The sequence below is a fragment of the Cucurbita pepo genome, chromosome 9 (assembly GCF_057944985.1).
Source record: "Cucurbita pepo subsp. pepo isolate OVF chromosome 9, ASM5794498v1, whole genome shotgun sequence".
NCBI classification, from domain to species: domain Eukaryota; kingdom Viridiplantae; phylum Streptophyta; class Magnoliopsida; order Cucurbitales; family Cucurbitaceae; genus Cucurbita; species Cucurbita pepo.
In genome coordinates this window covers 4,843,990-4,962,332 of record NC_141806.1, presented here as the reverse complement: position 1 = coordinate 4,962,332, position 118,343 = coordinate 4,843,990, and the positions used below count along the sequence as shown (strand labels likewise).

The 118,343-nt window shown below is 36.8% G+C and overlaps 5 protein-coding genes and 5 non-coding genes across 13 annotated transcripts; 4 read left to right on the top strand and 6 right to left on the bottom strand.

Moving 5' to 3' along the window:
* Nucleotides 1–46,497: 46,497 nt before the first annotated feature.
* Nucleotides 46,498–50,065, bottom strand: LOC111801929 (protein indeterminate-domain 5, chloroplastic). The gene is made up of 4 exons (XM_023686170.2): nt 49,661–50,065; nt 49,177–49,573; nt 47,314–48,688; nt 46,498–46,807 (listed from the first exon to the last, which is right to left on the bottom strand). Exons 1-3 carry the CDS (start codon nt 49,821–49,823, stop codon nt 47,356–47,358), a joined length of 1,893 nt encoding a protein of 630 aa, XP_023541938.2. The 5' UTR covers nt 49,824–50,065; the 3' UTR covers nt 46,498–46,807; nt 47,314–47,355.
* Nucleotides 50,066–70,545: 20,480 nt separating this feature from the next.
* LOC111802327 (amino acid transporter AVT1I) lies at nt 70,546–72,689 on the bottom strand. 2 transcript variants are annotated; one of them, XM_023686648.2, is made up of 4 exons: nt 72,590–72,689; nt 72,378–72,499; nt 71,892–72,250; nt 70,546–71,089 (listed from the first exon to the last, which is right to left on the bottom strand). In XM_023686648.2, exons 1-4 carry the CDS (start codon nt 72,631–72,633, stop codon nt 70,574–70,576), a joined length of 1,041 nt encoding a protein of 346 aa, XP_023542416.2. In that variant the 5' UTR covers nt 72,634–72,689; the 3' UTR covers nt 70,546–70,573. The 2 variants fall into 2 exon arrangements, with proteins under 2 accessions (XP_023542416.2, XP_023542415.2); XM_023686647.2 differs by having other exon boundaries at nt 71,892–72,499; nt 72,580–72,685.
* Nucleotides 72,690–79,482: 6,793 nt separating this feature from the next.
* Nucleotides 79,483–79,618, top strand: LOC147791145 (small nucleolar RNA Z247). The gene has a single exon (XR_015422559.1). It is a non-coding gene; the product is annotated as a small nucleolar RNA Z247 (small nucleolar RNA).
* Nucleotides 79,619–80,386: 768 nt separating this feature from the next.
* LOC111802102 (protein S-acyltransferase 18) lies at nt 80,387–83,670 on the top strand. The gene is made up of 9 exons (XM_023686347.2): nt 80,387–80,431; nt 80,503–80,616; nt 80,835–81,173; nt 81,276–81,344; nt 81,633–81,704; nt 81,781–81,909; nt 82,504–82,584; nt 82,666–82,842; nt 82,920–83,670. The coding sequence occupies exons 2-9, from the start codon at nt 80,512–80,514 to the stop codon at nt 83,457–83,459; spliced, it is 1,512 nt and encodes a 503-aa protein (XP_023542115.2). The 5' UTR covers nt 80,387–80,431; nt 80,503–80,511; the 3' UTR covers nt 83,460–83,670.
* LOC111802103 (Pectin lyase-like superfamily protein) lies at nt 83,525–87,277 on the bottom strand. 2 transcript variants are annotated; one of them, XM_023686351.2, is made up of 7 exons: nt 86,789–87,277; nt 85,934–86,254; nt 85,435–85,555; nt 85,179–85,353; nt 84,990–85,060; nt 83,941–84,593; nt 83,525–83,840 (listed from the first exon to the last, which is right to left on the bottom strand). In XM_023686351.2, the coding sequence occupies exons 1-7, from the start codon at nt 86,804–86,806 to the stop codon at nt 83,829–83,831; spliced, it is 1,371 nt and encodes a 456-aa protein (XP_023542119.2). In that variant the 5' UTR covers nt 86,807–87,277; the 3' UTR covers nt 83,525–83,828. The 2 variants fall into 2 exon arrangements, with proteins under 2 accessions (XP_023542119.2, XP_023542118.2); XM_023686350.2 differs by having other exon boundaries at nt 83,525–83,825.
* A 2,944-nt stretch (nt 87,278–90,221) lies between these two features.
* Nucleotides 90,222–103,105, bottom strand: AGY1 (Albino or Glassy Yellow 1). 2 transcript variants are annotated; one of them, XM_087126906.1, is made up of 20 exons: nt 102,476–103,105; nt 102,027–102,099; nt 100,379–100,585; nt 99,426–99,528; nt 99,152–99,332; nt 97,731–97,949; nt 95,330–95,443; nt 95,125–95,238; nt 94,552–94,719; nt 94,010–94,185; nt 93,406–93,472; nt 93,149–93,295; nt 92,891–92,986; nt 92,744–92,812; nt 92,452–92,553; nt 92,111–92,362; nt 91,958–92,025; nt 91,701–91,818; nt 90,895–91,134; nt 90,222–90,817 (listed from the first exon to the last, which is right to left on the bottom strand). In XM_087126906.1, the coding sequence occupies exons 1-20, from the start codon at nt 102,884–102,886 to the stop codon at nt 90,680–90,682; spliced, it is 3,063 nt and encodes a 1,020-aa protein (XP_086983032.1). In that variant the 5' UTR covers nt 102,887–103,105; the 3' UTR covers nt 90,222–90,679. The 2 variants fall into 2 exon arrangements, with proteins under 2 accessions (XP_086983032.1, XP_086983033.1); XM_087126907.1 differs by lacking the exons at nt 102,027–102,099; nt 102,476–103,105 and having other exon boundaries at nt 100,289–100,522.
* Nucleotides 103,106–106,705: 3,600 nt separating this feature from the next.
* On the bottom strand, nt 106,706–106,780 carry TRNAH-GUG (transfer RNA histidin (anticodon GUG)). The gene has a single exon. It is a non-coding gene; the product is annotated as a tRNA-His (tRNA).
* A 1,424-nt stretch (nt 106,781–108,204) lies between these two features.
* TRNAK-UUU (transfer RNA lysine (anticodon UUU)) lies at nt 108,205–108,276 on the top strand. Its single transcript has one exon. It is a non-coding gene; the product is annotated as a tRNA-Lys (tRNA).
* A 697-nt stretch (nt 108,277–108,973) lies between these two features.
* TRNAK-UUU (transfer RNA lysine (anticodon UUU)) lies at nt 108,974–109,045 on the top strand. Its single transcript has one exon. It is a non-coding gene; the product is annotated as a tRNA-Lys (tRNA).
* A 1,438-nt stretch (nt 109,046–110,483) lies between these two features.
* On the bottom strand, nt 110,484–110,555 carry TRNAH-GUG (transfer RNA histidin (anticodon GUG)). Its single transcript has one exon. It is a non-coding gene; the product is annotated as a tRNA-His (tRNA).
* Nucleotides 110,556–118,343: the final 7,788 nt, after the last annotated feature.

Sequence of the window (118,343 nt, the reverse complement as noted above, 5' to 3'; positions counted from 1 at the left end):
CTAACAGGAGAGTTCCTTCATGAGTATTTTAATACTCACCCTATGTTTAGAATGATTTTCAAGCGAGGTGTGACACGGGAGTGACGAGGAGGGTGGAGAAGTCAGTCACGAGGCAACTCGAGAATTTTATGTTCATTTCCGCATTTAGTTGCTCATTGTCAGAAGACACCTAATTTATGGGGATTAGGGAGTCAACCTGAGTAAACTTTTGGTTAAGTTTATACGTTGAATAATTTATTTAGATGGTATGTCTTTTAAACTTTCTTTCTATAAAGGGTACCCACACATTATTTTAATAAATTACTTCTTTTGTAATATTTTTCATTTATTTTAAAATAGTAAAATTGTTTTCTTGGTATCTTCTCTAACCACCGTGTATGAAAAGTCGATTTGTTACAAATGATATCAGAGCCCGACACTGGGCGGTGCGCCATCAAAGGTGCTGGCCCCAAGGGGGTGGATTGTGAGATCCCACATCGATTGAAGAGAGAAACGAAACATTCCTTAGAAAGGGTGTGAAAACCGATATCAGAGCTAGACACTGGCGGTGTGCCATCAAGGGTGTTGGCCCCAAGGGGTGGATTGTGAGATTCCACGTCGGGGAGAGGAACTAAACATTAAAGGGTGTGAAAACCTCCCTCTATCCCTCTAATACGTTTTAAATAAAACCCGTAAAGCTAACTCTAATACGTAACGGCCAAAGTCGACAATATTTGTTAGCAGTAAGTTTGGACTCTTAATAACCTCCCTCAAAGCAGCAATCCAAAAATCTCTCTCCTCATTTTTGTCCGCCAAAAAAATAGAAAACAAAATCCCATATTTTCCATTCTAATATAAAAATTCTTACATTTCAGTACGTCAATTTTTAAATTCATTTTTCGTCAGAATTTCATCAATTTCATTACAATCAATTTCATTACAATTCTCTTGAACTCTCTTGAACTGGATTAGAAAAGAAATACCAAAATGATTCCTATGTTTTAGGAATCAGACTATATTGTTTGATCTTAGATTTTTCTTTTCTTTTATCCTAATTTTGTTGCAATTATTTAGATTTGAGTTAAAAATTAAATATTAAGAACATCTATCTATTCTAATAATTCTAATGAGTCATGTCAGGATCCGTAACAATTTTTAGAAATTAGATTAAAACTGGCTAGAAGTACTTGTGAACTCAATTAAAAAAAGAAAAAAAAAAAAAAGAAAGAAAAGAAAGAAAGAAGGAAACGGTCAAACAGAATAAAAAAATAAAAAAATAAAAAGAGGTAACATAGAGAGAAAGAAAAGGAAAGATTTGGAAATTGTTATAATGTTTTAAATGGTTTGAATTAAAATAATATTATAATAAACATATATAAATATTTCAAAACTCTAATCATGCAAAGTGTTTAATCTCCGCGCATGAAGTCTAACACATGGACCATGGTAACATTTTAGCGAAATAGTTGGGTAGAAGTTTGAACTTGAAATTGATGTTATGGGCTCCCCTAGGTTGACTTGGATTGCAAAGAATAAAAATCAAACTTTCATTAAGAATAAATGGATGACACTAGCTTAAACTAATCAAGTAAGTGGTCTTACGGTTGGCTCGATCGGAAAACTTGTCTATGTATGATGACAGTGCCCAATAGCCCTTGCACGTGTCATTTATGCTTTATGTAATATGATGATGTGATAATGTTATATGATGATGTGACGATGTTATATGATGGTGTGATGTTATTATATGATGACATGATTATAATGCATGATAACATGATGATGTAAGAGATGAGATGACTTAATATGATAATATTCCATATTAAGATAATGTGCATGTATTAAATGTCATGATGTATTATGACGATGTGTTTTCTAAGACACCACCCTAATTCATGTTAATGATGATGAACGTATGAAGGTCAGTGCATGCATGTGAATGATGTATATGGTTGTATCATAAGAATGATTTAAAGATAAAAAGTATAGGGACCTCATACATATTGTGTGTTCATATACATTGGGTTACTTCCCCATTTATGATGATGAATACGGACACGTACGCTTCGATGATAAATACGGACACGTACACTATGATGATGATGATTATCATGTCTCACATGATACTTAAGGGTTTGCTGACCTTTGGATGTCTGGCTATGGACAACTAGCCCGACTATAATGGGTCTAGGGGGTGCGAACCGCCTAGGGACTCACACTCGCACGTGTGGGTTGTACGTAGGAAAGTACAACATATCCAATTTGATCCGGACTAGAGGCAACCCTTATGATGGTTTTTAACGATAGGTTCTTAAGCATGAATTGCATGTGTTAGAATTTTGTGACCCCAATAGTCGAATCACTTATTAAGTATTTCTCAAAAATACTCCAGCCGTGTACTACTTACAACATCGCAAGTGAAAACCATGACACATGCATAAGATAATGGTATTTCACGTCTGAAAACCATGCACACATGCATAAGATAATTGTATTTCATTTATTAGACTTTAAGTTAGGGTTTATTTACTTTTAATGTTTATTTGTTTTATTTAGCATTTGGTTATATTGCTTTAAAGATGTTTTCAACTAAGTCTATGTTTCATAGGTTGATAAAAATTTAGGGTCATTACACTAAACTAGAAACATAAAACATGTAATGCCTATAATTTTCTAAACCTAATTAGTGACGTCATCTATGAATATATAACTCATTACACAAAAGCTCATCGTAAATCACGTTGGAAATTGGAAAACACAAGTTCCAAAAATCCAAACAAACAAATATAAATAAAACAACGTTCAATGCTTTAACTTAAAACAGTCAAATAAATGAAAACTACTAAAAATGCCCCTCGTCCACTTCCATGGTGTCCTCTGCTCCATCGTCAACCGTACATTGGCGCTTGGTCTTTTCCTAAAAAATGTAGGTAGCATGTGACTTGAGTATTTTAAGAAATACTCAGTAAGTCACCCCAATGTTGGGGTTAGAAATGCAAACACATGCAACATATGAGCGACACCTAACTTTTCGTAAACTTTACATAGCCTTGGGCGCTTTTCTTTTCCGGGTAGGGTTGGATGTGTGGTACTCCTTCACACACGGCCCATGTACGCGCACATGGACCCACCAGGTGGGCTCGTATACGTTACCCCTGGGCCTAGCTTAGTCGGGCACAACGTATTACACGTTGCCGGACACCACATAATAGAAAAGGGCCCGCATGATATCATGATGAACATAAATATTGTATTTCATTCTTTCGTAACATAAAGGGGAAGTATCCTGATGCAAGTGACATACATATATGCATGAGGTCCCTTAACATACATAACATGACATTACATAAGCATTGCTAACATCACATATACGTTTCTTACATTACATGACATATTACATAACATGAAAATACATTCCAGTTCCATAAGCATTTCATGACATGACTCGGATAGTACTATGTGTATCCATGACATCGATCAACATTTTCATGGCATATAATTCTAGCAGATCAACAATCTTTTCATAGCATAAACAATCAACAGTCAACATCATCCAAACCTTTTCATAGCGTAAAAAGTCAATAGTCAACATAATCCATAACTTTTCATAGCGTAAACAGTCAACATAATCCATAACTTTTCATAGCGTAAAACAGTCACATAGTCCATACATCATATAGTCATATCACATAAAATATGGTGCATGTAGGGGTCACAGGGCACGCACCATCATACAACATACAATAAACTAACTCCAACAGTAAGGTCACTTACCTCGATGGCCTTGACCAAAGTCACTTAAAACAAGCTAATTCCAACGGTTAATTACGTCCTAAACCACATAAAAAAATTACATCCTATAATAACCACATGAACATTTAGGAACCTTTCATAACATACCCTAGCTAAATCTCATGCTATTTATCAAAATAAACTTTCAGCACAATCTGTCAATCTTTGACAGTTAGGAACCATACTGACCTCAAATGGTAAAAATAAGGGCAGAAAAAGCTTCGGGAGGGCTGAAAACCTTGGAATCGATATATTATAGTGATACCGAGTTGATAAGCCGAGCCAACACCTGAGAACGATAGAGTCGAGCCGCTTAATGCACGTGGGAGCCGAGCCGTTACGCGTGCAAAGCCGCAGGATTCTCTGGACGTTCGTATGTGGAGTTGGGTCGCCAATGAAAACGCGGCCCGTTACTATTTGGGCCAAACTGGAGGCTGAGCGCGAGGCAGTACCCGGCATGCTTCGTCATTTTCTTAACCTACAACCACACGAAACCCTAACTCGGCGTTGCGCTGTCAACGATGCAGTCGTCATGCTCTGATTCCGACTTTCACTTCTCCCAACGGGCACGAGGCGACACAACCCAACGCGATCCGACATCTCGTCTCCCTAACCCTAATCGATTCCAATCCCTTCGTCAATTCTCCCTCCAGACAGCAAGGTCACTTGTTCTGACAACTCACAGAAAAACCCGCGAACCAACCCACACGCTTTCCCTTCTAACACTCTCGGTTTTCCCATTCTTTCAGACACCCTCGGACACAAAAACAAATTTGTAGAGCGAAAGTCATTTTTTAAGGAAATAGAAGGGTTGAATATAGGAATATAAAGAGTTCCATAACATTTCTATTAAGGTAATAAGTTTCTTGTCAGAAATCGCACACCTTTTCCGGCGAGAATAAATGCATGGCATAATATCTTTTCCTGTTTGACAGCAAAAATAAAACCTCAACATAAAATCTAAAAGAAATAAAATCCGAATCATTAGTACAAGTCACGAATGAGGCAGTACAAAAGATCAGAGAAAGGATGCACATTTCTCAGAGTAGACAGAAAAGCTATGCGAACTCAAGAAGAAGAAATCTAAAGTTTGAAGTGGGCGACAAAGTATCCTTGAAAGTGGCGCCGATGAAAGGTGTTCTAAGGTTTGGACCCAAAGGTAAACTGAGTCCACGCTTTATAGGACCTTTTGAAATTTGGGAACGGATTGGACCCGTCACATATAGGTTAGCCCTACTACCATCGCTATCAACCGTACACAATGTGTTTCATGTATCTGTACTTCGTAAGTATATGACCAATCTCATGCATGTGATAGATTATGAGGCTCTGGAAATGGCAGAAGACTTACGCTATGAGGAAAAACCGTTGGGAATTTTGGCTCGCAAGGTAAGGACTCTCCGCACCAAAAACATTGCTTTTGTCAAAGTGTGGTGGAGAAACCAACAATGGAGGAGGCTACATGGGAACAAGAAGATGATATCAAAGAGAAGTATCCAGAGTTATTTCTTGCTATAGAGACTTTTGAGAACAGAAGTCCTTTTTAGGGGATAATGTAAGGGTTCGGATTTTATTTCTTTTAGATTTTATGTTGAGATTTTATTTTTGCTCCAAAAAATTAAAAGATATTATGTTATGCATTTATTCTCGCCGAAAAAGATGCGCGATTTCCGACAAAAAAGTTATTACCTTAATGGAAATGTTATGAGACCCTTTATATTCCTATACTTAACCCTTCTCTTTCCTTGGAAAACGACTTTTGCTCTCCAAACTCGTTTATGTGTTTGAGGGTGTCTGAAAGAACGGGAAAATCGAGAGTGTTAGAGGGAAAATCGTGTGGGTTGGTTCGCGGGTTTTTCGGTGAGTTGTCGGAACAAGTGACCTTGCTGTCCGGAGGGAGAATCAATGAAGGGGTCGGAATCGATTAGGGTTGGGGAGACGAGACGTTGGATCCCGTTAGGTCGTGTCGCCTTGTGCCCATCGGGAGAAGTGAAAGTCGAAGTCGAAGCAGGACGGCTGCATCTTTGACGGCGCAACGCCAAGTTAGGGTTCGCGTGGTTGCAGGTTAGGAAGACCACGAAGCGGGCCGGGTAACCCGCCTCACGCTCAACCTCCAGTTCGGCCAAAACAATAACGGGCCGCATTTCCGTTGGCGGCCCAACTCCACAGACGAACGTCTAGAGAATCCGGCGGCTTCGCACGCGTAACAACTCGGCTCCCACGTGTGTTAAGCGGCTTGACAACATCGTTCTCGGCTCGTTGGCTCGACGACTCGGTTTATCGGCTCGGTATCACTATAATATATCGATTCCAAGGTTTTTCAGCCCTCCCGAAACCATTTCTTCCCTTATTTTTACCATCTGAGGTCAGTATGGTTCCTAACCGTCAAAGACAGATTGTGCTGGGAGTTTATTTTGATAAATAAAATGAGATTTAGCTAGGGTATGTTATGGAAGGTTCCTAAATTTTTATGTGGTTATTATAGGACGTAATTAACCATTGGAATTATCTTTTTATGAGTGACTTTTTTCAGGTAAAGGCAAGGCACTAATGTACGGTTGACGGTGGAGCTGAGGACACCATTGAAATGGACGAGAGACATTTTTAGTAGTTTATGTTTATTTGATTGTTTTAAGTTAAAGCATTAAACATTGTTTTATTTATATTTGTTTTGAATTCAATTACAAAAGGTTTTATTTTCAGAGATAGGTTTATTTGGATTTTTAGACCTTTGTTATGTTTTCCAGGGTGAGTTATGATGAACTTCCGCGTAATGAATTATGTATTCATGATGGGTGACGTCAGATTTAGCAAATTAGGGCATTACAAAACAAGTGACTTACACAAGAAAGATTAATTCAATGAACTGATGTGGTTACCTGATCTGAGGAGCGGCAAGTTAACTCAGCAAGTTAACTCCATGTGAGCTGAAGCCTTGCGATCTTTTAGTTTTTTAGATGGCGGACGACCTGATTTGCAAATTTCAAAAATAAAAATAAAATATGAGATTATGACACAAGCATAATGCCTTAGGAACAAAAGTAATATGAGTTCAGATACCTTCTAACTTATCTCTCACCAATGGCTATCTATAAGAATCCTATATTGGTTTAGGAGGAGAACGAAACACCATTTATAAGGGTGTAGAAACTTTTTCCTAGCAGACGCATTTTAAAACGGGAGGGAAAGCCTGAGAGGGAAAGACCAAAGAGGACAATATCTGCTAGCGGTGGGCTTGGGCCATTACAAATGGTATCGGAGTCAGACATCGGACGATGTGCCAGCGAAGAGACTGTTCTTCGAAGGGGGTAGACACGAGGCGGTGTGCCAGTAAGAACGTTGGGCCTTGAAGGGGGTGGATTTGGTGGGGGTCCACATCAATTGGAGAAAGGAACGAGTGCCGGCGAGGACGCTGACCCCAAAGGGGGGTGGATTGTGAAAATCCCACATTGGTTGGGGAGGAGAACAAAACACCATTTATAAGGGCGTAGAAACCTTTCCCTAGCAGACTCGTTTTAAAGTCTTAAGGGGAAGCCCGAAAGGGAAAGCTCAAATAGGGCATATGTGCTAGCGGTGGGCTTGAGCCGTTACAAATGGTATCAGAGTCAGACACCGGACGATGTGCCAGCAAGGAGACCGGTCCCCGAAGGGGGTAGACACGAGGTGGTGTGCCAATAAGGACGCTGGGTCTTGAAGGGAGGTGAATTTGGTGGAGGTCCCACATCAATTGGAGAAACGAACGAGTGTCAGCAAGGACGCTAGGCCCTGAAGGGGGTGGATTGTGAGAATCCCACATTGGTTAGGGACGAGAACGAAACACCATTTATAAGGGTGTGGAAACCTTTCCCTAGCAGACGTATTTTAAAACTTTGAAGGGAAGCTCGAAAAGAAAAGTCCAAAGAGAACAATATCGGCTAGCGTTTGGGCTTGGGTGTACAGTAAGACCCCTTCCACTCCTTCCTTGTTTTCCCACACCATCCCCTTTTCATTCACTATTACTCTATTCTTCCTCGCAGACAATACAGAAGACACAGCTTCATCTACAGCACTTGAAGAAAACATCATGGTATTGTTGTCAACACTACTAGACTCTGTAGTCTTGAGTGACAACACAAAATTGAGATAATGAAAATATATAGAATCGCAGTCCTGCATACCTAGTGTTCCATTTTAGCATCCTCTGTTCCAATATATATGAACGACCCTTCAGTGGAAGAGCACCTTCAAGTTCGTTCTTTGATATGGTACTCGTATCTGAACTCAGATCAGGCTAAGAGAAATAGCAAAACTCTAGGAGTGGATAAGAACATGTTTCAGCTTTAACATGATCTTTGTTTCATTGCCTCTTTAGATAAGAACTTCATTAATTCATCTCCCTCTTTCATCTATGCCAATTGAAAATCACCTCTTTGGGATTGGGAGGATATCAAATATTCATCTATAATGGATTTGTTATGAAAAAAAAATTAAAAGAAAATAAAAGAACATTTACCTGGCCTTTCTAGATGAATCTTGCATACTATCTTTAAAATGTTTCAGCTCCTTTGATGCCACTGGAGGTGAACGTTTCAGATGGACTACTCTAAAAGGACAGTCTATTGGGAGAGAGTCCCACGTTGGGTAATTTAAGGAATGATCATGGGTTTATAAGTAAGGAATACATCTCCATTGGTATGGGCCTTTTGGGGAAACAAAAAATAAAGCCACGAGAGTTTATGCTCAAAGTGGACAATATCGTACAATTGTGGAGGTTCATGGTTTCTAACATGGAATTAGAGCCATGCCCTTAATTTAGCCATGTCAATAAAATCCCCTTGCTTGCCTTGAAGGTGTAGTCAAAAGTGACTCATGTGTTTGAACAAAAAGTGTACTTTGTTTGAGGGCTCCAGAGAAAGGAATCGAGCCTTGATTAAGGAAGGTTGTTCGATGACTACATAGACCTCTGGGAAGGCTCTATGATGTACTTTGTTCGAGGAGAGGATTGTTGGGAGGGAGTCCCACATGGAGTAATTTAGGGAATGATCATGGGATTATAAATAAGAAATACATCTCTATTGGTATGAGACCTTTTGGGGAAGCCCAAAGATAAGTCATGGAGCTTATTCTCAACGTGGACAATATCAAATTTTTTTGATTACCTAATGTAATGGGCTCCAATGGTAAACAATTGGGGAAGGATGGCATATTTTATGGTTGAAATTTACTTCCTCGATTTGAATTATTCCCAGATCCCAACATCATACACTTGCAATAGTCTTTCAAGACAATCCAAATTGGCTCAACAATCCCTTTTAAGAAAAATCAACCCTCGAGTATCAACTTCCTGCCATTATACAAATCGCAGGGAAAGTGAAACAGCAAGAAAACTTTAATGCATAAAACCACACATCCACACACACACATCGTATTTCTTTTTTTTGTTTAAAAACTTCATCAGCCACCTGAGAGTGAGATGGCGACAGCAACATAAATACAATAAAGCAGTAAACAAGATACGACCGTTGGTAGGAATAACGACTCTCTACAATGGTATGATATCCACTTTGAGTATAAGCTCTTATGGCTTTGCTTTGAACTTCCCAAAAGGCTTCATACCAATGGATATGTATTCCTTACTTATAAACCCATGATCATTCCCTAAATTACCCAATGTGAGACTCCCTCCCAACCATCCTCACAATCCTCTCCTCGAACAAAGTACGTTATAGAGCCTCTCCTGAGGTCTATGAAGCCCCCTACTCGGGACCTTTTGTAGCTTATTTGAAATCTAGTTTAGATTGGTCGAATACATTTTTGTGGAAAGCAGCAATGAACAAAGCACATTGAATGGATAATAACTCATAAATCATTTAAAACAACAATTCTAGAGTAATAAAAACCACGTACACTTCTTCAACTCCAGCAAAAAGGTCACGGAACAAATCAACAAAAAGAAGGAATTATTTCAGAAAACTGAGCGATCCAAGAGGCCAAATAATGAGGAACTTAGAAGGCTAACACATTGAGACATGGAAAGCTGAATGATCTGTAAAGCCCTAGAAATAAGCAAATGTAAGGGAAAGGGAAGACGTGCGATGGCCGACGAACAATTAAAGAAATGAAAAAAAAAAAAGCGAAAGCGAGAGATTAGAGAGTTACCTGAGAGACTTTGAAAGAGGTCAAGCGGTCAATTGATCCACCTTGCTCCGATCAAGTTAACACAGAGATCAAACCGAAGAACAGGGAGAGGGAGAGGTGCACATGTAAAAGGAGAAGAAAGACCTAAACGGCGCCGTTGGGTACGTATTTTCCGAAACGTACGTGGTGAATCGGCCGTGTCTGTATGGAAACAAACTTACGTCGTGAATAGGTCCAAATGGAAAGTATCAAACCCAAAATTAATATAAATTTCTTAGTATATTTTATATAATTTTATGGCTTGGGTCAACTCGAACCTTTTGTCTTATGGACACGAAATCAAACCGAGTCAGTTTGATTTCAGAAAAATGACTCAAACCAACTCGGACAGCTAATCCAACTTGACAACCCTGACCAACCATATAATTTTATGGCTTGGGTCAACTCGAAGCTTTTGTCCCTCTTGGATGATGGAAGTCCCACATCGACTAATTTAGGGAATGATCATGGGTTTATAGGTGATGAATACTAACTCCACTGGCATGAAGTCTTTTGGGGGAGCCCAAATCAAAGTCATGAGAGCTTATGCTCAAAGTAACACGAAATCAAACTGATTTTTTAAATAATAATAACAATAGCTTTTATTAATATGTAATGGATAAATATTATATAATTTTATTTAATTGCCACATTTTTAAAACTTAGATAACGTAACAATATTGTAATATACAAATTGCAACCATTTTTATTTTCATGTTCTTCCTTGTTTAGGTGAATCTCATGTACACTGTTTTTATCGTCTAACTCGCTTGTACAGTTGAAACTATTTGAAGAATATGAGAAAATAGAGATTTAAAACAATTTTAAAGGCAAAATAGGAAGGCTAAGTGATACGAAAATCAACCCAAGGGAAAGTATGGAACGGATTACCTTGATGATCAAGATGAAGAGTAAAGAAAACTCGTTTCTAAACTCGTGATTCGAATCACTCCACAAGAGGTTTGATCAATACCACTTGAATGACTCTAGCATGCAAGTTCTAAACACAAGAATTTGAAAAGAAAGTTTAGCTCTCAACAAAGCTAAAATAGAAATTTTATTCTTAATTTCAAATCTGATGTCTAATCAAAGAAAAGAAGGGCATTTTTATTTTCATGTTCTTCCTTGTTTAGGTGAATCTCATGTACACTGTTTTTATCGTCTAACTCGCTTGTACAGTTGAAACTATTTGAAGAATATGAGAAAATAGAGATTTAAAACAATTTTAAAGGCAAAATAGGAAGGCTAAGTGATACGAAAATCAACCCAAGGGAAAGTATGGAACGGATTACCTTGATGATCAAGATGAAGAGTAAAGAAAACTCGTTTCTAAACTCGTGATTCGAATCACTCCACAAGAGGTTTGATCAATACCACTTGAATGACTCTAGCATGCAAGTTCTAAACACAAGAATTTGAAAAGAAAGTTTAGCTCTCAACAAAGCTAAAATAGAAATTTTATTCTTAATTTCAAATCTGATGTCTAATCAAAGAAAAGAAGGGCATTTTTATTTTCATGTTCTTCCTTGTTTAGGTGAATCTCATGTACACTGTTTTTATCGTCTAACTCGCTTGTACAGTTGAAACTATTTGAAGAATATGAGAAAATAGAGATTTAAAACAATTTTAAAGGCAAAATAGGAAGGCTAAGTGATACGAAAATCAACCCAAGGGAAAGTATGGAACGGATTACCTTGATGATCAAGATGAAGAGTAAAGAAAACTCGTTTCTAAACTCGTGATTCGAATCACTCCACAAGAGGTTTGATCAATACCACTTGAATGACTCTAGCATGCAAGTTCTAAACACAAGAATTTGAAAAGAAAGTTTAGCTCTCAACAAAGCTAAAATAGAAATTTTATTCTTAATTTCAAATCTGATGTCTAATCAAAGAAAAGAAGGGCATTTTTATTTTCATGTTCTTCCTTGTTTAGGTGAATCTCATGTACACTGTTTTTATCGTCTAACTCGCTTGTACAGTTGAAACTATTTGAAGAATATGAGAAAATAGAGATTTAAAACAATTTTAAAGGCAAAATAGGAAGGCTAAGTGATACGAAAATCAACCCAAGGGAAAGTATGGAACGGATTACCTTGATGATCAAGATGAAGAGTAAAGAAAACTCGTTTCTAAACTCGTGATTCGAATCACTCCACAAGAGGTTTGATCAATACCACTTGAATGACTCTAGCATGCAAGTTCTAAACACAAGAATTTGAAAAGAAAGTTTAGCTCTCAACAAAGCTAAAATAGAAATTTTATTCTTAATTTCAAATCTGATGTCTAATCAAAGAAAAGAAGGGCATTTTTATTTTCATGTTCTTCCTTGTTTAGGTGAATCTCATGTACACTGTTTTTATCGTCTAACTCGCTTGTACAGTTGAAACTATTTGAAGAATATGAGAAAATAGAGATTTAAAACAATTTTAAAGGCAAAATAGGAAGGCTAAGTGATACGAAAATCAACCCAAGGGAAAGTATGGAACGGATTACCTTGATGATCAAGATGAAGAGTAAAGAAAACTCGTTTCTAAACTCGTGATTCGAATCACTCCACAAGAGGTTTGATCAATACCACTTGAATGACTCTAGCATGCAAGTTCTAAACACAAGAATTTGAAAAGAAAGTTTAGCTCTCAACAAAGCTAAAATAGAAATTTTATTCTTAATTTCAAATCTGATGTCTAATCAAAGAAAAGAAGGGCTTTATATAGCCTTTACCACTTAACCTATGTGCCAAATTAAATGGGCTAGTAAATGAGAAATACCCGTAACCTCCCTATTAAAATATACACATTGCAACCATTTTTATTTTCATGTTCTTCCTTGTTTAGGTGAATCTCATGTACACTGTTTTTATCGTCTAACTCGCTTGTACAGTTGAAACTATTTGAAGAATATGAGAAAATAGAGATTTAAAACAATTTTAAAGGCAAAATAGGAAGGCTAAGTGATACGAAAATCAACCCAAGGGAAAGTATGGAACGGATTACCTTGATGATCAAGATGAAGAGTAAAGAAAACTCGTTTCTAAACTCGTGATTCGAATCACTCCACAAGAGGTTTGATCAATACCACTTGAATGACTCTAGCATGCAAGTTCTAAACACAAGAATTTGAAAAGAAAGTTTAGCTCTCAACAAAGCTAAAATAGAAATTTTATTCTTAATTTCAAATCTGATGTCTAATCAAAGAAAAGAAGGGCTTTATATAGCCTTTACCACTTAACCTATGTGCCAAATTAAATGGGCTAGTAAATGAGAAATACCCGTAACCTCCCTATTAAAATATACACATTGCAACCATTTTTATTTTCATGTTCTTCCTTGTTTAGGTGAATCTCATGTACACTGTTTTTATCGTCTAACTCGCTTGTACAGTTGAAACTATTTGAAGAATATGAGAAAATAGAGATTTAAAACAATTTTAAAGGCAAAATAGGAAGGCTAAGTGATACGAAAATCAACCCAAGGGAAAGTATGGAACGGATTACCTTGATGATCAAGATGAAGAGTAAAGAAAACTCGTTTCTAAACTCGTGATTCGAATCACTCCACAAGAGGTTTGATCAATACCACTTGAATGACTCTAGCATGCAAGTTCTAAACACAAGAATTTGAAAAGAAAGTTTAGCTCTCAACAAAGCTAAAATAGAAATTTTATTCTTAATTTCAAATCTGATGTCTAATCAAAGAAAAGAAGGGCATTTTTATTTTCATGTTCTTCCTTGTTTAGGTGAATCTCATGTACACTGTTTTTATCGTCTAACTCGCTTGTACAGTTGAAACTATTTGAAGAATATGAGAAAATAGAGATTTAAAACAATTTTAAAGGCAAAATAGGAAGGCTAAGTGATACGAAAATCAACCCAAGGGAAAGTATGGAACGGATTACCTTGATGATCAAGATGAAGAGTAAAGAAAACTCGTTTCTAAACTCGTGATTCGAATCACTCCACAAGAGGTTTGATCAATACCACTTGAATGACTCTAGCATGCAAGTTCTAAACACAAGAATTTGAAAAGAAAGTTTAGCTCTCAACAAAGCTAAAATAGAAATTTTATTCTTAATTTCAAATCTGATGTCTAATCAAAGAAAAGAAGGGCTTTATATAGCCTTTACCACTTAACCTATGTGCCAAATTAAATGGGCTAGTAAATGAGAAATACCCCTAACCTCCCTATTAAAATGGCTAGTTAACGGTGGAATATAGTAACCTAGGTCGGTTACAATATAACCTTAACTCCTATATTTAAAACAGCTTAAATATGACAAACAAATAGTTAAACTATAATTAAATAATGCAATTAATAAAATGTGCTTATTAGTCATCCTTTGATAGTTTCATAAATTCAGCGGGGTTCATTAAATGTAACTTAAAGTGCATTTAATTCATTTTTTTTCTCCAAGCTCAACTTTTCATAACATATAAGGGAGGTCTCCAACGTCTTCTAGAATTTTCTTTGATGAACTCACCATAGCTTGAATATAACTGTATAAGGTTTGTTGTAGCTTCTTGACTCTCATCCTTGTAATTGGATCTTGAGGTATGGAAATTCCTTGGTCGTGGTTCATATCACTAAGATACCGTGATGTTTCACATCTGCTATCTAGATCATACCTATACGTAAAAGAATGCACTAATTCGATATGTACCCACTCCCATTAGATTAAGTTCCTTCGAGTAACGTCTTGACACCAATCATTGTAATTATTTGAATAAAATGATAAAATAGAAATTTCAAGAATAAAATAGGAAGGAAAATATTCTCTTTCACAATTCATAGTTAGCTCGGGATGATTCACATATATAACCTACATCACACATGTATGCAAAAGAATGCATCAATAGAGCACTTTAATTTGATTAAATTCTTTTGACGTATACCTCAACTCGTACTTTTGCAAATATTCAAAGAGAATGAGAAAGTAGAAAAGCAAAAGATTAATCTTCATAGAATATTGGTAGATCGTGATGTTCCACAATTACGATATAAATCTCACGTACAAATGAAATGATGCAGTGCTTTGTTGCATAATCATTTGCACTAGAGTAAATGACCACAAGCTGCGGGTTGAAGTATCAGAGGACAAGGTCTTGAAGAACTAGACGGTTTTACCAATAGTGATTTAGTTGGAGACACTGACGACAATAGAAAAAGTACTGCAGGATGACAGTTTATCTCAACGAAAAATTTGATCTCTTGGCAATCTCAGAAGCAGCGAATTGTGGTACTATCTTCTTGTGAGACCGAGTTCATGGCAGCAACTATAGCCTCATGCCAAGCATTGTGGCTGAGAAATTTTGTGGAGTGAAGTGACCCGAAGTGAACTAAAGTTGATAACTCTCTACGTTGACAACAAGTCTGCGATTGCATTGATGAAGAGTCCAGTATTTCACGAATCCAGCAAATACATTGACACTCACTTCCATTTTATCTGTGAGTGTATCGAGAAGAGAAAAATCATTGTGGAGTTCATATGCACCAGAGAGCAACATGCTAATATTCTCACCAAGGTCCTAGCAAGGGATAAGTTTGTAGATATGTGGGAGTTTTTGGTAGGAGTGTACATGGTCCAGGTTGGGTTAGAGGATTTTTTGACCCAACCCAAAAGTTTGGGTTGGTTGGATTGGTAACCCAACATAATTTGAAACTTTAAATATATATATATATATATATATATATATATATATATATATATATATATATATATATATATATATATTATAAAAGAAACTAAACAAATAAATTAAAAATAATAAAATAAATGGAACAAAACTAAATAAATAATTTTAAAAAACATGTATTTGTCTGTAGTCAAACTCAAGCATGAGTGTCTTTAGACCTCTGTACCCGTTAGCAAACCTATTAATATAGAAGAATTCTTAATGTATTTTATATATTTATATTTGGCTCGAGTCAATCCGAAGATTTTGCCCACGAACTCGAAATCGAACCGATTCAATTTGGGTTCAGAAAAATGAACCCAACCCAACCCTTATAGTTCGAGTTGGGTTGGATCGGGTTATCGGGTTGTCCGGGTTGAATGTACACCCCTAATTGTTGGGATTGAAAAATATGGAACTAAGTCGAACTCAAGCAAGTTTAGTGATTTATTCAAGAATATTGTTAGTGGTTTTAACTCAGGGAGAAAATGTAAGAAATTTGTTAGTGCTATCTCCACCATAAATACTCGTGAGATGTATGATTTATTCATAATTACAACACAGAGAATTGAAAAACATAAGTGCTTACGATTTTCCTGCTCCAAGGATCTCTCCCCTCAAGTTTTTATTTATGTTTAATCTATTTGTTTCGTTATATTTTGATCGTGGGTCATATCCAACACCTACTCCTTCCTATGAGACTACCTTCACACTCTAAGACTTAGAAACGTCGAGGGTTTCGACAGTATTATTAAAAAAATGATAAATTAAAAAAGAATAAGAAGAAAAAGACATTAGAGCCAAGAAAAATAAAAATAAAAAATAAAGAAAAAAAAGTGACATGAAAGCTAAGTTTTATTTATTTATTTATTTATTGATTGATTATTTTAATAATGTTTGAACTCACGTTAGTTGCTTTTCTTGACTTAGCGTAGTTTATAATTTTAATTTTCTTGGAGATCATTATCATTAGATCATATGTCACACCAGGCAGTCTACAATTTTGACCTTGTAAGTCAAGTAATTATCGGATCTATTTGGCCTCATTAAGACGGGTCATTAGGAAAGGTCATAGCTATCCTACGTTCGCGGTCACTTTTGCAAATAAAGTATAATTATTTGATTATGAATTTATAGATTTATGGCAGATCGATGTGAAGAAGGCTTTCTTGCCCGAAGAGCTGAACCAACCAAAAAGGATTTGAGAATCTGACTCGATGGATCTTGAAATATGTCAAAGTTACAATCAACTACGATTTTTTTTTTCTTTCTCTTTTTTTTTGTACAAAAGAGACGAAGATTGCAAGCTAGTTGGATACTATGATGTTAACTATGTAGTAGACCACAATATTAGAAGATCAACCATTAGATATATGTTCCAGCTCAGTTCGAAAACAATTTCTTTGTGCAACAAGAAAAAAAAAAAAAAATATATATATATATATATATATAGAATAGCAACTGGAGCAGCTCAAGAAAGTTGGCTATGTGGTACCACTTCATTGCGACGTCCAATAGAGTAGATATGTCGAGATATTTCTTTATCTTCAATAATTGAACTATAAGATGGATGGTCCCTGTAGTCGTTCTATTTTAAGTGGTATCATCAAGCTGATGGATGTGAGGTTGAATTGGATTTTAAGGAGCATATTCAGTCTAGTATCAAGAATAGGTAGTCACTCGGGTCTAGACCAACCAGTTAATTGACTTTACTTTTAGCTTAGTTAGATGAATTGTTTGAAGTATGAATGACCCATGTCCTATGACTCCTACACGTGTCGTTTCTTGTGATTATTTGATGCCTATTGGTTAGACTATTGTTGTGATATGAATATGCTATGCTACATAACTCCTTATGTTATGTTATGATGTGTTATGAGATATGTTAGTTATTGAATATCATATTGATATATTCATGTTACGTGAATTTGTGTTATGCCATGAAGAGTGTTATTCCATGTACATTACGGGTTGGCATGAAATGATTAAGTTATGTTATGAAATAAACGAAGGTATAATTTGTATCATAGAAACATTTCACAATTTAAAGCTATGGAGACCTCATGCATCTTGTATGTTCATGTGCATCGAGATATTTAAAGTTATGGGAGATATGACTAGTTGTCAACTTCTCTCTACCCGATAGTTATATGCAGTAAGTCGTTGTTGCTTTTTGCTTACATTTCCAAATAACACCAATTTAAATTTCTCAATCTTGCTTTCAAAACTCTCTTTCGAAATCTCTCTGCCCCCGTTTTCTAAAACTATCTTCTTGAACCGGGGTCAGAGGCTCGAGCATACGTCGCTTAACCATAGGCAATGCAAGAACGAATAGGCTTAACTCACTTGTTGCTGGGAAGTGAGTGCCGCACAATCGCAAGTCCGCTGCCATCAAAGTGCGATTGTGACACTATGCATGCATATTTCTATCATACAAGAGCATTGTTAAAAGTTCGCTAGTATTTCTCAAGTAAAAGTCCATGTAACTACTTACTTGTTTGAATAGGTTCAAGATCTTGTTTCACTACGGTGCACGTGTCCTAACTGCCACCGCCTATTGTCTCATTTAATTTAACCATTTTATTTTTTTTTTGTTAGATTTTTGGATCAAATGTTAGTAGGATAAAAAATTTAATTTATTAATTATGTTACGAATTATTTATCAGTAATTTTTATTTTGTACTTTTAATTTTTTTTCTTATATATCCATATATTCAAAACGTTATCCATACCAATATCTTCGATTGCCATATCAATACCGTTTAGAGCCCATTTAACTCAAGAGTTTAGAAAATGGGCTTGGGCTTGGGCTTGGGCTTTAACTTGGGCTTGGGCTTGGGCTTGAGTATATTCCTTTTCCTCATACATCAACATCTCTGAAATTGTTCACCATCTTGCTTGAGTATATAATTTAATGCATATGTTTTGAGCTATACATATATATAGCAAACATATAAAGGAGTTGGCTTACGTGTAAGACTGTGAAATTCCACATCAATTGGAGAGAGGAACGAAACATTTTATAAGGGTGTAGAAACCTCTCCTTCGCAGACACGTTTTAAAAACCTTTCGAGAAAAGCCCAAAAAGGACAATATCTACTAGAAACATAGTCTGTTACAAAGATCTTACGTCCGTTAGAGAAGAGAAGTGAGATCCCACATTAGTTGCAGAGGGAAACAAAGTATTCTATATGGGTGTGAAAACATCTCCTTAGTAGACACGTTTTAAAAACCTTGAGGGGGAAAACTCGAAAGAGAAAGTAGTAGACACGTTTTAAAAACCTTTAGGGGGAAAACTCGAAAGGGAAAGCATAAAGAAGACAATATCTGCTAACAACTTGGGTTATTACAAATATACTACATTGATTGGAGGGTGGAACGAAACATTCATAAGGGTGTGGAAACATCTCACTAGCCAAGACGTTTTAGGAAAAACCTTGGAAGGAAGCTCGAAAGGGAAACCTGAAGATGATAATATCTGTTAGCGGTGGGCCTAGAGTATTACAAAGACCCTCCAAGTTAATAAAAAAAAAAAAAAAAAAAAAATCTAAAAATCGGGATTTTCTTTTAGTTTTTGTGGTTGATAATTTTTTCCATAAAACTAAAAAAAAAAAAAAAAAAAAAAAAAAAAAAAAAAAAAAAAAAAAAAAAAAATCCCTTTCAGTAATTAAGTTGAATTTGTAGCATTTGAGAAGGAAAGAAAGGACACAAAGAAGAATCCAAATGTGATATTTATGCCACCCCAAAAGAGTACCAAAAGCCAACATCTACTTCAAAATATGACCTCTAATTTTAGACATAATAATAATAATAATAATAATGGACTCTATTATTAATTTTAGCCTATGTTTTCAATTATATATATATGAAAATCTTAATTTGACTGCTAAATTTGTAATCATCAACATCGAGGATTCAAAATTTTAGCATGCTTTGTCTTTGTGAGATCCCACGTTAGTTGGGGAGAGAACGAAACACCTTTTATAAGGGTGTGAAAACCTCTCCTTAGCAAACACGTTTTAAAAACCTTGAGTGGAGCCCGAAAGGGAAAACCCAAAAAGGATAATATCTGCTAGTGGTGGACTTTGTGACGTTACAAATGGTATAAGAGTTAAACATCAGGAGATGTGCTAGCGAGGAGACTGTTCTCCGAAGGGAGTAGACACAAGGCAGTGTGCTAGTAAGTACGTTGTTCCCCGAAGAGGGTAGACACGAGACAGTGTGCTAGTAAGTATGCTGTTCCCCGAAGGGGGTAGACACGAGGTGTTGTGTTAGTAAGGATGTTGGCTCCTGAAAGGGGTGGATTGTGAGATCCTATATCGGTTGGGGAGGAGAATGAGACACCTTGTATAAGAGTGTGGAGACTTCTCCCTAACAGATACGCTCGAAAAGAAAACCCTAAAGAGGATAATATCTGATAGCGGTGAGCTTGAGATGTTACAATCCTACTCACGTGCTTCCTAAAAAAACTTAAATTTGGAAAAGACGAGATTTATGAGAAAGGAAAAAAAAAAAAAAAAAAAAATTAAGGAATGCTTCAAACGAACACTTTCTAACATTGTTGGCTTTGTTCTCTCGTTTCAAATAAGATTTACTTTTTGGACATACAATTGAAAAGTTCACTATTTATTTTATTTTTTATTTTATTTTTTGCTCTCTTTGTATGCATATACAGACAATCACGGTTTGACGATGTTTTTGTTTTTTAAGAATTTAGTTGGTTTCATTTATTACCTGTGTTCTTTGTTTTTATTCTTTTCAAAGTTTATTTAAATTTTAAATTTTTATACTTAAAAGACAGTTTTGTTCTTGTTTTGTAACATAAAGATGTTTCCAAAGTTTTATTTATATTTGTGTTTTTGTTTTTATTTTTAATTTCTTACCTTTTTAAGGATGTTTCAAATATATATATATATATATATATTATATATAACCATTAATTTTCTTAGTTTTCAAAATTTTCCAACCATTTTTGAAACGCTCCATTTTATGGATAATGGTTTGGAATACAAATTGGACACCAGGTTTACTCAACATTCTCCTATTTTCTTTATGATGTTTATGATCCGATAAAGTTACCTACTTATCTTGTGATTTTAAAGTGGAGTTCTATTGATTAAGTAGGAATTTCTTAACGATCATATCAACAAGATTACTGTTATTTAGATATGGTTTTGATTCATTTATTCATTAGTGTGAGATTTTTTTTTTATAAGGTCTCAGGGTATTAACGATACATTTAAATTTTTTTATATGTTTTCAATTTTGAACTCTTCCCTACCAAGTTGAGTGCAGTAAACTTTTTAAAGTTCAAGAGTACTCTTTTTGTCACAATCGTACTTTGATGGTATCAGACTTGTGATTGTGCGGCAGTCACTTCCCAGTAATAAGTGAGTTAAGTCTATTCGTTCTTGCGTCACCTACGGCCAAGCGACGTATACTTGAGCCTCTGGTCCTGGTTCAAGAAGAAAGTTTTAGAAAATGGAGGCAGAGAGATTTCGAAAGAGAGTTTTGAAAGCAAGATTTGAGAAATTGAAATTGATGTTATATGAGAATGTAAGCAAAAGACAACAATAACGGCTTACTGCATATAATTATCGGGTAGGGAGAAGTTGACAAAGTACTGACGGTTTCCATCCAAAACTAACTCTAAATATATTTTTATCGAAACTTTTGAAATATTAGAAATATTTTTGAGACAAAATATAAAATTAAATGGTATTTATTTATTTTTATTAATTTAGCGAAGAAAAAAAATTTAGGGTTTCGGGTTTCGAGTTTAGAGTTTAGGGTTTACAAGATAGCATGGGATTCTTTAGTGTGGGTGAGGGGAGTGAGGAGTGGGCCAAATTTGGTTGGGGGAAACAGCAACCAGATCCCTGCAATATTGTGTGTGTCTCTCATCATCTCACCCATTAAATAATTCAAACTCCATAATTTTATACAAAATGGCACAAACTTTTGAATCGAAGGGCCTGCCCCATTTGGCCTCCACGAACCTTTGTCTCTCTATTATTCAACACTTGTATTAACATTCCCTGTGCTCAAACCTCCCAACCCTTCCAACGCTACAGCTTACAATCATCTCCGAACATGTTGGGGTCAGGGTATACAAACATATATAGAACGATGGGGTCTATAATTTAAAATCGTATTCTCTTATGCGGCTTTCTAATTTGGACAAATTGGATGTGTGGAACTTTTCTACACACGACCCGTACGTGGAAGTATGGGCCCACCTGAAGGAATTGCGGCCGTGTAGCATCAAGGTAAACAGGATGGTTATTTCAGTCTCATAGCGTATAAGTCTATGCTCATCATAAAGGGAAAGTATTCTGATGTATGTAAATCGTTAGTAGAGCCACTTACTTGGTTGGCCTAAACCGAAGCTACTATGACCCCTTGATGCTAGCTTAGCTCTTTGAAATTTAATTCTACCTAAGGAGTTTCACAATCATAAATTAGAATTCTACTCTAGGAATGATTCACCTAATTTTGCATAAAATAATTTAAACTAGCGAGAAGGTAGTTATACTCACCTTAAACGCTTCCAAATAATTGAAACTAGTAGGAAAGAGTCTGAACATATCAAAACCAAGTTGGATAAGCTGAAAGTCGTCTTGGAGCCGTCAGAAAGTATATTCTCCGACTGGTTTCAAACTATTCAAGTGGGATGAAAGGAAGCAACGGACCTCCCTAGGGCCCAACTCCCCAGTCTCTCAACATAAGCGATTTGAGACAACTTTCATTTTCTTTTCTTTTTTTCTTCTATTTATTTTCTTTTTTTTTTCTTCTATTATATGCACGAGAGTATTTTTCTGTTGAAAATGAATGGAAAGAGTAATCCCACGTTAACTAATTAAGAAAAACATCATAGATTCATACGTAAGAACATCATCTCTATTAATATGATACATACGAGAGCTTATATTATAGATTTTTTCTTATAATAAATCTCGAAAAAGGGAATTATTTAAGTGGGTCATGTTGTTATTTGTAAAGTTAGGGAATTAAGCTTTAGCTATTTGGAATGATTCTATATGTCATGGAGTTGAGTGACAAGAGATCCATCCAAAATCTTCTTCTTCTTCTTTGAATTTCTCCACTTTTTGAAGCCTTTTTCTCTCATTGATATGGACAACGTAAATGACAAAACCTAATTTCTTTGCCTCCTCCTTACACATCTCTCTGTCTTTTCGCCTTTCTTTCTATCTGTCCATTACTTTTGGCCTATCTTCATATATATATATATATTTCCCTATGTCTTTGTAATGCCTAAGATCCACATGGATGTTCCATCACTTTTTACCTTTTTTTCCTCTTCCTCTTCTTTTTCTTCTACATGGGTTCTTCTTTTAGATTCAAATGTAAGAGACATCCAACATTTTTGAAAGAAAATGATTGACTTTAGCTTTGTTTTTGGGCTTGGTTCTAGCCATGACAAATACCTACTTTTTTCTCCTAATCTACTTCCTTCTTTTTGAACTAATGTCCATTAATTGTTTGGAAAATTTTGGTTTACTTTGTTTTACCATACCCAAATGTATTCTTTGTTACGTGGACTAAAAAGAGAAAAGTTGGTGGAAAAATACTTGTGCAGAGTGTCACAATCGTACTCTTGTGGTAGGGGTATAATTGTGAGATCTCATATTGATTGGAAAGGATAACGAGTGTTAGCAAGGATGCTGGGCCCCAAAGGGAGGTGGATTGTGAGATCCCACATCGATTGGAGAGGGAAACAAGTGTCAATGAGGATGTTGGGACCCGAGAGGAGTGGATTGTGAGATCTCTTATCGGTTGGAGAGGGGAAGAAAGCATTTTTTATAAAGGTATGGAAACCTCTCCCTAGCAGATGCGTTTTAAAAACCTTGAGTGGAAGCTCGGGAGGAAAAACCCAAAGAGGATAATATATGCTAACGGTGAGCTTGGGCTATTACAATAACGATTGGGTGACACCTGTTCTAACCCAACCAACAAGTCAGTCATGTGAAATTCGGACTTTGAGAACAATGTTGGCATATGCTCGAGCCCTGGATCACGTTTGAGTGAAATGTTTTAGAAAACGTGAGCAATAAAATACGTTGAAAACAATTTTAAAAAAAGTAATGTTATAGGCTAAAAGCGAATAAGCAACAACGGTTTTGATAACATATAACCTGAGCGGAAAGAACTGACAACTAGTCACATCCCCGTAGAGTACATTTTGGGGCATTTTAGCCCTAACGGGTATAAGACATGATTTTGGTGATCGGTCGTACACTTGCGTATCGACACAACAATAATAGTAAATGTCTATCTAACATGAAAGCAAGTATAAAAAAGGAGTACGAAACATGCATGCAGCCATGGACAACACTTCTTGGACAAACATGATCAGGATACAAGCAACACACTTTGGAGAAGCATGACCGTGACACAGAACACCTTCCACCTTAGTAGTTCATCAAAACTAATAAACCTAGGCCGACTAACGAAATTAAATACGAATATCTTACCAACATTCTCAACAATTGGAGCAATAAATGAGATGATTGGGTAGGTTAGCCCCACCATGAGAGAATTGTAGTATAGATTGCAGAAGAAAATGAGGTCCATATGCATGGAAATCTAGGGCATAAAAGAAGAAAGGCCATGAATAAGAGAGAGAAGATAAGAGGAGAAGGAGAACATGTGAATATGTGGCAGGGATGACGTTGAGATGCATGTGAGTTATAAGGCAAAGGAGGTCTCCTGTGGGCCTTTCTTTCTCTAACCTTTTCTTTTGGATTCATGCGTAAAGGTGGAGACAAGTTGTGACAACTACGTTGCCTTCGTCATCTTCACGTCATAATAATCATAATAAATAATAATAATAATATTATCATTTCACTGTTCCATCACGTGTTCTTATTCCCTCTCTTACATTATTCTCCTTCTTTCTCTATCCATTTCGTTTTCATTTTCTCTTTTTAAATTTTATTTTTGTTGTTATATATGATAGATGAACACGACCTTCATCATCCAACATCTCCCCTTAATCGAGGCTCGACTCCTTTTTCTTTTGGAGTCATTTGTTCGACATTTGAGGATTTACCAATTCATCATCCAACATCCAACATCTCCCCTTAATCGAGGCTCGACTCTTTTTTCTTTTGGAGTCATTTGTTCGACATTTGAGGATTTACCAATCTATTGGTACGACTAAGTTTAGTACATGACTCTGATACCATGTTAGATGAACACGATTCTCAACCATGGTATGATATTGTCCACTTTGAACATAAACTCTCATGGATTTACTTTAGGTTTCCCCAAAAGGCCTCACCAGTAGAGAGAGTATTATTTGATTATAAACTCATGATCATTCCCTAAATTAGTCGTTGTGGGACTTTCATCATCCAACACCTCCCTTTGAACAAAGTACGCCTCCCCTTAATCGAGGCTTGACTTCTTTTTCTTTTGGAGTCCTTTGTTCGACATTGAGGATTTACCAGTCTATTGGCACGACTAAATTTAGGGCATGACTCTGATACCATGTTAGATGAACACGACTCTGCACAATGGTATGATATTGTCCACTTTGAAGATAAGCTCTTATGGTTTTACTTTGGGATTCCCCAAAATGCCTCGTACCAATAGAGTTAGTATTGCTTGATTATAAACACATGATCATTCCCTAAATTAACTAATGTGCGACTTTCATCATCCAACAATATATAGATCTTTAAACTAATCATTTTTGCAACTTTTTTTTTTTAATTTCATGATTATCTTTATATTTTTTTTACTTTTAACAAATTCTCAAGAAGTATTGATATTTTTAATTGCCTTTAGTTTTATGACAACATTGAACTATGTTTATAGGTTACCATTTTTACTTTTGTTCTTGATTGATTTTTTTTTTTTTTTTTTATTATGAATAATGATAGATTGATTTGTGTTTATTTATGAACTTTTAATATCTTTTATCTAAAATAATATCCAAATAATTATAAATTGTGATAAATAAAACTTTTTTTAAAAAAATTAATTTTTTTTTAACAATCCGATAACCTAATTCGAACCCAACCCCGGTTGCCACAACCAACCCGAATTTTTGGGTTGGGTAAAAAAAAAAATCATTCAACTCAATCCAACCCGTACCATGTACACCCCTACGTAAATTTAAAAGTTTTAACATTTTTGTAAGGTAAAATTTTAATATTTTATAAATATTGTAGTATGTTAGTGTATATTTTTCCCCCCATTTTATCTCCATATTTGTACGATGTAACATTGGTCTTTTCAATGTCATATGTCATGTCGGGTGCCGTTATGTTTTACGAATTTATTGACGATTTTCATTATTTATTATTATTTTTGTCGGAGGTGAGAATATAGAAACACCTTTAACAATAATGGGACAAAAATGTTAAGTGTTAAAGTTTTTTTTTAATAGCAAATGAAAGTGTTTCATTTCCAAACTAATTTAGAATCCAATAATTTAGATGTTAAATATATATTGTAACGAATATACTTTTTACCGCTATTGTAACGACTCGAGATTTTCTACTTAAGCTAGGGTTGCTACTGTATTCATATAATAAACGTTTAATGCGGAAATAATTCACTTGCAACTTTATAATAAAATTAACTTTAGTCTTGCATGTTTCATTTAAGGCTCTTAAACAAACTAATACAATTTGTAATAGAACGGAAAACAATATAAAACAAAATACCCTATACTAACCTATATGCTATTAAATGAAAATGTAATTAACTTATAGTAACCTATAGTCTACTAAATTTAAATACGAAACTATTCTAAGCATCTGTCATGGTCTCGTAGTTTCGATTCCACCGTCGGTCGTACAAAGGCGCATTGCCGTTACCTTAAAAGTAGAGTAGCACATGGCTTGAGTATTTTAAGAAATACTTAGTAAGCGACCCCCCTATCGGGGTTAAATGCAAACACATACTATTTCATGAATGGGATCTATCATAACAGTCTATTTTTCTAGGACGGCTATCCTAACGGACAACTTGGATGTGTATTTAATTTTCCTACACATGGTCCACATGTGGGAGTATGGACCTACCAGTTGGTTCGTACACCTCCTAGGCTCCGGGCGAGCATTCTCTAGTAGATGTTGATGTCGGATACACGTTAGGAGTAGTGACTGTCATGGTAGTATTATGGTAAACATAATGATCGTTCCCCTGCCTCGAAGCGTACATGTCCGTACTATCGTGAAGAAATAGGAGTATCCCCCGATACATGAGGTCCCAACATTTTTTCCTTTTAATTATCAATTAATACAACTCCGCTAGAGTTCGTACATATCATATCATTTTTCATATCATATCTTATAGCATCTCTTATATCATTTATCATAATTTTCATGGTTGTATTTCATGCTAGTTCATCATTTTACATGTCAATCATGACATATTATTCATGTCACATCTCAATCATGTCAGAACATTTTCATGCTTTTAGACATAAAAATTCATATCATGCACATATAGTATCATATATCCTAACAATTACATAACAATTCCGAGCATGTCGTAAACATATCATACTTTAACATAGCATATCGTAAAACATATCATATTATAACATAACATATCGTAAAACATATCATATTATACCATAACATATCGTAAAACATATCATATTATAACATAACATATCGTAAAACATATCAATTCATCAAATATAATATAACAATCACATCGCATAATATTTACATATCATTTTGTAACAGTTCGCATATACGACCTATGGCACATGCGAAGCCATAGGCACGAGTCATCATACAACACACAATTATAACCAACGACAGTAGGGACACTTACTTGGTTGGCTTTAGTCGGCGTTCTCTATAATTTGAGTACGTTAGCTCTTGTTCCTTGAAAGTACTCCAAACTATTGCCGATTGTCGTTTGCTATTAGGTTGTTCATCACCTTTCGTTAGTATTTCACCATTTTAATATAAATTCAACTTAAATTTGTGAAATAAACATTAGCATTGTAATGAACTCAATTACCTTATTTAGGGTCAAAATCAAATTGGGAGGGTCGAAACGGTGGAAATTGGGTCTAAATCTGTTTACCGAGCCGAATAGCCGAGATTTTGAGCCGCGGAGCCGAGTGAACTGAGTCGGGCCGATTCCAGCCGCTGAAGCCAAGAGCTGCTCGCTGTAGGTGGTGACGTGTGGCACAATAGGAGGCAGATGCATGTGCAGGCGGCTTCGGGTCGAGGCACAGGTGTACGGGTCGCGGGTCACAGGTTAAACACTACCTATAATGGCTCGTATACTTGAGGGAGCCTTTGTTTTTGGAGAATAAATGTTCTTAGACACTACCTTGATCAGTTTCTAATATTCAATATACTGTCACGTGGGCAATTCTTTTGTCCAAAGGTAATGCTTTCTTTGAAAATGATAAGGTGTGTGAAATCCAAGGTTAGTTTGTGGCTTGAACTTCCTCTACTTTCCTAAATCATTCTATCCATAAACTTTGAGGACTGGAGGTCGGTTCATAACTAAACATTTTATTAAAATCAATTTCTCACGTTAATACTAATACTAGAAAATCTCAAATACTCCCCGATAAGAGTGTTCTTTCCTCCAATTTTTTTTTCGTAACATGAGTGAGAAACTTAAAAAAAAAACCTTCTTTCAAAACTAGAGCTTTATAAACATGATAAATGGTTTTACCATGTGATAAGTCTCGAGATACTTGAAAAATCAACTTCAAGTAAATAACGTGAAACTTTAACTAAGATAAGATCTTTAGGATGCTATAATATGGCTAAAATGGTCCATCACTAACTTACTCAAGACCGGTTCCACTAGCCGAAAGCAACCTCGATACGTCAAGCAGAAAAATTGATCATGTTATACTATCAAACATACTCGGATAGGAGTATTAAGAAGATTATCATTAGTACAACATCTAGTTGGTTTTGAAGTATCTTGGAAATCTCAAACTACATCCCATCTTCACAAAGGCTTATAAAACTTCGAACATAATTCTAACATTTCATCCGAATTATAGTTCGATACTTTAGAACACCTCATGACTCTTATATCTATGGTTGTTCTCGAGTTTAGCTTTAAATCATACAACTATTATAAAAATAAGATCTTTTCGAACTTGGCTCACGCTAAAGGCTTCCATTGCATTTAAGAATAAGTACACAAGGTCTACAATGTTTATGGTGCTAGCTCGTAATTTTTCAATTTGTAATTTCGTTTTTGTTTTTATACACACTACTTTAATTTCATCTTTACGTATTTCGTAGTGAGTGCAACACTTGAGCCCTTGTGAAATCAAATGTCCTATTTTTTTTTTTTATTGAAGTTCTAATTTTAAAGATTTTATTAAGATTCTTAGAGGCAAATTTCACCATGGAGAAGGGAAAAAAAGAAAATAGTAAAAATTAGAAAAAATTATCAGTTCTACCCTCCCTGCTCGAGGGCTTTAAGAGAACCATCTTGAGCTTTTGGTTTGGAGATCATAAGCTATCTTGGGAAGGAAAACTTCATCCTAGTACGTAACCACACAAATTATAGGAAGTAATAAATGTGGGGATTGCTTGGTAACACATGCATGCTAGTAAAGCCAAACCCTAGGAGGATAAATTTAGTATGGCCGGAACTTAGGATGATTGGATAAGCTAGAGAATAGTCGCACTTGTTAATTGCATAAATGTTTTATTCCTGGCGTGATGTAATGGATTGGATTTCTACTACTTGTACTAATTGTGCGGAAATAGAGGATGGAGATTTGTGCACTTGTGCTCTAGGAGCTTGATTGATGTTATCGCCCTATTGAACATGTGTGACAGTATGCATGATTGACTGTACATTGACTTTAGGTGATTAAATGTGTGATTCTCCCTATAGGGAATAAGTAGTAGAAACTATTAAAACTAGGGTGAAAGTGTTAGTTTGGCTAGACTATGATCTAAGATGGAATGTCTCTAGTAGATTGAGTATTACAATCATGAGAGACGATTAGAGGGTATGACCCTAGTGCTCCTGACCGATCAAAACTCGAGGAGTAGGAACTGAAGAACCTTGAGACGTGAATCCATGTCAAGATCATCAAACCGCCCCATAGACCTAGAAGACCACCACGGTAACCCTGGAAAACAAAGGTAGCCTTCTAAGTCGATAACAGTCGGTACAATGTCTTAAGAGCTTCCACATCCCTTTCCACTATGGTACGACACCATTAAGCTAAGCGTGAGGCTGGTTAGAGACATGCGACTTGATAATTTGGTTGGATCACTGTGTACGGTGGATCCATCATGTGGGAGGGCATTGATCATGTAGTTCGTTAGTGGACCTAGCATGTAAAGGAGGTAGCGCCCCTAACCTACGTGACTACACGGCCTGTGGGACGGATTCACAAGCTACCTCTCATGGATGACGAGTAGGCTAGCACTCACCATGCTGTCTACATCTATTAGAGAGAGTTCTTTGAGGTATCACCTCAACATCGGACACTGGTTACCATTGTGTAGGATAAGCTACTACCACATCTGTGCATAACAACAATACACCTAGAACCTAGAGTAAAGCCCGTGGTCTCCTGCTATGTCAAAGATGCGATGAGAATCTATAAGTTTTTTTAGACTTGATCTAGTTTTCGAAACCTTGAAATTTCGGTCGTGACACATTCCAACTCTATGCATCAAGTACAATAGTGTAAAATTGTGATATAAGAAGAAAAAACAAGATCGTGATTGTTATGATACCTTTAAAACTCTCTTCGAGAAAATGTTGGGATAATGGAAAAGTATTAAGGTTTGTTTACAACAGTTCAATAATTGAGATTGTTAAGCATATTTGCCGAATCAAATCCAAAAGGGTGGATTATGATCAAAGATATGCGTACTAGATATTTTGGTGTAAGGATGTGATATGTGCTTTAGGTGATTGATGAGTATTATCTCTCTATTGAGCTTGCAGGTATGTTTTGAGAATGTGATTTGTACTTCAAGTGATTGATGAATGTTATCTCCATGTAAACTTGCATGTATGTTTTGAGAATAAGTTCTTTATTCTAGATGATTGATTGTGTTATCTCCCTGTTTAAGCATGCATGAATATACACATTTAAGAATAGAGCACTAGAGCTAGGACGATTTTATATTGACTTAGGTCAAGATACCTCCAGTAGACTAAGCACCCTAGGATCATGAGCAGCGATTAGAGGTCTAAACCTTAGTACTCCCAAAACTATATTATCCCCAAGAAGCTAGACAAGAGAGTCCTAGAGATGAGAGTCTGAGGTTTGAACTACCTCGATGCCCTAATAACCTAGTTAACCTCCACAGCACCCAGAGAAATTAAAAAAGCTTACCAAGCCTACTAGCAATGTGATCAGTATCCATAAGAGCCAGACTATTTCCCATTTCCTTCGGTACCTCAGTTGCCCTATTTCATGAACTAGTAATGGCCTTACCAAATGGTAGGTATTCAAGAACTCGTTTCGTTGAGCTTGAAAAAGGTTGAATAGGATGACACCTCATAACTACTTGTTGAGTTATCATATGTATATAGGTTGAGAGCCACGATCACAATTCTGTAAATCTATCCTAAGAGGGGATAATGGACTACATAGGTAATTTAACTCTTGATCAGTGCCATTGTCATGTGTGAAAATTTTCAGGGCCCCTCTAAATAGGATTGTTGCATTATAAACCCATCCTAAGAGGGTTTGAGGACGACACATGTAAACTTAATAGTTTTCCGGGACACAGGATTGCTCTCTTAGAATTTTAAGTTTATGGTGGATCTTGTGAGAGGCACCATATTGTCCTATGATTTATGATAGGATCGCTCATGCACCTAAGATATTGATCATTCACTCCCAAAGTGATGTAAGCTAACCAAGTCTTATAATATAAAAAATAAATCACATTAGAGCTCCATTACGCTGTCCACTATGTCACAATCGCACTCTTGATGACAGCGGACATGTGATTGTGCGGCAATCACTTTCCAACGACAAGTGAGCTAAGCCAATTCGTTCTTACGTCGCCTACGGCCAAGCGACGTATGCTCGAGCCTCTGGCCTCGGTTTAAGAGAAGGTTTTAGAAAACGAGGGCAGAGAGATTTTTGAAAAAGGTGTTATATAAGCAAGGAAGAGAGTAACAACAACGACTCACAGTATATAACCTTGGGTAGGGAGAAGTTGACAACTAGTCATATCCCCCTATAATACATTTTGAGGCATTTCATGTCTGGTAGGCCTAGACATGATTTTTCCAAAATGTCATACTCCCTAGAAATACAAAAGTAAAACACTAGAACATGGAAAGACATAAAGAGTTTGGCTTGTCAAGGGCATGCGGCCATGGGCAACACGCCTTGGACTAGCATGACCATGACATCCTCCCCCCACCTAATTGGTTGACGTCTCTGTCAACCGACTACTTTCAAACCTGGCGATGTGGGTGGCGGCGGAGTCCATATCTTCGGCGCGTTTCTAGCTAGTTTCCTCCGTAGGGAGATTCTTCCATTTGACAAGGAATTCGCGAATCTTTCGTACGGGTCTTCCTATCTTCTTAACTCTGTCGGCTAGGATCTCCTCTATTTCTTTGGTGTCTCTTTATTTCAGATCAATGCTCGGTCTCGTGATTACATTTCACTGGTCGTCGTCTGGGTCAGGGTGATAGGGATTCTAGCTACTCACATGAACTACTGAGTGGATTTTCATCCACGTGGGTAGCGCAACTCTGTAGGAAGTATCCCCGATCTTTTTAAGAACTTCAACCGAGCCTTCATATTTTCGAACTAGTCTCTGGTCCTTTCGGCTGCAAAATCTGATTTGTTCTGGTCTCAACCTGATGAGAACTTGGTCTCTTGCTCGGAATTGGAGGGGGCGACGCTTCTTGTCCGCCCACTTCTTCATACGCTTGGAAGCTTTCTCCAAATATTCTCGGGCTATATCTGTTGTCTGCTTCAATTCTCTAGTGAAATTTTGAGCTTGAGGGTTTTTTTACTGCATAAGGATGATCAATAACATGGGGCAAACCCGGCTGTCGTCCACTTACAATTTCGAAGGGGCTCTTTCCCGTAGACGAACTTGTTTGACAATTTAAACAGAATTGGGCGACATCTAGCAGTTGTACCCAGTTCTTCTGGCGAGCGTCGACGAAGTGACGTAAATATTCTTCGAGCAAGGAGTTAAACTATTCCGTCTGTCCATCGGTTTGAGGATGATAGCTCGAGGAGATGTTTAGAGTCGTTCCCAAGAAGGCGAATAACTCGGTCAAGAATGTGCCGATGTATCTACCATCCCTATCGCTGATGATGCTCGATGGAATGCCCCATAACTTTACGATGTATTTGAAAAACAGTTGGGCTGTTAGTTCAACTGAGCAAAATTTGGGGGTAGGAACGAACGTCGCGTATTTCGAGAAGCGATCTACGACAACCAAGATGGCGTCACATTCTCTGACTTTTGGGAGGTGTGTTATGAAGTCCAGAGACACTTTTCCAAGGCCTTGTTGGCACGGGTAGAGGTTCCAAGAGTCCAGAGACTTTGGCTTTCTTGACTTTGTCTTATTGGCAGATGAGGCACGTCTTGGTGTATTGCATGATGTCGTCTCCCATATTTGGCCAGAAGTACCCCTTTTTTATTAAGGCATATGTTCGTTGTCACCTAGGGTGTCCGGCCCATAAGGTATCATGACATTCCTAAATGAACTTCTTCCTCAATTCTCCTGTTCTTGGAACGTATAATCTGTTTCCCTTTGTCGTTAGAAGGTCTCCCTCGACCCAAAACTGTCGTTTCTTCCTAGCTTTGGCTAGTTCAATGACTGCTTTGGCCGATGGGTCTTTATGTAAATGTTTTTTGATGATGTCGCCCATCGATCCATCGATCTTACTTGAGTGAATATGGGCTAACATGCACAGGGCCGCATGTTCGCACCTTCGACTCAGCGTGTCGGCTGCTTGGTTACTTTTTCCTGCATTGTGTTTGAATTTGAAGTCGAGTTCAGCCATTGACTCCTGCCACTGGGCTTGTTTTGCCGTCAATTTTGGTTGATCGAAGAAGTGGCAAATGACACTGTTATCCGTCTTCACTACGAATTGTGATTCCAAGAGGTACTGTCTCCAGACTCGTAGGCAATGGACCACAATCAGCATTTCTTTTTCGGTGACAGTGTACCTCCTTTCAACATCATTGAGCTTTCGACTTTCATAAGCGATAGGGTGGCCTTCTTGAAGAAGGACACCGCCTAGGACAAAGTCAGAAGCATGTCTCTATTTTAAACGGTTTAGTAACATCTACTAATCCGAGGACAGGACCTTTCGTCTTGGTTGCCTTCAGATCTTCAAAGGCTATTTGACATTCATTTGACCACGACCAAGGGTGGTCTTTCTTCAGGAGTTCTGTTAATGGGGTGACTCGCCGTGAAAAACTTTCAACAAATCGCCTATAGTAATTTGCTAATCCGAGAAAGGATTGCACATCAGATACTGAAGTAGGGATTTTCCACTCTTGGATTGCTTTTATCTTATCGCTATCCATACTGATCTGTCCACAACTGATGACATGTCCAAGGAAGTTGATACATGTTTGTGCGAAGACACATTTTTCTTTCTTGACGTACAACTGATTCTGTCACAGCTTGTCAAACATTAGCTTCAGGTGTACCTTGTGCTCCTCTAGGGTTGTGCTGTATATAACTATGTCGTCGAGGTATACTACGACAAACTGATCCAAGTATTCGTGGAAAACCTGGTTCATTAACGTGCATAATGTAGCTGGGGCGTTTTTTAAACAAAAGAGCATTACCAGGAATTCAAAGGCCCCATATCTTGTTACACACGTCGTCTTGGGTTCGTCCCCTTCAACGATACGTACTTGGTAGTACCCTAATCGTAAGTCCAACTTCGTAAAGTATTTGGGCCCGTGAAGCTGGTCAAACAAATCTGATATTATCAGCGGTGGGTATTTGTTGCATACCATCACCTTATTTAAGGCTCTATAAACTATGCACAAACGCAACGTCCCATCCTTCTTTTTCTGAAATAGTACGGGGGCTCCGTAAGGTGCCTTTGCCGGGCGGATGAATCCTGCCATCAACAACTCGTCTAGTTGTTTCCTCAATTTGGCTAGCTCAGGGGAGCCATCCGATATGTGTTATTTGCTGGGGGTTTAATTCCGGGGAGGAGTTCAATTTCGTGATTAATGCCTCGAAGGGGTGGTAGTGTTTGTGGTAAGCTCTCTGGCATTATGTCAGCATAACTGTCTAATACATCCTTGATTTCGCTTGGAACAGTTTCCTTAGTGGTTATTTCTTCCATCAGGTGTATAGCCATAAATGTAGGTTCTTCTCGTGCGAGTCATCTTTTCAATTGTATGGCCAAGATCATTCTAAGATTACCTGGTTGCTTGATGCTTGCAGGTATCATTGTGGGGTTGTGGTCGGTGATCACCAAACATTTCGCCAGTGGCATTGGGATAACTTTGTGTTCTAGGAGGAAGTTCATCTCAAGTACCACGTCGAAGTCATCCATGCGAACTACGACAAGATCCATTTCTCCTGTCCAGGTCCCTAATTTGAAGGGGACTCTTTTAGCAACTCCCACAATAGGCAACGCCTCGGAGTTGACAGCTTCCATTTTTCTGGGGCCATTTCTATGGTGAGTCCCAATCTTCATGCTTCTTGGTTGGTGATGAAGTTGTGGGTCGCACCTGAGTCTATCAAGGTGCTCATGCTTGGTCAGGAGTTTATTGTTGCATCTACGAACATGAGCCCTTTCTCTATTATCTCCTTTGGGTCGACCTTCCGTTGGAGGGTTGATAAGAATTTAAGTGCACCCATTCAGGGGTTGTCTTGATCTTCCCTCCTGTCTAGCGTAGTCTCGACTCTTGTGTCATTGCTCCTTGAATGGACACTTGGAGTGCATTGAGAGAGGCCCGATGAGGACAGTAGGACAGTCTTTGGGGGCATTTACACAACAGGCATTGTAAAGGTGTCGTCGGGTAGTTCTTTTGAGGGTAAGGTCCTCGAGACGTCTCCGATTGGTTATTCTGAGGAGGTCTATCTATCCACCCACCTGGTCTGTCGTTACTTCCGTTTAGTCTATTGGGCCTTCATTTCGATGACCTGACAGTCTATATATTTTGCCCCCAGTGTTTGGGGCCTCTGTCGTTTTTCTTTGGAAACTTGCTTCGTTCCCAATGTCTAGGAGTCTCTCTGCGCTGGCAATTGCTGTAGCTAGATCTTGAAAATTTTTCTCATGTATTTTTGTTTTGACCCACGGTTGTAACCCATTTATAAAGAAAAATACATTGTCCTTCTCTGATGTGCCCCTGATATCTAGCATCAGGGTCGAGAACTGTCTGACATAGTCTCTTATGCTTCCAGTTTGTTTCAGGGTTATTAGTTTTTCCATTGCCATGTGTTCTACATTTTTGGGGAAGAAGTGGTCCCTCAGCTCTCTCTTAAGGTCTTCCCACGAGTCGATGGTGCACAATCCATTCTCGATGTCTTGCACCTTTGTATGCCACCAAAGTTTTGCATCGTCTATGAGATGCAGTGAGACTACTGTCACTTTTATGTCGTCGGTACAAGTCGTTGTGGCTTTGAAGTACTGTTCGACATCAAAGATGAAGTTCTCCAACTCTTTGGCGTCCCAGTTCCCTTTGAAGGGTCTGCGGTCTGGAAACTACAGTTTGTTGGATCCTGTACTAGTTTGCCCAGCCGTGACGTTCTCCACGGCTTTCATTGTCATCCCAATTCGGGTGTTCATGCCGGCCATCTTTTCTTGGATGACATCGATTGTTGTTCTGAATTCGTCAGCTAATCCATTGAACAAACTCATCATTGTATTTTGTAGCACATCGAACTCTTTGCCACGTCCCTCCTTGTGCGCGACGAGCTATCGAGACTACCAGAAGGTCTTGAGTTGCTCGTAGGAGCAACTCTTTCTTCGAGCAAGCCCACTTGAAACATTAGTTCTGCGATTGGCAACCCATCCAGGCGGTTGCCTATTGCATCGATTTGTACGACTTTTTCATTCAATTCCGTCACCTGTTCTTCCAAGAAGCGGATGGTGTCAGGGACTTCTTTGAGGAACAACATTTCCTCCTCTATTAAAGTAAGCCGGTCGACTTGTGATTTGGGTGTCGACCTTGTTGTCAACATAGTTTCAGTCTTTGCTATGTCACGGAGCTAACAAATCTCTGATACCACTTGTCACAATCGCACTCTTGATGGCAGCAGACTTGCGATTGTGCAGCACTCACTTTCCAATGACAAGTGAGCTAAGCCAATTCGTTCTTACATCGCCTATGGCCAAGCGACGTATGCTCGAGCCTCTGGCCTCGGTTTAAGAGAAGTTTTTAGAAAATGAGGGCTGAGAGAGATTTTTGAAAGAGAGATTTTTTAAAGAGACGTTATATAAGCAAGCAAGAGAGTAACAACAACGACTCACAGTATATAACCTTGGGTAGGGAGAAGTTGACAACTAGTCATATCCCCTGAGGCATTTCATGTCTAGTAGACCTAGATTTTTCCGAAACGCCATACTCCCTAAAAATACAAAAGTAAAACACTAGAACATGGAAAGACATAAAGGGTTTGGCTTGTCATGGGCATGCGGCCATGGGCAACCCGCCTTGGACGAGTATGACCGTGACACACTGCACCCACGGAGCCAGAAAAGATGAACAACTTCTAGACCACACGGAGTTTCTCACTAGTGACAGAATCACTTGAACTTCGAGACCTCTCCAAGAGCTAATATAGTTGTAGATCCTAGGCCTGAAATTTCGCGAGTCCAAAGAAAAGCTCGGGGAAACTTACCAGGATAATATGCGATGAAAGTTTATAAGTAGGTTGATTACTATGTATGTTTATACTCACAAGATTCTACTTTTCTTTTTTAGGTGATTGTTGACTACTGATCCAGGTAAAGAGCGTTCGATAGTTTTGCGGTCACAAATGAGGGTCGTTCCAAGGCGTCAATATATGTTTAGCGATTACGGTCACAAATGAGGGTTGCTCCAAGGCGTCAATATATCTAGATATTTGCCTTCTTACCATAGGTAGCTTTCCATTTATTATTCTTTCCATCTATTACTATTTTCATATCCTTGTAATTTATTTTATTATAAATAAAGAACTTTCACACACCATTTAGATGTGGTGGTTTTAACAAATATTCTCATGGTATCAGAGCCCTTTCGGTTTAGTAATCCCGATCCATTATTTTCAATGGCTTCTAAAATCTTCTACTGTTCTTCTCCACCACCACTGCTGGCTTTGACGCCGTAGGGGCAGTCGCCATGGCTGCCACATGCGGAGCCAATTGATTACTCTTCAGCTTCACCATTTTGACCTCCAAATCATCCTTCGTCATACTTTGTACATACCTCACATTTTCCAACATAATCGATTTTCCCTCAACCAACATAGTCTCTTTCATTTTCTTCTCAATCTTCCCTTCATCCTTCATAAAAACCCTAACCTAAACCTATCGACCTTCTGCAAAGATTTACCTTTGGAATTTGGGCGCCGCACTGGCCTCTTCGCCAACCAAGTCGTTGCCTCCCTTCTCACCAAAATTGGCTCCTTCGCCCACTGCAGCAACTCTTCCGGCTTCAACATTGCCTTTGTCCCTTGCTCTAGGTTTCCCCTTCTACGTCTTGGGTTAGACATATTCTCGCTAGAGCCAAGGCAGCATCGTAGCTAAGCTAAGATCCCTTTTCATGGGTTAGGCATATTCTCGTCGAAGCCAAGGCAACATCGCTGCTGAGCGATGATCCCTCTATAGTTTTCGATGGCAAGAAAATGTTTATCTACGCCTCCTCTAAACCAGGTTGTTGACATTTTCAGGAAAAGTGTTTCTCAACCTCTATTTGAAATTTTCAGATCCAAGCTTCACGTTTGTTCAAATCTGACGCTTAGCTTGCGGGGGTGTTAAAGGATATTTGGTACTAAATTATTCTTTACCATATATATCATATTTGATATTTTATTAAAGACAAATATTTTATCATAGGTAGCTTTCCATTTATTGTTCTTTCCATTTATTGTTCTTTCCATTTATTACTATTTCATGTCCTTTAATTTATTTGATTATAAATAGAGAACTTTGACATGGTGGTTTTAGCAAATATTCTCACTCTTAATTCTTTTTTTGTAATAAATTTTGAACAAACATGTTTGTTATTTATTTATTTATTTTTAAATATGGTGTACTTTAATTTTTAAATTGCACAAAATTTTCTCTTATTTTTAGTGTCAGTCGACGCCATAGACCATGCTTGGGAGCCTAAAAAATTGCATTGTGACAACACCTTTCAGGGAATCAAAATAAAACCATGAGAGTTTATGCTCAAAGTGGACAATATCATACAATTTTGGAGATATGTGAAGGATTGATGTTCGTAGTAGATGGTATCAGAGTGGGAGCTTTTCTAGTAGGATGTGGTTTATAGACAAACCAAGGCAGAACCTGATGGACATGTCATGCTCGAGTAAGGGAGGGATACATTAAGGAACCAAGACCACATTGAAACATGGATCGTGATGTGGATTAGCGGGAAGGATTTATGAAAATACATTAAAAAATTTTGCTTTTAAAATAAGAACATATAAATTTATATTATACAAAATATAAGTTTGAGTTAAAAGAAAAAAAAAAAAAAAAAGAAAAAAGGAGGTGTACAAAATACATCATTGGAATAAAATAGACAAAAAAAAAAAAATGGAAAAGACCTCGAACCTAGACTATCTCTATGGTCGCTTTCTCCATACTAGACCTCGAACCTAAACTATCTCTATGGTCGCTTGCTCCATACCTCACCCATCCTCGACTAACATCAGATTACTAGAGTAGCAATAAAAAAATTAGGTTCAGTATAAAATATTCAGTAAATAGAGTAAATAGTCTACTTATAGGCTCTTGATGGTTGCCATGGAAACAGCTAAGGTATCACACTCTTAACATGATCACAATCATATGGTTAATTTCTGAGAACCTAAGTGTTGAGTCATTCATCAATCTATGTGTATGCCCTTCCATATGGTCTCTTGTCCCTCTCCGGACAGGTCATGGTAATCCATCAAGAATAAATAAAGATCTTGAGGTAAGAATTTCAAAATTTAATCTCGATTTTTCCTTAGATTTGTGAGATTCTATACGAGTTAGTCTAAAATATTAATATATTGTTGTAAGGAAATTTTACACACTTTTCATGAAGTAACCTCGAGCCGAAATACACCGAAAGTCGAAGCTCCAATTACTCCTCAAGAAACGTAAGAACCAAGTTTCTTGCCAGTTTTGAATGCAAATATTTCCTTCTAAGTTGCTGGATATGTATGAAATTAATTTTTGTTGATAGTTGGTTTTAAACTCTACGACTTTAGTGAATGAACCAAATTGATTCGAGATACATTGAAAAAATAAAAATCAAAAGAAAATACGAAAACAAAAATTTGAATAAGTTTTTGGAAAATCTTCTGAAAAATATATAGAAATTCAAATACAAGTATATTCAAAGGGACATGCACGTAGCTAAGGAAATGTCACGTGTCGGATGATCAGTTGGGAAAAAATTCCCTTAGATAGTTAGAATATACATTATTAGAACTCTAGAACTCTAGAAGGGCAATTTGGATAAGAATGTTATGCATGTCATGGATAATTACGGATGAGAAGTTATGATGCATGCCGATTTTTAATGCTTTCCACTGTGATAGAATGGAGGAAGCGATATTTTGATATATGCTCCAGGTGACTAATGGACGTTATCTCCCTATTGAGTTTATATGTGATTAGATTATGTTTTTGTACTTGAGTGATAAGTAGGAAGATATCCCTAATATGAATGCATGAATGTTCTATGTTAAGATTAGGGGGCTAAGGCTAGAATGGTTTTACATGACCTAGGTCAATACATTTTCAGTAGACCAAGCACCTTAGGATCGTGAGTGGTGATTAGAGGTTTAGATTTGAGTGCCCCAAAAGTTAGATTAGCCCCAAGGAGTTAGTTCTAAACATACTGAAAATGTGAGAAGATGACTAAATCGCTTAGGCGCCTCTAAGAATCTAGTAAACCTCCACGAGTCTAAGGATGATTAAAAAAAGCTTATTAGACTTAATAGCAGTGCGATCGATATAAAAACTTTGAGGTACTTGAGTTACTATTGAGTGTAGGAACAAGTTAAGGTTGGTTTCACGATTTCATAATCCGGTCTTCAGAAGGGACTTCTATGGAGTATAGAAAAAGGTCGAAAGTTAATGATTTTGTAAACTTGGGAAGAGACTTGAATGTGAGGTAATAAGCTTGAGAAGTTAATAACTTAGAGCAATTATAGGATAATGTCAAGTAGTTATTCACTTAAATAAGTTTAGAAAATTGGTTAATGTTTTCTCCACTCTAAATACTCCTAAGATGTATTCTCTATTCACAACGACAACAAAGAGAATTGAAAAGTATAAATGCTTAATGTTCTTCTATTCAAAAGATCTCTCCCTCTAGTTGTTCTTTCTACTTTAGCTGTTTTTTCGACATATTTTGATCGTGGGCTACATCCAACATTTGATATCAGAGTTAGGATGTCGAAATAAATTTTGTCACCATACAACGTCACCAGAGGAGATGTGGCAACGATAAGTTGTGGAAAGGAGGAGAGTGTAACGCTCCAGTACCTGTTAATCATGAAGAATAACTATGTAAGATGGTTGATAAAGATGTGTGTTAATTTACAGGCACAGTGTGTATGAGACGCCATCGAGCATGGTGACGACGTTGAGGAGTGTAAGGACAAGATGACTCTTGTCCCTATCTACCAAGCAGTCTCGAAGGACGTTCTTCTCATGTTGGGAGAGAAGGACTCAGTAAAAGAAGCGTGGGAGACGCTGCAAACAATGCATGTGGGTGTCGAACGTTTCAAGGAAGCAAAGGTGTAGACCTTGCAGAGTGAGTTTGAGGCTATCCGCATGAAGTACGGTGATTCAATAGATGACTTTTTCATGAATTTGACGATGATCGTCAACGACATCCGTTTGTTAGGCAATAAGGTGGAGGAGATTTTCGTTGTTAAGAAGTTCCTTCAAGCTATTCTCCCGAGATTCATGCAAATTGTTACCTTCATCGAGCAATTTGATGACCTCAAGAACATATCAATTGAGGAGGTCATTGGTAGTCTTAATGTTCATGAAGAGAGACTTCGTGGCTACGAAGACAAAGATGAGGAGAAATACCTCTTACCCACATATGAGGGGTAGCTCACACGAACAAAAAAAATTATGTAGTTGACTCTTATTTTTCAGGTATGACTGAATGTGACAACCATAAAGAGAAACACAGAGGTCGTGGACGTGGTGGTAGATGTGACAATACCTCACAAATCCATGACAATGTCAACCCCTATAAGGACAAGAGTATGATCAAGTGTTACTCTTGTGGAAAATACGGACATTATACGGCAGAGTGCCACAACAAGGAGCACGATGAGGAGGTAAATCTCATGTTCACGAATGATGAAGAACCCATATTGAAGTTGACCGAGAAAATGCGCAACCTGTTTTTGTTGGCTGAGAAAATGCCCAACTTGTAGTTGTCTCTATGCTTCCACTAGTAGAGACGTTGGAAACTCTAACATAGTGGTGACAGGTACCTTTTCTATTTTTGGGCATCTTGCCCTAGGTTTATTTGATTCAGGGTTTACACATTCATTTATATATGTGTCGTTTGTTAGTCAGGCAGGGTCTAATTTAGAACCCTTCTTGCCAGTGTTATCCGTTAGTACCCCAGCAATGGTACACTTAGTTGGTAGACAAGTAGTAATAGCAGGATAAACCATAGATGTAAACCTGAAAGTTGTTAGTATGACCAATTTTGATGTTATACTAGGATGTGTGTGTGAGTGAGCTATGTATTGATAAGTCCCACCATATTGCATTCGTTTGCATTTTTTGAACCCAATAGTGAGATTACTTACCGAGTATTTCTTAAAATACTCAAACACGTGTTACTCTTATTTTCCAGGTAAAGGTACCGTACTCATGTACGAATGAAGGTCATAAAACCAAAGTTAGGGTAGTCGCATTCATGTCTATTTGGTAGCCCTTAGATTAAATCACAACTTGTTTTATTTCTTTTAAATTCTCGTCATATATGTCCCGCCTCTTTATTCTAACAACAACGTTATTTTAAAGTTTTTTTTTTTTTTTTATGTAAATATTAAGTCCACGACACCTTTTATAAAATATTTTAAATGAATGTTTTCAACATGCATTAGTCATACCATGCATGCCATGACAACTTCATTCTTAATAGAAAAATAGAATCGTTACATTTTGTATCGAATATATCTCACAATTTTTAATTTTGTGTCTAATGGATTCTTAACTTATTGACGGTTCTCAAACTTCATAAATTTACTCACACAAAATCAAAAAAAGTTAGACTTTAGTCGATTACAATTTAATTTTTATATCTAATAAATCAATTAAATCTTCAAATTTTCAAATATGTCAATATAAGACAGATGATTAAAAGTTTATAGACGTATTAACCATTTTTTAAAACTCATGCTTTTTAAATTCAGATAGTTATCGGACATAAAACATTAAAAACTTTTGAAAGTTTAAGGATAAAATAGACACCAAAAGAACACAAACTCTTAATAATTTAACGAAAAATAAATAATATGCCATGAATAGGAAAATTAGATTGAATTATAAAGTTTTTAAAATTAGATAATACAATAAACAAAAATAAAAATTACCTTAAATGAAATAAGTGTAAAAGGAAAAAGAATTAGCACAACAAATATGGAGGGAGAGAATATTAATAAAGGATATTATGGTAAGAAAAATCTTCCAAATATGAAACTATTAATATTTTAATTAAAAAAACAAAAGAATTATAAAAAAGAATCTTTATTTTTCAAAAGAAAAATCATTATTAAACAAGTGGGTCAATAATAAATAAATAAATAAATAAATAACAAAATTAGTAAAGAGTTGAAGAAACAAAATTCGAAGTAGGTTTATTAATTTCCCAAAAAATGAAAAATTTCCAAAAAAATCATAAAAAAAGAAAATAATAAATCATACGTAACACTAAAATAAAATAAAATAAAATAAAATAAATAAAAAATGAAAAATACATACATGTCCATATCCAAATATATTAACATATAAAAAATAATAAATAAATAAATAAATAAAGGACGATGGGGGCAGTGCATGAGAATCTTCACGTGGATACTAAATTCCAACAGCAAAGACAAAGCCTCTAACATTATTAAATTAATTCCATAATTATTTATTTGGCCAATTGCCAAATAAATAAATAATTAATTAATTATATATATATTTATTATTTAAAAAAAAAATAAAAAAAATTGGAGAGGGTAGACAACCTAATACCTAACCCTCATACTCGTCTGACTGCAAAATATACTGAAATGCAGAGACTATTATTATTATTATTATTATTATTATTATTATTATTATTATTATTATTATTATTTAAAAAATAAAAAAATAAAAATAAAAAAAGGAAAAAGGTTATTTTGTTACCAAATATTCTATATTCTTACTGTATTTTTTGTTTGGTTATAATTTATTGGTGATTAAACATATGGTGGACAGAAATGAGCGTTACTACGAATATATGATATTATATTTTTATTATATGATATTTATATTTATATTATATGAGGAAAGGAATTGATTATTGGGAAATGCATTTTTGTAAATATTCTCATGTCTCTGACTTCTTCTTTCCCATGCATGCATTTATGGTAAACACATTCATTAATTTTTTTTTTTTTTTTTTTTACTTGAATTCTGTAATTAAGGATACCTTTACAGCCAATTTTGTTTTCAATTAATTATATTTTCTTTTTTTTTTTATTTATTTAATATATGCATGATTTATTTTCTTAAATGATTGAAATTATTTTCCGTCAAAATTACAAATTTGTCCATGATAAATTGTAATTTTTTACAATTAAAAAGTAAAAAAAAATGACATGTAATAGAATTGGAACAGTAAAAAAGAAGAAAGTGAAATTTGTTGTAGGGTAAAAGTGAAAGAATAAGAAGAGTTACACTGCATGCATGTGTAAGCGTTTCAAATAGAATATAGTGAAATGGGCGCACTTCATGGAATATATATATTAATGAAAAAACTGCATATTTGGTAGCTTCATGATGTATAGAAGAGTTTTGAAATATTATAAATGATATTGTAATTGCACAAAGATTAAATTTTGAATATTACCCGTCTCAAACATTTTGGAGTTCGAAATGTGAATTTAAAAGTTGAATCGAGATCACGTTTTAATAAGAGCGATTTGGATAGAATGACTAAGAACTTGAAGGAAATGAAAGTTATTACCTGATGCGTATTACTTTTTCGATTGCTCAATTGTTGAAACTTCGTAGTTAAACGTGTTTTACTTGAAACAATTCTATATTGGATGAGCTTTCGAGAAATTTCTTAGGATACATGTGAGTGATGATAAAATATCTCGGAATAGTTCATGTTGGTATGTGGGAATAGTCTTCACTGTTAAGAAGTGAGACGTAGGTAACGTGATCATATCGTAGGAGATGTTGGGAAATGCTGAAACTATTAGGTATTAAATCAAGATTCTGAATCCTAATATGAATCGTGGGTATGGGTCGTTACAGTTTTCAGAAGTACTTATTTACTAAATTACAGAATTCTAATCTTCTGTGTTCATGTCACAAGGATGCAAGAGTATGCCGAGGCTATTAAGTATTAAATAAAGATTCCGAATCGTGGGTATAGGTCGTTACAGCTTTCTTGGGTGCTTTTTTACTAAATTACAAAATTCTAATCCCCTTTGACTATGTCGCGAGGGGAATATTGAAGCTATTAGATATTAAATCTAGACACCGAATCCTAATCTGAATCGTGGGTATGGGTCGTTACAGTTTTCTTGGATACTTCTTTGATAAATTATTGAATCCTAATTCCTTATCATCATATCGTAGGAGATGCAGGAGAATGTCGAAGCTATTAAGTATTAAATCAAGATTCTGAATCATGGGTATGGATCGTTATAGCTTTTTAGATGCTTCTTTACTAAATTACAAAATTCTAATCCCCTGTGACCATGTCGCGAGGGATGCAGGTGAATATTGAAGCTATTAGATATGAAATCTAGACTCTGAATCCTAATCTAAATTGTGGGCATGGTCGTTACAGTTTTCTTGAGTACTTTACTAAATTCAGCATTCTAATCCCCTGTGATCATATCACAGGGATGCAGGAGCATGTCGAGACTATTACGTATCGAATCAAGATTCCGAATCATGGGGATGGATCGATATATCTTTCTTGAGTGCTTCTTTACTAAATAACAAAATTCTAATCCCCTCCAACCATGTCAAGGATGCAGGGGAATTTTAACCTATTAGACATTAAATCCAGATTCCAAATCCTAAATCTGAATCGTGGATATGGGTCGTTACAGTTTTCTATGGTACTTCTTTACTACATTACACAATTCTAATCTATTATGACAAGGTCACAGGGGATGCACAGGAACATCGAGACTATTAAGTGTTGAATCAAGATTCTGAATCCTAATAAAAGAATTTCAAAACCTACGTTTCAAAACATTCTCGTCGATTAATTTAAACATACATATGACATACCCACAACCTATTAACCTCTAAACATATAATTATCATTCAAACATCAAAATTCCCTTATCTTCATAACAAAAACAACAATAATTAACAAACATAAGAAAGAACAAACAAATATATCACCAAATTTAAACTTAGATCTCCACCTCAACTCATAATACAGGCATGCTTCAAAATCGAAATCCAAACCCTCCTTCCCTAAACATATCATAACAAAATTAACACCACCATAATTCAACATAAACAACCAATGAACGAACACTCGAATTTTTCTTTTCTACATTCAACTAAAAGAAACCGATCGAGTTCGCAAATGTCTATGAAGCTATATAACGAGAGGAGATTTTAGCCTAGCCTAGCTAAATTGACCAAAAATTCATTATCAAAAAAAAAAAAAAAAAAGTGGCTAATCTGCTTGTCCTTCCTCTCATGCTAAAATTACATTAAAAAAAAAAAAAAAAAAAAAAAAAAAAGAAAAAAAAAGAAACTACCTGATATTTGTGGAGATCACTGAACTTAAGCAGCTTGGTAGCTTGGAGAGATTTGTTGCATTTATAATATCTGATAAGCATATTATAAGCATATTATAAGCATATTAATTATAATATATGATAAAGTAACAAAATATAATTATATTATAAGGTTTTAATGCATATATTTTTTTTATAATAAAGTATGAAAGAATGGAAGAAATGGAACTCGTGACTCTCTGTGTGTTGTGCAGTATAAAGACGTAACGACATAAAGAGAACAAAAACGACAACGAATGAAACAAAAAAACCCTAAATGTACTGCATGCTCTTCACTGTCTTCATGCAACATAACGTGCCAGACGGAATAAAAACCCTTTTTATTTTATTTTATTTTATTTATTTTAATTAAATATAATAAAAATAATAAAATAAATCCAAATCCAAATCCCCACGACTGCAAGGCAGTAACAGTAAATTAGTAATTTTTTTTTAATTTTAAAAAAATGACACAATTACCAAAGCCCTCCACGTTACTTTTGCAGTTAAATAAAAATAATAATTAATAATTTAAATTTTTTATTTTCATGTACGTACCTGTTTCTGTCTGTACTTTGTTCTTCTTCTTCTTCTTCTTCTTCACTGGTAGTTTCCATTTCCTCCACCACCAAATGCTTGGCTTGATGCAGCTGAATTGCTCTCATTTCCCTCCATAACGATCCCTTGCGGCGGTTGTTTATGTTCTCGTTGCGAATAACCGCCGCCACCACCGCCTCCTCCGCCTCCTCCGCTACTCATACTTCTTACAATTTGTCCAACACCTAGGAAGTCTCTTGTTAATCTATCTGTTCCTCCCATGCTAACTGAGCTTAGATTCTGTTGTAATTTCGGATCTTCCAATGTTTCCATGTTGTTTGGTCTATTGTTTCCGCCGTCGAATGTACCGAATGAGCTCATCCCGCCACCGAAGAGCCCACCGGTTGAGTTTCCGGTGGTGAATGAGTTCATTAGATCTTGAAGATTGCTCTCATTTTCACCGAATACTCCGCCGTAGCTCGGTGGGAAAAGCGTCCTATCGGATGCTTTCCCACCTGAAGTTGACGAGCTTCCAAATGATCTTAGCAATGTCGCTGTTGTGTTGCTACTTGACGTTGTTGAGCCTAATTGAGCTGCCTTTTGGAGAAGCGCCGTTGCTGACATGTGTGGAATTGCTCCGCTCGTACCGCTACCGCCGACTCCCGTCGTGTTGCTATAGAGAGACGGGACTGCACCTGAATTCATTTGATCACCCATCATTGAGAAAATGTTTGATGCACCACCACCTTCATTGTTGCCATTGTTCGTGCCATTGAATTGATTAAGCAAAGACGATTGAAGATTGTTGTTGTTGCTGTTGCTGTTGTTGTTGCTATTACTCGTATTATTACTGTTGGTGTTGTTGTTGTTGTTCATATTCGTCGTACTATCACCCGTCGGGTTCGAAATGAACCCCAAATTGAAGAGATTTGAGGAAGGGTTGTTACTATTACTCGTATGACTTTGCATATCAGAAAATTGCATTAATCCATGAAACGCCTTGTTTCCAAACAACCCTTGTTGAGATTGACTTCCATGATCCTCATGGAAGCTATTCTGGCTAGTTTGATCATTCAAGAAGAACGCCGCAGCCGCAGCCGAAGACGGCATTGCCTGTTGCGGTGGTGGTCGAAACGACGAACTGATAGACGGAGGAAGAAGATGATTGAACTGCCCGGTTCGTCCTCCACCGCCAAGACGGAGGACGTCCGATTGGGTTATATTGGGAATATCTTGAAGAGATGACATTTGAGGAACTTGTGATAATGTCAACCCCACATTGCTATTACCTCCATATAAATGACCTCCCATTGCTGACCCTAAATTTGTAGGATGTCTTGCACTTTCTTGTGCCAATGCATCACAAAACGCTCTATGTGTAATAAAACTATCCCGTCTGCAACGAACAATCAAACCAAAACACAAAATTTAGCGTATAATCCAAATCAAAACACGAAATTTAGCAAGTAGAAAGAAATTCGTGTCGTTTTATAAGATTGGATGAAAAGTTGAAAATTTCGTGGGTCCATTTAAAAGGGTTCACGGATTGATAAGAACACACATGAAATAATTGAAAAAAAACACAAGAATTTGAAGAATTACTTCCTATAATTGCATTAAAAAAATAGAATTTGAAGAACTGAGTGTCCAATAAATGCAAAAAGGGAGAAAGAACAAAGATTTTTTTTTTTTTTAAAAAAAAAAAAAAAGAGAGAGAAGAAAAGGGAATAATAATTTAATTTAATTTAATAAAAAAAAAAAACACATGGAAACAAGAAACAAAAAAACATGAAATTCCTGAAATCAACGTGGTCTCTGTTCTTGAGAGAGAGAAATTTTTGAAAAAAAAAAAAGAAAAAAAAAAAAAAAGAAAAAATGAAGAACCTGGAGAAAAGAGTGCCACAATCGCAGCGATACTCGCGAGTACCACAGGTCTTGGAATGGGCCTTCCAATCAGACTGAACGGCATAGCGTTTAGAGCACTTATCGCACTTCCATTTCTTCTCCCCATGCTTTCTGGAGTAATGTTTTTTGATACCTGTTAAGTCACCAAGAGCTCTTGATGGGTCGTGATGGACGCATGTGGGTTCTGGGCATAAATACACCTTCCTTTTTGGCTCTTTATTGCTTTTTTGCTTTAACTTCCAAGGCAAATTGTGTCCTCTTCTATGAAGTTGTAGATTTTGCTCTCTTTGAAACCCTTTGTTGCATACTTCACATATGAATCTATTGGTTGCCATTAGTGTCTTTGGACTCAAAGCAATCACCTCCGCATCTGGATCTAAAACAAAAAAAACCAAAAGCAAAACCATAAGCGCTCTCGCTCCAATTTAATCTCTGGGTAATCAATAAAATTTTAGACACTTACTCGGTGTTCCTGGTTGGTTCCTCTTTTTCTTCGGTGGCGCCACACCCGAAGAATTAGATTGCTGTTGTTGTTGCTGCTGTTGCTGCTGTTGCTGCTGTTGTTGTCTCATCTGGGCTTCATCCCGAGATCCGAAAAGTGGAACGGATGAAGAAGAAGCCGCCATGAAAAAGGGTTAAAAGGGTTTGATTTGGAGAATAATAAGAATCAAAATAGGGTTTTCATAAGCAAAAGGGTTTGGATTTGGAGATGGAAATGGAAGAAGAAGATGAAGAAGAAGAGAAAGATAGAGGAATCAACTTCATCTATGAACACATTAGATGCCCTTTTTAGTTTCTCTCTCTCTTCCTCTCTCTCTCTATCTAAACTTTCTCTCTCTAAACAATTTTGTGAATTTATTAAAATGGAAAAATATGGTTTGGAGTAAGTAAGTAAGTGATGTTTTCATTTGGTGTCATGCACACACACAAGCACATATACAAATTTTAAATAAATAAAAATAAATAAAAATAAATAAATAAATAAATAAAGGAATTATTATTATTATTTTAGGGTTCTGATTTTTATTCCCTTAGTGATTCAGATTTTAACTCTAAAATTTAGGCTGCCATGAATAAAAGTACAAACTGGAAATTAATTGAGGAGAGAGAAAGGAGGAGAGAGAAAGAGGGGGGGGGTACAGGTCGGTGGACCCAATCCACAGCCACAAAACGACACCGTATGGTGCGTGAGGGCAGCCTGAACATCTTTCTCTCTCTTCCCTTCTCTCTTATATTTCGTATCTTGTTACTCACTTCCAGACAACCTTTCTTCGTCACACTGCCTTTGTGGGCCTTATTGCTCTACACGGAATTAAAATTAATTAATTCAAAATAAATAAATAATAATTTTAACCCATAAAATAATTATAATTATAAATTTTATTATTAAATAAAAAAAAATTTAATTCGTCTGTTAATTTTTTTTTTTTTTTTTTTAAAAACGCCTCGAGTATATCAAAAGTTTATTAAATACAAAATTGAAAGTTTAAAATTAGAATTGGTTTCTTTTTCTTTTTTCTTTTATGGTAAGTTTTTCACCTTCCTTAAAATATACATCAATTTTATAAACAAAATCAGAGTTTTTTTTTTTTTTTTTTTTTTTTTTTTTTAAATAATTTTACATTTAACACCCGGGTTTGCTATCTCAATTTACTTGTCACGGTAGCTTTATGTAACATCATAGCTCTAAGGGTATTTTCGTCCTTTCACTCTACAAGTCGAGTTGAGTCGGATTTAAATCTTTCTTCATTATTATATCACGGGAGTGTTTTTTTTTTTTTTTTTTTTTTTTTTTTTTTTTGTGAGAGTTTATTTTATTTATTCTTATTCCTTACATTTTTAATTGTTTCCAATAATTCCTTGTTTGTTTGAATTTATATTTACAATTTCTCTCTATTGTTTGGCCTATTTCCTTATTTATTGTACAAAAATAGTGGAAGATAAAAGGAATATAAACTCATCTTTTTATATTTATATATATATATATATATAAAACTTATTCGGCTAATTACGCGTATTAAAATTTTCTTGTTTTTATAGCTGGCTCATAAAAATTGTTCATAATAAAATACTTATAATCTATTATCATTTGACTAAAATTAAAAATTAAAAATTAAAAATTAAAGATATTAATAATATTAGGTAACTTGTTGGGATATTTTTCCTTCAATAATTAGCTGGATTTTGTATTAATAAATATTGGTCTTATTTCAATTACTTTATAAGCATTTAGAGAATTAAAGTATAAAATAATAATTAGAAAATAGAGAAAAAAAAATGGGGTTTTTTTTAATAAACAATTAAAAAATTATGATTTTTTTTTTTATAAAAAAAATACAATGTAATTAGAATTAAATTAGCCAATGTTTATTACTAAACCAATAAAAATATAAATAAAAAATAATAATTGAAAGTAATCCATAGTTCTAAACATGGTGTAATTTCATTTATTTTGTTTATATTTGTTTTTAAGTAGTTCAAAGTATGGCAAGAAATTGTCTACTTTGTACACTTACCAAACATTTCCCACATAAATTAGACACAAAACTAAGCTCATGTTATAAGCCTTTAGGTACCTCAAAACCAAGATGGTCAAGTCATGCTTTCGTGATGTCGTTGTGCCTTCGACCCGTTGTTTTTGTCGGGGAATGACTATGTTTAAATGATTATTGTGAGATCCCACGTTAGTTGGAGAGGGAAACAAGCTTTTCTTGTAAAGGTGTGGAAACATCTAAAACCTTAGGGGAAGCTTGAAAGTGAAAGCCCAAATAGGACTGTATCTGTTAGTGGTAGACTTGAGTTGTTACAAATGATATTAGAGCCAAGCACTAGGCGGTGTGCCAGTGAGAACGCTGGGCCCTAAAGGAGGTGGATTGTGAGATCTCACATCTGTTGGAGAGATGAACGAAACATTGCTTATAAGGGTGTGGAATCCTCTAATTGGTAGTCACGTTTTAAAAATTTAAGGGGAAACCCGATCCCAAAACTTTGATGGGAAAGTCGACAATATCTCTAGCAATGGGGGAAACCCAAAAGGGAAAGCTTAAAAATGACAATATCTGTTAGTGGTGGGCTTGGGCAGTTACACTTAAACTTGTTAGGGAAATCCTAAAACTGGGAGGGGAAAGTCCAAAGAACAATATCTGCTATGGTGGGGGAAACCGAAAGGGAAAGCCCAAATAGGACAATATCTGCCCGTAGTGGCTTGTACGGTTACACTTAACTTGTTAGGGAAATCCCAAAACTTGTTAGGGAAATTTAGGGAAATCCCAAAACTTTCGGAGGAAAGTACAAATAAGACAATATATGCTAGCTGTGTGAGTAACGCAAAAAAGAAAGTCAAAAGAGGACAATATCGGTTAGCGATCGACTTGGACTATTCCACTTAACTTGTTTGGTTGCATATCCTAGACGGTAAACGCTCGGCCAAACTAAAAACCTAAGCCAAGAAACTAAAATCTTGTAAATGGTCACTGCAACAGTTTAGGGTTTAGATTTAAGATGGTATTTTGTAAAGGATGATGGATGGCTTCTCCTTTAACGTGGGTTTGTAACCGTCACAATGGGATACATAACAGCGTTGTGCTTGAAGGATTGGTGTGTGTTGCTGATGAATGGAGGAAGAAGAACGACGTCGTTTGAGTTAAAGACTTTTTAAAACGGACTCATTTAAAGGGAATGTTGACACCTACCACAACGAACTCGTGAATTGTCATTGAATCCCTCGTTTCTGTCCACTGCTATTAATATGAATGCCATTCAACAAGTTTTTCTTTCCTACATGTATCCGGATGTCTTATTTTTACCTAAAAAGGAGTATCACATGAGTTGAGTATTTAAAAATATTCGGTAAGTAGTTCCGGGGTTAGAAAATGACCTACCTTTTCATATAAATATCATGACATGACCTTAGGCTCTACTTTCCCGTCCAGGTAGGGTTGGCATGCACACGCTCACATTGCCAGATGTCATGGAGTAAAAGAATCCACGTAATATCACGGTGAACATAGATATCATAAGTTATGCATCTGCACTAAACATAGCGAAGAAGTATCGTGATGCGTGTGTTATCCAAAATGCATGAAGTCCCATAATATTAAAAAATGACATATATTTATGAAACTAGTCATACCTCAATTGTTTTCTTAATACAACATTCTTATAAGAAAAATATAGTTGTGATTTTCTAATGTCTCACCGGCATAGGTGGTTCATATTAACATAGTTTACATAGCATGCTATATAGAGGTTCATGCATCAAATAACATCGATATCACAACATAGTTTCATAACATCACATAATTATATCCTAATATAACTTATAACAAAGCATAACTTATAACACGTCACACACATAGATCATAACATAACATAACATAGTACACGTCATACAATCGTAAAACACGACACAAACAGGGGTCACAGAACACGTGTCATTTATATAGCAAACACGTCATCCAATCAAGTCAATAGGAAAACAACATACTTGATTGGCCTAAGTCAAAATCATTACGTTCCCTTGATGCTAGCTTAAAGTTGCTCCTTGCAATCTAATTCTACCTTAAGAGTCCCACCATCATAATTTAAAATTCTACTATGAAAATTAACTCATCTAATTACATAAAATAATCTAAGTTTAGCTCAAAATAATTTAAATTACCTAAAAAGTAGTCATACTAACCTTAAACACCTCCAAAAATATACAAAACAACTCCTAAAAGAAAGGGTTCGAGCATATCAGATCCAAGTCGAATGAGTTGAGAAGCCAAGCTGGAGCCAATGACAATGAGCTTATGGAGAATAAATGATAGCAAGTAAGCAAACAATGAGTATATTAAGCATTCAAATGTCCTATCATTGACCATGACTTTATTTAAATAATAGTCTCCTTACCAAGACCATGATTGATCATAAATAATAAATAATCTCTTAACCTTAACTAAGACTAAACTAAACAATAAAATTCTCTACCCTTGACCAAGAATAAACTTAAAGAATGTTGACAAAATTGTGTATTTGTCCTTTTTTTTTCTCTTTTGTAGATAATATCTTTGAATAAATTCTTTCAATATGCATGTCATGGATGGATAAAGATTGTTTGTTAGATGTATACTACGTAGGTATGAAAAAGGGAATGTTATAACACGTTAAATTAAATTATATTAAAAAAAGAAAATTAGAGAAAATAGGACGTCAAAGATCGAATACCGACAAGGTGTAGGTAGAAAAAATCGATGCGAATAAGTCTCGTTTTCATCTAACTTTTGTAGCTCACATTGCCAATGATTGTTTGAGCGAAGATTCTTGAGATTTCAATAATGTTTTGAGCCTAAATCATGAGGAATTTTGATCAGTGGAGCTTGGCCAAAATTACTCTCGGGTTGATTTAGGGAGATTGGTGCTCGAGCATTGGATCGAAGAGTCTCAATTTGTGGGTAAGAATGTTACTTCTAGTATGAAATTCTTCCTCTAGGATGAGAGTAGACTTTGATTTTTGTTCCTAGATCAAGGAGAAAAATTATTGTGAAGTGATCGAGGGGTCTGTAATTTTGATGTCATCTTTTCTTGAATAGTGGGATATTGTTGTTGCCACAATTAGTAGTTCCCGAGGATCTGTGAAATTGAAGTTCGATGAAATCTGAGATGTAGTTTTCAGCGAAAGTATTTGCACACGAGAAATTGGGGATTTATCTGGTAGTGCTCTCGGGGAAAAAGTAAATCAAAGGGCTTAAACAAAGGTAGATCAAAATCAAAGAACCATGAAAAATTTTCAAACAAACCAAACGTAACATGTTGAAGTTGTGGAGAAAATGATCACTTTCGAATAGATTGTACAAGAAAAAAGAGGAAGTAGAATCACAAATCGATGATAATGATTCTATAAATTCAACAAAATATATTGGGGATGCTCTAATCCTCAGCGTGGACAATTCGATTGAATTTTGGATTTTGGATTTCAGTGCAGCCTTTCATTCATCCCCAAATAAAGTGCTGTTCTAGAATTTTAAGTCTGAAAATTTCGAGAAGTTCTATCTTGCCCACAACAAAGCCTTGGAGATTGAAAGAAAAGAGGATATTAGCAAAAACTCCGGCAAGAAATCAGTGGATAATAAAAGATGTCAGATATATTCCTAGTCTCGAGAAGAACCTGATCTCTATTGGTTAGTTGGATAGTACAGGTTATGCAACAGAGTTTGGTAAGATTAAATGGAAGATTGTTTTTTACGGTATGAAAATTGTCGTAGCTGGTTTTTGTTACCCTGCACTACTTTTACAAATTTCTAATGCTGAGAAATATGAGTGGTGGAGCATCAAGATGAAGACCTTGCTTAGATTGCAAGAGTTATGGAACTTGGTGGAGTATGAGTTTGTTGATGTATTAGAACTAGAAAAGGAAAGACTAAGAGAAACCAAGAAAAAGGATGTCAAGGCTTTGTTCATTATTTAGCAAGCAATTCATGACACCATCTTTTCACGGATTGTAACAGTAACCACATCAAAGCAAGCATGATCAATTATGCATAAGAAGTTTCAAGGAGATTCAAAGGTAATAACAGTGAAATTGTAATCTCTAAGACGTGATTTTGAAACTTTGCTCATGACAAATGATGAATCAATTGCTGATGTTTTTTTGTCAGGAACAATGGCAATAGTCCGTCAAATGCTACATATGGGGAGAAAGTTTTAGATGAAACAATTGTTTCAAAGGTGTTGAGAAACTTCGAAGTTTGACAATGTGGTGGCTACTATAGAAAAACCTAAATATCTATCAATATTTTTCGTTGATGAACTGATGGGATCGCTTCAAGCTCATGAGTCAAGAATCAATAGATCATCAGAAAAGAATGAAGAAAAGACCCTTCAACTGAAGGAGACAATCAATAACCAAGGAGAAAATGCTCGTTTAGCAAGTAGAGGCCGTGGAAGAGTAAGATTTCATAGCAGCCATGGTGGTCGTGGTAACAGGGGTAAAGGGAGGGGTAAAGGGAGAACTGATGAACAAAAACAATTCAATGAGCAACGTAACATAAGAAATGTCATTTTAATGTTACCATTGCATAAGTTATGGTCATATTAAAGTTGATAGTAGGTACAAAGATCAACAAATGAATTTTGAATGAAGAAGAAGAAAGACTTTTTATGGCTTCTATTGATATTAACACACAAAAAGATGATTTATGGTTTGTTGATTATAGATGCTTGAATCATATGACAGACACCAAATCTTTATTCCAAGAGCTTGATGCAACCCAAAGAATTAAGGTGCAACTTGACAATACAAGAGAGATGCAAGTTGAAGGAAAAGGTACAGTAAAAATTGAAACCAGTCATGTAAGGTAAAACTGTTAGATAGTGTTCAATTTGTGCCTTCTTTAGAGTACAATTGATTGAGTGTTGGGCAATTGATGACTAGAGGAAATTTTGTTCTATTTGATGACAACACATGTATCATTACAAATAAGAAATCATGCCATAAAGTTCAAATTGTCATTACCTCAAATAAGATGTTTCCACGGGATGTTTCTAACATGGGGGATTAATAAGATGTTTCCAGGGGATGTTTCTAATATGGGGGATTTTGCTCTTGCTCTTCGACAAAGATGTTTCTAACATGGGAGATTTTTCTCTTGCTCTTAGCCAAAGATGACTCACTTTTCATATGAAGGGCTTGAAAATACTCCGGAATAATTGATTCAATATTTATGTGAATGATGCATTTATGACAAGCAAAGTAGGAATTTGTTTCCTATTGGAAAAACTAAAAGAGCTTCCAATTGTCTAGAACTGATTCATGTTTATTTATGTGGGCAAATGCAAACTAAATCTTGGGTGGAAGTATATATTTTTTTACTATTTATTAATGACTATAGTTGCATGAGATGAATTTACTTCTTACCACATAAGTCAAAAACTTTTCAGAAGTTCCAAAATTTTAAAAGTATGATAGAGAACCAAAATGAATGTCACATTAAAGTTCTTCGTACAGATAGAGGTGACAAGTTCATATTTAAAGAATTCAATCTGCTTTGTGAAGAGAAGGGCATCCAAAGGGAGTTAACAACTCCTTACTATCCAAAACAAAATGGAATCATGGAACGAAAAAATCGAACGGTTGTGGATGTTAGGATCGCACAACAACGCACACGCTCGATCTAGATGATCACAAAGAGAAGGATAGAGAGAATTGCAAGGAGAACTCTGGCTAAAAGGATTTTTTATTGATGACTTCAGGCATGTACAACAAGAGAGTACAGAGAATAGAAAAGTACATTTCAAATCTTTACTAGACGGGATATATATATGGTTCAGTCTACTAAATATAGCTTTACCAGATTTAACCATCTACTATATATAGCTATGTACCATATATAGCTTTACCGGATATAGCTTCACCATATATGGCTTTACCAAATATAGCTTTACCGGATATAGCCATGGACCAAGCTATAAATACAGGGAGCAGACTCCATAACTCAACAATTCTCCCACTTGTTGACTGATCCTACACCATACCAATTAGGGCTTTGCATAGCTTTAATTTTCCAACATCAACACATTTTGTCAACATGTCTGCTGGATTCTTTGCACCCTCTATCTTCTCCAAACACATATCGCCTTCTTCCACTAACCTGCGAGTGAAATGGTACCGTCTTCTAATGTGTTTTGTCCTTGAATGATAGACTGGGTTTTTCACCAACTGTATGGCACTCTGACTATCTGTATAAAGGATCTTCTTGCACTGCTTCCGGCCTAATTCTTCTAGATAGTCTGTCATCCATATCATCTCCTTTCCAGCTTCAGCTATGGCCACGTACTCAGCTTCAGTAGATGAAAGAGCAACGCATTTTTGAAGCTTGGACATCCAACTCACTGCTGTTCCATCTATAGTGTAGATATACCCAGATGTGCTCTTGCTGGAGTCTACATCTCCACTCAGATCAGCATCCACAAAACCTTGCAGAACTACTTTGCCATTGCCATAACAAAGTGTAGTATTGGATGTACCTCTCAGATATCTCAGAAGCCACTTCACAGCTTCCCAATGTTCCTTCCCTGGATTTGCCATGTACTTGCTAACAACTCCCACTGCATGTGTTATGTCAGGTCTAGTGCAGACCATAGCATACATCAAACTCCCAACTGCAGAAGCGTACGGAACTGATGCCATGTGCTCACGTTCCTCAACTGTCTTGGGAGATTGCCCCTTTGACAATTTAATATGATTTGCCAGGGGGTAGTCCTGGGTTTAGCGTTATAAATCTTGAATTTGGACAACACCTTCTCAATGTACTGCTCTTGGGATAGATTTAATGTGCCAGCAGATTTATCTCGAGAAATCCTCATCCCAAGGATCTGCTTCGCTGCACCTAAATCTTTCATCTCAAATACTGAAGACAAGCTTGCCTTCAGGTGGTTTATCTCCCTCATACTTGATCCAGCAATTAGTATATCATCCACATACAGGAGTAGAAACACATAAGAATCAGTGTATTTCTTGAGATAGCAACACTGATCCTTTTCACTTCTGTGGAAACCACTCTTGCTCATGAAGGAGTCAAACTTCTTGTACCATTGTCTCGGTGCTTGTTTCAGTCCATACAAGCTCTTATTGAGCTTACACACCATGTGCTCCTTGCTTGGAGCTGCAAATCCTTCGGGTTGTTGCATATAGATCTCCTCATCTAGATCTCCATGTAAAAATGCCGTTTTTACATCTATTTGCTCAAGGTGCAAATTCTCCGATGCAACAATACTCAGTAGAATTCGGATAGTAGTTAATTTCACAACTGGAGAAAAGATCTCAGCATAATCAATGCCTTTTCGTTGTGAATATCCTTTAACTACTAACCGAGCCTTAAACCTCCTTCTGCCATCTGGTTCAACCTTGATTTTGAACACCCATTTGTTCAACAGAGCTCTCTTTCCTGTAGGCAACTCAGTCAGCACCCACGTATTATTCCTTTCAAGTGAGCTCATCTCATCATCCATGGCTTGCTCCCACTTAGTTGAATCTTCCACTTGTAGGGCCTCATCAAAGGACTCTGGTTCTCCTTCGTCAGTCAGCAACAGATAGTGTAATGAGGTTGAATATCTGTCTGGTGCTCTGGTAGTTCTGGATGATCTTCTCAACACCTGCTCAGGTGCAACTTGCTCCACGTCTGGTTCTTCAGCAATAGGATCAGCCACGTCTGGTTCTTCAGCAATAGGATCAGGAGTTTCTTGAGCTTCTGTTGTACCATCACTGTGTGAATTTTCTTGCCACTCAAATTCAACTCCCACTTGCTTCGTAGTCTCAGAGTTTATCTTCTCTCTGTCCTTGTACATGACATTTTCATCAAAGGTCACATCACAGTGTCTTAGGATCTTCATATTTTTCTCATCCCAAAACCTATACCCGAACATGTCAGAGCCATAGCCTATGAAGTAGCATTTCACAGCCTTAGCATCAAGCTTATCTCTCTTCTCTGGATCAACATGAACATACGCAGTACAGCCAAAGGTTCTCAAGTGAGAGTACTTGAGTTCTTTTCTTGTCCATACTTCTTCGGGCAATTTGAACTTCAAGGGTACTGACGGCCCTCTATTAATCAAATATGCTACTGTGTTCACAGCATCAGCCCAGAATGTCTTTGGCAATCCAGAATGAATCCTCATGCTTCTTGCTCGCTCATTCAAGGTTCTGTTCATCCTTTCTGCAATACCATTTTGTCTTGCCTTACCGGGAATTGTTCTTATTAATCTAATTCCCTCAGTTGCACAAAATGTTATAAACTCTGATTTGTTGTACTCTCCTCCATTGTCAGACTTCAGGCATTTGATCTTCAAGCCGGTCTGATTTTCAACTTCAGCTTTCCACTTCTTGAAGGTGGTAAACACATCTGACTTGTGTTTCAGAAAGTAAACCCATACCTTCCTGCTGAAGTCATTGATGAAGGTGACGTAGTACCTTGATCCACCAAGTGATGAAACTGGAGATGGTCCCCAGACGTCTATATGGACCATTTCCAACCGCACTTTCTTCGGTTCTCTGGCAGCCTTTGTGAAACTAACTCGTTTCTGTTTGCCCATAACGCAGCTCTCACAAAGACCCATATCAACAGATTTTAAGCCTTCTAAAGCTCCTTTCGCAGTCAGCATCTTCATTCCTTTGACGCTCATATGTCCAAGTCTATTGTGCCATAGACTTGAATTGGAAGCACTCTCAAGAGCAGCAGTCATGTTTATACACTCTGCAGTAGTGTATAAGGTTCCGGATTTTGTGCCACGCGCAACAACCATGGCGCCCTTCACAATCTTCCAGGAACTCTTTCCAAACTCTGCTGCATAGCCTGTGCTATCCAACTGACCAATAGAGATCAGGTTCTTCTTGAGACCAGGAATGTATCTGACATCTTGTAATGTCCATTGATTTCCTGCTGGAGTTTGTATGGAGACATCTCCCTTTCCTTCAATCTCCAAGGTTTTATTGTCAGCAAGATACACCTTCCCGAAATTTCCTGATTTGAAATTTCGAAACAATTCCTTACTTGGAGACGAATGGAACGATGCACCTGAATCCAAAATCCAGGATTCAGCTGGGCTATCCACACTAAGGATTAAAACGTCCTCAGCATCTTCTGTTGTGTATATAGAATCATCATCATCTTCAGATTTATGATTCTGCTTCTTCTTTAGCTTTGTACAATCTGTCCGAAAGTGTCCTTTTCCCCCACAGCTCCAACACGTTACGTTGGGTTTGTTTGGAGATTTTCCCCGGTTCTTTGATTTTGAACGCCCATGTTTGTTTGAGCTCTTTGATTTGCTTCTTCCCCTTCGATCAACACTGAGAGCATTGCCTGATGAATCTCCAGTTTCCCGTTTGCGAATACTTTCGCTGAGAACTACATCTCGAATTTCATCAAACTTCAGTTTATCAGATCCTCGGGAACTGCTGATTGCGGCAACAACAGTATCCCATGACTCGGGTAAGGATGACATCAAAATCAACGCTTTAATTTCATCTTCGAAATTAATTTCCACCGAACCTAGTTGACTTATGATTATATTGAATTCATTTATATGATCCGCAACACGTCCACCTTCAGACATCTGTAGATTGAACAATCTACGCATCAAATACACCTTGTTCATAACCGACGGTTTTTCATACATATTTGACAGCGCCTTCATCAGATCTGACGTTGTCTTCTCCTTGATGATGTTAAACGCCACGTTTCTGGATAGCGTCAACCGGATCATCCCTAAGGCTTGTCGATCCTTGAGCTTCCACTGTTCCGTGGTCATGGTATCTGGCTTCACCCCCAACAGAGGTTCGTGAAGATCTTTCTGGTACAGATAATCTTCAATCTGCATCTTCCAGAAATCGAAATCGGATCCATCGAACTTCTCAATTCCAATCTTTGAACTTTCCATCTTCACAGATCGTGGTGAATTTTGCCTTGCTCTGATACCAGTTGTTAGGATCGCACAACAACGCACACGCTCGATCTAGATGATCACAAAGAGAAGGATAGAGAGAATTGCAAGGAGAACTCTGGCTAAAAGGATTTTTTATTGATGACTTCAGGCATGTACAACAAGAGAGTACAGAGAATAGAAAAGTACATTTCAAATCTTTACTAGACGGGATATATATATGGTTCAGTCTACTAAATATAGCTTTACCAGATTTAACCATCTACTATATATAGCTATGTACCATATATAGCTTTACCGGATATAGCTTCACCATATATGGCTTTACCAAATATAGCTTTACCGGATATAGCCATGGACCAAGCTATAAATACAGGGAGCAGACTCCATAACTCAACAGTGGAGATGGCAAAAAGTATGATACAAGCAATGAGATTTTCAAACCAATTTTGACAGAAGTTGTATTAACATCTGTCTATCTATTAAATCTTTCACCAATAAAGGTTGTCATGAATTGAACTTCTTATGAAACATAGTATGGAAGGAAATCATATGTAAGTCATTCACCCGTCGAACTTCTTATGAAACATAACATGGAAGGAAACTATATGTAATTCATTTACAAATCTTTAGTTGTGTTGTTTATGCTTTAAAAAATATTCAAATTCGTAAAAAGCTTCACGAAAATTCTAAATAATGCATTTTCATTAAAGCATATAAATCATACAACCCTTGATAAAAAAAAATTCAGTTTAAAAGAGAGGTAATATTTGATGAAAATGTAAGTTGGATTGGAGCAAAGAATAGGAGTAGCAAAAGATTGCAGTATGAGACGCCACCAAGAAAGTATGAATCTTTAGCTGACATATATGCATCGTGTCAATTTTTTTTTTTTTTTTGGATAAATTTAACTCGAATGATGATGGAGTAAATTTAAGTCGTAAAGAAAATATGTCAAAGATATTATGAGTAAATTTAGTACGTTTAATGGTAGGCTTGCAGCCACACCCATGAATATTAATGAGAGATTACAACATGAGGATGAAGCAGAAATAATAGTTGTTAGAAGGTTTAGAAGCTTGGTTGACGAATTAATTTACTTAACGTACACACGACCTGACATTACATTTCCTGTTGGTATTATTTATAAGTTTATGCAACATCCTTAGTCCGTCTATCATCCAATGTTTTCACTTTAGGATCAAGATGAATGACCCTATCTTGTATTGAAAGGTTTTTCGTGCTATACACCACGTTGAGAAAGACCAACCTCCTATGTACCGTACCATTTTTTGACCTCGAAAGGGGGTCCTCCTTATGATGCTACAGACGACTGTTCAAAGTACAAGGGTAAACTCGGACTCAAATAGGATAGAATTGTGCGCGCGTTGGGCCTTTCAAGTGTCATATTTTGGCTGAGTTTACCGTACCTCCGGTGATCATTTGGAGCTCAAAGAAGCAAGCAACAACGACATTGTAAACTTCCGATGCAAAATATGTTGTAGCAACTTCAGTAGCGTGTCAAGCCATTTGGCTAAGAAGAGTGTTAGCTGATCTTCAACAAGAACAAAAAGGGCAACAAAGATATTTTGTGATAACAAAGCAACTATCTCAATGACAAAAAACACAACATTTCATAGTAAAACAAAGCATATTGAACTTCAACATCGTTATATTCCTGAGATATTATCACACCCTCGAGTGAAAAAAATAATTAGGAACTTAGATGACATAGTTACAGTGACTCTTGATTACCTGTCTTGAGCTTTTAGACCGGTAATATAAAGTCTTCCCGAAAAACTAAAAGCAGAACCATTCTAAATAGTTGTCCCGTTATTAAAAAAAAAAATTAAAAATTCATAATTATTTATTTAGTAACATTCACCAAAACACATCCTCAAACAAAACTCTTAATTAAGTGGGACCTTTGAAACCAATTTTTTTTTTTAATAATAAAAAAAAAACATCTCCATCACCCTAAACCCTAAAAAAAAAAATAAGGGGTAGAATTGACAAATATAATTTCCATAAAAAAAAATCAATAGAATTAAATATATATATATATATATATATATATATTAATTTAAGGTGAAAAATAGTACGAAAACAAGGGTTTCCGTTAAGTTAATCGAGTAAATTAGGGTCAAGTTGCAAGCTTAGTGACGTCACAAAATTTAGTGCCATTTAAATTTATTCTAATTTGTTTTAAAATTTTTAATAATTATTAAATAGAATTAGAAAATTTAAATAAATTAAATAGAATTAAAAAAAAAAAAAACTTAAATAAATTTAGTAATTTCCTGATTTAGTTGAGTATTTATCAGCTTCCTTATTTAATAATAAAAAGAATATAAAATTTAGAAAGAAATTAAAAATAAAAAATGAAAAATAAATATTAAATTTAGAAAGAAAATAAAGGGCAGGTTAGTTTGCAGACTTGTCATTTTTCTAAACAGCGACATCTTAACAATAAAATAAAAAAAATAAAAATAAAAAAATAAAATTTATTAGAATTAAAAGAATATAATTTGAGTGGATGAGGTCTGTGTGTCCACTTAGCCTAAACAAATCCACTGAATAGGCATTGTAACTATGAATGTCTCAAGTTTGTGATAAGATCCAAACACACAATTTAATTATTTCACTCACCCATATATATATTACCCAAATTAAAAATTAATGTTGTTTCATAATTATTAAAAAAATTTATTTTTAGTGTTAGAAAATTAAGTAATACTATGATCACGAACATAGTATTTTTCTCCATTCATTGTCCCTAAATTCTGTAACGCTCGTCGTTAGAAAAGCCAAACCAGTAAATCTTGTTCTCAATTCCTTTTACGACAATTGTGTAGATGAGAATACACATATAGATTAGAAAATAAAGTGCCAAGATTTGGGGCGAAAAGTTAATATTTAAATCTGTTGACTCGTGTTCCAAATTTTGTATTGTTCCTCGGTTTTGGGCATAGAAAAATATTGATGGTAACGGAAAGTTAAATGTCAAATTATTGGTGTGGTTATCTCACATTATTAATTTTTCTCCCAATTTTGGCGTTACACAAATATAGATAATTTTTTTTTTAAAGAAGTTTAGGGGTGAAAACAAAGCCAATTGGAAAATTTTTTCGAAAGAGCCAATTTGGAAAAGAATTTGAGCTAGAATCGACCCACGGGTCTGTAAATTGAATCGACCTAGGTTCGGAAGCCCATACCCAACATCCCATGTCCATGGACCATTTTTCGCTCAACCCCATCAACTCGAGCTTAGAGACTGAGCTAACCCAGACCCAAATCTAATACAAACCCAAACCAATCCACTGGCCCCTCCATGTGTAGTATTTTATGACTCTCGTGATGTGAATTGTGTTATGGTTTATTACTTATGTCATATGCATGGGGATACTCCCCGTTATAATTGGTATAAATGCTTACGTTACGACATTATGTTTGTCATGATGTTGTGATACAATATTGTTTAGATCTTTTCGAAAAATAAGTTTAATTTAAAAAACTAAATAATAAAAAAATAATCAAAGAAGTTTTGAAAGAGTTTGGGATGTTTTATTTAGGTTAGATGTTATACCTTTTCCATGAAAAGAAATTTGATTTGTCTCTTCTTTCTAATTTTGTGGACGAAAATTTATTGACCTTTCAAATCTTATGTTCTTATCCTATCTCTATATTATTGTATGGATAATTTTTTTTTAAATATTTTTTTATATCTATTAAAATTAATTTTTTTAGAATATAGTTTTGTATTTAATACAATTATTATTAATTTGCAATTGATACTTAAAAGTTAGAGGTATAAGTTATTTAGTATTAAAAATTGATTAATAAAATTTTCAACCCTTATGAATGGTTGAACTAGATTTTAATGGAGGCCATCATAATAACTACTTTTTCGCTCTTAGTTTGCACTAGTGAACCTTTTATTAGGCTATATTTATGACCAAATAGGTAAAAATATTTTCTTTTGTACTAATTAATTGTCGATTAAGAGTTGGTGATGTTCGAATTTGTTACAAATGGAGAATGGATTCGGGATACAATTTCAAAGAAAATATGAAAGACCCAAAATACACAAACTAGACTGTCCCGGGATGACCATCTAGTCACCCAATGTTGGAAGAGCAACCTTCTGTGTTTGCCAGCTACTAAGATTACATGCATAATCCTACATCCCCTCTCAGGATGGATATGTTGTGTAGGGTAATTTAATTGAACTGTCGGTCACACAACCCTAAATGATCTAGACCTGACTCAACGATGCTGGTACCTTTGTCACACAATCCTAATCGAACTAACGGTGCTGGTACCTGAGCTCTATTAACACCGTACCAACCACTAATGGCCTAGAGGCTACCTTTGTCACACAATCCTAATCGAACTAACGGTGCTGGTACCTGAGCTCTATTAACACCGTACCAACTACTAATGGCCTAGAGGCTACCTTTGTCTTACTGAGTTACTACACTCTTTCTCCTCTTCAACTTTGGCAGCTTACTTCGTGTATGCAGTGAATGTTGAGGATTGTTGGGAGAAAAAGTCTCACATTGGCTAATTAAGAGGATGATCATGGATTTACAAGTAAGAAATACATCTACATTGGTACGAGGCCTTTTGGAAACCAAAAGCAAAACCATGAGAGCTTATGCTCAAAGTGGACAATAACATATCATTGTCGAGATCCGTGGTTCCTAACATGATATCAGAGGTATGCCCTTAACAATCCTCAAATGTTGAATAAAGAAGTTGTGAATCTCGAAGGTGTAAAAGTGACTCAAATGTCGAACAAATGGTGTAGTTTGTTCGAGGGCTCTAGAGAAGGAGTAGAGGCTCGATTAAGGGGAGGCTATTTGAGGGCTCCATAGGCCTCAAGGGAGGGTCTATGATGTACTTTGTTCAAGGGGAGGATTGTTGAGGATTGTTGAGAGACGAGTCTTACATTGGCTAATTAAGGGGATGATCATGGGTTTATAAGTAAGGAATACATCTCCATTGGTATGAGGCCTTTTGGGAAAACAAAGAGAAAAGTTATGAGAGTTTATGCTCAAAGTGGACAATATCATACCATTGTGGAGGGTCGTAATTCGAAACAGTGAATGACCAGTGACCTAGGTTGAGGCACAACCTCATATACTCTATAGGGACAATATGGTGTCATTTCCACGGTTGGGGCACCTAGTCGTCTTGATGCACCTCCCTTATGTGGTTTGTGCTTATTTCACGGTATGGGTACCAGAGTGAAATCTTGATAGAATGGGTATCAGAGTGGATAAGTAGTGGAAACTCTAACGACACCGTCACACCTCTATCAGTTTGAAGAACTACCATGGTCGTCCCTCGATGTTGTGGAGGTCTGCTAGATTCTCAGGGGCTCCTAGGCGGTTTATATCTCATCTCTAATTTTCAGGACGTTTGTGGTTAGCTCCTCGTGGATAATCTAAATCTCTAGGTGCACTCAGGTCTAGACCCCTGATCATTGCTCATGATTCTGGAGTGCAGGGTCTCTATTGAAAATATTTTGATCTAGGTCAATGTGTAAAACACAGTAGCTATAGAACCTTAATCCTAATTGACTTCTCTCATGTATGCTTTCCTAAGGAGATCTACCTATCGATCACCTAAGCACTTAAGGTGCTCATTCTGCTAGAGACATCCTGACTTAGGTCATCGTCTAGCCAACCTAACACTTTACAAGGAGAACATATAGTCAAATACTTGGAGCTAAATCATGTTATATCATGCAAAAATACAAGATCAATGAGAAGAACATCCATCAAACTTGGAGCATAAATCACAATAGTCATCCTCCTTTTTAACATAGTGGGAAGCATTTAAAGCAACATTCATTACGAATCTCACCATAGAAGCATTTCGATAATTTCTTACACCATGCATAATATACTTATCTATATTGTCTAACTCATATACTAGTCATACATATTCTCTTTCTAGCTTTTCATAATATATAAAACAACATGCTTCTAAAAAATCTCAACCTAGGGCATAATTGTCATTTTACCATAACATTCATACCGTACATACTTATCAAGAAACTCTCTTTCGAAGTCCTTAACATGCATTTTTTAACTACTTAAGGTAAGGAATGCTCGCATGCCAAACGTCTTAACGGTCCCTACAAGTATTACTTACCTAAAGTCCGTGTGGTTACTTTCTTAGAAGTTGTGTGCCCTCCTAAGCTAGCTTTTTCGTGTGTTAGAAACTCCAAAATTTCTAAAATTTCTTTAGTATGTCCTAGTTTAAATAAAATTAGTGTTAGTATCAAAATCAAGATGAAAAACTGAGAAGCGAAGGTAGAACGGGGCAAAAAGAGGTCAATCGCACACCCACACACACGAAAGAACACTCCCAAGCGCACATGGCACCTGTGCGTATAGACATGCCTAAGGAGATTACATACGTGCCCTTGGAGTGACATGTGGTAAAATCCCATTGGGTGGGGCACGAGCATGTTGGGTCATTAGTCTCGACCTGGTTTTTTGAAGCTTCGAAATTCAAATCTTGATATTCAATAATGACTTTACCCTGTAGAAGTATTGAGCAATCGTTGTATTGTGTTGTGTGATTGATAACAACTTGTTATCTAGAAGTTGTAACATTGTCACCAACATGTCCCATACTTCTTTCCTTATTTTGTCATCTCGAATTGCTCTAACATCTATCTTTGACAGTGGTTTGTCCACTTTAATTCTCCATTTGCACAAGGCGCCATTAGAATCCTCCTCTGGTGGCGTTGTTTCGCTTTTGCTAATGACTTCCCAAAGGTTTTTTTTCTTCAGATAGGACATCATGCATGTTGCTCATAAGATATATAGTTGTTGCGGTTGAGTTTCTTGATTCTTCCGACGAACTTGTAAATCACCCATCATGTTTGTAGTACCTCAGTAATACCAAACAAGAAAGTTTTTGGTGCAGAACTTGCACAACCACATACTACTAATAACACAAAAATATTCACTACCTAATAATCTCAAAAAATCGTTTCTGATATGAAAAATTATTTAGAACTTCAACGACACAGCATACTAAGAGTATCAAGAGATCGCACAACATATACCAACTCTTTTGTAGGAAACCCTTACACTTTTATTAAAACCAATCAAGAAAGAGATTATAAGACACTACATAGAAACTAGTATACACTTTACTTTGTCTTGAGATTAATAACTTAATGGAGCAAATGGGTATTCATAATAGAGGTTAGAGAATGTAGACTAGATTTATTCCTAAAATATCTAAATCTTTATCCTTAAAATGCTTTCGTATATTTATTTCTAAAAAACCTATTTATTTATTATTTTTTTTTTATGAAATGTGCAAATATCTTTTTTCTAAAATACTTAAACAATGAGCTTATAGAATTATTGAGTCAAGTCATTGCATTTATGCTCGAAGTTGAGCAAGTATTTTGATGTTGGATTTGACCCACGATTGAGATATGTCGAAACAAGTAAAAGAGGTAAAGGAAAAACGGGAGGGGAGAGAGCTTTTGGACCAAAGTAATCTTAAGTACTCAGCTTTTTAATTCTCTTTGTCTGTCTGTTGTTGTGAAAAAATCATGCTTCCCTCAGAGTATTTATAGTGGATAAAGCACTAACTTGCTTCCTAAACTTTCTCCTCAAATTAAGAACGACTAACATTCTTCTTAATTAAAGCACAAAGTTTGGTCCACAACCACAAAATTTGGTCCTCAACTACTATCCATTCTCTTATAGTTGGTCCACAAGTTAGTAACTTATTTTACAAAGTCTACTGACAATTCTCGTAAGGTTATTCCATAAGTTAAGTAACTTATTCTACTACGTCTACTAACCATTCTCCTAAAGTTAGTAACGGGTTCAACTAACTCAAAAATTATTAGCTCACATTTGATACATGTTATTGCTATTAGATATGCATCTTATGATCTATAATCTTTGGATTATGTTTACTTATAAGCTATAAAAATGTAATGAGCATATTGTGGGAGCATGATCTTGATGCAAGGCTGTCCAAGTAGGGGTTACTTAGTAGTTCAAGTACTCACCCCTTCCCCACCCACATGTTCTTGCAAGTGATAATGGATATTACGAGCTTGGTGAGGGTGTAGAGGAGATATGAGTTGGGAGATCATAGACTTCCCTGTGGATGGTTAGCCTTGATTAGTTTGTTTAGTTAACCTTCCTTCTTATACAGAATCCTCAAATCTCACAGCTTTTTTGAAATGATATACACGTTTTGCTATGCCACAATCAAAATGTTCTGATACTCAATTGTTGTAGCCCAAATACCACAACCGAAATGTTCTGATACCCAATTATTATGCCTTAATGCCATAACTTTCAATACTCTGATACCATTTGTTGTGTCGAATGCCACAACCTTCAATGCTATGATACCACTTGTTGTGTCGTAATGTCACAACCTTCAATGCTCTAATACCCACTTGTTGTGTCGTAATGCCACAACCTTCCATGCTCTAGTACCACTTGTTATACTCCTAGTGCCACAACCAAAATGTTCTAATATCACTTGTTGTAGCGAAAGCGGAAGCAAGATCAATTGCACTCGTACCCACAAACAAAAAATAAACAAAGAGACAAAAAGATTTACATGGTTCGAAGATAAGAAATTCTTCCACATCTACGGGTCGCAACCAACCTTAATAATCAAAGTGTTTGCAAAATCTATATCTCACCCTCTCACACTACAAAATCTCTCAGCAAATGTTCTCTCAAATGCACTCAACAAATACAAAATGATACTCAAAATCAATCAAATTCAATACTCTCAACCATCCTCAACAATCCAACAATCCTTTATATAAGCATAGATGATTCATTAATCAAAATGAAAATATAAACAAAATGGTTATAAACTAAACTAGAGTTAATAACCAAAATAAATGAGAATATAAACCATAATACATTCTTACAGATTCAAAATCTTTTCATCGTAAACGTTTCACGAGTTCTTTTACAGAAGAATAGGTACCCACAAGCCCAACAGACACCCCCACCACTATAATCAATACAATTACAATTAATTCCCACCCAAATTTGCGCCAACCTTCGTTAATCTTGAGGTAGCAAATGCATGGGATCAGAATGGTGGTGGCAACGCCTGTAAATGCACCAATGAAGGCCATCACATAAGCAAAGAAAGGAACTGCGATGGCAACAACGACTGTGGTGAGAAGGAGTAGCGTTCTTATGATAATTGACATCAAGCGGGTGGCACATAGGGGAGATGCATCTTCAATGGCTTGGGCAATCGGGTATATTATGGAAGCATATTTTGAAAGAGGATAGATGAGAGTGGTAAAGATTGCTATTTTGGTATTGATTTTGTGTTGGGGAAGGCTTAAGGTTATTTGTGTCTCCACGTTTTGTCCATACATTAGATACCCCAAAATTGCCATCAAACCATAGGTTAATGTGCTTAATGAGAAGGAAACCAATAGAACCTACAATAATCCAAAGTTATGCATGTCAACTCATGGTTCTTCAAATGAAAAAGATGATAAATTCATTACATTATTGCATTCTAAACATATTAAACATATAAACATGACACTCGGGTGTTAGTAGAGATGTGTCTAGTTAATTAGTAAGGTCAAGGCTCCAATGAGATCCTGTTGAGGATTGTTGGGAATGAGTCTTACGTTCACTAATTTAGGGAATGATCATAAGTTTATAAGTAAGGAATACATGTCTATTGGTACAAGGCCTTCTTAGAAAACCCAAAAGAAAACCATGAGAACTTCAACTCAAAGTGGACAATATCATACCATTATGGAGAGTCGTGATTCCTAACATGCTATCAGAGCCATGCCCTAAACTTAGCCATGATAATAGAATCCTCAAATATCGAACAAAGGGTGTACTTTGTTCGAGTACTCCATAAGTCTCAGGGGAGGCTTATAGTGTACTTTGTTAGAGGGGATGATTGTTGGGAGTGAATCCCATCCTAACAGACCCCGCCCCAGCCCAAATGGAGATGGAAAAGGGGCTTCCTTCTCTCCACCCTGTGGTCTACGTGCTACTTGCACATAAAACTATATTCACAACCAAAATTTGACCCGCCAATTATTTTTCCTCGTCTCTACCCTGTGGACATCTTAAAAACTATATTCACCACCGAAATTCAACCCACCAACTAGTAAAATTTATTTTTTTCAAGTAGCACGATCATGTATCCAAATACGCTAATAAAACAATAACTTAATGATACTTAATCCACTTTTAAGATAAAAGTTGAAGATTTACCTTTGGAAAATGGGTTTTCTTCGTCATGGAAGATCGAAGAGTTGGGAAAACAACATGAGCACAATAACAAAACGTGTATAAGCTAATGGCAGTGGGAAACCCTCGCAATCTAAAAACAACACCTCTTTGTTGGAACCCAACATGGTCAGCTACACCCGCCCACACCACACAGCCAACAAGAACAATCGAAGCCAAAAGCCCACCAAAAGAAACATAAGCCAAAGCTCCAAAGCTCTTAACCCATGTGGTGGGCAATATAAGCAACGCCGTAAGCATCATATATGTCTTCCTTCCATCAACTCTCAAAGCCCCAACTTTCAAACCCCAATTTGGAAAAAGCTTCTCTAAACTATCTCCTCCTAATATCAACAAATCAACAGCAAACAAATATAATTCGAGATAAACAAAGATTGAAACTATTACTCTTCCCATTTTTCCAAAGGCTAATGCTCCAATGTCGGGGTATGTTTTGATTTGGGGCTTTACCTCCATGCATCGATGGAGAAGTATACCCATGAAATAGCATATGATAGCGAGAATGAAGAGAGCTATTAAGCTGGTCCAACCTCCTTGTGAAAGGGCGAAAGGTATTGATATCAATCCCACACCTAAAAGATACACAAATTAGTCATATAATATAATCTTAAGGAACTAAATGGTTTAAGGGTTTGAATGAGGAGAGAGAGACCAGATAATACATTAATTGCATTGAGGCATGTTCGAAAGAAAGTGGTGCCTTCATTCCTCAACATTTGGCTCTCCATTTGAGGTTTGATTTCACACAAACAAACACTTTTTTTCTTTCTTTTTTCCAAAATAATGTTGAGAGGATTGAATTTATACCAATGTTCCTTTAAAATATGTATAATTCTTCAAATGATAATGATGGCAACTTATTGCTTCTCTACTAAAAATGTGAATGATTCTTGGGTCTCAAATGAAGTCTTTTATTGGCATTTTTTGAGATTCCATGTCGGTTGGGGAGGAGAATGAAACATTTTTTTTATAAGGGAGTAGAAACCTCTTCCTAGTAGACGTGTTTTAAAAACCCCGAGGAGAAGCCTAAAAGAGAAAGTTCAAAGAGGATAATATCTGTTACCGGTGGGCTTGGGTTGTTATAGTTGGTATTACAGCTAGACACTGGGCTGTGTCAACAAGGAGGCTGAGCCTTGAAGGGGGTGGACACAAGGTAGTATGCCAGCAAGGACGTTGGTCCCGAAGGAGGTGGATTTGAGGGTCTCACATCGATTAGAGAAGGAAATGCGTGCCAGTGAGAACGCTGGACCTCAACGAGGGGTGGATTGTGAGATCCTACATTGGTTTGGGAGGAAAATGAAATATTTTTTTTATAAAGGGTGTGGAAACGTTTCCCTAATAGACACGTGAGCTTGGACGATTACGCATCCTTATTTGAGTTTCAAAGTACGACATGCTAATCATTGATCTAGCTAGAGCTAGTGTCAACATTATAAACATAAAAGGTTGGGAATTGTATAAGATTACTTTCTTGTTCAGCCAATTCATATAAACACATGATTAAGATGTTAGTTCCACATGATGCATGTTAAATTAAGAGATCAAACCATATACAAAACAGCTAAGATGTTAGTCTCACACCTTCTCTTTACAAAAATGAATAAACAAAGAAGGAATTTTGGAATAGACTCTATGAGAAGCTAAAAGAAATGGTCTCTCGAAGAAGGAGAGGGAAAGAAAAGTGGGAAGGAAATGAAAAAGAGACACAAATCATGGAAAGACCACTTGAATAGAACAATTTTGTAGACAAAGATTTCAAGACCAATAAGCTCGTGTTTGAAAAAACATGAAAAGTACCAAAATCTTGGATACTTTGATGTCAATTTTGACTTCTTTTATCAAATTTTACATAATTGGGTTTTTTATTTTAATGTTCTTACTTGGATGGAGAGAAAGAAATGATAGAAAAGAGAAGAAAACCAAGATATAAGTAAGTGAGATTATTATTATTATTATAAGTTTCTACAAGATAATATGGAACTTGTCGGTTTTTGATGTTGTATTCTTGCACTGAGTACTATAGAAAGAAAAGACATACGAATGGATTAGAACAACATTTGAATGAGAGCGATTTTGAGGATAGGATGACTAAGAACGACTTAAAAGAATTGAAAGTTACTATCTATACCAACAATATGCACCATCCTTTTTCTGTGGTTCAATCATAGAAACTCCGAAGTTAAAAGAGTGTTTTACTTTGAGTAATTTTATGTTGGGTGATTTCTTGGAAATTTTCCTAAAAAGCATGTGATTGAGGGAATTTGTGCCCAATCTGGATTTTGAATTTTGATTCGAATATGGGCATGTGACACCTGAGTAATAGAGGTACGTGAATGAAGGGGACCGAGATTGAGAAAGTAATCAAAGAAAAGGAAGAAGATAATAAAGAAAGGAACAAAATATATGTATATTCATAATTGGAAATTTGTAAAATGGTCTCAAAAGTTCATAAATTTGAGAAACAACCCTAAATATATCTTAATACTCCTCTCAAGTTGGAGAGTGTATGTCAATGACACTCAATGTCTTTCAGACAATCAAATTGCTGTCTTCCCAAAGCTTTATTGAAAACATCTGCATATTGCATTTTAGTCGAAACATAACATGATTTGATGAAAAACTAGATTGGCTACTATATGTAATGTTGCTTGATTATCACAATACAACAATGCTGGTTTGGATAGCGGAACTTTCAAGTCTTGAAAAATGTATCTTAGCCAAGTTAACTCTAAACAAGTATTTGTCATATTTTGATACTCGACTTCTTCTGATGATATGGACACATTGGTTTGCTTTTTAGACTTCCAAGAAATAATTGAATTTTTCAAGGAAAATGCAGAACCTAGAAATAGACCATCTAGATGTTCAACAACCACCCGAGTCAGAATCGCAATATGCTTGTTATCTCAAATTGTCTTCAGATAGTAGTAGAAGTCCTTGACGAGGAGTACCTTTGATGTATCTCAGAACTTGTAAAGTTGCCTTCCAATGTGGTTTTCTTGGTTCATGCATAAATTGACTAAGCTTACGAATTGAATACACTATGTCAGACCTAGTAGTAGTTAAATATATTAATCTGTCAATCAACCGTCTTATTTACTTGGATCATTCAACTTCTCTTCTTATGTTAAAAGAAAATTTCAGATTTTGTTCCATAGAAGATTTGTCTGGATGTGCTCCGGTAAGACTTGTGTCTTGAAGAATGTCTAGAGCATATTTCGTTTAAAGACATAAAAATTTCTTTTCTAAATAGAGAAAATTCAATGCAAATTCCTCTAATTTTTTTATAAGGAATTTCTCGAGTAAACTAGTTTTGAGATGTTGAATTTCCTTGAGATCATTGTCGGTAAACAGAATATCGTCAGCACAGATAAGAATGATAGTAAAAGAAGTACCTCTACTCTTAGTAAATAAAGAGTAATCTGCTTTGAACTGAGTGTAGCCTACACTTTTTATAATGGTAGAGAATATAGAGAATCGATTGCGAGCAACCTATTTTAACCCATAAAGAGATTTATGTAGCTGACATACTGTATTCTCCCCCTTTCGGCGAATACCTGGTGGTAAAGACATGTAGACTTCCTCGTCTAGATTACCATGGAGAAAGACATTTTGAACATAGAATTGATGAGTGAACCATTTCTAAGAGCAATAGTGAATAAGCAACGAAGTGTAGGAAGTTTCGCTATAAGGAAAAATGTTTCTTTGTAATCAATACATTCAACTTGAGTGTATCTCTTTGCTACCAACCGAACATTATAATGTTCAACAGAACCATCAGAGTTGTATTTAATTTTGTACACCCAACGACAACCAATAGATTTATGGTCAGATGGTAGAGGAATGAGAGACAAGTATGATTACGTTCCAAAACTGTAATTTCAACATTCATAGCCTTCTGCCATAATGGATCGCCAACTGCCTCATCATAGATTTTAGGTTTTGTCTGGTTGTAATAAGAGCTAGAAAAGCACGTTGAGTAGGAGAAAAAACGAGAGAATGAAAGATAATGATGAGATACCTGGCGCTAGTGTTGGGACTTGAGCTAGAGGCTAAATGATTGGCTGCAGAAGACATCTCATAATCATTATGCCAAGTTCAAATAGAACTGCAGAAGACATCTCATAATCATTATGCCAAGTTCGAATAGAACGTTGAAGTGAAATTGATGTATCAGGTGGGATAGAATTAGAATTAGTGGGTGAATTTAGAGAAGAAATAGAAGGTGGAAGAGATGACAAAATAGGAGGAAAATGGATGTTTGAGTAGGATTAATCATGAAGTGGTAAAATGGGAGTTGAAGGAGCTAATGTCAAAGTTTTCAAGTAGCGTGAATGTACATTAGCCGAAGACCAAGTCTAGGGGTATGTATACGAACCCGTCTGGAGTTCATGTGCACGTGCGTGGACTGTGTGTAAAGAAGTATTATACATCCAATTTTTCCTTTACTAGAAAGTAGAGACCAACGTTATGATATTTTATGAAAAAGATAGATCTCATCATGATTGTATATGATTGTATTTACTAATCTCAATACTGAATCTACTTACTGAATATTTTTAAATGCTAAGTCACGTGCAAATTTTTGTCAAGTAAAGATAAAGTCGTGGAAGTTGTTGTGAAGGTCGTGAAAGTTTAGTTGGGATAATTGCATTCATATTTGGTTTAGTAGTCATTGGGTTAGATCATGGCTTTGCCTTAGTTTATTTAAATTCATGTTATATATTTTTCCACGTTGTTGATAACAGTATTTTTTAAATTAATTTATTATTAACGTTTAAGTCCACGACATCGTTTATGAAAAGTTTTCATATAATTTTCCGAACATATTAGTCATGTCATGCATGTAGTGGTGTTTCTATTTTATTAGGAAAAATAGGGTCGTTACACTTTAAGATGTGGGTATGATGTGGGTTGGGTTGTGCGTTGGATTTGAGCGGAAGGCATCTGTGGGCTGGACAATCTAGGTTGGAACAAGAACAACTTGGCTGATAGGCTTCTGAATCTGGCTTGGTTCAACCATGAACCTACGCTTCGACTGATCTGCTTGTTGAGGCTCACGTTCGGAGTCTGACGCAAAATCAGTTTGGGTTCAGAAAAATGAACCCAAACCAACCTGAAAAGTTAATCCAACCCAACCCAACCCTTATAGTTCGGGTTAGGTTGGTCCGGGTTGTCGGGTTGAATGTATACCTTTAGTTTGGATATAAGTTCGAATTTTGAGCCTATGGTTTGGATTCAAGGCTACCATTTTACCAAATTCCTTTTTTTCTTGCCTATTTACGACCAACTTTTGACCACTTTTGATTAATTCTCGACCCTTTTGACAATGGATTTGAGACATAATTTGTTATTCTAGCCAGAATCAAGAGAATTGTAATGAACTTGATGCAATTTGACCCCAAAAAAAAAAAAAAAAGAAAGAAAGAAAGAAAAAAACAACAGAAAAAGAAGAAGAGAGATTTAGAAATTTGACCTATCCAATGATCTCTTTCAATGATCATCTTTCTTTTACTGACTAGATCTATGTAATATAGTTGAAGCTGATAGGATATTCTACATAGTGATTGGCTGATCGCTACGGTTTCAGAAAAAATCTTACGACAATTTTGAAAATAAAAAAATCAAAGAGGTGGCTGATTGAGGTAGAGATTTTTGGGTGTGAGAGTTGTAGAATGTAGAGTTGGGTGTGAAAATGTATACTCACGGGTGCAGTTATATATTGTCCACAAACTCTTATGGTTTTGCTTTGGGCTTCCCAAAACTCTTATGGTTTTGCTTTGGGCTTCCCAAAAGACCTGATAACAATGGAGATAGTATTCCTCGCTTATAAACCAATGATCTTCTACTAAATTAACAATGTCCCGACCCATTCGGTTGTTCTCAGCGAAGGAACTACCTAAGCATACTTTTTCTGATCCAAACTTCTTTCTTCTTTCTAAGTCTGATTTTTGCATAGAAGAACGCAACTATTGCAAAAACCGGGATTTTAGTATTTGGTGGCATCCCCTCTTAGTTTTGAGTAGGTGGAACCATTCTATTTTAGTTCTTCTCCACCTTCGGTAATCCAGAAATTTGCTTATGATTTTTTCAACTGAGATTTCGATATAGAAAGATCTCTTTATTTCTTCACCACAGATTCTCGCGTCATTTTCTTGAAAAGATATTAGATCACCGTGGGAAACTTTAAAATGAGTAATGGAGACTATTTTTTTATTCACACAAACCCTTTGATGACTTATCGGCTGCCTTGCTTGAGGAAGAGTTTCACTAAAATGGAGACGAACCAAAATAAGGTCCCATCTTATTTGTGATTGAGTGGAAAAAAAAATTCACAAAACTTGGTTCTACGTCCTAATGCAAAGATTGGAGATCTAAAACTGGAATCGAGATTAGTTCAATATGGACAAAAACATGTCAACTCAATCTAACCCAAAAATAGAGTCAGGTTGGGTTAGGTTCCGAACTCTTTCACAAATCCAATGAACCCATTACCACAATCCAACCCGACTCAAACCATGTACACGGCTGCTTCAACCGACATAAATCAGTTAGTGCACTTTTCCTTAATTTAAAGTATTTCAACAAGAAGAAAACAAAAAGAGGTTTTTTTTTTTTTTTATTATTATTTATTTAAAACTAGCTAGAAAATCCAGAAGGCCCATGGGCCCATGAACTGGACGCCGTTGCAAAAAGCAAAGCGCCGTTCAAATTCAAACTAAACCGCATGATATTCGACCGTTGGGGATAAAACAGAAAGAAGTGAGCGTGGTCCCAGTTTGATAAAAAAACGTGAACTCCCCACACCTTCCGCCCGCGCAGTGTTCAAGCATCATCATGAGACGCCTGTTAGAATTGGTCAATCCATTAGAATAGCTTGAAGTTAGTCATGCCATAAGAATAGGCTTACTTCGTTAGTTTCCTATGAAATCGGATCTATTAGTTAATCTTTTGCCAATATAAATAGAATATGTCCTCAATAGTGTGAGGCACAGTTTTGCATAAACTTGATCTGGTATCAGAGCCGAAATAAGATCCACGAGATCCATAGCCTCTGCTGTTAGACATGTCAATCCCAAACAACACAATGTCTTCTCCGTCGATCAGTCAGGTGATTAGTGTTAAGCTTACACAAGAAAATTATCTACTGTGGTCCACCCAAATCCTTCCCTACTTGCGTAGCCAAAACCTTGTTGGTTTTGTGGATGGATCCATGCCTGCACCAAGCCAGACGATCGCCGTTGAACCAAGTGAAGAAACAGGGAATCGCAAAATTATCATCAACCCTGAGTTCACAGTCTGGTACCCCCAGGACCAGCTGGTACTCAGCCTCATCAACTCATCAGTCACTGAGGAGGTTCTCAGCACGATGGTTGGAATCACCACTGCACGAGAAGCCTGGATTACGCTGGAGCGACAATTTGCTTCCACATCTCGAGCAAGAGCAATGCAGATCCGTATGGAACTCTCTACTATCCAGAAAAAGGACATGACAATTGCTGACTACTTTCGTAAAGTAAAACATCTTGGTGATACACTTGCTGCCATTGGCAAGCGAATAGAGGATGAAGAACTCATCGCCTACATGCTGCAAGGACTTGGTCCAGATTATGATCCTCTAGTCACAAGCATTACAACCAGAACAGATGTATACACTGTCAGCGACGTGTATGCTCACATGCTGAGCTATGAGATGCGGCACTTGCGTAAGGGTACATTTGAGCAACTTTCATCTGCTAACAATGTCAATAGGATATCCATTCGTGGAGGTGCCAATGGAGGTCGAGGTAGTCGCGGTCGTAGTCGTCAGTTAAATAGTGGTCATGGACAATCAAGGCGTACTGTGAACAATCCTGGACGTCAACCATCAAAGACACAAAGCAGCTCAGGCATTGTCTGTCAGATTTGTGGTAAGCCCAATCACGATGCTTTGCAATGCTGGCACAGATTTGATCAGGCATATCAAGCCGAAAATAATCTCAAACAAGCAGCTTTGGCAACCAGTGGATACACTAGTGACACAAACTGGTATGTTGACACTGGAGCCACAGATCATATCACCAATGACCTAGAGAGGCTTACCACCAGAGAACGCTACACTGGCACCGACCAAATTCAGGTTGCAAATGGCGCAGGTTTGTCTATCTCTCATATTGGGAATTCATTAATTTCTGGTTCATCTCTTGTTCTGAAACATATCCTATATGTTCCTAAAATCAATAAGCACCTAATTTCAGTACAAAGACTAGCATCTGATAATAATGCTGTTGTAGAATTTCACCCAAACTATTTTTTGGTTAAGGACCGAGTCACGAAGAAACTCCTGCTCCACGGTAGATGTAAGAATGGCCTATACGTTCTACCGCATAATTTCAGTCAAGCCTTGCTGACAGCCAAACTTTCGAAAGAACAATGGCACAGAAGGCTAGGGCACCCTGCATCTCCAATTACCATTAGAATTCTAACAACGCCATGGCTGGCAACCTCCTCTCCACCCTCTACAGGTTAGGTTAACGCAATAATTTCTCATTTTTCCTTCTGTTTTTACATTACCAGCTGCTTCCTTCTCCTTCAGATTGTGGCAATGGCAATTTACAGTTTTCTCGTAGCTGCGTTCTATACTTTCCTAGGGCTTTTCCTTGGAAACAGAACCGCCGAAATTGCAATCACGACATTATTTTCGTTTGTGGTAATGAAATTGAATGAAGCTTCGATCTCTGTTTCTTTTGATTTCTCTCGCTACTTATTGGATCTTTACTGTTCTTCTCCGTTTGGTGATTCTATTCAGGCGATTTCTGCTATGTTTCTGTTCTTCTCCGTTTGAATGGAACTTCGATCTCTATTTCTTTTCATTTCTCTCGCTACTTATTGGATCTTTACTGTTCTTCGTTTGGTGATTCTATTCAGGCGATTTCCGCTATGTTTCTGTTCGTAAGGTGCGTCGCCATTGATCCAACTGATAAAATCAGTGTCCGGAAAAAGAAGAAGATGAAATCCAAATCGAAATCAAAATCGAAATCGAACCTAAATTATGGATTGATACTCGGAGAAATCGTTTCGAGGCAATTTAGGTCAATGGAAAGGAAGATTCTCAAAACATTCATCCGGAGGAAGTATCTGGATCCATGGAAGGTGAGACCTCAGATGGAGCCTTTGATCCCTTTTCCTCTTGTAATGAAGGATGATGTGGTCACTTCGGATCATAACGAGGAGGATTTAACATTTTGCTCTCTTTGTAATTTCGAGGTACGTAGTGTGATGTAAACTTTGATTACTGACCTTCGACCTATTCGAACGAACAAGTCGGGCTGGGTTATTAAACCGCTTATTGTTGTTACTTCAATGTAGGTAAAGAGGCATAGCAAGCATTGTCGAACCTGCAACCGCTGCGTTGAAGGATTCGATCATCATTGCAGGGTAATAATACGAATACTCCACGCTGTAAAGAATTGTTGAGAGGGAGTCCCACATCTCATGAGAGCTTATATGCTCAAATGGGACAATATCATACTATTGTGGAGAATCGTGGTTCCTAACATTTGGTATTAGAGTCATGCCCTTAATTTAGTTAGATCAATAGAATCCTCAAATGTCGAACAAAAAAAAATTGTATTTAACACGCATTCACATGTTCTATCTGTGGCTTTCTTGATTCCCGATGAATGGTTTTTTTTTTTTTTTTTTTTTTTTTTCTAATGTTCTCAGTGGCTAAACAACTGTGTTGGGAAGAAGAACTATACCACATTCTTTCTTCTGATGATATCCGTAATGTTAATGGTCAGTTGCCTTTTTACTTTGAGTATTGATTATTGTTTGATAATTGTTCTAACCAAAAAAAATTGGACTGATACAGCTAGCGATCGAAGGAGGAGCGTCCATTGCCATATTTGTTAGGTGTTTTGCAGATAAAAAAGGAACGGAAATGGAGCTGCAAAGAAGGTTCCACATAGAGTTTCCAAGGGAAGTGCTTGCCACAATCACGGTAAGTTTTTCTTAAATCCTCTTCGCATTTCGTAGGTGAAACGAGTGTTGAGGATTGTTGGGAGTAAAGAATACATCTCTATTGATACGAGACCTTTAGAGGAAGCCCAAAGCAAAGCCATGAGAGCTTATGCTCAAATACATCTCTAATGATATGAGTTTATGCTCATATCATTGTGGAGATCCGTGATTCCTAATATAGTATCAGAGTCATGCCCTTCACTTAGCAATGTAAATAGAATCCTCAAATGTCGAACAAAAAAGTTGTGAGCCTCAAAGATGTAGTCAAACTGACTCAAGTTTCTAACAAATTGTAATTTGTTCGAGGGCTCCAGAGAAGGAGTCGAGCCTCAATTAAGGGGAGGCTGTTCGAGGGCTCCATAGGCCTCAGCGAAGGTTCTATGGTGTGCTTTGTTCGATGGGAGGATTCTTGAGGATTGTTGGGAGAGGAGCCCCGATCATGATTTATAACTAAAGAATACATCTCTATTGGTACGAAGCTTTTTAGGGAAGCCCAAAGTGGACAATATCATGCCATTGTGGAAATCCGTGATTCCTAACCAGTTAATCGAGTTCTTTCAAATTGGCACAACAGGTCTTGCTTGTGTTGATGACGGCTTATGGTTCAGCAGCGCTTGGACAACTATTTTTCTTTCACGTAGTTCTCATACAAAAGGTGAGTATTCACTCTCATACAAAAGGTGGATTGGTTATGGCGAGTCTGTTCTTCAATATATTTAACCACTGGCTTCTTCAGGGAATGAGAACATACGACTACATACTTGCCATGAAAGAGGAGAGTCAATTTATTATCGACGACGATTCATTCGACGAAAACTCAGATTTCTCTTCTGATGATGATTTTGATTTGCCTGAGAAGAAGCCAACTTTCGTGTCACGTTTTATCACGTGCCAAGGAGGACGAGTCAAAGAGGTATTTATACTTTGTAAGCTACATACTGATACGTAGTTTTATGGAGGATCTTCCTTAATCTCATGTTGTACGTTCAGGACTCGACACAATTATCCATAAAAATAGATGCAAATCCCCAGAGTACATCCACCGTGAAACAAGACCTTCGTGTCAGTATCGATCCATGGAAACTGATAACTCTGAGCACAGACAAGGCACTTGCAGCAGCTGAGAGAGCTAAGGAAAGACTTAAGATGGATCACGACTACCTGAAGCCTCTGCCACTAGAAACGAAATCTGGCCTACAGAACAATTCTAATACTAATACTAGTAATTGTGATAATATAGATGGAAGGGGAAGTTGGGGGAATGCAAAAGGTGAGTTGCTGCCTAAGGCTAAGGGAAGGGTCCCTACTGGTTCCCCTGGAAGTTTTTCGAGCCCAAGGAAGCGATGCTCGGGCTCTCCGACCACAGTTCCAGCCCCAGACACTACAGCATCAATATCTCCAAAGCACAGGAAGTACAGAAGCAATTTTGACCTCAAGTTGACAGAAGTGTCCAAAGAGCTCGAGACGTACATTTCAAGACAGGTTTTATGCTCCATCATCAAGGAGGAGAGTATGGTCTCCCCGAGATAGTGTTTCTTTCAACCGTCTTGAACATAGTGCGACCCGACCCAACCCCGACCATGTATGAGTAGCTATTACTGAATTCTTCTTCCCAAAGAAATCTTGCTCAGCTTTAAGAAACTCAGTTCATACATTACACCCACACCAACTTTTGTGTATTCTAAGTGTGGTTGCAAATGTGTGTGAAAAGAAACTCTCTCTATATACATATTCTAATTAATCACTCCATTATTAACTTTGCTGCACACCAAGTCCAGAAAACAAATAACATTTGATTGTGTACCTGCCATTTGAAAGTGTTCAGCCACACAGCTCTTAGCTTTTACTTGATTCATCAGGCAAAGCAATCGACATCCCGATGAAGTCGGTCCTCATCTATCACACAAGAGACTAGACAAAATCATACAATCACTCGAATATTCGAAAACGATTGAAAGAATGATGACAACAAAGCCTAAACCCTAAACCCAACAAAGCTCAGAGAATATACCTGAGCAATGAAATTTGGTGGCTGATAACAATCCGAAATATGTTGGGGAAAAATTCTTTCCCTCAGAGAATGGCATGTCTTTGGAGAAACAAAGTCAGAAAATCCTTGCACATGCGAACAGTTCCATTGGTGCATTGAGCTCACATTAAGCGTGATATTGGCTAAGCAAATATTATGAAAATCATCTCCTTCTATGCCCTCTAAAACGCCTGCTGTTTTAATATTCTCTCCACTAACATGTTTAATTGTGATCCTTTCAACTGTCGGAAGAGCATTTGGATTATAACCAGAATCTGGGTGCTCACCATACTTACCAGTGAACCTTATAGCTACGTTTACATCGATCAAGCTCACATTCGATATGTAAACATTCCGCACGTAACCACCCCTTCCTGGAGACGTCTTAATTCTGATACCCATGTTCGAGTTGAAAAATAGGATGTTTTCTACCAGAATTTCTGACACGCCTCCAGACATCTCACTTCCTATTGCAATTCCCGCACTAGTAGTTTGCCCAGTGAGCCTTCGAATGGTAATGTTCGTACTAGGACGAGCATACTCAACGCCATATTCATCCCACCCACTCTTGATTGAAATTAGATCGTCGCCTGTGCTAATGTAGCAATCTTCGATGCAAACTTCAGATGAAGAATCTGGAGATGAGAAGTTTGTGTAAGATAACAATGTCAGCTTCAAACAGACGGTTAAAAGGCAGGGGCACTGACTATAATTAACTTGAAGCACATCATATTCAAAAATATTCTAACGGCCCAAGGCCACAGCTAGCAAATATTGTCCTCTTTGGGCTTTTCCCTTTCGGGCTTCCCCTCAAGGTTTTTAAAACGCGTTTTCTAAGGAGAGGTTTCAACACCCTTATAAAGAATGTTTCGTTCTCCTCTCAACCGATGTGGGATCTCACGAATATTATATATATATGAAACCTTTTTTCTATTCACTACATATTTGCAGAGTCATACTTTTGAACTAAAGAATGCTCTAAATAAATAAACTGATTATAAAAGGTTAGTATCAAGAACATGATGCCTCACCTGGATCAATACCATCGGTGTTTGGAGAATCAGGTGGTGCAAGGATTGTCACATTCTGGACAAGGACTTTGCTGTTTATTCAAAATAGAAAAATGAAGAGCTCAGTTTCATGTCTTCGTAATAGATAAAGTATCGAGTTCAACGATCAAGGAAAGAGTGAACATTATGCTTCCCCAGATGGGGAAAGACCTGCAATATACAGGATGGAGGGTCCAAAAGGGTGAATTCTTGAATGTCAGATTTGAGATTACAACATTAGTTGAATTCATAAGTTCGACTAAATGCGGCCTCGTATAGTTTAACGTTTTACTATGGAACCAGTCCCACCAGATGCTGCCCTGTCCATCAATGGTTCCATTTTCACCTGCACATAATCAAAAGTAACAACAATTAAGGAGTATAAAGGTTACTGCACTATACAACTGTTCTTTAATATGGGCTCTACCTGTGATGACAACATTAGTCAAATTGCATCCATAGATGAGGCTTCGATGCCGTTCACCTGGCAACTCGCGTCCTCTACCATATGATGGCAGTGGTTTGATAATCGGCCAGTCATCAGAGATCTGAAAAAATTACAGAACATTCATCATTAGACAATACAATGCCACTACATTTTGTACTTTAATCTGATTGAAAATCAGCTCAAATTCATTAAAAATGCACTTTCAAGGGGAGAATTTTGGTGTACAATACAATGCCACAACATCTTGTACTTCAATCTGATTGAAAATCAGCTCAAATCCATTAAAAATGCACCTTCAAGGGGAGAATTTTGATGAACAATACAATGCCACTACATCTTGTACTTTAATCTGATTGAAAATCAGCTCAAATTCATTAAAAAAGCACTTGCAAGGGGAGAATTTTGCTGTACTAACAACCAGTTAACTCAAAACTTTGCTTGGTAGACACTTTTATTCAACCAAGATGCAAGAGCTTACCGTTGAGCCAAGAATCACAGCATCCTTATCTAACCACAAAGTTAAATGACTGATAAGATCGAAGCTTCCTGTCAACCAACGCCCAGCTGGAACAAAAAGCTTGGCACCACCTTTGTCAGCAAAAGAGTTGAGGTAGAAAATAGCATTTTGGAATGCTTTTGTGTTGAGAGTGACACCATCTCCAACTGCCCCAAAATCAGTGATAGAGACACTGTGGGGTCGAATTTCTCCTGTATTAGTCAGCTTGCAATAAGAGCTGCTACTCCCAGCAACCCATGGAGAAATACAAAACAATGCAAGCAACAGAAGAACATCCACCAGCTGAAAGAATAAAGCCACTATTGTTAAAAGTATCAAAAGGGAAAAGGGATCAACTGCATCATCTGGCTTAGTTCCGCAATTAACATTGTTCTTCCTGCTCTAACAATGAACAAGGAACAAAGTTACCAGAGGGATCTTCTTCTACAAAGGTGCAAAGAACCCGAAGGAATTTGGTGGCAAAGAAAAACAGCTGAATGTCAATCAAGATAGATCGAAGTGAGGCGATCAAGTAAAAGTAATTGGTTTGAGCTTGCAGAACTTCAATTAAATAAATCATAATAGGAAAACAGGAATCAGAAAAATTTGCTGTCCACTAGCCCCAATTTTACGAATAATGTAAGAAAACCTAAGATTAAGGTAGCAACAGCCACAACGGAGAGAGAATTGCGCTAGGCATTCAGCATTAATCGGGATTTCGGGGTTTAGCCAAAATGTAGCTCAAAAGCAAAACCTCAGACCATCAAATTGAAGAAATTAGTAGGAATTGGTGTCAATTTTACAAGTGTTGGAGTTGAGAAAGAGGAAACAACTCACAGTGAGAGGTGTCTTCATACGATACGACTGAGTTGCTCCGGTTGATCAGATGGATGACAAATCACAACAACACCGTCCGGGCTCCTGGTCTCCAAACGTCCAAATCTCTTTTCAGATGAAAAAGAAAATGAAATGAGGGGAGCTTGTTGAGGAAGATCAAGATCCAGCAGTTATAAATGTGATTAGGTGGATCATAATGAGGCTTGAGGCACCACCACCCACACAAATCATTGACGCTGACCGTTGCTACTGGATAATATTAAGCAGTAGGTCCTGCCCTGCCTGTTGCTTCACCGCATCCAACTGCTTCTTCTCCCTCCTCTTCCGACGGGAAACCAAGGCGGAGATGAACCACCGGAAAACTCAAACGGATCGAAAACCAAAAAAGAAAAAGAAAAAAAAGTGAGATATGGTTGAATGTTCTTCCGATTCTGATCACTTCAAGTGTGATGAGAGTTGCTCAAATCAAGTATGGAACAGAATACGAAATATTTTTAGAAATATATTTGAAAAAGAATTAAAATATTGTCTTTAATGGATGAATTTCTTATAAGGTAAACGTTATATTTTGATCGTTTTTCTTTTTTTTTCTTTAATTTTTCATTTTATATTTAATATATCTGATAAAAAAAATAAAAAAAAAAAAAAAAAAAAAAAAAAAAATCAATTAAATTAACACTTTAATATTATTATGAGCTAGGAAAAAAGGAAATTTTTTTTTTTAATCTAGTATAAAATTAATTAATTAAATAATTTTCATTCATTAATTATAAATCAGTCTGAATCTATAGTTGAGCTTTTATGTACGAGAGATCGTTGTCAATGCTCCACCGTGATGAGATGTATGATGCAGAAAAAAATATGGCTCAATGAAGGGATTTGGTTGTGACGTCTGCCTCCTAAACACTGCTTCCCGGCTCCTACTATGCAACACACATCAGAATACATTTCCTCCTAAGCTAATTAAGATCGATCGATGACAAATGAAAAGATTAAAATATAAAAATAGGTTTGTATTGAATAAATACGTTGAGTTTCGATTACACAATAATGAAATGAATGTATCAAACAATACTAATGGACGCTAAGAACAAAAATAAATAAATAAACAATTTGTTTAGACGTTCAATTGGAACACATTTGTCAATTATGGCCTTATTGTTTACATGTAACAGCCTAAGTTCACGCTGCCAATATATTATCATTTTTGGAATTTTTCTTTCGAGTTTTTACTGCTAGGGAGAGGTTTTCACACCCTTATAAAGAATGTTTTGTTCCCCTCTACAACCGTTGTGGGACTCACAATCTACTCCTTTAGAGCCGTTCTCGCTAGCACTCGTTCCTCTGTCCAATCGATGTGGAATCTCACAATTGCCACAATATAGTTTTCTAATTATGCTTATTAACCAGCAACTTTGATTCGTGATGAGTTCAAACTCTAGTGAATAACACTTCAAATAAGTTAGCAACTTGTAATAATCTTCTTGGAAGTCGAAGAAAGAACGAAGATTTCCTTAACTCTGTCACTTATTGCATACACACATTTATACATTTGATCTCATATGATGTGTGGTTCTTATTAGAATTTATGTTTCTCTTGTTGGATGAAAGTCCCACATCTGTTAATTTAGGGAATGTTCATGAGTTTATAATCAAAGAATATTATCTCCATTGATACGAAGTCCTTTGGAAAAGTCTAAAGCAAAGCCATGAGAGCTTATGTTCAGAGTGAACAATATCATACCACGAGAGTCACCACATATACCCTACGCTACACTTCTTTGTTCGACTCGATTATGTCAAATGTTATCGTTAAAGGATCGAGTAGCTCATTACATCAAAATCATCCCTTTTAAGCACCGAATCAGGCATAGAATCGATAACGTGAGAGTGGACCGTGGACCAAACCGAGCAAAAAAAGAGAAAAGAAAAAAGGGGGAAGAGGAGATATGGTAGCAATCAATTGTAATGCTTTTGTTATTGGTTTAAAGAAAATTAAGAAAAAATGTCTGTGGAAAGAGGGACAGACAAACCAAGTGCCCATCAATGCTCATTTTTCACACAAAAAAAACAAACAAAGCTTCCCCCAACTCCAGCATCCAATGTGAATGTCAACATCAAACTAACCTTTTCAATATTCACTTACTAACCTTTTCAATATTAGGTTAAGTTTAAACGAACTCAATGAATTTATCAATTTTTTTTTTTTTTTTTTTTTTTTTTTTTTTTTTTTTTTGTAGAACATACATTTTTACTTACGATATAATCATACATTCGACCCAGAAAGTTGTTTGACGCAATCTCAAATATTTTTAGTGTATTTCAATTTTTTCGATTTTTGTCTCACTAATATCTCGCCATTCTCAGAGAATTGTGAATATGATCTTATTTTAATCTCTTTCATGTATCTATAGTACATTGATTATTTTGAATATTCATGTATTTGGACCTCTACTACAATGTCGCATCCATTGTCAACAAGATCTTCGCTTCCTCTGTCATGATTTTTGTGGGTTTAATGTATGGTTGGATGTTAAAGATTAAATTTTCTAGAGTTTTGGCATCTCGAATCCCACAAAAGGACTTAAACTAGACTAATGTTGGGGTTAGATTCCCCATTACTCTTATGGTTGATTTAGTTTAGTGCTCAAATCTACCACTTCGATCATGACCACATCGAGTGCAACTTTGCATTTTTATGAAAGTTCGAGATAGAGAATTGTCTTACCCCTTCAACCCGTTTGTTCATGTGTACGAGGGAGCCAATCCCCATGCTCAAAGCACCCATCGTGTGTTACTTTATCTTCTAGGGTCTCAAACTTAAACATCAATTCTTGGATGACATCCTATCTATGCAACCAACTACCACATCAATATTGTGAACTTTGGTGGCAATCTCGTAAGATTTCAAAAATATCTATATAGAACTAGCACTACTTAGTCACTAACTGATTTCACTTCTAGAAGCTAACTCGAGTACCAACGGTAAGAATCAGATTCTTTTGAAACTCCTGAAACAATTATGCACACTTATTCTTACTTACAAGAAAGTCAACCAACTTAAATTTGAGTCATAAAAAACACAAACGACATAATTTTACCTCTACTCGTTCTTCAAACTAGTTTTAGAAACGAAGTTGGAGAAAGTTTTGAAAAACGCTTTGAAAGCAATTTGAGAAAACAATGTTATACGTTATCAAATAATAAAAAGTAACGACGATTGATAGTATATAATCCAGGTGGAAAATTTTCATAATTAATTGTATTCCTCTGTAATATATATTAAGTCAAATCCATCAAAAGTGAGAATGAATCGCTCATTAAATTATTAAAAAAAAAAAAAAAACCTAAATAGCTAGATAAAATGAAAGATATACCATAGTAAAAAAAAAAGTTAAGAATAAACCTGTAACATGTTGGACAAGGATGACTATGATACGAAAGGTAGTAAATATATATATATAAAAAGAAGGCCAGAGTTCACCGATGGTTCCATGGCCGACCAACCATCAAGACAAAAACAATTTGAGCTGAATTTTTTCTAATGACAATATCGATATTATGATCAATTGTTTGTTTATTTTACATACTGAGAATAAAGTATTGGAGTTGAACAAAAATTCATATCTACCCCGCCCCGTACACGTGCACGGACACGTGCATATTGTGATACCCTACCCTGAAAAACTATAAGCACCAACACTAGCTTTGATAGACTTTTCTCGTATCAATGCACATTCCATCTAAACCTTGATGTAAATGTAAATGCTCATCTCATTCCCTTACCAAACTCTTCTGGGGCTATCTACAAGCATGTCTTCCTAGATACAGGCAGAAGGCTTCAAAAGAATCCTCCATTTTTAAACACAATGGGGAAACAGCAGCAGGATTTTAGGCAGTTGCTTTGGGAGACGATTCAGTAGCAACTGGATCTGGATTATTATTAGTACCTACACCATTGGTTACAACTTCTGCTGATTTCGCCTTCCTTCCAGAATCCTGATCCTTCTTTACGAGCACCGGTTTGAACTGTCGAAGACGAGAGTAAAGAGAATTTGTAATAAAAATATAGAGAGAGGAACCAAGAGTATACATACAGTCCTTACCTGATATATAGAATATATAACATTTCTCCTTATCTGTGCCATCATATCCAGGAAGAGGTTATAGCCCTCAAGTTTGTACTCTATAAGTGGATCGCGCTGGGCATATCCACGTAAACCTACGGCTTGTTGCACAAACTTAAGTGCCTGCAGGTGTTCCTTCCATAATCGGTCAATATTGCTCAACACCAAGAATCTCTCGGCTTCCTTCATTAATCCTGGTGCTTCCTTCTCTACAATATCCTGAAAATATAAACAATATAACAATCTCAATAAACTTAAAATTTTAGTTTGTTAGACTAAGAGAAATTTAGTGTTTTTAATAAATAATGATTTAGCTTCCTTTGTGAATTTAGAATAATTTTCGTTTACTAGCACCAATACGTTAATTATTAATATAAAATGAGGAAACACTTCCGATCTCGAAAAAGAACAGGACAAAACAAGGAAGAAAAACAAGCTCAGCTCAGCAAGGAGCAATACAAAAAGGCTACATAAGAATATAAAATGAAGAAAACAAAGAACCAACAAAAGAAAGGTCAAAGGGAATCTGGTTTCAAAATCAGGCATATAAAATCATGGTAAAGAAGGTAAAAGTGAGATAAAGAAAGAATTTGAAGAATGAAAAAATGTGCGAGATCTAGGAGGGCATCGCCTTAAAATGAAAATAAGGAACTTTAAAACAAAGTAAAAGTAGTGGGGTGGGCCCATGCAAGAATCAGATCACTTATATGCCTCAAAAGGGTCAGGTGGGAAGGGAGGGATATGTATGTGTGTGTGTGTATGCATATTATAATCGACGTGCAGACCCGTTTCTGTAAGTATGCTTCACGTCCACGTAGACGAAGATAATTCTGCAAATCCTCATATGTTGAATTTTTACTCTTCAGTAATTCTGGGGTCAAATCATCCAATAGATAGCAATACCTATAAACAAAGCGAAATATGAGTCATGGAAACTAAGTTCAGGTTATACCAATATCTACCAGAAAGCAGTTCATGCATGCAGTGGATTTAACAAATTGATGCGCTCTTGATAGCCACTAAAAATGAATTAGCCCCTTACTGTTGAACTTTTGCAATGAGCTTCTCAAGATCCCAGCTTTCAGTTGGAGTATCAGAGCCAATATTTGCCTATAGTTTTAAGATCAGTGAGGCATCTGATATATTTGAATTCAATGATACATCGGCAATATGAAAGAAAGTTCATATGATTTACCTCTAATATGTCGTCCATCGTCAGCTCAGCATATTCAATAATAAGTGATTGTAGATTGTCTGATTGGAGTGCACGCCTTCTCTCAGTGTATACACGATCTCTTTGGCTATTTAAGACTTCATCATATTCAAACAACTGCTTCCGGATATCAAAAAAGTAGTTCTCTACTTTCCTTTGGGCTTCATCAAGTGCTTTTGTTAACATCTGGGATTCTATAGGAAGGTCTTCTACTCTAAAAGCTCTCATTAAACCCTAGAGATGCAAATAGTTTTTCTTAAAAAAACTTAATAATCATGTACAGAATCCTAAGTATAAGACCTGATCTAAATGTAAATTATAACCTGAATTCGATCTCCACCAAATATTCTAAAGATGTTGTCTTCAAGACTTAGGAAGAAGCGTGAGCTTCCAGGATCCCCTTGCCGACCACTTCGACCACGCAGCTGCAATGATACATATTAAGAAGTCAATTTCATCTCAAGTTACACAGGAATAATATGTCACAAGCCTTTATATGAACAATGCACAAAGTACTTGTCATAACGGAAAAAATCACAGTACGATAATAAATAAATCTTTAAATTTGATTTACTACCAGATTACAGCCATGTAACACCAATACATAAATTCAACCTGATTATCAATTCGCCGGGATTCATGTCGTTCTGTCCCTACAACATGGAGTCCACCAGCTAACACAACCTGCAAGGATGACTGGATGAGAACAAAAGAGACAAACCAACACCAAGAAATAGGCAACAGAATTTGAGGAAAACTGACCTTATTCCTTTCTTCCTCCGTAAAAACCTTATATTCTTTGACAATTTCTAAAAATGCATTCCGCAACTTAGCTATGACATCATCTTGAGCAGGGCCCTACAAGTCCAAAATAAAAAAAATAAAAAAAATAAAGAAAAAATAACACCAAAGAGAAAGAACCACAAAGTTGTGTTGTGACAGAATGATAATAAGACAGCTAAATCGCCAAAAAGAAAATACAAAAATTTAAGAATTCTTCAGTGATCAACTAGAATTTACCTTCTCACAGGAATAAGATAGACGCTCTTCTGCTTCAAGCTCAGTTAGTGATCTCGGACCCCAAGTCTTGACAGCAAACTGTACAACCTCTTCAGCCAATTTGGCATTCTCACTTGAAAGGGCACATGGAAATAAACTTTCGTTTACCTAATATAACATAAAATACATCAACTGAGATATCTTACAACAGAAAGATATTAACCAAGCAACCTTATTGCCAAAAATTACAAATTCAAGGATCAAAATCATTTCCCCACCTTCCATGTTTTCTTTAGAGGGGGCTTCTTCGCAGATACAAAAACTCCATCAGTTAGTTTGACGAGTCTGCAATAAAATATTCCCACAAATTGTAAAGCTTGATTTATTATGCACTAACTTCCACCCGGTCTTGTTTTTAACAGGTAGATATCCGTCCATGGCCCCATCACACTTGTGAAAAATAAAGCCAACAACCAAGAAAGTGTAATATGAACATGCGCAGATTATTTCACATTCAAAAACAGCAAGTCAACCTGTTAGTGCATCAGGTATGCTGGAAATAAAAACTAACATTGATTTAGTACCCCTTAATTCTTAGCTCAAGCAGTAGTTTGAGAAGCAGGGAAAGGGCTTGAAGTAATTTTACAGGTGCTACTTCTCATCCCATCCTGACATCTCTTTCGTTCATGCTCTCTCTCTCTCTCTCTCTTGTACTTTTTATTAGTCTTAAAACTAATTGAATAGCCTTTTCTCGTAGAGTCATGTTGGAAGAATTTCTTATCCTCTCTTGTGTGTGTAGATCTGACTGATTTCTGTCAATACAATTACTTGAAGGACAAAAAAGTTCTACGAGGGGAATGTCAACCCATAACAAGATGATACCTTGGCATAAGCAGCTCACGTAACTTCAGCCTTGCCATAAATTCAGCATTACCACCAAGAATTATATCAGTGCCACGTCCAGCCATGTTTGTAGCAATTGTCACAGCACCTAGGCGACCACTTTGAGCTACAATTTCTGCTTCTCTCTCAACATTTTCCGGTTTTGCATTGAGAACCTATGGAAATTGAAGTGCACTAAATATCATCACTAACAGTGATCTTGCAAAATAATGGAGGTGTTTCCAAAGCCAAATGGTAGCTTTGGAAGGAAAAGAAATGAACTCTCATCGTTGAAATTGAGGCCTTGCACCCAGTTTATTGATTGTATAGAATTTTGCTCGACTTTCATATTCTACCCAAATTTATAAGTTCTTAACAAACTGTTGAGAATTTGATTAAAAAGGTAAAATATAATTTAGAGAAAGTTTAACGTGGTAATAAAGTATGAGGTTATGTGTGCAAGCTCTCGAATGTCACATTCTCCTCATTTCATGTGATAGTCAATTTGTTGAGTTAATTTTCAAAAAAATAGAAGATCTGACCTCATGAGGAATTCCAGCTTCTCGCAACTGTTCTGAGAGAGCATCACTCTGCTCAACACTAGTTGTGCCAACAAGCACAGGTCGACCAGTCTTGTACATTCTAGAAATCTCTACCACAACAGCTCGCCATTTTCCCGTCGTCGCCCTGAAAACTACATCCGACTCATCCTGATAAAAAAAAAAAAAAAAAAAAAAAAATAGCATACATTGTTTTTTTATAAAAAACAAAGAGACCTCACATTGCACTACATCATATATAGTAACACTACAGTATAACATATATAGCAAAAAACAAAAGACAATTACAAGGGAAGAAGGGATATTAGGAACATGTAAGATCAGAACGATAGCTCCAAAGAGATTTTTTACACAGCATACTTGTATGGCGAGAACCAAAGTTAGGTGAAACTTTTACAGTTCTAAAGAAACTAAGAAACCGCAACACTTAAGCATGACAATCAAAGGTCTCACAAAGATCTATTTTCAGCATTGTAATATGCAAGTTCCACGTAAGTATGAAAATTATTTAGCCAGATTTGAGAAATCAATTATGAAGAACAGTCTTATCAATACCTTTCTTATCATAGGCTTGTTCGTAGGTACAATTGTGACTTTGAGCTTATATATACTCTCAAATTCAGTGCTTTCCGTTGCTGCAGTGCCGGTCATTCCACAAAGTTTAGGGAACTACAAACAGTGGAAAGAAGAAAGAAACATCAATATGAGTGAGAAAAATATTATTCGAGTTTATGGAAAAATATATTGACATGAAATCTACCTGGAGGAAGAAATTTTGATAACTTATTGAAGCTAGTGTTACAGTTTCATTTTGAATTGGTAAAGCTTCTTTTGCTTCGACTGCTTGATGAAGTCCATCACTCCATCTTCTCCCCTGGACAATTTAATAAACCATCATAGTTCCTCCATCAAATTGTATTGTATAATGGATATGTACATATATAGTGTAATATGATTGCATGTAGCTGCTAACATATATACTGTAAAAAATATGGTCAAGTACCAATTAAAATAATGGAGGTACAGAACAAAAAAGGACATAAAAATACAAGCTGAAACCGAACAAAAAAAAAATCACAAATAACAAAATAACCTGAAGCTCTTGAAAATTTGGGACAAGAAGGAAAAGAATAAAAATCACAAAAGATTTTGCTGCATTTAAATCTGTTCATTCCCAAACTCTCCTCTTGGATCCCTCTACACCTTCAAATACCCTCTTGTTTCTTTATTTATGCAAAACAATTCCTGTCATGTTACAACACAACTATACCCAAGAGGAAGGAAGACCTCTAGATAAAGTCATTGGTATTCATCCGAGTAGAATGAACTAAGAGAAAAGTTTACCTTTTTTTTAAGGCATCAACCTTCCGAAGCTTAAAAAAGAAAGAAATAAGACTGATAAGAAGAAGAAACTAACAAATAAACAAGGATTTACATGAGAGAACTAGAAGACTCATAGAGCAGAGATATGTATCCTCGAAGTTTAGACTAAGTAAAACCCCTATTGAATTATGCAAGGATGGAACAACTGCCGCTGTACAAGAAAGTACCCTTCTAAATGGTAACTACCAAAATAGACCCCAACAAATTGAATGAAATAGGCTATTCGAGCATTTTTTACAAAGGAAATGCAGCTTTAGAAAAACCACTGGTGACCCCTTGCCAAGAAAAGAAAAGAACAAGGCTCTCCCTAATGAAGAGTTTAATGAACTTGAGGAAGCCAGGAAAACACAAAGAAGTAACTTCTGGAGGTGACAGAACTTAAAGAGAACCATCGTAGTTAAATTGAAAATAAGAGAAGATTATGGAAAATTGCATCGTCAGATTCTGAGGCTAGAGCCAAGTATCATCCATGCTTTACAGATGAATAGATGGGAGAGAGCCACTGATCAATGAAGATAAAATAAAAATAGAACTGTATCTCATCTAAATGAAGGATAAAATAATTCTAAAAATGAAACAAATCTATATTTGTCCTCCCATAAGTATCACTCCCCATCTCCCACCACACAATGAACAAACTGCAAAAGAAAAGGAAACTAGTCGCTATATCTTCCAAGGTCCAACTTCTTGAGAACTACCTGGTTTTTAATACAAATGTTATTAGAGCCATTAAATTTGTACCTTCTGAACAACGGCCTGAAAATGACTAGCTCATACATTTAAAACCTTCCCAGTTTCCATCCACTCTCTCAGACCATAAATGAGGGATATGCATTGAAAAACCAAAGTAGACCTAAGCAGAGGTTGTCCATGGCCTTCGAAATATTATACATTTTCTAAGTATCTCAACAACCTCCTATGATATTTTCTATTATTTCAGTTATTTGACCTTGATCCAAAACTATGCAAGCGACTCCTAAATTAATAAAACATGATAGACAGAAGCCCAAAGAGACAATAGCTAGCATTACCTTGATTCATGGATTCTATCAACGAAAGAAGAGGGGGGTCAACAGAATTTATCAACGAAAGAAGAGGGAGGTCAACAGAATTTACATGATTCCAGTACTTCTATGTGTAGATTTGGCCTATCTATTTTGAAGCCACGTCGGTTGAAAATTTTGCAACAAATAAGAGTAGAACAAAATATGCTTACCAAATTGATGTATTAAATCTTCAAGACTTTATATATACAAACTAACCAACAAACCCCACTACGGTAACTAACTATAACCAACTAACATCGATTGGCTGGAAATTTACAAAGAATTAAAAGGCTCACGTAAAAGCCCACAGTAACTAACCACGAGCCTACGTCACAAATACTGATAGCCAGAACCATAACTCAACTTAAGCTACACGCTTCAAGTAAGTGGAATCATTATTTTACTGGATTATGGATTTCCATCGGGTAAATAAAGACCACTATTCTAATATTTAATTGAAATATATGCAATCTTGGACGATGGTCCTCTAATTTACAATAAAAAAATTGTATCCCATCCATCCCTCAAGTTGTTTCACACAAACAGGTAACAGAAATATTTATTAAAAATACCTGAAAAAAAATATTGATGACCTACTCATGACTCATAAGATCATTTTTCTGCCGTGGATATTTTTATTCTTGGAGAAAGATAGAAAATGAAAGACCAACCATGCATGGAAAAACCAAATACGATGTTATCCTGAGGATACAGTTGAATTCAAAAAATTACCTGCATCACTCGACCAGTGAACTCATCCACAATTAGGACCTCTTTACCACGAATTATATAATTGACGTCTCTTAGAAATAGTTCTTTAGCTTTTATTGCATTAAGAACGTATGATGCCCATTGTTGTCGAGGATCGTACAAGTCTTTAACATCCAGGATTTCTTCAGCATCCTCATAACCTTGTTCTGTCAGCAGCACAGTCTTCTGTTTCTCATCCACCTGAAACAGTGACAGCACAACTATTTAAATTTTAAATTTTTGTTTAGCCAGAAAATCTTCAATCCGCAAGGGAAATAAGCTATCTTTTTAAAATCTGATGTACGCTAACCTAATCATTTTCCAAACCTAAACCAAAGAACACAAAAGAACAGATAAGTAATGAAGGGTAGCTTTGACACTTGCTAGGGCTTCAAAGCTATTTCAGCCAATAAAGTACAGCTCATTCAAACACAATAACAAACGAAATACTGCACAATTATGTCCCTACAAAGTACAGCCAATAAAGTACAGCATATTCTCAAATTTAATTTTAGTTCTGAGTTCCCTGTAGGGAAGGGCCTCGTATGGAAACAGTACCGGCAAGAATAAAATCCAGGAAAAACTTAAATGCGTCACCTAATTATGTCCCTACAAGCTAATGGATGAGAAGAAGAACTAGCTAGCCATTTTGCAACACCAAAATAAAATAAAATAAAAATAACTATTAGTACTACAATCTATCATCTAATTATGATATACTTCATTTTTTTTTTTTTCAGAGGTAAGGTCTATTCAGTTTTCGAACACCAGCATTACTGAATTTTCCAAGTAGGTCTACAACAGATCTCTACTCCCAAGCGGAGTTTGTATCCTTGAACATTAGTCTCTTTTCATTTATTCAATGAAAAATTTTGCTTCTGGTTAAACAAAACGAACCACTTTTTCCAAAAAGCTGGGCTCTTCTGATATCAAACACAGCAGACCTAGTACTGAGAAAGAAAATCCTTATATAGCTCTATCCTTCTCTTTATCAATGCATTGAGAAGCTTTCTTGTAGGCATGTTCTCAATCAGACAGCTAATGGTCATATAACAAAATCAGATCTTTGGCACTGCTGGTTGGAAAAATTCAAAAAATTTCAAGAAGTCCGGGGATTGGGCAGAGTTGTGGAACAAAATTCATTTTTGGAGCAACTACATATATACTCTGACATACTCTCTCTAGCAGTTTATGAATTATAATTCTTTTATGAATCTATGATCAATAGCAACCGAGGCAGTTTTTCATTGCTCCATTGATGGCAGATTTTGTTCTTCCTTTTTTTTTAATTTTTGACTCTTCAATTAATTGTGTAGTGTCTTATCCAAAGGGGGCGGTAACAGAAATTTCTTTAATGAGATTTATATACAAGGCAAAAAAAAAATCACAATTGATAATCTTACTGTGTAATGTATATCACGTTCAAAAGCAGAAGCCAACTTTGCAGCTTTGTAATATCTATCACTAGGTTTTTCAGCAGGTCCAGATATAATGAGAGGAGTTCTTGCTTCATCAATAAGGATAGAATCAACCTCGTCAATCACACAGTAATTGAAATCTCTTAAGACAAGCTCTTCGACACTCTGCACATGTCACAGATGCAATTAGATTATTTGATTTGTAAAGACAAAATAAAATGTAACTGAAAACAAGCAAATAAGTCCAGAATTACTTTCCGTGGCAAGATTGTCTCTCAAGTAATCAAAACCAAGCTCGCTATTTGTGACATAGGTAATATCACTTAGGTAATTCTCTCTCCTTTCTTCACTTGTCATATTCTCTGAATAAAATTTGTTTGGTGGGGTGGGTTTAAATGAGGAAAATCAAACACTAAGAGAGTCAGCAAACAAATAAAGCTAAAATTTTAAAATTTACGGAATGGCAGATGGAACAAAACAGTGATAAAACAAATTCATAATCCAATGAAAGAAAATTGAGTAGTTAAGAATAGACAAATCTTCAATATTTTAATAGGTCAAAGTTGCAAGTGCCAAAAAACAAGAGAAAATAGCTTCAATATGGGGAAAAAAAGAAAAAAAAAAAAAAGCACTAATACATGGGTTCTTCAGAAACTAGGATAGGCCACTCATGTCATATAATTGTATCAAGTGCACAATTCACAACAATGTACAATGAAAATTTAAGAAGAGTATAGTTTTAAGAATAATATACTATAAATCCTCAACTTATTATATACTAGTACCAAGACCACAATTTTTTTTATGAATTATCGAGTGGATAATTCACAACTGGTGTATATAAAGATTTTAAGAATAATATAGTTTACCAATTTCCGTTTAGCAAGTACTTAACGTGTATTATACTCTCATCAAAGCATTTACCTCAATTACCCTTTTGTCTTCACATACATAAAATGATTGTCATCGAAGTCATATTGAGATTAAATATTTGTTATAGCCATGCTTGTGGGTTGCCAAACGTAAAGTAAAAAAAGATAATAATGAAAGAAAAATGGATTCTGAACTTCCAGGTCCCAGTAACTACATATTTAAAAACATAAAAACGGTACAAGAATCAACCTTAAGCAATCAGAAGTGAAAATGTTCGTCCAACTACTCAATGGAAAATGTAGCCTGATGTTTGGAGATTTAAAAAGAAATGAGGCATACGTTGAATGAGGCCAACTTTCAGTCCAAGAAAACGAGGAACTTGACCAACCCACTCACAATCCCGCCTGGCCAGATAATCATTAACAGTAACAACATGAACCCCTTTTCCAGTTAAAGCATTCAAATAAGCTGGTAAAATAGCAACTAAGGTCTTTCCTTCTCCAGTTCTCATCTCTGCTATTTCTCCCTTGTGAAGAACCATACCACCTGCATGAAAAGAAAACTTAAAAACTAGCAATCAAGGGCTACACTAGATTTTGTTTTATGTTTTCAGATTTACTAAGTCAATGAATATTCATTTGACAGATTTGTTTCTTAAGATGGTCTTTGAATTATATGCTCCAAATAGTGGAAATCTGAAAACAACATTCCAATATCCAAATTTGGATTTAGAAAATAAAACTGACATTGAACTACTAATATATATATATTTATATATATATAAGAGACAGTTTCATTGACAATTGAAATTTACAAAGGGGTGTAATATCTATGATGTTTAATGAGGGAGATATAAATATAGGAAGTAAAAATATTAGAAAGTTTACACCAAGATATAGCTTGGTAAATAACATTGTCAAAGAGTTTTGTATAAAAAAATTATATAAAAAAAAACTAAAAATAAAGGAAGCCCACAAAAAAGAAAAAATTATATAAAGAGGTCCAGTTTTTAATAATAAAAACAAAAGATATTACAAAAAATAGTCAGCCCTAGAAGAATTGAAGTGAACGAATGCACCCCACCTCCTCTTAGGACTCTCTACATACACCCTTAAAGATTCTCAGTCTCTGTAGCCTTATATTCCACATAAAAGCCAAAAAGGCAACTCCTCCAACATCATTTACCCTAGAAGGTGAATATAAGAAAACCTCCTCCAACATCACGTTACAAGTCCTACTCAAAGCCAACCTCACTTAGAACATGTCCAAGAATATTCTCTAAACTACTGCGATAAACTAACATCATCTAAATCCTCTTCTGCGTGTTTATGAAGAACACACTACTGAGGCTCCAAGACCATAGATGAGGACCTCCAGAAAAAATAAATGGTGTTAAGCCAGACATGAGCAATTAAAAATGAAAGATTTCTACATGGAGATTTAACCTTCCAAAGTGTCCTTGAAAATTGAAAAAAAAATAATATCAAACAACTAGTAAAAATCTTAGCTTCCCAGTTCATTACATAACATATAACTAAAAACCATGACTAGTATGTCAAATTCAAAGCCTTATGGAGGAGTTCTTTTTCCTTCTTACTTTTTGAAAATATGATAATTTATTTTAACAATGTCAACTTGTAGTATTTGTAATCCTTATGGAGTACTTGTTGGGTCGATGTCCTCATCTCCCTTCTTTTCTTTTTCTTTTTTGTTCCATTATCCAATAAGAATATGATCTTGTATTCTATCAAAATATTAGGTATTAGTTTCTATTTCTATCTTTTTCTTTTTTCATTTTCTTTTTTCCTTAAGAAACATTGTACATTATTAAGAGATATCATTGAATAGTTCGCAGCAAATAACTCCCATCGTGAACTGATGGATGCAGTTGGAGGACTGCTAAATAAAGGTAATTCATAACAGATGACAGGCAGAAATATCCATAAGAACAAAAGCCAAAAGATAAAATGTAGAGTAGAAAATTTGCCTATCAGTTGAACATCAAAGGGTCGGAGCCCCAATACCCTCTTCGAAGCCTCTCTCACAACAGCAAATGCTTCCTGCAGCAAAAACTTTATAGTTAGAACTTTGCAATAGAGTATACAGGACAAAGTATAAGCCGAAAATGAACTTAGAGTGGTTTACACAAAGATCCACCAAATTTCGAGCATGATTTTGACAGACATTCTAATTTTGAGTATCAAATTACAATCGAATAAAGCAACCATTATCAATAGCACTTCCCGCATCAATATGCAACTGAAACGACTCTAAATTAGTATTACAAACATAAAGAAGTTACGAAATCAAAGAGAAGAATTTAACCGCATCAAGAAACAGATGCTTAAGAAAAAAATTCAGCACCAGACCAAAAATTCAGCAATGAATAGAGCATAAAAGTAGTTAACTAGAGTAGTATTCGTTAGCGAGACTTACAGGCAAAATAGAATCTAAAGATTCGCCTGATTGTGCTCGCTCTTTCAGCGCATAAGTCTTGTCCCTGAGTTGCGAGTCCGAGAACGCAGAAATTTCCGCTTCTAATCCATTAATAAGAGCAACGGTAGAAGCATATCGCTGTCTAGTGGATTCCCCAGTGTCAGTTCCTTTAAAAATTCCGCCTAAAAAACCTCCAAGCGAAGCTACAGGGCGTGTGTTCCGTTTTCTTGAATGTACCAGTTTAGAGGTTTTCGATCCGAATTGCAAGGCAGATTTATCGATGAAAGCGGAACGCAGATGAGATTTCATAGAGAAGGCCTCAAAAGAAAGAAGAAACTTGTAAGATTGAGATGAAAGGGAAGAAGGGTGGCAGTGCTTCGCCATAAATGAATCACAAAGAGGCATCGTCATACTGCCTGTTTTCTTGTTCTTTTATCAATTTCCCGAATCGAACAGTGATAAGATAAAGCCACCGATGGACGATTTGGATGAACAGAAAATGCGAGTAATCCGTTACGATGGTGAAAGAACTACGTTGAAAATGGCAGTGGAACAAAGCATTTCGTCGGAGAAGCTACCCAGAATTGCATAGTCCATTGCCATGGACGATGGATAAGGCAACCAAATACTAAGGACAGTTGGCTTTAAGAGAGACCACCACCGCTTAATTTTGATTTTTTTTTTTTTCTTTCTTTTTTAAAATTTTTAACATTATCCTTGTCCAATAGACAATAAATCACTCTTGGATTAAGCTAATCCTTCAAATGGTTCTACACAAAGAAGAACACTCTCCTATGCTTTAAGTTAGTAACGAGCTTAAGGTGATCTTAATATGAACTTAGATTATGTGTTCTTTAGGGAGAGTATGTCTCTTATAGTGTTCGATAGTTCCGACTCTTGTGTCCAAGCTTTAAATGAGAGTTCTTTTCTCTCATAGTCACATGTTCCTCCACTCAGCTTCTGACCCTAGCGTGCTTGTCTTCTTCATGTAATTTACGCCCTTGGACCTTCTTGTCTAGTCTTGGGAGCTAAACGTGTAGGCCGGCATGAAAATCAGTCGACGAAATTGGCCCTATTGATGATCTAGGACGTGGGATCATCATATTGGGTCATCAGTCCAAGTGTCAAACATGTCTTCATTGGGTTGAGGTGAGTTGTTAAGACATACCACGAGGTCATTAGTGTATCACAACCCAATTTTTAAGGTTTCGAGATAAAACAAAAGCAAATATAATAAAATACAATAAAATTTAAAACAAATTTAAAACAAAACAACACCATAAATAAAAACAAAACAAAGTCTAATTACAAGATGGTGTTGAGTTTATTATAAATGGGGAATGGGTTTGGGATACAATTTCAAAAAATATAAAATGGACAAATTAAATCGACGGACTAACGTCTTGGGATGACATCCTCTGTGACTCCCAGCTCTTGAACGTTCCCTCACCTCAACCAGCCAGTTAGTGAACACTTGCAAAAACGTACAAGGAAAGGGGTGAGTATAAAAATACACAGTAAGCAACCTACTTGTAGGCTCTCATTCCATCTTTAACCTAGTAGGTATTCGCGGGCTTTTCTCTAGTCTCTACGAAGTACGGGTCTAGTTCTACAGCTATGTGAGCTTCTAGGAAAGCCTTAAAGTTCCGAACAAGTCTCTGGTTTGAATCTTGCCCTAAGGAATTTGTCCATGTTGTACAACCTTTCTATTTTATGACTTAGGTAGCTTGTTTTGTCTATATAGTGAATGATCAGTATCATAGGTTGATGCACGACCTCATACTAATTTGGTGGGACAATATAGTGTCTGCTAATATGAACATCATATATGGAAGGCTAGCTAGTGGACCCTCCTACAGGACCACAAAATCTACCTAATCTGAGGGTGCGACCTCGTGTGCTGGCCAACTGCTGTGTCAACCCACGTGGTCTCATCCCACTCTTAGGACGAGTTTACAACAGAGTGGCCCTTTTCAAAAGACCCCTAACCACTTCTACGAGGTTGGGCACCTGGTTGCATCAACGCATTGCCCTATTTGCCTTAGGCCTAGCTCGACAAAACCACTCTTGGGGATTTATCGCTTGGTAAGAGTGCTAACGGGTCCAACCTAAGTTTATAATAATGTCATGGGGGTACTAGAGGGGAGAGGGTGGCGGGAACACTAGTGACACCGTTCATACTACTAATGGCTTGGAGATCTATCTTAATCACTCACGTGTGCCATGACGGTCTACTAGTTTCCTTGGGAAACTAGACGCTTAAACATGGACTCTCAACTCCAGGATACTCTACACTAATTCTTCAAGTCTAACTTAGTTTTGTAGCACTAGGGTCCAGACCTACTAGTCGCTACTCACGATCCTAGGGTGTTCGGTCTACTAGAGGTATCATGACCTAGGTCACCGTTCACCTAACCTATCTGTATAGCTCTAGTCTTGTCTTATCGCTACTATCTACACTCTATAGGAAGAATACACAATCAATCACCTAGAGCTAATATACAATTTTCATGCAAATCAAATATGCTTAAGGAGCCGATAACATACATCAATCACCTAAAACGCATATCACAAATTCTCATCCTCCTTTCTAATATAGCATAAAACATGAAAGCAAATGTAGTCCATAATCTCTATCTTAGGGGCAATTCTGTAAATTCTACATCAAGCATATTATTCTCATATTTACGTGCTCGTTTAATGCTCTAACATGCCGGTTCTATCCATCTAAGGTTGGATTTATTAACATGCATGCTTGTTCAAGCAATCTCTATAAGTACTACTTAAGGAGGATTCAAATGGTAACTTACATGGATAACTCGTACCCTCTCGAACTAGCTTTTTTCTAATTTCTCTGTAGGTCCTAGTCCAAGCCAAAATAAGACTAGTATGGAAACTGGAGTGAAAATAGTCGAACAAGACAAAAAGAACTCACCACGCTACTGTAGGGGTCTTTACACGTGTGTTTCACACACGTGTGTCAAGTGTCACAATCGCACTCTTGCAGCAGCCGGACAGTGATTGTGTGACACTTGTTCTAACCCAGCCAACAAGTCAGCAGTGTGTAATTCTAACTTCGCAAATAATGTGGTCGTATGCTTGAGCCTCATCTCATGTTTGAGGGAAATTTTTTCGAAAACGTGAGTGAGGAAATACATTGAAAACGATTTTAAAGAAATCGATGTTATAGGCTAAAAGCAAATAAGCAACAACAACGACTTTGCTAGCATATGACCCGAGTAGGAAGAATTGACAACTAATCATATCCCTACTATAGTACATTTTGGGGCATTTTAGCCCTGACGGGTGTAGACATGATTTTGGTAACTAGCCATACACACTCATATTGGCACAATAATAGTAGTAAAGATATATCTAACATGAAAAACAATAAAAGGGATTAAAATTGAGTCGCATATGTTCATTGTCTGAAATAATAATCTTCTCAATTAATAGATTTTATAAAGAGAGATTAAGTATTTCTTGGTCTAGTCTTATACAAACTCATTGGATATGATACTCCCACTTGGATCAAATCATTTGTGACGATTACAAAGTGGACCGTATCAACAATGTTATTGAAAAGACACCCAACCTTATCCATATATATAGACCATTTAGGTTATTACTTAAACATGATCTGTCAACTACATGCTATTCAATATTACATTAATAACCTTGAGTTTTCAAACCATGAATAATTTTAAATTGTAAATAAAATAATAAAAGTTATCATCTTGTAACATGGCTATTGGTTTAGCCAATATTCATCACTTTCATGATTAAGGATAAACCAACCAACTTCAAATTTGCTCGTTGGTAGCTATAAAAGGTACACCCAACCTTATCCATATATATAGACCATTTAGGTTATTACTTAAACATGATCTGTCAACTACATGCTATTCAATATTACATTAATAACCTTGAGTTTTCAAACCATGAATAATTTTAAATTGTAAATAAAATAATAAAAGTTATCATCTTGTAACATGGCTATTGGTTTAGCCAATATTCATCACTTTCATGATTAAGGATAAACCAACCAACTTCAAATTTGCTCGTTGGTAGCTATAAAAGGTAGATGTGGGGCTCTCCACGGCCACAACGTGTGGAATTCTCACCACTAAACTATAGCCACTTGGATATTTAGCCAATATTCATCACTTTCATGATTAAGGATAAACCAACCAACTTCAAATTTGCTCGTTGGTAGCTATAAAAAGTAGATGTGGCTGCTGCTGGGATTCGAGCCCAGGTCTCCACGGCCACAACGTGGAATTCTCACCACTAAACTACAGCCACTTGGATATTTAGCCAACATTCATCACTTTCATGATTAAGGATAAACCAACAAACTTCAAATTTGCTCGTTGGTAGCTATAAAAGGTAGATGTGGGGCTCTCCACGGCCACAACGTGGAATTCTCACCACTAAACTACAACCACTTGGATATTTAGCCGACATTCATCACTTTCATGACTAAGGATAAACCAACAAACTTCAAATTTGCCCGTTTGTAGCTAAAAAAAGTAGATGATATTGGTTGACATTTGGTTGTATTTGTAAACGAAAGCTTCCTTCAGATACAACCGAGCGATTGACTCATCACGTATCGTTAAGATCCTATCAATAGTCTTTCTCTAGATCTTTTGATCTAGTACCCTAAAATTTTATCCTTTGACTCAATCAATGCCTCCACAACATTGGGGTTAGTCATCTTTCAATCCAACCCAAGTGGGTGATACTTACGGAAGTCCCTCAAGAATCTAGACTCTCTTGACATGCTGACATTGTCTTTGTCGTTTCAATTTCCCTTATTTGTTGTAACAACATGAATCAGAGATGGCAGGGTGTGTGGACAATAAGACCACCTACTTTCTAGGTTCCTCCCTATATAAAGAACTCGTGTGTGGGATCAGACTCTATCTAAGCCCTTCGTCCGAAACCCCAATCATGCTTTGTCTCTCTCCTAGTGCTTGAAGCCATAATCTATCATAATGGAACAAAATATAAGAAGATATTCAAGCACAATCAAGGTATCTTAGCATCACAAAAAAACATGCATCAATTTCATGGGCACTAAGTGATGCTACTTGTTACTCATGCTCTGACTTACATACATGGTTGTGACAAGTCATCTTAGCTCAGTGATAAAGCGTGTGACTTTTAACCACATGGTTGCGGGTTTGATCCCTACAAATGCGGCTATAAATTAAATTGATACAAAGGACCCAATGACTCTTTATCTCGAGAATAGTTTTGAAGACATATCAATATATACCAATCTAATAAAAATATGGGTACGACATAGAGTATATAAATATACCCAGTATCCTCAACTCATTTGTAGCCCTTCATCACATCATAAATGTACCTAGTAATCTCAACTCATTTGTAGCCCTTTATCACATCCTTAACCTAGCAAGACACACGGTTTACTCATCATCACTTTTTTCCTGCCTCCACGAACTCTCTCTAACAAGTGGGCACAACATGTACTACCATAGCTGAAAAGAACCCAATGACTCTTTATTTGAGAATTGTCTCCGTCTTAGCTCAATGGTAGAGCGTGTGACTTTTAACCACATAGTCGTGGGTTTTTGCAAAAGAACTTAATGACTCCTTATCTTGAGACATGACGATTTACTCTCATCGTCACATTTTTTCAGCCTCAAATAACTGTCTTTAACATGTGACGATAACATGTGCTACCATTGTTGTGACAAGCCATCTTAGCTCAGTGGTAGAGTGCATGGCTTTTAACCGTGTGGTCGTGGGTTCGATCCCCACAGATGGTGCTTTATATTATATAAATAGCTTCCAAACAACTCAATGAGACTAGTCTTCGTAAATACTCATTTTGTTGTGAAGGCTTGATATCTACTCTCACCGTCATTTTTTTTTTTTTCCTCAAATAACTCCCCCTAACAAGTGGGAACATGTATTACCTCAGTGGCAGAGCAGGTGGCTTTTAACCATGTGGTCGTGGGTTCAATCCCCACAGATGGTGCAACCATACCTAGTTTTAACTCTCTCTTGCACGTGGGGACATATGTGACAAAGCGAGATGGTGCAACCATACCTAGTTTCAACTCTCTCTCTCTTGCACGTGGGGACAACATGTGCTTCCATATGTGACAAAGCGGTTCTATGCCCACAAATGGCAAGTTATAAACAACATATGTGACAGCGAGATGGTGCAACCATACCTAGTTTTAATTCTCTCTTGCACGTGGGGACAACATGTGCTTCCATATGTGACAAAGCGAGATGGTGCAACCATACCTAGTTTTCATTCTCTCTTGCACGTGGGGACAACATGTGCTTCCATATGTGACAAAGCGGTTCTATGCCCACAAATGGCAAGTTATAAATTATAAATAGCTGCAAAAAAAACTCAATGACTAGTCTTTATAACATACCAATAAGCAAATACTCACTCTTTCATATCTCTCTAACAAGTGGGGATAACATGTGCTACCTTTGCTGTGACAAGCCATCTTAGCTCAGTAGTAGAGCGTGTGGCTTTTAGCCATGTGGTCGTGGGTTTGACCCCCACAGATGGCGCAACATACCCAGTAAGAAGATACTTATTTGACTCTCGAAAGGGTAACTATGCATCCCTTAACTTTGGAAAGGGAGGGGAATATAACGTTCATGTATCCCGTATGTTGCAACATGGTCCATAAACATGCATGTTAACTGGGCACCAAACAGTGCCCATCTTGACGGATATGGTTAAGATAAGCTAGCAAACCCTATAATTCTTACCACCAAGGGGCTCGTTGACCTTATTTTGATTGTTCATGATTAAGGGTAAGTTAGCAAGCCCCTGGATATTCCCACATTATAATTTTCATATCATACATCAATACAATACTTCGAGATGGAACAAGGACAATACTGGATGACGATTAAAAATGTCTTACTTACGAATGTCAAATGTGGCTGCTCGAATTCGAGCCTAAGTCTCTACGGCCACAACGTGGAGTTCTCACCACTAAACTATACTATAGACATTTCGATATGTTGCTCATCATACAACGTGGAGTTCTCACCACTAAACTATACTATAGACATTTCGATATGTTGCTCATCATTCTTCATAATCTACAACTAATCATGAGAAAGACTGTAAGATACAATCAAATGTTTGTGCATGGATTCAAGCCGAGGTCTCCATGATCACAACAAAATGTTATTCTCACCACTAAACCAACCACTTCGATATTTAGCGGATTAGGATTGAAGTGGTCCATACCATTACGAATGTCATACTTGTGTTTTGTAGCTTAAATCAAAACCATGTTATGTGTGTGTGGCTATTAGGATTTGAGCCCAGGTCGTCACAACCACACTTAGAATTCTCACCACTAAACTTCACCCATCATTCTTCCTAATCTACAACTAATCATTAGAAAGCATGTGTCTAATACAAGGAGAAAAATAGAGGGTTGAGTTGTGAACTGGTTTTGAGTTATGTTAATATGCTTCAATAGTTTGTAACTAAAAAAGGCAGATGTGGCTGCTTGGACTTGAGTCCAGGTCTCCATGGCCACCACGGGAATTCTCACCACTAAACTACAACCACTTGGATGTTTAGCAATCATTCATCACTTTCATGATTAAGGATAAACAAAAAAATTTCTATTTGCTTCACCCGTTTGTTCATGGTTCATAGCTAGAAAAAGCAAATGTGACTATTGGTATTTGAGTCTAGGTCTCACTTGGATATTTAGCTTAATTTGTGTAGCTTGGAGTGGTTTTGAGTTATATTAGCTTCAATTCTTTGCAGCTAAAAAAATTAGTTGTGGCTACTGGGATTTGAGTCCAAGTCTCCACAACCACAACGTGGAATTCTCACCACTAAACTACAACAGCCACTTGGATATTTAGCCAACATTCATCACTTTCATGATTATGGATAAACAAAAAAAACTTCTAATTTTCTTCACTTTTGAGTTATGTTAATATGCCTCAATGGTTCGTAGCTAAAAACAATAGATGTGGCTGCTGGGATTCGAGCCCAGGTCTCCACGGCCACAACGTGGAATTCTCACCACTAAACTACAACCACTTGAATATTTAGTCATCATTCATCACTTTCATGATTAAGGATAAACAAAAAAAATTCTAATATGCTTCACCAGTTTGTTCATAAAAGCTCGTTGTGGTTTGCAGTTATGTTAATATGCTTCAATGGTTCATAGCCGGCCACAACGTAGAATTCTCACCACTAAACAAGCGGTGATGTCGCACTCCTCCATGCCGCCACCGAGTGTCGACGTCTCCATCACTGCCACCAAGAGGCCGGCACCGCGAAGACGGACGTCGAGTTGTCATCGAGCAAGTGATCAAGGAGATGACCGCCCCTTTGCAGTACCCGATGCACGTTAACCTACAGGCGCAAGGATTGTGGAACGCTGTCGAGCCTGAGGAAGAAGAAACGATCAAGTATCAGGAGGATTACTTGGCATTTTCTGCCATACTACGTTCTGTGCCTCCAAAGAGGCTAGCATCTCTCTCCACCAAGCGCACCGCGCAATCGGCTTGGGAGGGGATCAAGTCTCGCCGGGTTGGTGTGTAGGGAGTGCGGGAGTCCAACATCGAGCAGTTGTGGAAGGAGTTTTTGGAGATCCGCTTTAAGGACGACAAACTGAGGAGGAATGTCTTCCACGCCTGAAGCTCCACGACAACTCCAACGAGAGCAACGGGTCTATCTCCTCAATTGGTCGCCAATGCGAAGCCTCGATGGGAAGACGCCACACGAGGCCTGGTACAACAAGAAGCAAGCGGTACATCATCTCTTAGTGTTCATCTGCGTCGCATATATGAAGATCACACGTCTCCACCTCGATAAGCTTGATCCTTGGGGGCTGAAGGTCGTCTTCATCGACTACGAACCCAGGAGCAAGGCGTACAGGCTCTATGATCCTGCGGGGGGTGAGCTCATTTATCGCGCGACGTCGTGTTTGACTAGAACACCTTCTAGCGGTGGAACAATGTGACCGAGGCAGACCAAAACCCAAATCAATTCACGATGGATTACCTCATTATTGAGCTGGGAGAAGGAGGAGCACAGCGTCGGGCATTATCACCGTCACAACAGTTGTACCGGACACGCCTACACCTACACTTACCACAACTTCTGCTACGCCCCCTTAACAAGTTGAGTTCATAACACCACGTACTATGGACTCGATGCTGGATGCCAATCACGATGATGGTCTGGCAGCCAGATACCGAAGGATTGAAGACCTACTGGGAGGAGGTGAACCATAGGGACTGGCGGCGCGCGAGCTCTTAGAAGAAGTGGCTAAACCGCATGCCATTCGCGCGGATGAACCGAACTCCTTGGCCGAAGCAGGAAGGAACCCGTGCTAGCTGAAGGCAATGAAGGAAGAGATGACATCCCTCATTAAGAACAAGACGTGGAGTCTGGAGGACATCCCATCAGAACACCGAGCCATAGGGCTAAAATGGGTATCAAACTAAAGCGAAACGAAGAGGGAGAAGTTGAAGTATAAGGCCGGTCTAGTGGCGAAGGGCTATATCCAGAAACAAGGAGTGGACTTCAAAGAGGTATTCGTGCCAGTTGCAAGGTTGAAAGCCGTCCGCCTGTTGCTGGCAATCGCGGCACATTGCTCTTGGGAGGTCCAGCACATGGACATGAAGTCCGCTTTCTTCAACGGATAGCTCAAGGAGACCGTCTACGTCTGACAACCACTTGGCTTCCTAGACAAGGACAACTTCGGCAAGGAACTGCGCCTGCACGAGGCACTCTATGGGCTTTGGCAAGCACCACTAGCCTAGAACGGAAAGCTCGATAATACTCTGCTATCGCTGAAGTTCAAGAGCTGTGCCTCTAAGCATGGCATGTCGGCGAGCGGCGGCTGATTGTGGGAGTGTACGTCGACAACCTCATAATCATTGGAGGCGACATGGAAGTTTTTGGAAGATTCAAGAGGGAGATGTCAAAGAATTTGAAGATGAGCGATCTTGACGTGCTCAGCTACTACCTCGGCATCGAAGTACAATAGAGTACTGTCGGCATCACCATCGCCAAAGTGCGTATGCGAAGAAGCTGCTGGACACAGCTAGGTTAGCGGACAGTAGCCCTACAAGGACACAAATGGTGGCCCAGCTCCAGCTAAATAAGGCCGGCACTACGATGACAGTCGACGCCACCAATTATCGCAGTATTTTTGGGAGCCTGCGCTATCTGGTAAACACACGCCCTGACCTCGCTTATTCCGTTGGATACGTGAGTAGGTTTATGAAGCACCTAACGAGGAGCATCTTGTGGTTGTCAAGCGCATCCTGCGCTATGTGGCTGAAACCAGAGGCTAGGGTGTGAAATACTATGCAGGGAGAGGAAATGAGAAGCTTGAGCTGGTCGGCTATAGTGATAGTAACATGGTGGGTGACGTTGATGATCGTAAGATCACCACTGGGATGATTTACTTTATCTTAGGCAGCGCGATCTTCCGGCAATCAACTAAACAAAAGTTAGTTGCTTTTTCTTCTTGCGAGGCAGGGTACATCACCGCTTCGACGACGCAAACACAAGGGGTCTGGCTTGTGCGACTGTTGAAAAAACTCATCGGAAGAGAGGGCGATCCACCAATGCTTTACGTGGACAACGAAGCTATGATAAAAAATCCAGTTTTGTTTGTTTGTTGGCCACTTTACCATTGCTTAATTTTATCTCTAGGCCCAAGATTTGTTTGTTGGCCATGTTTAGGCCAAGATTAAGATTTTTGTTGGCACTTCGACAATTTTATCTCTAGGGGTAAGATTTGTTTGTTGGTCGTCTTTAGGCGTAAGATTAAGATTTGTTGGCCACTTCGACCATTTTATCTTTAGGCCCAAGATTTGGTTGTTGGCCATCAAGATTTGGCTTGTTGGCCACTTCTGCCATTGCGCAATTTTATCTTTAGGCGCAATTTTTAACTTCTAAGTCTGTTACTGGACCGATAACATACATGTCGATAAACATGTATGTTAACTTCTAAGTCAGGATCCTAATGAAAGTCGGATTCCTTCCCTCAAAGTTCCTCCCTTTTCATACTCTCAATCACAGGATCAAATTTTTTTCAAATGGATACTGCTTTCGAATTTTCTGTCTTACCTTTTCCAATAAGTTCCATTTCAATGTATGCAATCTAGAAAATCGTATAGGATCATCGCATACACGGACTATTTTTCTTGTTTTCTAACAAGTGTGTCTTAAGAAAAAGGGTTCGAATTTGCCATGAAATTGACGAAAATCGTCACTAGCATCTGTTCGTTACGTGACAAGGTGTAAAAGATCTTCATCCTAAAGAAGTTCATTCGAGATGTTCCCTCGAGATTCATGCAGATTGTTACCTCCATCGAGAAAATTAACGACCTTAAGAACATGTTGGTTGAGGAGGTCGTTGGTCGTCTTAGGGTCCATGAGGAGAGACTTTGTGGCTATGAAGATAAAGATGAGGAGAAGCATGTCTTACTCACCCTGAGGAGAAGCATGTCTTACTCACACATGAGGAGTGACTTTGCATGAACAAAAAAGAAAGATGTGGTTGATTCTTCATTTTCAGGTACGAAGGGACATGACGACCACAAAAAGGAAAGTAAAGGTTGTGGGCATGGTCGCAAATGTGGCAATAGAGGAGCCGTAAAAATACCTCACAAACCCAAGTCTCCACGACCACAACGTGGAATTCTCACCACTAAACTACAACCACTTGGATATTTAGTCACCATTCATCATTTTCGTGATTAAGAATAAACCAACAAACTTCTAATTTTCTTGACGGGTTTGCTCATGAGAGCCGAGTTATGTTAATATGGTTGAATGGTTTGTAGCCAAAAAGCAAATGGGTTGATAAACGGTTAAGCATAAACTAGCAAACCCTTTATTGTTTCCTTCTAAAGTAACATGATCATAACATAAAATAAAAAAAAAAAATAATAAAAAAATAAAAAACTCATTGAGACCACAACTTGTAATCTTCACCACTAAACTACTACATCTACTTTGATATTTAGCAGATTAAAGATAAGCTACCAAGCCTCTAATTATCTCCACATTATATTGTTCGTTAAAATAATGAAAAACAAATGTGGTTGTTGGGATTCGAGCTCAAGTTTTAGACAACACAAGCCTCCATGCCTACAACATGAAATTCTCACCATTAAACTACAACTAAATTCATATTTAGTTCATCATTCATCATAATCTAGTCTCTTGGGGCTCATCTATCAACTCATCATTCAATACCGATGTTGATCTCGTCTTGATGGTTCGTGATTAAGGATATGCTAGCAAGCCTCTAACTGTCACCATGTTATATCGTCCATATCATATATTAATAAAGTACTATGAGAGTCTATCTTAACGGTTTAAGGTTAAGATAAGCTAGTAAACCATTTACCATTTTCTACATAGTAACATGATCGTATCATCTCGTAACTCGTGGACATAAAAAATAAATGTGACTGTTGGGATTTTAGCTCAGGTTTTACCATTATTCATTATAATCTAAGCTCTCGTGGATCATCTGTCATCCTGTCAGTTAATACCATGGTTGATCTTTATCTTGGCAATTCACAATTAAAGATAAACTATCAAGCTCCTAATTGTCTCACCATTATATTGTTTATTTCATACCGAAATAGAATACTAGGAGAGCCTATGACTGATTGTTTCTCTAGCTTTTTCTGGCCCTTCATCATAATCTATCTTCTCTAGCTTTTTCTGGCCCTTCATCATAATCTATCTCCTTCGAGGATGCATCATGGAGGTATTTGGTCAAGGGGTGACATAGAGGTGACTTGGAAAGGCAACATGGTAATGACTAAGAGGCTTGGAGGAGGTCATATGTCGGTCACTTGGAGGAGGATTGAAGAAGAGACATGGTTCTAACTTAAAAGAGGCTGATGTGGCGACTTGGAGGATGCAACATGGAGGCGACTATGATAAAGAGATACTATGATGACTTGGAAAAGCGTTGGAGGATCCAACATGACTATGACTTGAAAGGTTGATGTGATGATACGACTGTGACTTGTAGGAGGTTGATGTGTGATTTGGAAATGGAGATATTACAAAGGTGACTAGAAGGAGGTGACATGTCGGTTACTTAGAGGATGCTTGGGAGAGGAACATAACTATGAATTAGAGAAAAGACTTGCTAGAAAAAGGAATACAAAACCCAACTCCCTAATAAATTTTCTTCTCAAAATTCGTTGATACACAATGAGAGTTATTTGCTCGATTTTTTGAGGGTTTGATTAAGAGGATTAAAGAGTTTTGGGGTTTCAATTCAAAGGAAAATCACTAAATCAAGTTTTGCTCCGTTATGATACTCAACCTAGTTTTTCTTTTTCACATCTTCAATTATCCTTCACTAGTTGATGGTTTTGAGTGTTCTTTGTTCCAATCAACTCATCTTCACCGTGACTCTTGATTCATGGAAGAAATTGAATCGATTCGTTATGAAAGCCTCCTCACTGCAGCTAATTATGAAAACGAGAAAGAAACTTAAATGGTGCTTACCTTTTCTCTTATTCTAGAACTTATTTAGAAAATTTAGAGAAATTTGTAGTGGAAATCGAGCAAACTTTGGGGGAAAGTTGAGCATTTCCCAACACGAAATGTAATAGAATGAGTATTTAAACTATTAAAAGGTCGGTTTATTTTTTACGGACAATCTTATTATATATAAAAGTTCAATGGCGCCTGATTGTTTGCCTGATCGTAGATTGTTTTCTTGCATTCATGATCTGCGGTAAATCTTTTAGAAGAAAAAGTTGGAGTCACTCGATACTCATAGATGGTGATCAAATAACACCTCCATACTCATCAGTTTCTTTCAATAAAATTCTTAAAATCCTCCCAATCCCTCACATTTTCATTTATTCCTTTAATTAGTAGATTTTCTTTCCTTCCTTTCAATTGGTGGTATTAGAATGAAGTTTTGATCCTGTGACCTATGGGTTATGGGCCTATTAGGATCGTACAATAACACACACTCAATCAAGATGAACACAAAGAACAAGAGAGACAAAATGATCTTGATCACAACGAACAAGAGAGACAAAATGCGAGGAATATTGACTAAAGGTTTATATTGATAACTTTAGGCATGTACACCAATAGAGAATATAAGTTAAGCACTGTCTCATGAGTATGTATATGGTTGCCGTTTACTATATATATATAGTTTTAACGGATATAACCACCTACTGTATATAAATATCTACTCTATATTTCCTTACCAGCTTTTTAGTAGAAATAGTCGTTTACTCTGTATTTTCCACGTATAGTTTTACTAACTATAACAATTGAATAATTTATAAATGGCAGCAGGCTCTATATCCAAAAATTCTCCGGAGACTGATCCAGTCAACCAAGAATTTCATTCTCAAACGACATTTTCACTGCACCATACCAATTGAGGCTTTGCACAACCTCAATGTTCCAACGTCAACACATTTTGCCAACATGTTTGTTAGATTCTTTTCACTCCTTATCTTCTCCAAACACATATCATCTTCCACTAACCTGCGAGTGAAATGATATTGCCTTCTGTATTTTGTCTTTGAATGATAGACCGGGTTCCTCACCAACTGTATGACACTTTAACTATCTATATAAAGAATTTTCTCGTGCTGCTTCTTGTCCAATTCTTCTAAATACTATGTTATCCATATCATCTCCTTTACAGCTTCAGCTATTGCCACCTTCTCAGCCTCATTAGATGTAAGAGCAACACATTTCTGAAGCTTAGACATCTCATCATCCATGACTTGCTCTCACTTTGTTGTATCCTCCAACTGTAGGGCATCACCAAGGGACTCTGATTCCTCTTCATCAGCCAGCAACAGATAATGTAATGAAGGTGAATACATGTAACGCCCCTAATTCTCTATAACCTAATTAGTGACGTCACCCATGCATACATATCTCATTAAGCGGAAGCTCATCATAAATAACCTTGAAAGAGTGTTTCATAAATATTCATGAATCCAAAACAAAACCTAAACTCTGAAAATAAACCTTCAATACTGAATTCAAAATAAATCCAACTAAAACAATACTCAATGCTATAACTTAAAACAGTCTAATAAAAGTAAACTCCTAAAAATATCATGTCTCCAACTTCCATGGTGGACTCAGCTCCGCCGTCAACCGTACATTGGCGCCTTTCCTTTACCTGAAAAATGTAGGTAGCACATGGCTTGAGTATTTTATGAAATACTCAGTAAGTCACCCCACTGTTGGGGTTAGGAATGCAAACACATGCAACATATGAGCGGGACCTAACTTTTCATAAACTTTTCATAGCCTTGGGCGCTTTCCTATTCTGGGCAGGGTTGGGTGTGTGGTACTCCTTCACACACGGCCCATGTACGTGTACATGGACCCACCAGGCGGGCTCGTAAACATACCCCCTGGGCCTGACTTGGTCGGGCACAACGTGTTACATGTAGCCGGACACCACAGAACAGAAAAGGGCCCGCATGATATCATGGCGAACCTAAATATCGTATTTCATTCTTCCGTAACATAAAGGGGAAGAATCCTGATGCACGTGACATACATATATGCATGAGGTCCCTTAACGTATCTCACATGGCATTACATAAGCAGTGCTAACATCGCATTTACGTTTCTTATATCACATGGCATCTCACATGACTTACATTACATGACATATTACATAAACATTCCAGTTGCATAAACAGCTCATGATATGACTCGATAATTCTACGTTTATCTATGGCATCGATCAACATATTCATGGCATATAATACTAACATCTCATTCATGACTTCACATAACATAAACAGTCAACCGTCAACATAATTCATACAT

Excerpts from the sequence above, each read along its gene's own strand:
- AGY1 (XM_087126906.1), bottom strand. The coding sequence starts at position 102,886 with ATGACGATGCCTCTTTGTGATTCATTTATGGCGAAGCACTGCCACCCT. Across the intron at positions 95,239-95,329 it reads ATCAAAATTTCTTCCTCCAG|TTCCCTAAACTTTGTGGAAT; the intron begins GTAGATTTCATG and ends CACTGTTTGTAG. Across the intron at positions 92,813-92,890 it reads CGGAGGAAGAAAGGAATAAG|GTTGTGTTAGCTGGTGGACT; the intron begins GTCAGTTTTCCT and ends TCATCCTTGCAG.
- LOC111801929 (XM_023686170.2), bottom strand. The coding sequence starts at position 49,823 with ATGGCGGCTTCTTCTTCATCCGTTCCACTTTTCGGATCTCGGGATGAA. Across the intron at positions 49,574-49,660 it reads GAACCAACCAGGAACACCGA|ATCCAGATGCGGAGGTGATT; the intron begins GTAAGTGTCTAA and ends TTTTTGTTTTAG. Across the intron at positions 48,689-49,176 it reads TGTGGCACTCTTTTCTCCAG|ACGGGATAGTTTTATTACAC; the intron begins GTTCTTCATTTT and ends TGTTCGTTGCAG.
- LOC111802103 (XM_023686350.2), bottom strand. Across the intron at positions 85,354-85,434 it reads GACTAATGTTGTCATCACAG|GTGAAAATGGAACCATTGAT; the intron begins GTAGAGCCCATA and ends GATTATGTGCAG. Across the intron at positions 83,826-83,940 it reads CACCAAATTTCATTGCTCAG|ATGAGGACCGACTTCATCGG; the intron begins GTATATTCTCTG and ends CTTGTGTGATAG.
- LOC111802327 (XM_023686647.2), bottom strand. The coding sequence starts at position 72,655 with ATGGAGAGCCAAATGTTGAGGAATGAAGGCACCACTTTCTTTCGAACA. Across the intron at positions 72,500-72,579 it reads TGCAATTAATGTATTATCTG|GTGTGGGATTGATATCAATA; the intron begins GTCTCTCTCTCC and ends TGTATCTTTTAG. Across the intron at positions 71,090-71,891 it reads AGAAAACCCATTTTCCAAAG|GTTCTATTGGTTTCCTTCTC; the intron begins GTAAATCTTCAA and ends GGATTATTGTAG.
- LOC111802102 (XM_023686347.2), top strand. The coding sequence starts at position 80,512 with ATGGCAATTTACAGTTTTCTCGTAGCTGCGTTCTATACTTTCCTAGGG. Across the intron at positions 81,705-81,780 it reads TGATATCCGTAATGTTAATG|CTAGCGATCGAAGGAGGAGC; the intron begins GTCAGTTGCCTT and ends GGACTGATACAG. Across the intron at positions 82,843-82,919 it reads AAGGAGGACGAGTCAAAGAG|GACTCGACACAATTATCCAT; the intron begins GTATTTATACTT and ends TTGTACGTTCAG.